This window comes from Coregonus lavaretus (assembly GCF_964263955.1).
Source record: "Coregonus lavaretus genome assembly, chromosome: 9".
Lineage (NCBI taxonomy): Eukaryota > Metazoa > Chordata > Actinopteri > Salmoniformes > Salmonidae > Coregonus > Coregonus lavaretus.
In genome coordinates this window covers 15407613-15551791 of record NC_139996.1, presented here as the reverse complement: position 1 = coordinate 15551791, position 144179 = coordinate 15407613, and the positions used below count along the sequence as shown (strand labels likewise).

Genomic DNA, 144179 nt, shown 5'->3' with positions numbered 1-144179 from the left:
TTGGTCAGGGAGGTGACCAAGAACCCGATGGTCACTCTGACAGAGCTCCAGAGTTCCTCTGTGGAGATGGGAGAACCTTCAAGAAGGACAACCATCTCTGCAGCACTCCACCAATCAGGCCTTTATGGTAGAGTGGCCAGACGGAAGCAACTCCTCAGTAAAAAGCACATGACATCCTGCTTGGAGTTTGCCAAAAGGAACCTAAAGGACTCTCAGACCATGAGAAACAATATTCTCTGGTCTGATGAAACCAAGATTGAACTCTTTGGCCTGAATGCCAAGCGTCACTTCTGGAGGAAACCTGGCACCATCCCTACGGTGAAGCATGGTGGTGGCAGTATCGAGGGAAAGATAAGTATAGAGGGATCCTTGATGAAAACCTGCTCCAGAGCGCTCAGGACCTCAGACTGGGGCGAAGGTTCACCTTCCAACAGGACAACGACCCTAAGCACACAGCCAAGACAACGCAGGAGTGGCTTCGGGACAAGTCTCTAAATGTCCTAGAGTGGCCCAGCCAGAGCCGGGACTTGAACCCGATCTAACATCTCTGGAGAGACCTGAAAATAGCTGTGCAGTAATGCTCTCCATCCAAATCTGACAGAGCTTGAGAGGATCTGCAGAGAAGAATGGGAGAAACTCCCCAAATACAGGAGTGCCAAGCTTGTAGCGTCATACCCAAGAAGACTCAAGGCTGTAATCGCTGCCAAAGGTGCTTCAACAAAGTACTGAGTAAAGGTACTTGTAAATTTGTTATTTCAGTTTTTTTATTTTTTATACACTGCAAAATCGGCAGTGTATCAAATACTTGTTCTCCCCACTGTATATATATATATATATATATATACAGTGGGGAGAACAAGTATTTGATACACTGCCGATTTTGCAGGTTTTCCTACTTACAAAGCATGTAGATGTCTGTAATTTTTATCATAGGTACACTTCAACTGTGAGAGACGGAATCTAAAACAAAAATCCAGAAAATCACATTGTATGATTTTTAAGTAATTAATTTGCATTTTATTGCATGACATAAGTATTTAATACATCAGAAAAGCAGAACTTAATATTTGGTACAGAAACCTTTGTTTGCAATTACAGAGATCATACGTTTCCTGTAGGTCTTGACCAGGTTTGCACACACTGCAGCAGGGATTTTGGCCCACTCCTCCATACAGACCTTCTCCAGATCCTTCAGGTTTCGGGGCTGTCGCTGGGCAATACGTACTTTCAGCTCCCTCCAAAGATTTTCTATTGGGTTCAGGTCTGGAGACTGGCTAGGCCACTCCAGGACCTTGAGATGCTTCTTACGGAGCCACTCCTTAGTTGCCCTGGCTGTGTGTTTCGGGTCGTTGTCATGCTGGAAGACCCAGCCACGACCCATCTTCAATGCTCTTACTGAGGGAAGGAGGTTGTTGGCCAAGATCTCGCGATACATGGCCCCATCCATCCTCCCCTCAATACGGTGCAGTCGTCCTGTCCCCTTTGCAGAAAAGCATCCCCAAAGAATGATGTTTCCACCTCCATGCTTCACGGTTGGGATGGTGTTCTTGGGGTTGTACTCATCCTTCTTCTTCCTCCAAACACGGCGAGTGGAGTTTAGACCAAAAAGCTCAATTTTTGTCTCATCAGACCACATGACCTTCTCCCATTCCTCCTCTGGATCATCCAGATGGTCATTGGCAAACTTCAGACGGGGCCTGGACATGCGCTGGCTTGAGCAGGGGGACTTTGCGTGCGCTGCAGGATTTTAATCCATGACGGCGTAGTGTGTTACTAATGGTTCTTTGAGACTGTGGTCCCAGCTCTCGTCAGGTCATTGACCAGGTCCTGCGGTGTAGTTCTGGGCTGATCCCTCACATTCCACATGATCATTGATGCCCCACGAGGTGAGATCTTGCATGGAGCCCCAGACCGAGGGTGATTGACCGTCATCTTGAACTTCTTCAATTTTCTAATAATTGCGCCAACAGTTATTGCCTTCTCACCAAGCTGCTTGCCTATTGTCCTGTAGCCCATCCCAGCCTTGTGCAGGTCTACAATTTTATCCCTGATGTCCTTACACAGCTCTCTGGTCTTGGCCATTGTGGAGAGGTTGGAGTCTGTTTGATTGAGTGTGTGGACAGGTGTCTTTTATACAGGTAACGAGTTCAAACAGGTGCAGTTAATACAGGTAATGAGTGGAGAACAGGAGGGCTTCTTAAAGAAAAACTAACAGGTCTGTGAGAGCTGGAATTCTTACTGGTTGGTAGGTGATCAAATACTTATGTCATGCAATAAAATGCAAATTAATTACTTAAAAATCATACAATGTGATTTTCTGGATTTTTGTTTTAGATTCCGTCTCTCACAGTTGAAGTGTACCTATGATAAAAATTACAGACCTCTACATGCTTTGTAAGTAGGAAAACCTGCAAAATCGGCAGTGTATCAAATACTTGTTCTCCCCACTGTATATATATATGTGTGTGTGTGTGTGCAAATCGCTGCAGCTCCATCCAGGCTGTACATGTGCTGTAGGTGGCTGGGGAGCAGAGGCTCCTTGGTCTGAATGTGTTTCTTGTGCTCGGCAGTGTGGAGGTGACTGGGTATCAGGACACACTCCTCCTGCTTCTCGCTGCATAGCGCAGACATTTTCCATTCTGTCAGAGCGAGCACACTGGCTTCTTCCAAACTCAGCGCCACTTCATTAAATGACTTCAGACTCTTGGCAGAGGCAGTGGGAAAAGTCTATGTTAACTGTGTGTGAGATCCACTGGGCAGCCAACAAAGGCCATAGTTGTTCCCCTGCACTGGGTGCTGCTGAGGGGGGGATTTCTGGGACTAGAGGGGGGTAACCCTGGGTCTTGCATCACAGGCGACTCTGCATCCCCACACCCCACACCTCTCACTCAGATCCAGGGGGGGGTGGGGGGGGCTGACCCATCCTACCTCGCCAGAAGCATGGTCAGACCTGTGACTTAGTAAAGTGATTCTGTGAAATACCTGGTCCAGCTATGTATGGGGGGGGGATGGGCTGACGTCACCCTGCAGGGTCCAGCAGGTTTGTTCATGTGTACACAGAAGGTTGGTATGTTGTGCAGCAGGCAATGGCCGTGTGGAGAATCCGGCAGATGAATTGCACCATTAACTCAGCTCATTTAAGGATTAGGTCATTAAAGAGTACAGGTCTGCAGAAAACATGCTGTAGGTACAGAATAGGCTGCATGGGTAAGTCAGCATCAGCTGCTCTATGCGTGTTTCTATGGCCAATTCATACACATCTGCAACCGCATTATTGTTTCCCCTTAGAGCATAACTCAGATTATCGATGTATTAATTCCAGTCCGGATCACGAATGACAATGCCCATTATTAACCAGCTCAGCCCATACTTGCAAGTGTATTAGCATGCTGATGTAAGCAGTGTACACTTGGTGGTGATAGATCTATTAGCCTTACACACCTAAAACTGAGTCCCACTGCAACATTTCAAGAAAGTTAGTAATAGAATTCTTCTTCTTCGAGGGCATACTTTTGACCCTCTCTCGGCCATATATCATGGATTAGGGGGGGAATAAACTAGACTAAGCTACCTCAAAAAACCCTAGCTATACAATGGTCACCTTTTATTGCAAAGTCGACATCAAGGGCATTTAATATTATTTTTCAATGCAGAAAAGCAACAGTGGTGTCAGGATTTACTGCTTGTTTGGGAGAGGAACAGTAGAAGTGAAATGAGGAGTGTTGAGGCGCAAGGTGGCCAGGCAGCCAGGCTGCAGGCAGGCCGGGCAGCAGTGAGAGATAGAGATCTCCTGGGTCAGGAATCCATCACTGTCCACAGGTTCCCAGTCTGCCCTGTGGTTCCCACACCCCTCCTCCTCCCCCCGCTACCTGGCATCTCACACTGAGCAGGCACTCTCTGAACATAAACACGCACACACACGCACGCGCACGCGCACACACACACACACACACACACACACACACATACACACACACACACACACACACAAACTGCAGAATGGAAACATTGGCGTTAAGAAGAGTTGCAGCCTCTCCTAATGCACTACACAGTGTTGAGAGAAGGGGTGAAGAGAAAACGAGAGAGAGGAGCTTATTTCCCCTCTAGCAGCAGTCATATGTTGTGTGAGTTTTTGAAGGCTCCATGTGACAGCTGTCCTGTGCCGTGACCTTTCCCCAATCGAGTCGATTTATTTGTTCTAATTAACCTAGGTTGGGCCCAAATTCCTTCCCTAATTAAGCTATTCATCTTCCTGTGTCAAGATAAAAAGGCAAGGCCAATTACCCACAGGAAGGGTACTGGTCCCCTTAATGCAGGAAGGTGAGGGGTCTGTCAGAGAGGGTTAACATGGAGACCACGCACGCACACACACAGAGAGAGAGACACACGCACACAGAGGGCCAGTGTGTGGGATTATGGGGGAGAAACAATCTGAGTTCCTTGCTCTCTTTTTCCAGGCTGGCGGAGGAGCCCTTTCAATGAGCTGGTTCAGCTCAGACGAGCTCCCGCCGGCTCCAGCGTCTGTTTATGTAGACATTGTGGACTAATTTCAAGCCCTGAGCCATGCAGTATTTTGTTGGGCTTTTTTTCACAGGGAATGTGTACATCGCCGCGCTACAGACCTGAGCTCCACACTCTGGGGTTGTTTCGGCCAGGAAGCCAAGCGGGCAGAGAACTAACCCCTGACTCCCTCCCTCGCATCCCTCGAGTCGCACAGGGGGATTAAGGGCAAATAATGAAGAATAACTCAACAACAATATAGCACAGTTCTTCTCACAGTATGGTTTTCGGCACTGAAGCTGAAAGTCAAAAGCAGTAGCCATACTTTACATCATATCCTTCGCATGAAACGTCAAGAGGTGAATGGAGCTATGTGCTGAGTGCTGACAATCTCTCCCCTTTATCAGTGTTACCCACCCACCCAGCCACCACAGGATCAGTCCTCCCACATTCCCAGGTAATCCACATCCACCCTCTCCAAAGAACAAACACTATATTGGTTTTCCTTCCGGTGTAAACTTCCAGAAGGGGTTCAGCCGTCAGGTCAAGGGGACTTTAGTAGGCCACGTATAGGTTCAACTTCAAAGGAGGTCACAGGCGTAGAACAACTGAGTCCTTAAATTGTGGCTTATTATCTTCTCGCTTGTCGACTATACTGACACATCCCACCACATCACAACACACGCCACATGGTCCTTGAGGCACATTGTCCAAATGATTTCAATATGTCGCATGGGAGAAAATAATGAAGCAGTGGCAAACGACTGACTCACAATCATAACTCATTAAGGGTTAAATGGTGCTCACCACACTTTTTTGGAATTTGAAAACACAATGTAGAAAGAGGGTAGAATTTATCTTAAAGTCACATACATTGCTGTATCAGTGCCTATCAAAGTCCCCAATAATCACTGATAAAGTTGCAAAGGGGTGAAATTACAAAGTGTGGTTAGCAATAGATAAAGAGATTATACTTTACTCAGTGTTAAGTAAACATGCTTGATGTTCATATCTTTTCACAGCCATCAACTTATTTAGACCGCATTATGTTGTGTATTTGTAGAACTTTGCTGCCACCGAGTGGTTATGAGTATGCATGTTTGTAAGAGACAACTGAATACAGTTTAAATTATGTTCTATCCTTTCAAGGTAAGAAGGCTAACAAACAGCTGAGGCAAAATAAGTGCAAACATCCAATGACCCTGTCTGCTGTGTTACATGCATTACCAACATTACCAATATAATAATAATAATAATAATAATATACTGTTATAATTTCACATGAACATTAAAAACACCATTAATTACCTTACATAAAGATATACAGGTAACTGCCAAAATAAGTTGAGTAAATGAGGTACAAAGTGTATTGAAAGCAGGTGCTTCCACACAGGTGTGGTTCATAAGTTAATTAAGCAATTAACATCCCATCATGCTTAGGTTCATGTATAAAAATGCTGGGCAGGGCATTATTTTGGCTACAATGGCTATGCCCTCATAGGATGACAATGACCCTATCCACAGGGCACGAGTGGTCACTGAATGGTTTGATGAGCATGAAAACGATGTAAACCAAATGCCATGGCCATCTCAGTCACCAGATCTCAACCCAATTGAACACTTCTGGGAGATTCTGGAGCAGTGCTTGAGACAGCGTTTTCCACCTCCATCAACAAAACAAACAATTATTTAGTTCCAGACATTTGTAGAATCTATGCCAAGGTGCATTGAAGCTGTTCTGGCTCGTGGTGGCCCAACACCCTATTCAGTAGTTGTATGGTCAGTAGTTGTGGTCAGTAGTTGTGGTCAGTAATGGTCAGTAGGTTTGGTAAGTAGGTGTGTGGTTCAGTAGTTGTGATCAGTAGTTGTGTGGTTGTGGTTAGTAGTGGTCAGTAGCTGTGGCAAGTAGTTTTGTGGTTGTGATCATTAGTTGTGGTCAGTAGTTGTGTGGTTGTGGTCAGTAGTTGTGGTCAGTAGTTGTGGTCAGTAATGGTCAGAAGGTTTGGTAAGTAGGTGTGTGGTTCAGTAGTTGTGATCAGTGGTTGTGGTTAGTAGGTGTGGTCAGTAGTTTTGTGGTTGGGGTCATTAGTTGGGGTCAGTAGTTGTGTGGTTGTGGTCATTAGTTGTGTGGTTCAGTAGTTGTGGTCTGTAGTTGTGGTGAGTAGTTGTGGTCAGTAGTGGTCAGAAGTTTCAGTAAGTAGATATGTGGTTCAGTAGTTGTGGTCAGTAGTTGTGATCATCAGTTGTGGTCAGTAGTAGTGTTCAGTAGTTGTGGTCAGTAGTGGTCAGTAGTTGTGGTCAGTAGTTTTGTGGTTGTGGTCAGTAGTTTTGGTCAGTAGTTTTGTGGTTGTGGTCAGTAATTGTTGTCACTCTTTTAACCCTCATCATACTTTTTGCCTACACTGCCACATGTGCTCCTCTGCATCTGTGAGTATCCATAGCAACGGCTCCATTTGGGCAGCTCAATGATGAGACAGAGAGCTGTTAGCTAATATTAGCTAACTTTTTGTCACTCTAAACTCTAAACTCTGAGAAACAGCTGTAAACATTTATTGGTAGAACATATCTATCCAATTTTTATTTGAAAAGCAGAGAAGTAGAGGAAGGTTTCATACACTAACGTTTTGTCTAACTTGCTGGGGAAGTGGTAAAAATGTCCATTGTTTATAAAAAGTTACAGAAAATGTTGTTGATGCAGTTACTAAAACAGCTGTAACTTCTTATCAGAATACAATATTTTTGTTCAAAGCAAGATTTGAATAGCAGAGAAGTAGACAGAGATTTCATACGCTTTAACTTTTTGTCTACGCTGTTGACAAAGTGGTCAAAGCAGCTGATTTGTGTCAAAAGTTGCATTGTTGCCTTTACAGTGAATGGAATGTTGGAAGTGATGATATCACAATGGGGCCTTTTAGAATCTTGAGGAAATGCCATGAAAGTGAATGAAGATGGACAAAAAATAGCACAATTGGTTAGGAGCCCGTAAAACGGCAGCCATCTCCTCCAGCGCCATTCTTTCCATTCTCTGCGAGTATCTCTGAGTAAAGCACAACCAACTGAAAAATGACATGACAATAGAGGTTAGGGGAATTGGCTGGGCTTACACCACATACAGTGAGGGAAAAAAGTATTTGATCCCCTGCTGATTTTGTATGTTTGCCCACTGACAAAGTCATGATCAGTCTATAATTTTAATGGTAGGTTTATTTGAACAGTGAGAGACAGAATAACAACAAAAAAATCCAGAATGGGTATTCCAGCATGACAATGACCCAAAACACACGGCCAAGGCAACAAAGGAGTGGCTCAAGAAGAAGCACATTAAAGGTCCTGGAGTAGCCTAGCCAGTCTCCAGACCTTAATCCCATAGAACATCTATGGAGGGAGCTGAAGGTTCGAGTTGCCAAACGTCAGCCTCGAAACCTTAATGACTTGAAGAAGATCTGCAAAGAGGAGTGGGACAAAATCCCTCCTGAGATGTGTGCAAACCTGGTGGCCAACTACAAGAAACGTCTGACCTCTGTGATTGCCAACAAGGGTTTTGCCACCAAGTACTAAGTCATGTTTTGCAGAGGGTCAAATACTTATTTCCCTCATTAAAATGCAAATCAATTTATAACATTTTTTACATGCATTTTTCTGGATTTTTGTTGTTGTTATTCTGTCTCTCACTGTTCAAATAAACCTACCATTAAAATTATTGACTGATCATTTCTTTGTCAGTGGGCAAACGTACAAAATCAGCAGGGGATCAAATACTTTTTTCCCTCACTGTATATAGCAGAATTCTCAGGACTACCACATACGCATCAGTAGCATTTACCAGAAGACAGAGAAAAAAAACAATGAGCCACTCCCTAAAACAGCTGTGATGACTGCCACACACACACAAAAACATTTACTGATCACTTCACAACCTACTGTACCCTGTCAAAAAGCTTTCTGGCTTATGGCTGTCAACAAATGAAAAGATTAGTATTTTACCATATAATTTATAACATAAAGCTAACTTCAAGTTGTCAAAAAATAAAGAACCTGTAATGTTTGTTTACTTATTTCCGTGTCACTGCGGTGATATCTCTTTGTTTGCATTTGAGATGCGACAGGAAATGGTGACGTCAATCTGTTTCTACTAAAGCTGTTTGATATCTGAAGAACAGGGCAATTCCACGGAAATAGAATGATGCTAAGATTTTTCACTTCAAAATGTATACACATTTACTTGAAGAACAGTGCAGGTGCAAAGTTTAATAACAGAATGACAGCACAAACCGTCATTCTGTTACCAAACTTTGCATCTGCACTGTTCTTCCAGTAAATGTGTTTTTGAAAAGTTTTCAACTGTTAAAAGCAGTCATTGGTTTTGCAATCATTGGTTTTTGTTTGACATACATTTTAAATGGAAAATCTGATTCATTCTGGTACAATGGAATTGCCCAACATTGACTTTTGAAAGCGAGAAAATGTGTCATTTCCTTCTTGAAGATTCACTAAATATTCCAGATAATGCCATTTCTGTTTTCAAGTCACTGCATCACACTGCAAGGTGTGATTTCTCACAAAGAAAAACAATTCCAAAGAAAAACAATTCCTGTGCATGAGAAAAAAAGTTATTTTATTAGAGAGTGTGCTCTTGAACAAGTATAGTCCCGTGTAGCTCAGTTGGTAGAGCATGGCGTTTGCAACGCCAGGGTTGTGGGTTCGTTTCCCACGGGTTACCAGTATGAAAGAATATGTATGCACTCACTAACTAAGTCGCTCTGGATAAGAGCGTCTGCTAAATGACGTAAATGTAAAACAAAGGCATTCTAAGGGAAATTATGTTGGTGATTGATTGTAATATAGAAAAATATATTCTCCATGACCTCAGTTACCCCGTTCACCACACTACCATCTAGAAGGCGGAGACAGTACAGGTCAGGGTTTTTTCTGCATAGAAAAGTATTGGGCGGGCCGCCTATGTCCTAACAGTAAATAATATATATGACGCTTGGCATTCAGGCCAAAGAGTTCAATCTTGGTTTCATCAGACCAGAGAATCTTGTTTCTCATGGTCTGAGAGTCCTTTAGGTGCCTTTTGGGAAACTCCAAGTGGGCTGTCATGTGCCTTTTACTGAGGAGAGGCTTCCGTCTGGCCACTCTACCATAAAGGCCTGATTGGTGGAGTGCTGCAGAGATGGTTGTCCTTCCGAAAGGTTCTCCCATCTCCACAGAGGAACTCTGGAGCTCTGTCAGAGTGACCATCAGGTTCTTGGTCACCTCCCTGACCAAGGCCCTTCTCCCCCGATTGCTCAGTTTGGCCAGGCGGCCAGCTCTAGGAAGAGTCTTGGTGATTCCAAATTTCTTCCATTTAAGAATGATGGAGGCCACTGTGTTCTTGGGGACCTTCAATGCTGCAGAAATGTTTTGGTACCCTTCCCCAGATCTGTGCCTCGACACAATCCTGTCTCGGGGGCTCTACGGACAATTCCTTCGACCTCATGACTTTGTTTTTGCTCTGACATGCACTGTCAATTGTGGGACCTTATATAGACAGGAGTGTGCCTTTCCAAATCATGTCTAATCAATTGAATTTACCACAGGTGGACTCCAATCAAGTTGTAGAAACATCTCAAGGATGATCAAATGAAACAGGATGGACCAAAGCTCAATTTCGAGTCTCATAGCTAAGGGTCTGAATACTTATGTAAACAAGGTTTCTGTTCTTTATTTTTAATACATTTGCAAAAAATTCTGAAAGCCTGTTTTCGCATTGTCATTATGGGGTATTGTGTGTAGATTGATGAGGAAAACTGTAATTTCATCCATTTTAGAATAAGGCTGTAACGTAACAAAATGTGGAAAAAGGGAAGGGGTCTGAATACACTGTATATACTGTATATATTAGGGATGTCCCCGACTAACAGAAAATCTTGGTCAACGAGAATCGTCTGTTCTTCGCCCAATCGATTGGTTTAAATGTTTTAACGTGTATTTTTCCATATATAGACACACCCTATGTTTGAATAAAATAAACTATATGTAGACTACTGAGCTTGTCTGATGCTTTAAGCACTGCGATTAAAAATGAAGACACACAAATTACTAAAGAGGGAGCCAGAGATCAATATAGCCTAACCAGAAGAAAGAAACCTGTTCCTGACCCTCTTCCTCCCTCGCTGCCTGCTGCTGCTGGCCTTCGCAGATTCTGCCATTACACTCCTGAAGTTGCCTGTATAGGCTACACCAGCGGTCGGCAGCCTTTTCTATTTGGAGTGCCAAGTTACCGTACCATTTCTACTGATCTGCATGCCAGTTATGATTTTCATATGCACATTTTCGTGGAACAGTTTAATTTAATTTATAATAAAGTCTTCATATCTCAAAATCAATGTCATGTGGTTAACCAAAATTCTATCTAAATGAAAATGATACAAATCTAAAAGTAACTTCTATTGCCATTGCCAATATGTAAAAGTAGTCTACATAAAGCCAACAAATAAAAACATTGCAGCCCGCAGGTAGAAAATATCCTTATAAAAATAAATATCCTATCAATCACATTGGCTACGCATGGCCTGTCTGCAAGGAATGTGAAACATTGTCTCAACTATTAACTTACTTGCAACATTGTATAAAATATTCTGGTCCCCCTGCGCAAGGGATAAAAAGTAATCAGGTAGACATACACTACCGGTCAAAAGTTTTAGAACACCTATTCATTCAAGGGTTTTTCTTTATTTTTATTATTTTCTACATTGTAGAATAATAGTAAAGACATCAAAACTATGAAATAACACATATGGAATCATGTAGTAACAAAAAAGTTTTAAACAAATCAAAATATATGTTATATTTGAGATTCTTCAAATAGCCACCCTTTGCCTTGATGACAGCTTTGCACACTCTTGGCATTCTCTCAACCAGCTTCATGAGGTAGTCACCTGGAATGCATTTCAATTAACAGGTATTCCTTCTTAAGAGTTAATTTGTGGAATTTCTTTCCTTCTTAATGCGTTTGAGCCAATCAGTTGTGTTGTGACAAGGTAGGGGGGTATACAGAAGATAGCCCTATTAGGTAAAAGACCAAGTCCATATTTTGGCAAGAACAGCTCAAATAAGCAAAGAGAAAGGACAGTCCATCATTACAGGAATGGAAGACCCAGAGTTACCTCTGCTGCAGAGGATAAGTTCATTAGAGTTACCAGCCTCAGAAATTGCAGCCCAAATAAATAATTCAAGTTCAAGTAAACTTTCTTCTCACAAGTGTAGCCTAGGTTGTGCACTCTGCAAACTACGTGTCCACTGCTATAATGACAATGATAAGACTGTAATAATAATATATTGAATGCATTAACAGAAATGACCATAACCAAACAAACATTGTAGATTATGGGACTTAATGGTAGGCTATATGTACTACTGGTGATACTGGTGTGCCATCCTCGCGGCCTCCGCAATGGATTAGTCCACTCAGAAAGGTGTGAACCAGACAGGTGTCTCATGTGCCATACATTTTATATACAGTGGGGGAAAAAAGTATTTAGTCAGCCACCAATTGTGCAAGTTCTCCCACTTAAAAAGATGAGAGAGGCCTGTAATTTTCATCATAGGTACACGTCAACTATGACAGACAAAATGAGAAAAAGAAATCCAGAAAAGCACATTGTAGGATTTTTAATGAATTTATTTGCAAATTATGGTGGAAAATAAGTATTTGGTCACCTACAAACAAGCAAGATTTCTGGCTCTCACAGACCTGTAACTTCTTCTTTAAGAGGCTCCTCTGTCCTCCACTCGTTACCTGTATTAATGGCACCTGTTTGAACTTGTTATCAGTATAAAAGACACCTGTCCACAACCTCAAACAGTCACACTCCAAACTCCACTATGGCCAAGACCAAAGAGCTGTCAAAGGACACCAGAAACAAAATTGTAGACCTGCACCAGGCTGGGAAGACTGAATCTGCAATAGGTAAGCAGCTTGGTTTGAAGAAATCAACTGTGGGAGCAATTATTAGGAAATGGAAGTCATTCAAGACCACTGATAATCTCCCTCGATCTGGGGCTCCACGCAAGATCTCACCCTGTGGGGTCCAAATGATCACAAGAACGGTGAGCAAAAATCGCAGAACCACACAGGGGGACCTAGTGAATGACCTGCAGAGAGCTGGGACCAAAGTAACAAAGCCTACCATCAGTAACACACTACGCCGCCAGGGACTTAAATTCTGCAGTGCCAGACGTGTCCCCCTGCTTAAGCCAGTACATGTCCAGGCCCGTCTGAAGTTTGCTAGAGTGCATTTGGATGATCCAGAAGAGGATTGGGAGAATGTCATATGGTCAGATGAAACCAAAATAGAACTTTTTGGTAAAAACTCAACTCGTCGTGTTTGGAGGACAAAGAATGCTGAGTTGCATCCAAAGAACACCATACCTACTATGAAGCATGGGGGTGGAAACATCATGCTTTGGGGCTGTTTTTCTGCAAAGGGACCAGGACGACTGATCCGTGTAAAGGAAAGAATGAATGGGGTCATGTATCGTGAGATTTTGAGTGAAAACCTCCTTCCATCAGCAAGGGCATTGAAGATGAAACGTGGCTGGGTCTTTCAGCATGACAATGATCCCAAACACACCGCCCGGGCAACGAAGAAGTGGCTTCGTAAGAAGCATTTCAAGGTCCTGGAGTGGCCTAGCCAGTCTCCAGATCTCAACCCCATAGAAAATCTTTGGAGGGAGTTGAAGGTCCGTGTTGCCCAGCGACAGCCCCAAAACATCACTGCTCTAGAGGAGATCTGCATGGAGGAATGGGCCAAAATACCAGCAACAGTGTGTGAAAACCTTGTGAAGACTTACAGAAAACGTTTGACCTGTGTCATTGCCAACAAAGGGTATATAACAAAATATTGAGAAACTTTTGTTATCGACCAAATACTTATTTTCCACCATAATTTGCAAATAAATTCATAAAAAATCGTACAATGTGATTTTCTGGATTTTTTTTCTCATTTTGTCTGTCATAGTTGACGTGTACCTATGATGAAAATTACAGGCCTCTCTCATCTTTTTAAGTGGGAGAACTAGCACAATTGGTGGCTGACTAAATACTTTTTTTCCCCCACTGTATATACAGTGGGGAGAACAAGTAGTTGATACACTGCCAATTTTGCAAGTTTTCCTACACACAAAGCATGTAGAGGTCTGTAATTTGTATCATAGGTACACTTCAACTGTGAGAGATGGAATCTAAAACAAAAATCCAGAAAATCACATTGTATGATTTTTAAGTAATTATTTTGCATTTTATTGCATGACATAAGTATTTGATCACCTACCAACCAGTAAGAATTCCGGCTCTCACAGACCTGTTAGTTTTTCTTTAAGAAGCCCTCCTGTTCTCCACTCATTACCTGTATTAACTGCACCTGTTTGAACTTGTTACCTGTATTAAAGACACCTGTCCACACACTCAATCAAACAGACTCCAACCTCTCCACAATGGCCAAGACCAGAGAGCTGTGTAAGGACATCAGGGATAAAATTGTAGACCTGCACAAGGCTGGGATGGGCTACAGGACAATAGGCAAGCAGCTTGGTGAGAAGGCAACAACTGTTGGTGCAATTATTAGAAAATGGAAGAAGTTCAAGATGACGGTCAATCACCCTCGGTCTGGGGCTCCATGCAAGATCTCACCTCGTGGGGCATCAATGATCATGAGGAAGGTGAGGGATCAGCCCAGAACTACATGGCAGGACCTGGTCAATGACCTGAAAAGAGCTGGGACTACAGTCTCAAAGAAAACCATTAGTAACACACTACACCGTCATGGATTAAAATCCTGCAGCGCATGCAAGGTCCCCCTGCTCAAGCCAGCGCATGTCCAGGCCCGTCTGAAGTTTGCCAATGACCATCTGGATGATCCAGAGGAGGAATGGGAGAAGGTCATGTGGTCTGATGAGACAAAAATAGAGCTTTTTGGTCTAAACTCCACTCGCCGTGTTTGGAGGAAGAAGAAGGATGAGTACAACCCCAAGAACACCATCCCAACCGTGAAGCATGGAGGTGGAAACATCATTCTTTGGGGATGCTTTTCTGCAAAGGGGACAGGACAACTGCACCGTATTGAGGGGAGGATGGATGGGGCCATGTATCGCGAGATCTTGGCCAACAACCTCCTTCCCTCAGTAAGAGCATTGAAGATGGGTCGTTGCTGGGTCTTCCAGCATGACAACGACCCGAAACACACAGCCAGGGCAACTAAGGAGTGGCTCCGTAAGAAGCATCTCAAGGTCCTGGAGTGGCCTAGCCAGTCTCCAGACCTGAACCCAATAGAAAATCTTTGGAGGGAGCTGAAAGTCCGTATTGCCCAGCGACAGCCCCGAAACCTGAAGGATCTGGAGAAGGTCTGTATGGAGGAGTGGGCCAAAATCCCTGCTGCAGTGTGTGCAAACCTGGTCAAGACCTACAGGAAACGTATGATCTCTGTAATTGCAAACAAAGGTTTCTGTACCAAATATTAAGTTCTGCTTTTCTGATGTATCAAATACTTATGTCATGCAATAAAATGCAAATTAATTACTTAAAAATCATACAATGTGATTTTCTGGATTTTTGTTTTAGATTCCGTCTCTCACAGTTGAAGTGTACCTATGATAAAAATTACAGACATCTACATGCTTTGTAAGTAGGAAAACCTGCAAAATCGGCAGTGTATCAAATACTTGTTCTCCCCACTGTGTATATATATATATATATATATGTCACTGCTCGACTAAAGAAATCTCGGTCGACCAACAGTCTAGCGACCAAACAATCAACTTTCAGAAGAAAGTTATTTGTTTCTGGCCATTTTGAGCCTGTAATCGAACCCACAATTGCTGATGCTCCAGATACTCAACTAGTCTCAAGAAGGCCAGTTTTATTGCTTCTTTAATCAGCACAACAGTTTTCAGCTGTGCTAACATAATTGCAAAAGGGTTTTCTAATGATCAATTTGCCTTTTAAAATGATAAACTTGGATTAGCAAACACAACGTGCCATTGGAACACAGGACTGATGGTTGCGGATAATGGGCCTCTGTATGCCTATGTAGATATTCCATTAAAGAATCAGCCGTTTCCAGCTACAATAGCCATTTACAACATTAACAATGTCTACACTGTATTTCTGATCAATTTGATGTTATTTTAATGGACAAAATGTTTTGCTTTTCTTTCGAAAATATATTCCAGACTCTGACATTGCTTGTTCTGATATTTATTTATTATTTTGGGGATTTGTTTGTATTGTTTTGTATTGTTAGTGTTACAAATCCTCTGCCGGTGACTATTTTCAGCACCTCACAACCCTGAGCTGTACACTCTCCATCCCCAACGACCGGAGCCTGAGAGTCTAGGGGGTACCATAAACCTGCCTTTTAAATTCTCCCTGACCTGTGTGACCTGTGCCCTGATAGGTTTGCCCTGATAGGTTGCTAGGGGGCCGGACATCTGCCCATCCTCTTGACTATACAGGTCCCACAATACTATCAGTCTCCCTCAAGCAGTGGCAAAGAGCAACATCTCTGTCTCTGCCTATCAACATTTGGACTCACTCATATCTCTGGACTGATGGGATGGTGTGCGTGCCCAAAGTGAGTTGTGTGACATGTATATATTGCTCTTAACAGTTAGTTGTTGTTGTTGTTGTTGCAATATGTATACTGCCTCTGTATAGCTTGTAACCTGTAAATATGTTCAGGGATTATATGCCATTTATACAGTCCTTTATTACTGTTATTACTGCGCTTGTGATATTGCCTTTAATTTCCTTCTACAGAACCACTACCATTCCACAACCATCCCCATGTACATCCCCATGTTCATCTTCCTCAGTGTGTTTAAATAAAGTTCCTGTGTTTTAACTCTTGGGTTGCCTTATTCCCCTCTAACAGGGGGCGGTGTCAGTGGGTCACAAACCAGTCAAATATGTAGAGCCGGGTCGCTCTCTTTCATGGTCCTTCGAGACGGATTTCTGACTTTGCTGACACCACTACAGTATGGTGGCGCACAGACCACATAGGGTACTTTCCACACTGCCCACCTGCGGTCCAGTGGAGTATGGCTCCGGGGTATCAAGCGGACTACTACCATGTGGATTATACCCCGTCTCTGGAGCCTATGGGAGCCCTACGCCTGCCAACGGTGCAGCATGGACCCTATGGCCCCTCTCCTCCACCTCTGGGATACTACTCAGCACCAGGTGGGGCTACAGTAACACCCCAATGTGTGGACTACCAGGGAGTCACATCGTTGCATCCGTTGTATGGGTTTCACTTTTCCGGTGGAGTACAGGAAGCACGTTTGGAGCAGAATATACAGAGTCTTCTTCGCATCTTGCAACAGCAGACCAGATCCCGGGCTTCATCCGGTCAGTGGAGCCCTCTCCGTCAGGTTGCAGTGGACGACATGGGTCAGTCGTATGGAGTTCAGCAGCAGGATGCTGCCTCTCCAGCCCCGGCAACGTTACCGGCTACAACTGTGACTTTAGGGTGTCAGTATTCTGCCTCTTCGGCCCCATCATCGTTGTCAGGAACGGCTGCGACTGGGACCAGGCAGGGACACGTCATGTCCCCAGCCCCCGCTGGTCCTCAGTATACTGCACTGCTAGAAACATAAGCATTTCGCTGCACCCGCGAATACATCTGCAAAATTTTATTTTATTTGACTTGACACCATCTACTGTATATACTCAGCCTCCATTTGCCACTTCCTGAGCGAAATAATAATGGGTTCCGAAAAGCACACTGCCATTCTCGCAAGCTCAAGGTCAACCACTAGAATCTCAGACACTCCTCTCACGGTATGCTACTGGAGACACTGTTTGGTTAAATCCTGTCTCTTCTTCAGACTGATTTCTAATCTACATACTGGAACACTACAAAGCTTTCCTATGGCTGGGAACGGGATAACCATCACCCTGAAGATTGCACAACTCTGTCTCTTCTTAAGTCTCCTGCAAGGTAGACACTACTATATAACTATAAATAACTAGGCCTACACACAGGCCACTCCCTCCCTGTCAGGAGCCAGAAGAAAAGTGTTACTATCCTGAGCCCTTCTGACAGGAAGCTTTAGCCCCCCCCCCCCCCCCCCCAACGCCCCTCCTTCACTTGGCGTGCAGAATATGTACAGTGTGTACAATGAAGGCTGTGCCCACATCCGTTGTTCTAGCCCCACACCTAAGATGGCTTCTACATCTTCCCACCTCCCCACTGGGGTCTGCAGCAGAGAAACGACAGAGAGAAAAATTACCTGCTGGAGCTTTTCTGTTCTGAACTAATAACTTGAAGCTGCTTTACATCTTTGAACTGTGGAATTGTTGTACAAACCTCTCCTCTGGGACCCCCTGCTGATATGTTTTGACTATTCCACAGCTAGCACGCCTGATTCAACTTGTCAACTAACCATCAAGCCCTTGAAGAGGTAAATGAATAAGGTGAGCTAGTTCAGGGTGTCCCCGAAGAGAGGTTTGAAAACCACAGGCCTATGTAGGTTAATAGCTAGTGCTGCGCAAAATGACGGTTTGTGTCCGAACTGTGCGATGTAGTAGGGAGTTGTAGTTTCCAACCGGCCAATGTTCTACATAGTTTAGTGCAGAAAACTTGGTAATTAACTACAATGACCATAATCCATTGTGCGGCTACTTGTCCGGTCGGTTTTTCTTTTATGCCTGCTGGTCCTCTGTAGCTCAGCTGGTAGAGCACGGCGCTTGTAACGCCAAGGTAGGGGGTTCGATCCCCGGGACCACCCATACACAAAAAAATGTATGCACGCATGACTGTAAGTCGCTTTGGATAAAAGCGTCTGCTAAATGGCATATTATTATGTAAGTGACAGAAGAATACTTGATCAAGAGGGGATACATAGAGAGCAGTTTCTTCGAAAGGTATCTCTACCTGAAAATACATTATCTAAGTGATTGATAGTTGGTATTCAGCAGTCATAAAAGTATGCCTTATTTACTTTGAAGAACTACTAAAATAGTGATTTTGTCAGCATAGGCATCAGCTCTATAGAGATTAGATTTTTTTATTTTTTTATTTAACTAGGCAAGTCAGTTAAGAACAAATTCTAATTCTAATTCTAACGGCCTACCAAAAGGCAAAAGGCCTCCTGCGGGGATGGGAGCTGGGATTTAAAAAATAAATATATATAAATATAGGACCAAACACACATCACAACAAGAGAGACAACACAACACTAAATAAAGAGAGACCTAAGACAACAACATAGCACGGCAGCAACACACGACAACACAGCAAGGTAGCAACCCAACATGAATACAACATGGTAGCAACACAACATGGCAGCAGTACAACATGGTAGCAGCACAAGACATGGTACAAACATTATTGGGCACAGACAACAGCACAAAGGGCAAGAAGGTAGAGACAACAATACATCACGTGAAGCAGCCACAACTGTCAGTAAGAGTGACGATGATTGAGTCTTTGAATGAAGAGATGGAGATAAAACTGTCCAGTTATAGTGTTTTTTGCAGCTCGTTCCAATCACTAGTTGCAGCGAACTGGAAAGAGGAGCGACCCAGGGATGTGTGTGCTTTGGGGACCTTTAACAGAATGTGACTGGCAGAATGGGTGTTGTATGTGGAGGATGAGGACTGCAGTAGGTATCTCAGATAGGGGGGAGTGAGGCCAAAGAGGGTTTTGTAAATAAGCATCAACCAGTGGGTCTTGTGATGGGTATACAGAGATGACCAGTTTTCAGAGGAGTATAGAGTGCATGATGACATGGAATGAAATAATAAAGTAATCAAATAAAACAAATGTAATATACACAACAACTGAAATATTTATTTCATTCCATGTAATATACACAACAACTGAAATATTTATTTTATTAACGTAAAGTAATGTGAATAACTGATGGTTAATAAGTGATAAGCAGTCATAGGCAGTCACTACCATCATGGGTCTTTTATTAAATTGTTTTATTCTGTGTCATTACAGCATTCAACCCACATAATGCATAGTGCATTTAATCGAACTGACCTCAAAAAGCATGAATCGCTCAGCACTACTATAATATAATAATCCCATTTAGCAGACGCTTTTATCCAAAGCGACTTACAGTCATGTGTGCATACATTTTTACGTATGGGTGGTCCCGGGGATCGAACCCACTACCCTGGCGTTACAAGCGCCATGCTCTACCAATTGAGCTACAGAGGACCACTAATAGCCTATAGCTCACTATTTTTCCTTCCCTTATCATTTGTTAACTATTAATTCCATCAAGAAATATATTAGGCCAAGAGATGTCTTAGTAGGCTAAATCCAAGTAGCCTACGTCATTAGTCCAGTCGGTCTCCATTCAAGCATGAGTGAGGCTCAGATGTTCAAATCCATATCTGACCAACAGCTATGTGTGTTATGCCAAGCTATTACAAGAATATCCTTATTCTTCTAATAGAAGCATTACACCGGCTCTATTGTCACGCGCATCATTTAGCCTACGCAGGCTCGTTCACACAATCGAAACACATCTGAAACAAACCCCCAACCTCTCTCAATTTCGAAAAGCATTTAAGGCTGATAGGATTAATGGTAAAGTTACTATTATGTTGTTACAAAAAGCGCCGTGGCTGATGTGCAGCAATGGACTTGTGTGAGCCACAGCTGTAGTTGACGCCAACAGCCACCCATTTGACAGTCGTTACAAAGTAGCGAGATGCAGATACTTGCGTAGCCTCTTCGCTCCAGGAGTGTGAGAACTGTACAGATTTGCGCGATTATCACAGCTGAAAACGTAGCTTTGGCACACAACATCGGGAATCTGTGTGCTCCCGATGTTGTGTCCCAAAGCTACTGCAAACATGTTTTTTGTGTTACAATAGTGGAAAAGGGGAAATTATTTGTGACATTTAGGCTGTTCACGGAATTTGTTTATCTCTCACCGGATGTCTGCCAAAAATTGTACTTGCGCTCGAACTCCATCCATTAACAGCCTACTACTATCAGCCTACAATGTATGTAGAAAGATGTGCACGAAAAAAAATTTTTTGTTACAAAATATACCCTAGTTTTCCCTTAGGCTTACCTTAGTGAAGTCTTCAAGTCCTGCGGTTTTACCAACGATACATCTCTTTGTAATGATAAAATAAAAGGTTTTTCACACAGCGTGCAAGACTTGTTTACAAAGTTTCTGCCAGATCTCCGATTGGTCCCAGTAATATAAAGGCGACGCCCCAAATACGTCACTGTCGGAGAACTACTATAGCCTAAACTGTTTTATTAAAATTACACTAGGTGGTGGTCTTTACCCAAAATTTAAGAACAGTACAGAGTGGGCTTCCGTTAATTGTTTATAAATATAGCCTAAATGCACTTACAAATGGTTGTGCATCCCAATATTGCAAGTTTACATACACCTTAGCCAAATACATTTAAACTCAGTTTTTCACAATTCCTGACATTTAATCCTAGTAAAAATTCCCTGTTTTAGGTCAGTTAGGAATTAAAATTGTTTAACTTGGGTCAAATGTTTCGGGTAGCCTTCCACAAGCTTCCCACAATAAGTTGGGTGAATTTTGGCCCATTCCTCCTGACAGAGCTGGTGTAACTGAGTCAGGTTTGTAGGCCTCCTTGCTCGCACACGCTTTTTCAGTTCTGCCCACAAATGTTCTATAGGGTTGAGGTCAGGGCTTTGTGATGGCCACTCCAATACCTTGACTTTGTTGTGCTTAAGCCATTTTGCCACAACTTTGGAAGTATGCTTGGGGTCATTGTCCATTTGGAAGACCCATTTGCGACCAAGCTTTAACTTCCTGACTGATGTCTTGAGATGTTGCTTCAATATATCCACCACATTTTCCTTCCTCATGATGCCATCTATTTTGTGAAGTGCACCTGTCCCTCCTGCAGCAAAGCACCCCCACAGCATGATGCTGCCACCCCCGTGCTTCACGGTTGGGATGGTGTTCTTCGGCTTACAAGCACCCCCTTTTTCCTCCAAACATAACGATGGTCATTATGGTCAAACAGTTCTATTTTTGTTTAATCAGACAGAGGACATTTCTCCAAAAAGTACGATCTTTGTCCCCATGTGCAGTTGCAAACCGTATTCTGGCTTTTTTTATGGCAGTTTTGGAGCAGTGGCTTCTTCCTTGCTGAGTGGCCTTTCAGGTTATGTCAATATAGGACTTGTTTTACTGTGGATATAGATACTTTTGTACCTGTTTCCTCCAGCATCTTCACAAGGTCCTTTGCTGTTGTTCTGGGATTGATTTGATTGCAAAAATCTCTGAAGCTGGAGACTCTTATCTCCCTCAATAACTTTAAGCATCAGTTGTCAGAGCACCTTACCGATCACTGCACCTGTACACAGCCCATCCGAAATTAGCCCACCCAACTACCTCATCCCTATATTGTTATTTATTTTGCTCTTTTGCACCCCAGTATCTCTATTTGCACATAATCTCTTGCACATCTAGCATTCCAGTGTTAATACTATTGTAATTATTCTGCACTATAGCCTATTTATTGCCTTACCTCCATAACTTGCTACATTTGCACACACTGTATATATATTTTCTGTTGTATTTCTGACTTTATGTTTGTTTTACCCCATATGTAACTCTGTTGTTTTTATTGCACTACTTTGCTTTATCTTGGCCAGGTCGCAGTTGTAAATGAGAACCTGTTCTCAACTGGCTTACCTGGTTAAATAAAGGTGAAATAAAAATTAAAAATAAAAAAATTGCACTTTTCGCACCAAAGTACGTTCATCTCTAGGAGACAGAACGCGTCTCCTTCCTGAGCGGTATGGCGGCTGCATGGTCCCATGGTGTTTATAGTTGCGTACTATTGTGGTACCTTCAGGCATTTGGAAATTGCTCCCAAGGATGAACCAGACTTGTGGAGGTCTACATCATTTTCTGGAATTTTCCAAGCTGTTTAAAGGCACAGTCAACTTAGTGTATGTAAACTTCTGACCCACTGGAATTGTGAAACAGTGAATTATAAGTGAAATAATCTGTCTGTAAACAATTGTTGGAAAAATGACTTGTGTCATGCACAAAGTAGATGTCCTAACTGACTTGCCAAAACTATAGTTTGTTAACAAGAAATTTGTGGAGTGGTTGAAAAATTAGTTTTAATGACTCCAACCTAAGTGTATGTAAACTTCCGACTTCAACTGTATATTCGCTGTTGCTCAATGGTTATTTCAATGAAAAATATTAAGAATATAAATGCCCCATGAGCTGTCCTATTTTACCGTCATCATAACCCAGAATAAAATTGTTTTACATTGTTTGTAAATGTGTTTGTAAAAACAATGTATATTGTAACTGCAAAGTGAAAAGCCATGGATGGTCAATCATTGCACCCAAAGCTCCATTACATTTATCTAGCCCCATCCTCAGCAAACCAAGTGGTGGGGCTGCCATTTGGCAGAACATTTTATTAAAGAGATTCTCCTGTACTTTTGTAAACTTTTTAGCCAGTAGTTCAGAAAGTAGTGCTCCCGAGCCAAAAGGTTCCAGAAAATTGATATTACATCACATACACCAAAATTATGTGGAAACCTGCTTGTCGAACATCTCATTCCAAAATAATGGGCATTAATATGGAGTTGGTTCCCCTTTGACGTTGCCTCCAGAGGCAGTTTGGAACTCGGTAGTGAGTGTTGCAACTGAGGACAGATGATTTTTACGTGCTACGCGCTTCAGCACTCGGCGGTCCCGTTCTGTGAGCTTGTGTGGCCTATAATTTCGTGGCTGAACTGTTGTTGCTCCTAGACTTTTCCACGTCACAATAACAGCACTTACAGTTGACTGGGACAGCTCTAGCAGGGCAGAAATTTTACGAACTGACTTGTTGGAAAGGTGGGATCCTATGACGGTGCCACGTTGAAAGTCACTGAGCTCTTCAGTAAGGCCATTCTACTGCCAATGTTTGTCTATGGCGATTGAATGGCTGTGTGCTCGATTTTATACACCTGTCAGCAACGGGTGTGGCTGAAATAGCCGAATCCACTAATTTGAAGGGGTGTCCACATACTTTTGTATATATAGTGTATCCCGTGGCAAACGTGATCCCCTGACTGAATAGATCTGAATCGCGGTCTACCATGCCATTAAAGGCATACTCAGCAAAATGACGTTGCCACAAGCAGCGCCACAGATATTGGTTGTGTTCCCCTGCTCAGATGTTGCATGCATCAACCAATGGTTGCGTGCCACATCATCAACTGTGTAATCGACTGACAGATTGCTATAGCATATGATGTAGTTAGCTGATAGGTAAAATACCTATCCAGGCTTTGTAAGATCTGGAAGGCGTCAGCAACGCCTGGGCAGAGGAACATGCCCATTGAGATGAGCGAGTTACAATCTCTCCTGAGTGGCGCAGTGGTCAAGGCACTGCATTGCAGTGCTAACTGTGCCACTAGAGATCCTGGTTCGAATCCAGGCTCTGTCGCAGCCGGCTGCGACCGGGAGACTCATGGGCAGCGCACAATTCGTCCAGGGTAGGGGAGGGAATGGCCGGCAGGGATGTAGCTCAGTTGATAGAGCATGGCGTTTGCAACGGCAGGGATGTGGGTTTGATTTCCACGGGGGGCCAGTATAAAAAAATATATATATATGTATTCACTAACTGTAAGTCGCTCTGGATAAGAGCGTCTGCCAAATGACTAAAATGTTACAAGACTTCACCCTCACACAGTATTTGCACATGTGCATGGGTTCGCTTCATGCTGTTAAAGCGTGGTAGCCAGGGGACAAAAACAGCGGAATAGTTCAACGCTCTTAGTTGTTGCCGAAATTGACCCACTATGCTGTTTACTTCCTGCATCTACGTCATAACGCTGAGTCTACCTTTAATTAACAATTTGGAGCACCTGGGGCCAACAGCTCTGGCATGTTACGCTATGAAACAAAGTAATTTCTTAAAGTTTAGGACAACATAGAAAGTGCATGAAAGTTTATACAGCCTAAATTAAGGTGTTGCATTCGTAATTTGGGTTTAATAATGGGAGATGATTGGTTGTCATAAAAAAATGCCATTCTAGACTGAGCGGTGGTGTGTTTTTGTATTTTTGGTCTACTGAAACGTTTCCGTAATTTATCGTTTCGCATTCGGCTTTTTCCGTGTGTGTTTACCAGAGTCCCCGCCCAACTTTCTGCCTGCGTTGTTTGGGGGCACTATGAAGATGGCGGCAGCACCTCTGTACTGTGTCTGCCGGCAGTCTTATGACGTTAGCCGTTTTATGATTGAATGCGACATTTGTAAGGACTGGTTTCATGGCAGGTAAGGAGCCGACATATTCCTTAATGACATGTACGAAAATGACAGTAGTGCGTCAAGTCGTATTGCGATGTCAGTCTGTGATTCGAGGTTCAATTAGACAGCGCAGCGCGAGCACCCAGCGTGAGCGAACGGATCTCGGTGGAGGTCCCACTTCGCTACTCATTTCTTTAACGTTTACCTAGCCAGTTTCTTGTAGGCCTACGAATTACGATTCGGTAGTTGACAACGGAGTAATGAGATTGCTAGCTATTTCATAGTCTTTGGTTAAGAGTTGGGACAGTTGGTTTGTCAGCCAACTGTACTTTATTAGCAGTAGATGAAGCTTTGTCAGAAACTTTCAATCAAGCATAACTTAGTTGTCTCGGCTCTTTTGTGTCAGTAACTAGTGCCTGTCGAGTTTGCCTGCCAGCCAGCCAGCCATCCCGAACCTTCATCAGCTGTAGTTAAATGTTTTGTCATTCATGGCGCGAGCATGTCAGATTATCTTGATTAACCTTTTTCAGAGAAGGGTGTCTTTCGGGTTTTGGGGACTTTCGTGGGTTTGGGGGGGCAATAGGCGAGAGAATGAGTTTTGCTGTCTACTCTTTGCCAGTACAGGAAGTAGCCTGAATTCTAGTGACAACATTTTGCTGTTGGACAATGTTTGTCTCATCAGTGAGAAATTGACCAAAAAGGAGTGTATTGTTAGGTGGTCAAGTCGAGGACCGGAATTGAAATGCCCCTTCTGAACAAAGATGTGCACATGGCGAGAGCCATCTAGCGTTAGAAATAAGAAACACATTTTAAAGGGAAATGCACGTGTTTGACGTCCCTCAAACATAATATTTTTCCTAAAGAGGAAAGTTGACATTATCAAATTCAAAGTTCCCAATGGGGAAAGGATAAGACATTGCAATAAATTATTTCAGCCCAACTGCTTGGTTCACGCCAATATGAGGCCACTCATCATAGATATTTACATTTGAGTAATTTAGCAGACACTCTTATCCAGAGAGATTTACAGTTAGTGAGTGCATACATATTTTTTTTCATACTGGTCCCCCGTGGGAAACGAACCCACAACCCTGGCGTTGCAAACGCCATGCTCTACCAACTGAGCTACACATATCAGAGGTGGTCCACAGTACACCCATATCACTGCACATTCTGTGATGTTTAGCTTTACAGAAAACATAACATTTTGGGCTTATGCAACTATGAAGTGTGGTGCCAGAAACTGAGCAAGGAATTCAAGGTGTCTGTCTGCTCACTAAAAGGGATCAAGGCATGAAGGCTGCGCTACAACTAGAGTGTGTCCAATTTGTAAGTCGCTCTGGATAAGAGCGTCTGCTAAATGACGTAAATGTAATGTAAATGTGTGTACGAACATGTGTTTACTGAAGGCTCTCTCAACAAAGGGATTGTAGTCAGGGGCTTGTGTCTGTTATGCCCTCTCTCCCCTCTATTCCTCTGTGCCCCCAGGTCCGGATGGCTCCCCAGCATGGTAGATTATGTGGGCCCAGCCGCATCCCTTTTTGGTGGGGTTACCTTGCCTGAGCCTGTGTGTTGTCTCTCTATTGTTGGGAGCCCTCTCTTCCTCTGTAGTGCTGCCTGCCACCAATGGGATTATTCTGTCTAGCCGGTAGGCTGTGTTATTATCAGGCACTGAGCACACGCCAGTTTGGGAGCTGCAGGGGGGCGAGTGCTCAGGGCTGCGTTTTTGCTATTCATGCCAGACATTAATGTTAAGCTCTTACTGATTTGTACCATACTGTACCCATGCCTGGATCTTTGTCATGCCTGAATCTTTCTTCAGAGTTTCTCTCCTGGAGAGTGTTGCTTTCCTACTTCCTCAGTCAGTGCCATCAAAGATACAAGTATTTAGATGGCTTCCTAGAATTCTGAATCTCAAAAGTGTGTGTGCGTGTGTGACTGACTGAGGAAGACTGATAGCACCGCCACTGGCCTTAGGCAAGTTCAGTGTTCCATTTATCAATGTCCCTGCAGGATGAAAACACCGGGGAGAGATGGATGGCCCACGTGATTAAACCCTTAAGTATTTCGTATGATTGGTCTGGTGGTTTACTCTATGTAGGCCGCTACTATGTCATTATGATTGCTATGGCATGAGTGATATCATTTTAATGGTGTGTGTGTGTGTCCACATGTGCGAGAGGCTGACGTATCATGTAGATGTATTGCTTTACCTCTAATCAGCCAGAGTTGTGCCGCCTTTCAATTCCAGTAATTGGGTTTTGTGAGTCCATGTTTTACAGTAGCTATTGTAATGGTCTGTATGTGTTAATCAGATCATATGAATCAAGACCATATCAAATTATTTAAATAGGGAACATAAGCCTAATTCACATTGATTTATTGTCCATTACATTTTATGAATGAAGCACTGGGAATAGATTGTCACTGGCTGTAGTCAATTTCAGTATGGGCTTGGATACTACCAATTTAAAAAAAATACTTGATAGCCTTCATTCAGTGACTTGGGTTGTTTATGAAAATAGCAAATTGAAGAAGCCTTGTTGAAGCATGAAACTTGTAAATGATAGGACACACCATCTATGGAATATTTTCTACACAGGGTCCAGGAGTTTATCCTGCTCAGGTCACGTGGTGAGGAATAACGCCTGCCATCAATCACATTTAGGCTATAGGTGGGTCCAGGATTTCTGACCAATGGGCCCTGACCTAGAAAAACTCAGGGCCCTATAGGCTAATCATACAAGGGGTTTGTTGTGTGTAGCCTATGTTCTCGACTTGCATCCTGTCACAGGAAGTTGTCCCTGAGAGGCAGGCAGGACAGTGGCCTTGTCAGCACAGGCGTCCAGAGGCCAGGGGGGGCTGCTTCCTCTGGCGTGGGGGCGACACTTCCTACAATCATTATTCTCCATGGCCCTTAAGTAGTCTCTCTGCTGAGAAAGGCTGCAGCCTGGCGGGGTCGAACAAAGAGCGACACAAACCGGGGATGAGGGGGAAGACTTGGTTTATCTTTCCTGTCCTCCTCTTCGCTGCGTTTCCTGCCTCCCGGCTGTGTGTTGAGTGAAGTCTTTTGTGAGAGGTTGTTCTCCCAGACTCCTGCCCCGCGGCAAGTCTTTGTTTATGAATGACGTTAATGAATCAATATGTAACCTATAGGAGGATGCTAATCGTCTGGTGAAGTTGGTGACTGATTAACTCTGAGTTCATAGCCAGGTGCCCATCTTGACTCCCAGCTCAAATTAAAATCAAATCCCTCAAATTGTATTTGTCACATGGGCCAAATACAAGGTGTAGATTTTAGCGTGAAATGCCGAGTTAAAAAGTAAGAACAATTAGCAAAAAAGGAAATGGTAACACGTATCATGGTCAATGCAGCACATGAAACAATGTTGATGACAACAATGCTGTTTTCACTTTCCTTCTTAATATAAATCCACTAGCGTTCTATAATTACACTATTAGTTTGTGTTTCTTAAATCTCCAAACAGATAGTTTGTATTTTCTTAGAAAGTTGAGCCTAAATCTTGTTAGCCGCTAATCGCTAGCTAATAAATGTACTGAGTCAGAGCAAACATAACTAGCTATACAGCCTGATAATACCAGTGATGGTGTAGACCTACAGCTGCATGTTTTTTTGTGCAACAGTATCTTATAAATCAAGAGGAAAACGCGAAGCAAGAATATGTTAACTACAGGAAGTAGCTAAGAGAAAATGTTCAATGCAGTCAAAGATTATAGGGTCCCCTAGGAAACACTTGTCAACACTTTGGTTCCTACCCTGTCACAATAACTCTTCCCTGGCATTTTCATTTGTTGTCATGTCAAACTGTATTCAAAGTGCCCACTATTATATTCTAACTATAGAATTGGAATAATCAGTCTATTTCCATGATTCCAACAGTTAATCCAAGTGTTTTGCTCTAAATCACAAGTCAAATTGCAACATTTGGTTAAAAATAAGGCCTAGATTGTTTGCCCATGTCGTGCAGCCCAACATGGCAGTGTGGAAATGATCTCAAATGAGTGCAGGAAATGCAGAAATGTATGAAAATGCAGCTTTTTTTGGGGGGGGGGGTTGAATTGAACAGTATATAAAAAAATTAAAAAAATATTTAACTAGGCAAATCAGTTAAGAACAAATTCTTATTTACAATGACGGCCTACCCCGGCCTAACATGTATAAAACAATCAAAATAGAGACGGATCCATTGAAATCACTTAGAATGTACAGTTGAAGTCGGAAGTTTACATACACCTTAGCCAAATACATTTAAACTAAGTTTTTCCCAATTCCTGACATTTAATCCTAGTAAAAATTCCCTGTCTTAGGTCAGTTAGGATCACCACTTTATTTTAAGAATGTGAAATGTCAGAATAATAGTAGAGCTTTTATTTCTTTCATCACATTCCCAGTGGGTCAGAAGTTTACATACACTCAATTATTATTTGGTAGCATTGCCTTTACATTGTTTAACTTGGGTCAAACGTTTCGGGTAGCCTTCCACAAGCTTCCCACAATAAGTTGGGTGAATTTTGGCCCATTCCTCCTGACAAAGCTGGTGTAACTGAGTCAGGTTTGTAGGCCTCCTTGCTCGCACACGCTTTTTCAGTTCTGCCCACAAATTTTCTATAGGATTGAGGTCAGGGCTTTGTGATGGCCACTCCAATACCTTGAATTTGTTGCCCTTAAGCCATTTTGCCACAACTTTGGAAGTATGCTTGGGGTCATTGTCCATTTCGAAGACCCATTTGCGACCAAGCTTTAACTTCCTGACTGATGTCTTGAGATGTTGCTTCAATATATCCACCACATTTTCCTTCCTCATGATGCCATCTATTTTGTGAAGTGCACCTGTCCCTCCTGCAGCAAAGCACCCCCACAGCATGATGCTTCCACCCCGTGCTTCACGGTTGGGATGGTGTTCTTCGGCTTGCAAGCAACCCCCTTTTCCTCCAAACATAACGATGGTCATTATGGCCAAACAGTTCTATTTTTGTTTCATCATACCAGAGGACATTTATCCAAAAAGGATGATCTTTGTCCCCATGTGCAGTTGCAAACCGTAGTCTGGCTTTTTTATGGCGGTTTTGGAGCAGTGGCTTCTTCCTTGCTGAGCGGCCTTTCAGGTTATGTCGATATAGGACTCGTTTTACTGTGGATATAAATACTTTTGTACCTGTTTCCTCCAGCATCTTCACAAGGTCCTTTGCTGTTGTTCTGGGATTGATTTGCACTTTTCGCACCAAAGTACGTTAATCTCTAGGAGACAGAACGCGTCTCCTTCCTGAGCGGTATGGCGGCTGTGTGGTCCCATGGTGTTTATAGTTGCATACTATTGTTTGTACAGATGAACGTGGTACCTTCAGGCATTTGGAAATTGCTCCCAAGGATGAACCAGACTTGTGGAGGTCTACCATTCTTTTTCTGAGGTCTTGGCTGATTTCTTTTGATTTTCCCATGATGTCAAGCAAAGAGGCACTGAGTTTGAAGGTAGGCCTTGAAATACATCCACAGGTACACCTCCAAATGATTCAAATGATGTCAATTAGCCTATCAGAAGCTTCTAAAGCCATGACATAATTTCCTGGAATTTTCCAAGCTGTTTAAAGGCACAGTCAACTTAGTGAATGTAAACTTCTGACCCACTGGAATTGTGATACAGTGAATTATAAGTGGAATAATCTGTCTGTAAACAATTGTTGGAAAAATTACTTGTTTCATGCACAAAGTAATGTCCTAACCGACTTGCCAAAACTATAGTTTGTTAACAAGAAATGTGTAAGTGTATGTAAACTTCCGACTTCAACTGTATGTGTTGCCACCCTAGGGTCACGCACTACTTATAAAGCACATTTTGAACTTGTATTATTAAAAGACATAAAACTTTTTTTTTTTATACCGTGATATGATATTTTGGCCATATCGTCCAGCCCTAAAAGGTATGAGGTAATATGTACATGTAGCACATGAGGTTGGTGGCACCTTAATTGGGGAGGATGGGCCTCGTGGTAATGGCTGGAGCGGAATGGTTTCCATGTGTTTGACGCCATTACATTAGCTCCGTTCCAGCCATTATGAGCCGTCCGCCCCTCAGCAGCCTCAACTAACATGTAGGTAGGGGTAAAAGTGACTAGGCAATCAGGATACATAATAAACAGAGTAGCAGCAGCGTATGTGTAGAGTGTGTGTGGCGTCAATATGGGTGTGTGTTGGAGAGTCAGTGTAGTATGTGTGGGAAGAGTCCAGTGAGTGTGCATAGAGCCAGTGCAAGAGAGTCAGTGCAACAATTTAAAAAAGGGGGTCAGTGCAAATAGTCCAGGTAGTCATTTGTTTAGCAGTCTTATGGCTTGGGGGTAGAAGCTGTTCAGGAGCCTTTTGGTGCCAGACTTGGCGCTCTGGTACCGCTTGCCGTGCGGTAGCAGAGAAAACAGTCTATGACTTGGGTGGCTGGAGGAGTTTTTGACAATTTTTAGTGCCTTCCTCTGACACCACCTGGTATAGAGGTCCTGGATGGCAGGGAGCTCGGTAGGGAACTGGGCCGTACACACTACCCTCTGTAGCGCCTTTTGGTCGAATGCTAAGCATTTGCCATTCCAAGTGGTGATGCAGCCAGTCAAGATGCTCTCAATGGTACAGCTGTAGAACTTTTTGAGGATCTGAGGGCCCATGAAAAATCTTTTTTATGCTCCTGAGGGGGAAGAGGCATTGTTGTACCCTCTTGACGACTGTGTTGGTGTGTTTGGACTAGGGCTGGGCGACATATCGAATTAATGTTTTAGCGTGTTGTTCCAAATGCCTCTATCGCAAGAATCAAGGTTTAATTTTAGTTTGAGTGTCTTTTTGGACTCGTCTCCAATTCGCTGTTTGCATTTTAGGTTTGGTCCGATATAATGGGTCATATGGAGACCAAAACACATTGAGACATTATTTTACTGTAATAGAGGAGAACTTAAGCTTTGTAACAATACCCTTTTTATGTCTCAACTCCCAACGTTTAAAACAGAGCAGACCCTACTAAGATGGAAATATCAATGAACATGATTGTGGGAAATGTATGCTCAGTTTGTCGCACGGCATTGCAGTACCACGTACCGCTAGCAGCATTTTAGCCACAGACTGTTATGTGCTAGCTGTCTAGTCTGTGTTTTATAAATGTGCAAATAGCATATAAATATGCATTTGTATAAGGAATTGGCAACTCGTTCTCATTCTTAGAAATAAGCATCATCTTAAAAAAGGTATTGTTTCTGTATGATATGTTGGATTAAGGAATAAAGACAGACACCAATGTTCAGTTCAATAGCCTTGTTAAGCCTTGTACAAATGCCTACGCCTGGAGTCTGGGGAACAGTCCAACTAGTCGATTACCTATCAACTAGACTCCGTAACATCATCCTTTTCAATAGAAAGTGCAAACATAACGGCATAACATTGCGTTCTTAACAGTCAAGTCATAACAATTGAAAAGCATGACATTTTCTTTTTACTTCAGCTGTCATCTTCCTTTTTAAAAAAATTTTTTTTAAATTAACAGACAACAAGTTAAGTCTCTTGCTTACAGAGTAAGCCTGTCCGGTGGCTTGCACAGCCGACCCACCCGTGAGTAAGTATTGGCTCTGACAGGGGTAGGATTAGGGCCACGAGCTGGAGAGTTTGGTGGGGTAGAAGCTTCACCTTCAGTTGGCTCATGTCTCAATTCTGCACCCCTTACCCTTAGGCCTGGACTGTGATCCAGCTCATCTAAGTGAGTGTATGGCATGTTCTGGTTTGTCTGCTCTGCTACGCGCAGATCCACCCGATTGCGACGATAGAGGGAGCCACCAACATCCACCAGGTAAGAACGTGGTGCAACTCTCTGTAGGCATGTGCCCAGCCTCCAAAGTCCTGTGTGGTCTCCCGGCAGCGGTTTCATCCTTATAGTTTCACCCACCTCCAGCTCTGGTAGGTCTCGAGCAGTCCGGTCGTAGAAGCACTTAGCGAGCTGCTTTCTGTGACGCAGTTTGTCCGTGACGCCAACCATGACGCAGGGCTCAAGTAGCTTGTTAGCTACGGGGATAGTAGTCTTCAGACGTCTGGACAGAAGGCGTTGTGCTGGGCTGCTGTCCATGTTTTCGGTGGGTGTGTTCCTCCACTGTAAGATCGCTTTCCATGGGTCGTTGCTGTCGCGCAAGGCCCTGCTTAACAGGTTTTTTGCAATCTTGACAGCTGATTCTGCCTTGCCATTTGCTTTTGGGTGTCTTGGAGAGGAGGTCACGTGGTCAAACTCCCATTCTGAGGCGAAACGCTTGAACTGTGCAGTGAATTGTGGGCCATTGTCCGTGATTACCTTGTCAGGCTGACCTTGCCTTGCAAACTGCGCCTTGCAGCGCTTTATGACCGTCTCTGCGGACAAGTCAGGGAGCAGTTCAATTTCCCAAAAGTCAGAGTAATGATCAACGAGGAGAAGATAGTCCTTTTGTCTGTGGCTGAATAAGTCCATGCTGATGATTTGCCAGGCCCTTGTGGGCAGTTCGTGTGACATCATGGTTTCCTTTTGCTGTTCATGAGCGTACTCGTTGCATGTGGTACAGTTGCTGACAAAGTCTTTAATTTCTGCTTGCATGTTTGGCCAGTATAATGTTTCACGAGCCTGACGGTAGCATGCGTCACCTCCAACGTGACTGGAGTGTATGCGGGTAAGCATCTCTGGACGTAGTGATTTGGGAATAATGACCTTCTGACCTCTGAACAAGACGCCATTTTGCACACTGATCTCATCTCGAAAGGTCCAGTATTCTCTCACTGTGAAAGGTGTCTCCTCTTTCAGATATGGCCAACCTGCGAGAGCCATGGACTTCAGTGACTGTAGGTGTTCGTCCTTGTCAGTATGTTGCCTGATCTGGGCTAGGCGGTGATCTGTCACGTTTAAGTAGTCTGCCTGATTGATCTGTTGAACATCTTGTTGTTCCTGCTGTAGCGAACAGATGGCCTGCCGCTGATAGGCAGTGCCTCTACCTGTACATTGTGCTGTTGCCCTGCTCAGTGTGTCGCTGATGTACATCTCAGGTCCTGGCTTGTAAATGACCTTCAGGCTGTAGTTTTGCAGAGTCAGGAGCATACTTTGAAGCCTCTTGGGCGCGTTGAGGAGAGGTTTACTGAATATGGCAATGAGTGGTTTGTGGTCAGTTTCAGCGGTGACCAGCTCTCGACCATATAAGTAGTGATGGAATCGCTGGCAGGAGAAGACGATGCTGAGGCACTCTTTCTCAATTTGTGCATAGTTTTGTTCGGTGGGGGTGAGCGCTCTCGAGGCAAACGCAACGGGCTGGCCTTCCTGCATAAGGCAGCATCCAAGTCCCCTTTGGCTAGAGTCGCTCTGGATTGTGACAGGCTTCGTGACGTCGTAGTAGCGCAACACTGGCATGGATGAAGCCAGAGATTTCATCTCCTGCACTGCGGCCTCGTGCTTGGGTAGCCAGTGCCATGGTGTGTCTTTGTCCAGCAACCGGCGCAGAGGCTCACAGACTGCTGATAGGTGTGGCATGAACTTTGCAAGATAGTTTGCAAAGCCGATGAGACGCTGTACTCCTTTTGCATCAGACGGGTTTGGCATGTCGAGGATCGCTTGGACCTTGTCTGGGTCCGGCTTCAGGCCTTTTGCCGAGAGAATGTGGCCATGGAAGTGGACGTCTTTCACCTTGAACTGCAGCTTCTTCAGGCCAAGACGAAGCTTAACTGATCGGCAGCGCTCCATCAGTGCCAGGAGCTTCACATCGTGGTCGCGTTCTGCTTCTTCGTCTGTTTCACCACAGCCTACGATCAGGATATCATCGGCGATGGGTTCAATGCCCTTGAGCCCAGCCAGTAACTCGTGCTGCTTGCGTTGGTATACCTCAGGCGCCACTGAGACACCAAACGGGAGCTTGAGCCAGCGTTTCCGACCCCAGGGGGTCCAGAAGGTAGTCATGAAGCTGCTTTCTTCGTCCAGCTTGCATTGAAGGAATGCATCTCGGGCATCCACCAAGGTGAAAATCCTGGCCTTGGGAAGCTTATAGAGGACATCCTCTAGTGTCGGCATGATGTAGTGGGATCGTTTCAGTGCTTGGTTCAGATGCTTTGGGTCGATGCAGACCCTCAGCTTCTCTGGTTTTTTCACTATGACCATATTGCTGATCCAGTCCGTTGGTTCAGTCACAGATGTCATGTGGCCATCGGCCTCATACTTGTCCAGCTGGGCCTTCACAGCCACTTTCATTGCAATGGGCACATTGCGAGGAGCACACTGGACTGGAGTAATGCTCTCATCCACTTCAAAGTGTACCTCCCCAGGCACTGATTCAACGGGCATGTTGAATACATCGTCATATCTGCTGAGTAGTTGTTCTTTGGACAGGGGTCCATGCTGGACATGATCCACAATGTGCAGGTCATTTGGTACAGTGAACTGCATCAGTCCCAGGCGTTCGCATGTAGAGCCTGAGAGGAGAGGATTTTGACTGGTTTTCACAATCTCGAACTCCAGCTTGTGTTTGCGTCCCCGAATAACACATTCGGTCTCAAAGGTGCCCATAGAGCTCATTAGTTCTCCTGAGTACAGCTTTAGTCTAGTATCGCTGGGAAATAGATGTGTGTCAGGTGCCAGATTGATTTTGTCTTTGTAGCTCATTACGTTGCATGTAGCACCCGAATCCAGTTGACATTGTTGTTGCTTGTTGTGTAATCGTAGTGTCACAAACCATTTCTTCCCTCTTGAGTGTACAGCCCCAATGGATTCATGCATGTAAATGTCACTTTCACTGTTCAGCTCTGAACATTGAGTAACATCATCAACACAGTGAATCTTGCCCTCACTCACCCTTCTTTTGCTTTTGAGACACACTTTTGCAAAGTGATTATTAGTTCCACAAGCTCTGCATGGTTTTCCATAGGCCGGGCAGTGCTCTTTGCCACGTGTGTGTGTATTCCCACAGTATTTACATGCTACGGGGCTCTCTGTGTTCACCGTTCGTGGTGAATTACTCTGCCTCGATTGGTTTTGTCTGAATGTCTGCCTAGCAACAGCGTGAACAGTATCAACGTCGGAGCGTGGGGTTTCCGTTTCCATTGCTCTCATTCTCATGTCAGTGACTTCAGCAGTGCGGCACATTTCGATGGCAGTTACTAATGTTAAGCCTCTCTCTCTCAGTAGACGCCGGCGCGTATTCTCATTTGCAATTCCCAGTACTATTTTGTCACGAATCAGTTCATCTTTCAATCCCCCGTATTCACAAGTGGCGGATTTCTCTCTCAAACGGGTTACAAAGTTGTGTACTGACTCACCCTCTTCCTGTTTGCAGCTTCCGAAAACGAACCGCTCGTAAATTACGTTTCTGGCGGGTTTGAAGTAATTCTCCAATGCATCCAATATAGCCTTTGCATCACACTGTTGTCGTGCCGTGAGGGTGAGATTGTGCCGGTAGATATGCCTGCATTCGCTGCCCATTAAACTCCTCAGAGTTGCCGCTTGTACCTCGTTGGGTTTCTCATGTAGACCGGTCGCCAGCGCATAGTCCTCGAATTCATCCCTGAAGTTGTCCCAATTAGTATTCCAGTCCCCTGTGAGAACCATGTGATTTGGTGGCGGAATGTTCGCTGCCATAGCAATGGAATAGGAGATTTCTTTGTCTTCAGTCATGGAGGTAGGTAGTGATGCTAGCTAGCCAGCTAACACGAGTTGATCAGTGTTGTGAGTAGGAAACGGCTTGTGTTCGCATATGGAACGTAACTGCGCCTATACTGTACTTAGCTACAAAAATAACAAACGTGTGTTTTCCGAGCCACTTCTGATACCATGTTTCTGTATGATATGTTGGATTAAGGAATAAAGACAGACACCAATGTTCAGTTCAATAGCCTTGTTAAGCCTTGTACAAATGCCTACGCCTGGAGTCTGGGGAACAGTCCAACTAGTCGATTACCTATCAACTAGACTCCGTAACAGGTATGAGGTAAAATGTACATGTAGCACACGAGGTTGGTGGCACCTAAACAAAGTGAACAGGCTATGTTGTTCAAACAGTTGGAGACTGTATTCATAACCGTTCAACTGTTCTACCTTGTTAGCACCAAATAGATCCAAGTTGGGTATACATTAAATATAAAGATTAGCTGGCTACTCACTAGCAATGGGCTTGTGCTTGAGAAACCTGTGTTTAATTTTCTATAATGCCTGCTACCAGAAGTTGGTCATTATTAGTGGATGTGCATATTTCTGGTTACATTTGTAAGAAAGGGCATTTTCATAGACAGACTTGAAAGCCAGATCAGTGATTATTACCAAAAATAAGGGTAAACTATTTTGATAATTTAATTATTTTATTAGTGGGTCTTATGGTTGAAGGCTTATATTTAGCAAATGTATAATTTTACAAGCCCTGAATTCATGTTTGAAATGCAGTGTATTGACCTTTAATTGTGCAACAAAGCTTATTTAGAGAAACTAATATATGTGTATTCTGACCCCTTGACTTTTTCCACATTTTGATAGGTCAGACTTATTCTAGAATTGAGTAAATTGTTTTTTTCCTCATCAATCTACACACAATATCCCATAATGACAAAGCAAAAACAGTTGTTTTTTTGTTGTTGCTAATTTATAAATTTTAAAAAACATCACATTTACATAAGTAGTCAGACCCTTTACTCAGTACTTTGTTGAAGCACCTGTGGCAGCAATTACAGCTTAGAGTCTTCTTGTGTATGACGCTACAAGCTTGGCACACCTGTATTTGGGGAGTTTCTCCCATTCTTCTCTGCAGATCCTCTCAAGCTCTGTCAGGTTGGATGGGGAGCATTGCTGCACAACTATTTTCAGGTCTCTCCAGAGATATTAGATCGGGTTCAAGTCTGGGCTCTGGCTGGGCCACTCAAGGACATTCAGAGACTTGTCCCGAAGCCACTCCTGCGTTGTCTTGGCTGTGTGCTTAGGGTCGTTGTCCGGTTGGAAGGTGAACCTTCGCCCCAGTCTGAGGTCCTGAGCGCTTTGGAGCAGGTTTTCATCAAGGATCTCTGTGTACTGCTCCGTTCATCTTTCCCTCGATCCTGACTAGTCTCCCAGTCCCTGCCGCTGACAAACACCCCCACAGCATGATGCTGCCACCACCATGCTTTACCGTAGGGATGGTGCCAGGTTTCCTCCAGACGTGACGCTTGGCATTCAGGCCAAAGAGTTGAGTCTTGGTTTCATCAGACCAGAGAATCTTGTTTCTCATGGTCTGAGAGTCTTTAGGTGCCTTTTGGCAAACTCCAAGCGGGCTGTCAAATGCCTTTTACTGAGGAGTGGCTTCCGTCTGGCCACTCTACCATAAAGGCCTGGTATGTGGAGTGCTGCAGAGATGATTGTCCGTCTGGAAGGTTCTCCCATCTCCACAGAGGAATTCTGGAGCTCTGTCAGAGTGACTATCGGGTTCTTGGTCACCTCCCTGGCCAAGGCCCTTCTCCCCCGATTGCTCAGTTTGGCCGGGCGGCCAGCTCTAGGAAGAGTCTTGGTAGTTCCAAACTTCTTCCATTTAAGAATGATGGAGGCCAATGTGTTCTTGGGGACCTTCAATGCTGCAGATATTTTTTGGTACCCTTCCCCAGATCTGTGCCTCGACACAATCCTATCTCGGAGCTCTACGGACAATTCCTTCGACCTCATGGCTTTGGGACGTTATATAGACAGGTGTGTGCCTTTCCAAATCATGTCCAATCAATTGAATTTACCACAGGTGGACAATAATCAAGTTGTAGAAACATCTCAAGGATGATCAATGAAAACAGGATGCACCTGAGCTGAATTTCGAGTCTCATAGCAAAGGGTCTAAATTCTTATTTAAAGAAGGTATTTCTGTTTTTTATTTTTAATACATTTGCAAACATTTGTAAAAACCTGTTTTCGCTTTGTCATTATAGGATATTGTGTGTAGATTGAGGATTTTTATGTATTTAATCCTTTTTAGAATAAGGCTGTAACGTAACAAAATGTGGAAAAAGTCAAGGTCCATCCGATAAAAAATAAAATAAAATGTTTTAGACCATATCACCCAGCCCTAGTTTGGACCATGATCGATTCTTAGTGATGTGGACACAGAGGAACTTGAAGCTCTCTACCTGCTCCACTACAGCCCTGTTGATGTGAATGGGGGTTTGCTCGGCCCTCCATTTCCTGTAGTCCACGGTCAGCTCCTTTGTCTTGCGGACGTTGAGGGATAGGTTGTTTTCCTGACACCACACTGCCAGGTCTCTGACCTCCCTATAAGCTGTCTCATCATCGTCGGTGATCAGGCCTACCACCGTAGTGTCGTCGGCAAACTTAATGATGGTGTTGGAGTCATGCACGGCCACGCAGTCGTGGGTTAGCAGGGAGTACAGGAGGGACCTAAGCACGCACCCCTGAGGGGCCCCCGTGTTGAGGGTCAGCGTGGGGGATGTGTTGTTGCCTACCCTCACCACCTGGGGTGGCCCCGTCAGGAATTCCAGGATCCATATGCAGAGGGAGGTGTTCAGTCCCAGGATCCTTAGCTTAGTGATGAGATTGGAGGGCACTATGGTGTTGAACGCTGAGCTGTAGTCAATTAACAGAATTCTCACATAGGTGTTCCTTTTGTCCAAGTGGGAAAGGGCAATGTGGAGTGCAATAGAGATTGCGGCATCTGTGGATCTGTTGTGATGATGCGATGATGGTGTTGATGTGACCCATGACAAGCATTTCAAAGCATTTCATGGCTACAGATGTGAGTGCTACGGGGTGATAGTCATTTAGACAGGTTACCTTGGCGTTCTTGGGCACAGGGACTATGGTGGTCTGCTTGAAACATGTAGGTATTACAGACTGGGTCAGGGAGAGGTTGAAAATGTCAGTGAAGACAAATTCCATGGTTTCATCATTTGATATGGTGGAAATGTGATCCAAAGAATACGAAGGAGTAAATGTGTGACCGAGGGATAGGTTTGAGGTCCCTTGTCAGAAACTAACCCTGGTCACTGCTGATTCAGATAATTCAGTTCAAATCAAATGTATTTGTCACATACACGTGTTTAGCAGATGTTATTGCGGGTGTAGCGAAATGCTTGTGCTTCTAGCTCCGACAGTGCAGTAATATCTAACAAGTAATATCTAACAATTTCACAACATATACCCAATTCACACAAATCTAGTAAGGAATGGAATTTAAGAATATATACACATATGGACAAGCAATGACAGAGCGGCATGGACTAAGATACAGTAGAATATTATAGAATAGAATACAGTATATACATATGAGAGGAGTAGTGCAAGATATGTAAACATTATTAAAGTGACTAGTGTTCCAATCTACACACAATATCCCATAATGACAAAGCGAAAACAGGTTTTTAGAAATGTTAGCAAATTTGTAAAAAAAAAAAAAAAAATACCTTATTTGCATAAGTATTCAGACCCTTTGCTATGAGACTTGAAATTGAGCTCAGGTGCATCCTGTTTCCATTGATTATCCTTGATGTTTCTACAACTTCATATGAGTCCACCTGTTGTAAATGCAATTGATTGGACATTATTTGGAAAGGCACACACCTGTCTATATAAGGTCCCACAGTTAACCATGCATGTCAGAGCAAAAACCAAGCCATGAGGTCGAAGGCACTGTATGTACATATCTACCTCAATGACCTCGTACCCCTGCACATCGACTTGGTACTGGTACCCATAGCCGTATATAGCCAAGTTATCGTTACTCATTGTGTATTTATTATTACGTCTTCTACTTTTCTATTATTTCTCTATTTTCTTTCTCTCTGCGTTGTTGGGAAGGGCCCGTAAGCATTTCACCTGTTTTTTTACAAAGCATTTGACGAATAAAATTGGATTTAATTGTATTTGAGATCATTTCATTGGAACATCACTTCTTGAGCTGTCCACCAACATTCAGCTTTGTCTAGAATAGAATACCGGTATGGTGCAGAGGAATGGGGCTGCAGCTTCAGTCTGCCTGTACAGGTGTGTGAGCATACATGTTGTACAGTGAGACTCTGAATGCTACCAGTGTGTCTGCTGTCACCATGGAGACATCTTTGTTGTGCCACCAGCAGGCTAGGTGAAGCACAGGGCAGCCTTCTGCCTCTGACAGATTGCTTTATTTGTTTGGAATCACTTCTCAATGCGGAAGCCAGGGGGGAATAACTGCAGTGAAAATGTTTTGACATCAGGCCAGCGGGGTTGAAGTAGAGCAACCATTGGTGCTTCATAAGTGAACCCACCCAGGTGTGTGCACATTCACAATGTCAACCTGATGAGCTCCTGAGTGGCGCAGTGGTCTAAGGCACTGCATCGCAGTGCTAGCTGTGCCACTAGAGATCCTGGTTCGAATCCAGGCTCTGTCGCAGCCGGCCGCGACCGGGAGACTCATGGGCGGCGCACAATTGGCCTAGCGTTGTCCAGGGTAGGGGAGGGAATGGCCGGCAGGGATGTAGCTCAGTTGGTAGAGCATGGCGTTTGCAACGCCAGGGTTGTGGGTTCGATTCCCATGGGGGGCCAGTATAAAAATAAAAAATCAATAAAAAATGTATTCACTAACTGTAAGTCGCTCTGGATAAGAGCGTCTGCTAAATGACTAAAATGTAAAATGTAAATGTAATGACCCCCACTCACCCTGCTCTCCAGGATTCTCTTGTGCGCCATCAGATACGAACCTGTTTCTTCTAGCCGAATGTTGGAACCATTTCCTCACGGTTAACAGATGTCTTATTTTCTTCCATTGTCTGCTCAGATTTCTTGCTTCCCTGGATCAACACAATGAACCTCTGGCTGCACATCTGACTAATGAACAACACCACTCAGACAAGATGGCAGGTCTCTTTACAGTGGAGGCAATGAGGCGACGGATCGTCAATCTGTCAGTGGGTTCCCGGGCAGAGGAAGAGGATTTCACCCTCATTGGCTCCCTATCTATCTCTGGAGTGCTGCTTAGTTATGTACCTTGCTAGTGGTATTTTATTGGTATCCTTGATATTTTAATGGGATCATCCACCAGAACACCCCTGCTTCACATTCAAGTCAAAATAATACTAATGCGCAGCCAGGACTTTTTTGTATAATCTCTAGTCTTTTTGTTTTTGCCAAAGATGATCTCCCCCTCCCACAACAACAGTGGTGCAATACAACTGCAACAGCCTGATGTGTGTAGTCTATGTAGGGAAAAGCAACAGCAGCCATGCAAGATGCAAATCCAACAGTCTATAAGTGGGAGTAAGAAGTATCTGTTGTAAAGGATATTGAAATCCTTTTTTGTACCTGGTGCATCTCTCTCACATGATGATGATGATATTAAATAGACTACACATGCACAGGGGAGCGGGCTAGACTCCCAGGAATGATAATCCATTGAGGGTTAAATGAATGGGAGAGACTGGGGGTAACCATGGCACCAGAAAAGAGCAGATCTCACCTCTGGATCCCTATCACATGCTCATTGCTCCCATCATGCTCCATGCTTTGTCTGCCTCTGTAAGCTCTCTGATTAGTCCCTCTCACTGAGGTAGTGCTCTAGCTGTATGTTTGGCTACCTGCCGCTAGAGACTCCCAGCCACAGCAGTGATCAGCATGTCATCACTGAGAAAGTTGCATCATTCCACTCCATATCCGAAGAGGAGGTGAGAACAAAGGCAGAATGGTATAGCCTAGTAACAGAAGCACGTCACTAGCTCAGGTTGGTGGTGAGCCTGACAGGGTGTTGAATACAGTATTGTCTGTGGTTGCTGTTTATCTATTCTGCCCCTTACGGTTGGAAACCATATCCTATTTTGATTTGTTCTGTTGCTGTTCTTGTAGGATAGATGCCTAGTCTTTCTATGTTGCTCAGCCTAACTGCCTTGTCTTCTCCCCTTTCATAGTACAGTGAAATTGTTAATACATTTTCCTCTTATGCCCAGCCTAATGCTTACCCAATGGAAGTAAGATGCCTACTCCCTCCTTTGAACCAGCCTGAATGTCTTACACTAGGTTGGGAATTCCTTTCAGCGTGACATACATGCCTACTGGTTGCCTGGTGACTCATGCGTTTCCTAAGAGAGTGGTGGTTTCATCATCATAAGCCTGCTCCGGAAACAATATGAGCTGCGAGTCGTTATTAGCGATGTGCACTTCACTCTCCGCAATAGAGTGAGTGGAAGTAGCGGAGTGGAAAAATAGAGGGCCCGCTATTCCGATGCTCGACTGCAGTCATGACGTAAGGATGAGTGGGTGTGGGTTGTAGTCGGTTCTGGACAGTCTCTCCGAGCCAGACATTCTCAACAACACACACTGCCACTGTATGATTAGTTACCAGTGTTCAGGGGGGCTATGTCCTCAAGATGTGGACTAGCTGAAATAAGATGACAAATCAGTGGCGGTGTCGTCAAGACTCCTTTCAGCCTGTCGGCCGGTCCTCTCCTCCTCCCTAACCTGCGGCACCCTCCCCCCACACCAGTGACCCGCCTAGCCTGGCGGGAAGGGAGAGCTGGAGTCTTTGATGTGGGCACCTTCACTGCTGCTTCAGCGGGGCCGGTTCCCACTCTCGGTGGCATCATGGATGCCCCCTACCACCACTGCCCCAGGCTATGCCAAACACAGACCTCAAACATCTGATGCCACAACTCAGCCCCTGTAAACTCAAGGATTTACGATGGAGTTGAGCGGCGACTAGTGTGGACGTCACATAAAATGAAGTAAAATGACTGATTTCATCCTCTCGAGTGGCGCAGCGGTCTAAGGCACTGCATCGCAGTGTTGCGGTGTCACTACAGCCTGGGGTTCGATCAGTTGAACAGTGTTTCCTCCGACACATTGGTGCAGCTGGCTTCCGGGTTAAGCGAGTGGGTGTTGAGAAGCGCGGCTTAGCGGGTCATGTTTCGGAGGACGCATGTCTCGACCTTCGTCTCTCCTGAGCCCGTTGGGGAGTTGCAGTGATGAGACAAGATGGTAATAGGATCGCAATTGGATATCACGAATTTGGGGAGAAAAAGGGGGTAAAAATACATTTAAAAAAGTCTGATTTCAGCACCCAAAGAATAGCCCGCAATTACACACGACATTGTCGCTATGAAGTCGGAGCTCCAGTCCGCCCACATTAGTCGCTGCTCAACAAATTGGCAACGTTGGACATAAACAGAATAAAGCTATGTCATATGATATTCCTGCTATTTTAGGTTGACAGGGCACAGGGAGTGTGCCTATGTTGCCCTCAGTGTTGTGATTTAAAGTATTCAGTTTCATGCATGCTGCTTTGCATAGCGCTGCTCTGGAAGTGATGGGAATACTCTAGCTGAGTGAGTGGCATAGATCTAGGTCTCACTCTGCACTGAGGGGGTTGAAGTTGTCTTAACTTCCCCTTGGCAACCGTTTCCATAGCTGAAGCCAGTGGAGCCCTCTGGAGATCATTACTCTGCAGGCTTATGAGGCTCTAAGGCAAGCTGGTCACTATGTTTCACGCGTAAAACAGCTATTTTCCTGTTGAATAGTGCCCAAGGTAGCCTAGTCGAAATGACTTGTGGAGTATGATGTCCTTATGTGACATTGGATCGGGATGGCAGGATGTTCTGTATATGAAAGGAAGTGAGCTGAAACCTTTTTATAGCTTCCTTATGTGATTTGGAGAAAGCCCTGTAAGATTTGGATTCCCTGCATTCCTAAAGTTAAACACAGCTCACAAGTTTTAAAGAAGACAACTTTGACACTTCCGATTCGTCCCTGCCTACTATAGATGGCTGTTGATGTGTACCATAGTTGGTTGACCACTCGGCTGGATCCCTTCTTGAATGAGAGGGGGAAGTATTTATATTTTGCAACAGTTATTTATGAATAGTAATTTTGCATTTACAATATCAAAGTGACAGCTAATGACCGAAATAGAATAATAGGAGTGTTGAGGGTGATGTTGGATCACTTCCTAACTTTAAACTATACTGAACAAAAATATAAACGCAACATGGAAAGTATTGGTCCCATGTTTCATGAGCTGAAATAAAAGATCCCAGAAATGTTCCATACGCACAACAAGCTTATTTCTCTAAAATGTTGCACACACATTTGTTTACATCCCTGTTATTGAGCATTTCTCATTTGCCAAGATAATCCATCCCATCTGACAGGTGTGGCATATCAAGAAGCTGATTAAACAGTATTATCATTACACAGGTGCACCTTGTGATGGGGACAATAAAAGGCCACTCTAAAATGTGCAGTTTTGTCACATAACACAATGCCACAGATGTCTCAAGTTTTGAGGGAGCGTGCAATTGGCATGCTGACTGCAGGAATGTCCAACAGAGCTGTTGGCAGAGAATTGAATGTTCATTTCTCTACCATAAGCCGCCTCCAATGTCGTTTTAGAGAATTTGGTAGTACGTCCAACCGGGCCTCACAACCGCAGACCACATGTAACCACGCCAGCCCAGGACCTCCACATCCAGCCACCCGGACAGCCGATGAAACTGAGGAGTATTTCTGTCTGTGAGGAGAAACTCATTCTGATTGGCTGGGCCTGGCTCCCAAGTGGGTGGACCTAGGCCCGCCCATGGCTGCGCCCCTGCCCAGTCATGTGAAATCCATAGATTAGGGCCTAATGAATTTATTTCAATTGACTGATTTCCTTATATGAACTGTAACTCAGTAAAATCGTTGAACTTGTTGCGTTTTTATATCTCTATTCAGTATATATTTTCTAGAGATACAGTGCCTTGCAAAAGTATTCATCCCCCTTGGCGTTTTTCCTATTTTGTTGCATTACAACCTGTAATTTAAATGGATTTTTATTTGGATTTAATGTAATGGACATACACAAAATAGTGAAAATTGGTGAAGTGAAATGAAAAAAATAACTTGTTTCAAGTATTCACCCCCTTTGCTATGAAGCCCCTAAATAAGATATGGTGCAACCAATTACCTTCAGAAGTCACATAATTAGTTAGATTGCACACAGGTGGACTTTATTTAAGTGCCACATGATCTCAGTGTATATATACACCTGTTCTGAAAGGCCCCAGAGTCTGCAACACCACTAAGCAAAGGGCACCACCAAGCAAGCGGCACCATGAAGACCAAGGAGCTCTCCAAACGGGTCAGGGACAAAGTTGTGGAGAAGTACAGATCAGGGTTGGGTTATAAAAAAATATCAGAAACTTTGAACATCCCACGGAGCACCATTTAAATCCATTATTAAAAAATGGAAAGAATATGGCACCACAACAAACCTGCCAAGAGAGGGCCGCCCACCAAAACTCACGGACCAGGCAAGGAGGGCATTAATCAGAGAGGCAACAAAGAGACCAAAGATAACTCTGAAGGAGCTGCAAAGCTCCACAGCAGAGATTGAAGGATCTGTCCATAGGACCACTTGCTTAAAGAAAAAAATAAGCAAACATGTTTGGTGTTGGCCAAAAGCCATGTGGGAGACTCCCCAAACATATGGAAGAAGGTACTCTGGTCAGATGAGACTAAAATTGAGCTATTTGGCCATCAAGGAAAACGCTATGTCTGGCGCAAACCCAACATCTCTCATCTCGCTGTGGGGATGTTTTTCATCGGCAGGGACTGGGAAACTGGTCAGAATTGAAGGAATGATGGATGACTCTAAATACAGGGAAATTCTTGAGGGAAACCTGTTTCAGTCTTCCAGAGATTTGAGACTGGGACGGAGGTTCACCTTCCAGCAGGACAATGACCCTAAGCATACTGCTAAAGCAACACTTGAGTGGTTTAAGGGGAAACATTTAAATGTCTTGGAATTGCCTAGTCAAAGCCCAGACCTCAATCCAATTGAGAATCTGTGGTATGACTTAAAGATTGCTGTACACCAGCGCAACCCATCCAACTTGAAGGAGCTGTAGCAGTTTTGCCTTGAAGAATGGGCAAAAATCCCAGTGGCTAGGTGTGCCAAGCTTATAGAGACATACCCCAAGGGACTTGCAGCTCTAAATGCTGCAAAAGGTGGCTCTACAAAGTATTGACTTTGGGGCGGTGAATAGTTATGCACGCTCAAGTTTTCTGTTTTTTTGTCTTATTTCTTGTCTGTTTCACACACGCACAAAAAATTGCATCTTCAAAGTGGTTGGCATGTTGTAAAAATCAAATGATACAAACCCCCCAAAATCGATTTTAATTCCAGGTTGTAACTCAACAAAATAGGAAAAATGCCAAGGTTGGTGAATACTTTCGCAAGCCACTGTATGATGTGGAATATTGTGTTGAGCACCTGCTTCTTTTCTATAACTGAATCTGAATGTCTCCTTTTTCTCTTCCCGCTCCAGCTGTGTCCAAGTGGAAGAGCACCATGCCGTGGACATCGATGTTTACCACTGTCCCAACTGTGATGTCCAACACGGACCCTGCTTGAGTAAGTACCATCCACCACACACTGTCTCTCTGCATTACTCCAGCACAATTGATTTTAATTGCTAGTTGGGGAATAGTTGGCTCTAAGGTAGACGTCTACCCTTTCTCTATTTATGATCTAAAGTGGGTCTGACCTCCCAGAGCATACGGAGGGGGGCATTGTTAGGATAATTCAATGGTGGGGTAATCATCAAATTGAGATTGAACATGGCCCTTGTTCGGCTGCGGAGGACGTGGGCTTTATGGGCTTGTGAAATGGTTTATGGAGACAATCATAACTCAAGGCTTCCATGTTCCTCAGACGCTTAAGTAGCTAGTCTAGCCCTGCTAGCTCTGTGTAGTATCTGCTGTGATCACGGAGTCTCTGAATGTTCAAGAGTTTAACAATTAATTGTTGTCTTATCTTTGCAGTGAAAAAGCGTAACAACTGGCACCGGCACGACTACACGGAGCCTGACGATGGCAGCAGGCCGGTTCAGGCGGGGACCTCTGTGTTTGTACGAGAGCTGCAGAACAGGCCCTTTCCCAGGTACTGAAGGAGCCAAGATACTACCCACCAGCAGGCCTGACACCCCTGTGACCAAGCCACAGATGCACACACAAATCACAGAATAGCAGTGAGCCCAAGGTTTACACCCTGAGTTGAAAACCAGTGTTTTCCTGGTGTGGTCTGGGCATTGCACTGAACCAGCATGAACTGGGCTCTTGCCTCAGTGACACATTTCAGATACAAACTCAACTCTTACAAAAAAGGCAAGAGGCTACGGATCCGTAGGTAAACGCCCCTGTCCTGCGTGAAGAATTACCCCGTCCCAACACCCTGGATCCCTTTTCCCCAGAGCCGAAGATCCAAATCACGTTCTGCCCATGTGTTTCTTTACCTCTACTTTACGCACACATTTTTGTAGTCACTGTCCCTTCACGTTTCTCACTGTCAATCGTGATGGATAATTCTTCACGTTTTCTACCGGTGAAACGTCCATGCATGATCTGCATGCCAATCATTTGATCTCAATCAGATTCATGGGGATATGCATTTAGATCATGAGTTATACAGTGTTGTTTTGAATTATGCACAGTGAGATAATTTAAGAGCAGATCGTGTTAACGAACTGTAGCATAGCCTACCTGTGTTTAGTTTCAAAGCACATATTTTGCCTAGTGGCGCACTTGAGTTTTGGCCACATGAAATAAATGCGACCATTATCACAATAAGCAATGAGGTAATGTTTTTTTGTCTTACAGTAACGTTATACTATGCTATTATATTCGGTTCTGTTATGTAGAATACTATCATTGTGATCTTGCAGACATTGATTCAGCTTTGATCAAACTTTATTAAACAAGCACCATTCGCCGGAGTAGCCTGTTCTCTACGAGTAGAGTAAAGACTGTGCCTAAATTAGAGAATCCTGCACATGCCAGAAGCTTTGGGACCTTTAGCTGTAGGGAAGAGGGATCCAGAAAATCAGCCGCACGTAATGTTGCATTCGTAACCAAGTGGGAGGTGGGAATTTACCAGTTGGATGCATTCACATGCTTTTAAACTCGTTGAGAAGCGCCAATTAGCTAATGGCCTCAAGCTGCGTAAACCATCAACTAAACGTACAACTATCATGCTTGTAAACAAATTAGTGTTAAAAAAAAACATATTAATAGATTGCTTTTTATAAAGTTTTGTTGCATTTAACTGCCGAAGATGCTATTATCAAGGTACTTTCCTTAATAGGTGAGGTCAGAGGTCAGAATGTGAAAGCTCAGGATGATGGATGAGTTTCCCACTAGTAATTACCTGTTGGAGGGCTGTACAAGTGAATTTTTCCCAGTCGTATATGGTAAATTCTCACTTCTCACTTGGTTACGAGCGCAGCATAAACACTGCAATGGTGCCTACTTTGACAGCTGTAATAGGTCATAGAAAACTATGACAACTGACCAACCATCAACAGACCACCTTCATGTATTCAGCCTGTGGCCCTTGAATGTGAATACATGAAGGATGGTTGGTCAACACACTCCATGAATGCATCTACTTAAAATGAGTCAAATCAAGCGGTACCAGAGCACGAAGTCTGTGGTCATAAGGCTCCTGAACAGTTAATCAAATGGCTACTCTGACTATTTGCATTGACCCCATTTTATTTGCACTGACTCTCTTGCACCGGCTTTATGCACACTCACTGGACTCTACCCACACACTCACACATACTACACTGACACTCCAACACGTGTATATATATACACACACACATATATGCTCACACACACAAAATACATGCATATTGACAACACACACACACACTTACAGACACACTCTCACATTCTTCACATGCTGCTACTCTGTTTATTATCTATCCTGATTGCCTAGTTACTTTTACCCGTACCTACATGCACACATTACCTCAACTACCTCGTACCTTTGCACATTGACTCGGTACTGGTACTCCTTGTATATAGTCTTGTTATTGTCATAGCTGTGGGAAGTAGGGGTGCTGAGGGTACTGCAGAACACCCTGAACAAATCTGAATTTAAAAATTATATTAATTTTAAAAAATCAGCATGCTGCTTTGGGAAAAAAAGGTAGTTGTATAATTAAGAACAGTATCTTGCAGTATTCAGTAATTGTAATTGTAAGAGTTGTTGCCCTGTCCCTTTCCCAGCAATTGTTATTCTAATGGAATCCAGAAATAACCTGTCCACATTTACATCAAAAGGTGCAAAATTATGGGCAAAGACACAAAACATCTACATCAAATAAAACACGTTTTTGATCAAATAACATGGAAAACAACTACTTTTTGTGCGCCATTAATTTACTATCCTTAAAAACCACTTAATGTAAATGTACATTACTACACTGCTCAAAAAAATAAAGGGAACACTTAAACAACACAATGTAACTCCAACTTCTGTGAAATCAAACTGTCCACTTAGGACAGCAACACTGATTGACAATACATTTCACATGCTGTTGTGCAAATGGAATAGACAACAGGTGGAAATTATAGGCAATTAGCAAGACACCCCCAATAAAGAAGTGGTTCTGCAGGTGGTGACCATAGACCACTTCTCAGTTCCTATGCTTCCTGGCTGATGTTTTAGTCACTTTTGAATGCTGGCGGTGCTTTCACTCTAGTGGTAGCATGAGACGGAGTCTACAACCCACACAAGTGGCTCAGGTAGTGCAGCTCGTCCAGGATGGCACATCAATGCGAGCTGTGGCAAGAAGGTTTGCTGTGTCTGTCAGCGTAGTGTCCAGAGCATGGAGGCGCTACCAGGAGACAGGCCAGTACATCAGGAGACGTGGAGGAGGCCGTAGGAGGGCAACAACCCAGCAGCAGGACCGCTACCTCCGCCTTTGTGCAAGGAGGAGCAGGAGGAGCACTGCCAGAGCCCTGCAAAATGACCTCCAGCAGGCCACAAATGTGCATGTGTCTGCTCAAACTCAGAAACAGACTCCATGAGGGTGGTATGAGGGCCCGACGTCCACAGGTGGGGGTTGTGCTTACAGCCCAACACCGTGCAGGACCTTTGGCATTTGCCAGAGAACATCAAGATTGGCAAATTCGCCACTGGCGCCCTGTGCTCTTCACAGATGAAAGCAGGTTCACACTGAGCACGTGACAGACGTGACAGAGTCTGGAGACGCCGTGGAGAACGTTCTGCTGCCTGCAACATCCTCCAGCATGACCGGTTTGGCGGTGGGTCAGTCATGGTGTGGGGTGGCATTTCTTTGGGGGGCCGCACAGCCCTCCATGTGCTCGCCAGAGGTAGCCTGACTGCCATTAGTTACCGAGATGAGATCCTCAGACCCCTTGTGAGACCATATGCTGGTGCAATTGGCCCTGGGTTCCTCCTAATGCAAGACAATGCTAGACCTCATGTGGCTGGAGTGTGTCAGCAGTTCCTGCAAGAGGAAGGCATTGATGCTATGGACTGGCCCGCCTGTTCCCCAGACCTGAATCCAATTGAGCACATCTGGGACATCATGTCTCGCTCCATCCACCAACGCCACGTTGCACCACAGACTGTCCAGGAGTTGGCGGATGCTTTAGTCCAGGTCTGGGAGGAGATCCCTCAGGAGACCATCCGCCACCTCATCAGGAGCATGTCCAGGCGTGGTAGGGAGATCATACAGGCACGTGGAGGCCACACACACTACTGAGACTCATTTTGACTTGTTTTAAGGACATTACATCAAAGTTGGATCAGCCTGTAGTGTGGTTTTCCACTTTAATTTTGAGGGTGACTCCAAATCCAGACCTCCATGGGTTGATAAATTTGATTTCCATTGATAATTTTTGTGTGATTTTGTTGTCAGCACATTCAACTATGTAAAGAAAAAGTATTTCATAAGATTATTTCATTCATTCAGATCTAGGATGTGTTGTTTAAGTGTTCCCTTAATTTTTTTGAGCAGTGTATATTGCACATAGGCTGGTCGTCTAGGTTTGTAGCTGTAGACTTTCCATCACCATGAATAAAAACAATGCACAATACAGTAATTGAGTACATTAGGACATCAAGTGGTTTGTGATGATGTGATATGATGATGTGGCTCAGTTGGTAGAGCATGGCACTTGCAATGCTAGGGTTGTGGGTTCGATTCCCACGGGGGACCAGTACGAAAAAGTATGAAAATGTATGCACTCACTACTTTAAGTTGCTCTGGATAAAAGCGTCTACTAAAATGGAAAAGGAAAGAAGAGACCATTTCAGTTTTAACATAGAAATAAGTTGCATTTGCAAGAAACTGAAAAACATATCAAGCAAGTATTTTTATATTCCACAAGTATTATCAGATTAATGATCAGGCTCAAGTTACAAATGCTGGTAAGCACTCCAATACATTTAGCTTACGTTTTTTCACAAAACTAGTGCACTGGGCCTTTTACTAGTCCTGTATTAGCAGACCGATTTATAGACGTCTTCATCGGGGGCAAAAACATTTTTCTGCAAAAATCGCAGCACCCCCACCCCCAAACTACTTCCTGCAGCTATGGTTATAGTTATTTTATTGTGTTACTATTTCCTTTTTTATTTTTTGCTAATCTTTCTTACTTGTTAACTCTGTAGTAATGTAAATTACCCCTCTTTCCTTTGATGCAGTGCGGCTGAGATCCTGGTGCAGATGCAGGGGCATCAGGTAACACACAAGTACCTGGAGAAGCAGGGCTTCAGCTACCCCATCGCCGTTCCCGAACTGGTCGGACTGGGTCTCAAGCTGCCCCCCTCCAGCTTCTCTGTCAGGGATGTGGAGGAGTATGTCGGTAAGAAGAGAACATTTTAAGAAAAGATCACTCTGTCACAGTATGTGCTGTTTAGATCACTCTCTCACAGTATGTGCTGTTTAGATCACTCGCTCACAGTATGTGCTGTTTAGATCACTCTCTCACAGTATGTGCTGTTTAGATCACTCTCTCACAGTATGTGCTGTTTAGATCACTCTGTCACAGTATGTGCTGTTTAGATCACTATCTCACAGTATGTGCTGTTTAGATCACTCTCTCACAGTATGTGTTGTTTAGATCACTCTCTCACAGTATGTGCTGTTTAGATCACTCTGTCACAGTATGTGCTGTTTAGATCAGTCTCTCACAGTATGTGCTGTTTAGATCACTCTGTCACAGTATGTGCTGTTTAGATCACTATCTCACAGTATGTGCTGTTTAGATCACTCTCTCACAGTATGTGCTGTTTAGATCACTCTCTCACAGTATGTGCTGTTTAGATCACTCTCTCACAGTATGTGCTGTTTAGATCACTCTGTCACAGTATGTGCTGTTTAGATCACTCTCTCACAGTATGTGCTCTTTAGAGCACTCTCTCACAGTATGTGCTGTTTAGGTCACTCTGTCATAGTACGCTGTTTTGGTGCCTGTTTGCTTTGTGTACATTAACTGTGCCATATTTATTTTTAAAACCGCCCCATTTTCAAAGGAATTGGGTCAGTGTACTAATATCTGTTAGACATTTTTGGATAATTTACCACTGAGGAAGATGTTAAATCAAACGTGTTTGCTAATGAGATGCTAGCTGAGCATCTTGTTGAGGATTTAAATATTAATCCTAAGTGCTTGCCTTGTAACGTGTCTGTACATTACTGTAAATGAATGTGCCTCTGGGCCATCTCCGGTAATAGAGCTGGGAGGTTTACTGGGTCCACCTTTTTACATATTACATTAAAGGTATAGTCAGCGAAATGACGTTGCCATGAGCAGCATCGCATATATTGAGATGAGTGAGATGCAAGACTTGGCTCTCACACAGTATCTGCGCATGTGCACGGTAGATGTTTAACACGGGAACAGGACTCTTGCGGGATTCCGGCAGGAATGGGAGTCAAGTTCTAGAGTCTAGTTCGGGACCGGATCGACAGTCTACAGGAACGGGTTGTACAGGAATAGGTATATAAACAATAAAAATAAATCTATACAAAATAAATGCTCATTTCCCCCCTCCCCCTTCCGTTGGCTCACTCTCATGCCCCGCTCCAGTTGTAGCCAGTCACTAGTTTACCTCAGATGCCAACATAGACTGTCAGTGAATGATGAAGCCTTCAAGAGAGGAGTTGCAGCCAAGGACCCATCATTAACATTAGAGCCAAGGAAAGAGCAATGTTTTAGCTAAATTTGATAGTTGTCTTTGACAATGTAGGAACCGAGTACACGGCTTGAAAAATAAAAATGCTGTGCTTTTATCAAATGGGCTACCAACCGGAGAGGGGTACAAGCGGTGTGGCATAGCTCCTCTAGGCCTACTCCCAACAACGTTACCGGTCAAGCCCAATTGTTTGCCTATTTAACTAAACCTGTGCCATCTGAGGTGAAGAGTGAAATACAAATAGATTGACTGATGCAGTACTACCACTCTTTTTTTTTTTTTTTTACTTCATGTTGTAAATGTTGTGGCCTAAATGTTCATATGTGTGCAGTGCTCAGCTGTAGGCTACGGTTTTATGCCGGTGCTGAGCAGACCATCCTGCTGGGATCTCTATCCTCCAGCCTTACATCATCAACATTTAGTTCATTTAGAACAGTGGTTCCCAAACTGTGGGGCGAGCAAGGTGAAATTGGGTAGTGCATCATCAGTTTCCATCTTGTCATGTCAGTCATTGCATAGCTTAGAGAGAGAGAGCTATTTATAACCTGTCAGAAATGTCAGCTAACGTTTTTTAGATAGGTTTTTTTGCCTATAGATTTTGTAGTAATGTTCGAGTCACTCATCACATGAATACACATTAGACATGACAAAATGTGTAGCATTGCAGGAAATGAACTTTAAACCTGCAACATTTTCTCTCTGCCAACAAGAGGGGTGAGAAGTTTGTGTCATGAGCAGTGCTTGTGCCCATAGAAATGGACGTGGCGTGTGCTCGTACAGGGGGGGCGTGGGATGTGCACCAATGCTGGAAGGGGGGCCTGAGTGAAAAGGTTTAGGAACCCCTGATTTAGAAGACACTCTTATCCAGAGCGACTTACAGTCGGTTCATTTAACTAAGATCGTTAAGACAACCACATCACAGTCGCATATTGCATTACTGAAATTATTTTCAAAACATCCTAAACACACACAACAGCCTACATATTTCTGCGCATAAAAATGAGCACAGGACAGGAGGGATTTTTATCGGAAGGGACAGGAAAGTTCCGGGGTTATAGAACTGTTGCTGGATCAGAACAGTACAGGAAAAAAATTGACAGGAATGAATTTTCACTCCTGTGTCAATCTCTACATTTACATTTTAGTCATTTAGCAGACGCTCTTATCCAGAGCGACTTACAGTTAGAGTGCATACATTTTTTAAATTTTTTAAATTTTTTTACTGGAATCGAACCCACAACCCTGGCGTTGCAAATGCCATGCTCTACCAACTGAGCCACATCCCTGCCGGCCATTCCCTCCCCTACCCTGACTGCGATGCAGTGCCTTAGACCACTGCGCCACTCGGGAGGACACCTCTAGTGCAGGGGTTCGCCTCACACTGTTCACAGTGTGGTAGCCAGGACACCAAAACAGTGAAGTTGAGCCTCGCACTTCAGCGCTCTTAGTTGTTGCGGAAATTGACCCACAATGCTGTTTACTTTTAAGTCTACCTTTAATCCACCAATAATTAAAACGTATGTAGATAATGGTGGATTAGTTTACCGAGGACAGTGGTTCATCACCTCTCTCAACTATGGAGTCTGGTACTTATGGGATCCCCTTTCCCAGTACATTATCAGACATCTCAGATTCATGTCCGGCTAAGTTTCTTTTAGGTTCAAATTTCGTTCACTCTGCTCCTTCAGTCTACTGTGTACACACACACACACACACACACACACACACACACACACACACACACACACACACACACACACACACACACACACACACACACAAAGAGTGGAGCCAAAACCATCTGTGTGGCATAGCTCCTCTAGGCCTACTCCCAACAACGTTACCGGTCAAGCCCAATTGTTTGCCTATTTAACTAAACCTGTGCCATCTGAGGTGAAGAGTGAAATACAAATAGATTGACTGATGCAGTACTACCACTCTTTTTTTTTTTTTTTTACTTCATGTTGTAAATGTTGTGGCCTAAATGTTCATATGTGTGCAGTGCTCAGCTGTAGGCTACGGTTTTATGCCGGTGCTGAGCAGACCATCCTGCTGGGATCTCTATCCTCCAGCCTTACATCATCAACATTTAGTTCATTTAGAACAGTGGTTCCCAAACTGTGGGGCGAGCAAGGTGAAATTGGGTAGTGCATCATCAGTTTCCATCTTGTCATGTCAGTCATTGCATAGCTTAGAGAGAGAGAGCTATTTATAACCTGTCAGAAATGTCAGCTAACGTTTTTTAGATAGGTTTTTTTGCCTATAGATTTTGTAGTAATGTTCGAGTCACTCATCACATGAATACACATTAGACATGACAAAATGTGTAGCATTGCAGGAAATGAACTTTAAACCTGCAACATTTTCTCTCTGCCAACAAGAGGGGTGAGAAGTTTGTGTCATGAGCAGTGCTTGTGCCCATAGAAATGGACGTGGCGTGTGCTCGTACAGGGGGGGCGTGGGATGTGCACCAATGCTGGAAGGGGGGCCTGAGTGAAAAGGTTTAGGAACCCCTGATTTAGAAGACACTCTTATCCAGAGCGACTTACAGTCGGTTCATTTAACTAAGATCGTTAAGACAACCACATCACAGTCGCATATTGCATTACTGAAATTATTTTCAAAACATCCTAAACACACACAACAGCCTACATATTTCTGCGCATAAAAATGAGCACAGGACAGGAGGGATTTTTATCGGAAGGGACAGGAAAGTTCCGGGGTTATAGAACTGTTGCTGGATCAGAACAGTACAGGAAAAAAATTGACAGGAATGAATTTTCACTCCTGTGTCAATCTCTACATTTACATTTTAGTCATTTAGCAGACGCTCTTATCCAGAGCGACTTACAGTTAGAGTGCATACATTTTTTTAATTTTTTTAATTTTTTTACTGGAATCGAACCCACAACCCTGGCGTTGCAAATGCCATGCTCTACCAACTGAGCCACATCCCTGCCGGCCATTCCCTCCCCTACCCTGACTGCGATGCAGTGCCTTAGACCACTGCGCCACTCGGGAGGACACCTCTAGTGCAGGGGTTCGCCTCACACTGTTCACAGTGTGGTAGCCAGGACACCAAAACAGTGAAGTTGAGCCTCGCACTTCAGCGCTCTTAGTTGTTGCGGAAATTGACCCACAATGCTGTTTACTTTTAAGTCTACCTTTAATCCACCAATAATTAAAACGTATGTAGATAATGGTGGATTAGTTTACCGAGGACAGTGGTTCATCACCTCTCTCAACTATGGAGTCTGGTACTTATGGGATCCCCTTTCCCAGTACATTATCAGACATCTCAGATTCATGTCCGGCTAAGTTTCTTTTAGGTTCAAATTTCGTTCACTCTGCTCCTTCAGTCTACTGTGTACACACACACACACACACACACACACACACACACACACACACACACACACACACACACACACACACACACACACACACACACACAAAGAGTGGAGCCAAAACCATCTGTGTGGCATAGCTCCTCTAGGCCTACTCCCAACAACGTTACCGGTCAAGCCCAATTGTTTGCCTATTTAACTAAACCTGTGCCATCTGAGGTGAAGAGTGAAATACAAATAGATTGACTGATGCAGTACTACCACTCTTTTTTTTTTTTTTTTACTTCATGTTGTAAATGTTGTGGCCTAAATGTTCATATGTGTGCAGTGCTCAGCTGTAGGCTACGGTTTTATGCCGGTGCTGAGCAGACCATCCTGCTGGGATCTCTATCCTCCAGCCTTACATCATCAACATTTAGTTCATTTAGAACAGTGGTTCCCAAACTGTGGGGCGAGCAAGGTGAAATTGGGTAGTGCATCATCAGTTTCCATCTTGTCATGTCAGTCATTGCATACTTATGGGATCCCCTTTCCCAGTACATTATCAGACATCTCAGATTCATGTCCGGCTAAGTTTCTTTTAGGTTCAAATTTCGTTCACTCTGCTCCTTCAGTCTACTGTGTACACACACACACACACACACACACACACACACACACACACACACACACACACACACACACACACACACACACACAAAGAGTGGAGCCAAAACCATCTCACTTTTGCAACTAACCTGAGAAAGTGCTGCACTGGCCGTTGTGCCTCTTAGCATGGGAATCATTGTGTCTCAAGGTTTTTTATTTCACGGGACCACCCACACACAAAAAAAATGTATGCACGCATGACTGTAAGTCGCTTTGGATAAAAGCGTCTGCTAAATGGCATATTAAATCATTCTACGTACTGTTCTGTAGGTCTGAACACAGTTATTTGCCACTGGCAGAAGCACACAGACTTCTCCCAGTGATTCGTCACACTTCATTCTCACATAGTCTTCATGGCTCTGGGACTCCTGAAAGCTACTTGGCTTTCAGCTCCTAAGCTGCAATATGTAACTTTATGGGCGACCTGACCAAATTCACATAGAAGTGTGTGTTTATAGATCTGTCATTCTCATTGAAAGCAAGTCTAAGAAGCTTTAGATCTGTTCTATGTGCGCTCTTCAATGCTTTCCGTTCTAAAGTTTCGTTTTTGCGTCTTTTAATTTAGGTTTTATACAGTAGCTGAAAATACAATATTTTTGGTTATGGAAAATATATTTCACAGCGGTTTAAATGATACAATGATTCTCTACACTTTACTTGCTTGTTTCGTCACATAATCTGAAATTAGTTGAACTATTAGAATTTTAGCAACCAGGAAATGGCGGCGCGATTTCTGCATAGTGCATCTTTAAGCTAAGCCCGTGCCGTAATCAGTCTAGGTTAAGGTGTCAACCTCTGACAATGAAATTAAAATGGTCCAGTCAATGAATAACCTTATTCATGTATGGGTCTCTTTGGGGGTAGATTAGTTTTGGGGGGGAAAAAAAATATATATATATATATACACAGTGGGGAGAACAAGTATTTGATACACTGCCGATTTTGCAGGTTTTCCTACTTACAAAGCATGTAGAGGTCTGTACTTTTTATCATAGGTACAGTTCAACTGTGAGAGACGGAATCTACAACAAAAATCCAGAAAATCACATTGTATGATTTTTAAGTAATTAATTTGCATTTTATTGCATGGCATAAGTATTTGATACATCAGAAAAGCAGAACTTAATATTTGGTACAGAAACCTTTGTTTGCAATTACAGAGATCATACGTTTCCTGTAGGTCTTGACCAGGTTTGCACACACTGCAGCAGGGATTTTGGCCCACTCCTCCATACAGACCTTCTCCAGATCCTTCAGGTTTCGGGGCTGTTGCTGGGCAATACGGACTTTCAGCTCCCTCCAAAGATTTTCTATTGGGTTCAGGTCTGGAGACTGGCTAGGCCACTCCAGGACCTTGAGATGCTTCTTACGGAGCCACTCCTTAGTTGCCCTGGCTGTGTGTTTCGGGTTGTTGTCATGCTGGAAGGCCCAGCCACGACCCATCTTCAATGCTCTTACTGAGGGAAGGAGGTTGTTGGCCAAGATCTCACGATACATGGCCCCATCCATCCTCCCCTCAATACGGTGCAGTCGTCCTGTCCCCTTTGCAGAAAAGCATCCCCAAAGAATGATGTTTCCACCTCCATGCTTGACGGTTGGGATGGTGTTCTTGGGGTTGTACTCATCCTTCTTCTTCCTCCAAACACGGCGAGTGGAGTTTAGACCAGAAAGCTCTATTTTTGTCTCATCAGACCACATGACCTTCTCCCATTCCTTCTCTGGATCATCCAGATGGTCATTGGCAAACTTCAGACGGGCCTGGACATGCGCTGGCTTGAGCAGGGGGACCTTGTGTGCGCTGCAGGATTTTAATCCATGACGGCGTAGTGTGTTACTAATGGTTTTCTTTGAGACTGTGGTCCCAGCTCTCTTCAGGTCATTGACCAGGTCCTGCCGTGTAGTTCTGGGCTGATCCCTCACCTTCCTCATGATCATTGATGCCCCACGAGGTGAGATCTTGCATGGAGCCCCAGACCGAGGGTGATTGACCGTCATCTTGAACTTCTTCAATTTTCTAATAATTGCGCCAACAGTTGTTGCCTTCTCACCAAGCTGCTTGCCTATTGTCCTGTAGCCCATCCCAGCCTTGTGCAGGTCTACAATTCTATCCCTGATGTCCTTACACAGCTCTCTGGTCTTGGCCATTGTGGAGAGGTTGGAGTCTGTTTGATTGAGTGTGTGGACAGGTGTCTTTTATACAGGTAACGAGTTCAAACAGGTGCAGTTAATACAGGTAATGAGTGGAGAACAGGAGGGCTTCTTAAAGAAAAACTAACAGGTCTGTGAGAGCCGGAATTCTTACTGGTTGGTAGGTGATCAAATACTTATGTCATGCAATAAAATGCAAATGAATTACTTAAAAATCATACAATGTGATCTTCTGGATTTTTGTTTTAGATTCCGTCTCTCACAGTTGAAGTGTACCTATGATAAAAATTACAGACCTCTACATGCTTTGTAAGTAGGAAAACCTGCAAAATCGGCAGTGTATCAAATACTTGTTCTCCCCACTGTATGTATGTGTGTGTGTGTATATATATATATATATATATATTTATTATTATTTTTTTTATTTTTTTTTGAGATTCTGTTTGTAATGAAAAGCACTATATAAATCTATTATTAATATTATTATATTCACATTGTTTAAATTCTTCATAACTCAAGCATTCACCACAGGCCAGCTGCCCAGCTAATCAATTTACCTCAGTGGGCACTCTGCCTGCTAGGCCCAGCAGGAACCTACCTGTAAGTTATTGTATTAAAAAATGTGTTTTCCATGCCGTCTCCATTTGGCCTAATGGCAAACCTGTTGTAAATCAGCTATTGTCCTTTTTGGAGCATGGTTTTAACATCACACTATCCAAGCACTTGTACTAGACCTGGTACTAAGAAAGCCCCATCTGTTCTCCAGGAAACATGTGCTCCTGGTCCCTGACTGTCACTGGATGAAAATATTGATGAAGGGACATAATTGCTAATATGAGGACCATAAATATTTTCCCAGGACATTTGTGGCTGGAGAGATTTATTGCCCCCACTTGTCGTTGGTCGTACTACGCCCAGGTAGCGCCCTTCCCCGTTTGTGCACCAGTGCTCCCCTGGCCGTTCTGTATGTGAGGCTGCTCTGCCTCCAGCAGTTCCCTGACATCAGGCGGTGGCCAGCGGGGCCAAACAGGGCTGTGCTTGTACAACCACCAGCTGTCCTGGTACTGCCCCATGTTATCGGCAGGTCTGTTCAGCGTTCCCCCTCCGCCATTTTTTATTTGCAGTTTGCCAGTTGTACACAGGTGATGTTATTTACACACATGAAAGACATTAGCCAACTCTTACTAGCCCCACTTCTAGCCTTCCCTCCTCCTCCTCCTCCTCCTCCTGCTGCCTCCATAACTGGGAGTACAGTAATTTTATCTGGAGAGATTGCTTTGGATGTTACAATGCACCTCCTCCAGTGGGGAGACTGCAGCAGCACTGAGGCATCCATCAGAAGTATAAGGGGGATTATGAACGCGTCAGCAAGCTTCACACCTTGCGACCTCCATCACTGGACATCTGCGCTTGAGAACTCTAGAGTGCCTCTGACTGGCCCCGTGGCTGGGCTGGGGGAGAGGGCAGGGATTGGACTGGTTTGTCTATCCCTGGTAGAATTCAAAATGTTACAGTATTTTTTTGAAAGCAGAGCTTAGCATTTATTAGTCTGCTGTTGTGTGATATTCTGTCACGAGTCACGCCTATAATATGGCTGTAATATCATTTCAAATCCATCTGGCACCTGTCCTTACCTAACATGCTACATTCAAGTGTTGTTAATGCCTGTCCTATCCTCAACTTTAGTCCTAACTGCCTCCTGCATGGCATAAATCATCTGAGCTGAAGCATTCTCTTGCAGGTGGTGACAAAATCGTGGATGTCATTGATGTTGCCAGACAGGCAGACAGCAAAATGAAACTAAGAGAGTTTGTCAAGTATTACTACAAACCTCATCGGCCAAAGGTGCTGAATGTGATCAGTCTGGAGTTTTCAGACACCAAGTAAGTATTGGTTACTTTTCACTACTAATAAATGTCCTGCTGCTGCTTTGATCATTGTATAATTTGGATTGACTTGAGTCTTTTCTGGATTCACTAAATATTCACCATTATAATAATTGTAGCTAAAAGCACTTAATAGCAATTGTTTTAGATTACATGCTATGATTCAGTGAATACTCCTGTGGTTCAGTGAAATTGTAGGACTATAATTGGGGAAAAATGTATATTTCCGAAACTTGCAAGCGTAGTAGTGAGAGGAGATGAGCGTTGCACTCCAGACAACAGGGATGCACATTCTTGCTGTGTTCAGAGGTACAGCGCTGACGGCACTATTGAAGATCTGCTGTCAACTACAGACAAGCGGAAGGAATCCACTGCCCACAGGCACTTTGCATGCAGCCTATTTACAGAGATGGAAGGGTTTGGAAAAAAATATGAGACTGAGCTTTGATCCTTCATGACTGAAGCATCAATGTTCTACCAGGCTTCACAGTGGAACTGATCATTTTAAAGATTGCATTTTTTATAAAAGAATGTGTATGGCGAAGGGTCTTGTCATCTGAAAAGGTGTCCTCTGGAGGAACCCCATCCAGTCCAACTGATTTAGAACCATCAGCTCTGCCTGATTAGCAGGCAGGGGGCGATGAAGCCCATCCCCACTACGGTAAGACGAGGCTTCAGACCTGTTTGTGCCAGGGTGGGTGATCTGTAAAACAGAAAGCAAAAACGGCAAAGAGGTGGGGAGAAATGCATTATTTTAAATGAATCTCATTGGTCAAATGCCTGGCTGATTTGGCGAACAGTGATCTGAAGGTGTCACATGACAAACGGTTCAGCCTTATTAGTGAGCAATGAGGGATGTATTGAAAGATGAGTAGCGTGACGAACAACTCTGCCTTACTGGTAGAGCATCCCTAAACTCTCCTTTGTATCCTGTCAGGATGGCAGCGCTGGTGGTGGTGCCTGATATCGCTCAGAAGATGTCCTGGGTGGAGAACTACTGGCCAGATGACTCCTTCTTCCCCAAGCCCTTTGTTCAGAAGTACTGCCTGATGGGGGTGAAGAACAGCTACACAGACTTCCACATAGACTTCGGAGGCACATCTGTGTGGTACCATGTACTCTGGGTAAACTGGGGAATTCCTTTGCGCAGCATATTTTATATCTTCAGACAGCAGCGTATCCCTTTTGAAATATGTGCTACGGTTACGCACAAGAGTTGTTCAAGCCTGTTTGCTTTGGCTATGTAGTCTGACAGCCCAGCATGATTAACCACATGCTTCTCCTGAGGTCTGTCACCCCTCAAGTTCTTACTCAAGCACCACTGACGACATGCTGGGTCTTGTTCATTTGCCTTCCCTTTTTTATGTTAGTAATTCAAATGTTCTCATTTTTCATCTTTGTCCTGAAGGGAGAGAAGATTTTCTACTTGATCAAGCCGACCCAGGCGAATCTTGCGCTATACGAGGCGTGGAGTTCGTCCCCCAACCAGAGCGAGGTGTTCTTCGGGGACAAGGTGGACCAGTGCTACAAGTGTGTGGTGCCGCAAGGAACCACTGTCCTCATCCCCACAGGTGAGGACAAAGTTTTATTTTTATTTTTAATTTTTATAAGGAACTTGTCTGAGTTCAAAGGGTTCAAATTGCTCTACTGTTAAAACATGCCTCATATACAGCACTATATTTCCAAAGCTCTGCTTCAGGGCATTCAAAAACACAAGAGCCATAAGGAGCCATAGAGCTGCTTTTCCACTTGGCATTGAGCGTAGCAGCTAGCCTTTAATGGCGTCTCACAGGAAGGCCTGTGTGATTTGTCTTCCACTGTGGACCTCCTTTGTCACCGTGGACACCAGCACCACATGCCACCTTCCTTCCGTCCACTTTGGTTCACAGAACTTCCCCACATCATATGGTCCTCCGATTTACATGGCAAGTCAAATAGGTGATGACGCGCTCAAAATGAATTGATACTCGTTAAAGGGAATATACACTAGATCTGAATGAATGAAATAATCTTATGAAATACTTTTTTCTTTACATAGTTGAATGTGCTGACAACAAAATCACACAAAAATTATCAATGGAAATCAAATCTATCAACCCATGGAGGTCTGGATTTGGAGTCACCCTCAAAATTAAAGTGGAAAACCACACTACAGGCTGATCCAACTTTGATGTAATGTCCTTAAAACAAGTCAAAATGAGGCTCAGAAGTGTGTGTGGCCTCCACGTGCCTGTATGACCTCCCTACAACGCCTGGGCATGCTCCTGATGAGGTGGCAGATGGTCTCCTGAGGGATCTCCTCCCAGACCTGGACTAAAGCATCCGCCAACTCCTGGACAGTCTGTGGTGCAACGTGGCGTTGGTGGATGGAGCGAGACATGATGTCCCAGATGTGCTCAATTGGATTCAGGTCTGGGGAACGGGCGGGCCAGTCCATAGCATCAATGCCTTCCTCTTGCAGGAACTGCTGACACACTCCAGCCACATGAGGTCTAGCATTGTCTTACATTAGGAGGAACCCAGGGCCAATCGCACCAGCATATGGTCTCACAAGGGGTCTGAGGATCTCATCTCGGTACCTAATGGCAGTCAGGCTACCTCTGGCGAGCACATGGAGGGCTGTGCGGCCCCCCAAAGAAATGCCACCCCACACCATGACTGACCCACCGCCAAACCGGTCATGCTGGAGGATGTTGCAGGCAGCAGAACGTTCTCCACGGCGTCTCCAGACTCTGTCACGTCTGTCACATGTGCTCAGTGTGAACCTGCTTTCATCTGTGAAGAGCACAGGGCGCCAGTGGCGAATTTGCCAATCTTGGTGTTCTCTGGCAAATGCCAAACGTCCTGCACGGTGTTGGGCTGTAAGCACAACCCCCACCTGTGGACGTCGGGCCCTCATACCACCCTCATGGAGTCTGTTTCTGACCGTTTGAGCAGGCACATGCACATTTGTGGCCTGCTGGAGGTCATTTTGCAGGGCTCTGGCAGTGCTCCTCCTGCTCCTCCTTGCACAAAGGCGGAGGTAGCGGTCCTGCTTCTGGGTTGTTGCCCTCCTACGGCCTCCTCCACGTCTCCTGATGTACTGGCCTGTCTCCTGGTAGCGCCTCCATGCTCTGGACACTACGCTGACAGACACAGCAAACCTTCTTGCCACAGCTCGCATTGATGTGCCATCCTGGATGAGCTGCACTACCTGAGCCACTTGTGTGGGTTGTAGACTCCGTCTCATGCTACCACTAGAGTGAAAGCACCGCCAGCATTCAAAAGTGACCAAAACATCAGCCAGGAAGCATAGGAACTGAGAAGTGGTCTGTGGTCACCACCTGCGAAACCAGTCCTTTATTGGGGGTGTCTTGCTAATTGCCTATAATTTCCACCTGTTGTCTATTCCATTTGCACAACAGCATGTGAAATGTATTGTCAATCAGTGTTGCTTCCTAAGTGGACAGTTTGATTTCACAGAAGTGTGATTGACTTGGAGTTACATTGTGTTGTTTAAGTGTTCCCTTTATTTTTTTGAGCAGTGTATTTATTTTATTATCCAGTTTCTGTAGCCACACGGCGGAGAAGCAGATTTCCAAGTTATTTATAGTGACATTTTTTTCACTAGAGGGAAACCACACAGCTTCACACAGAGCTGCTTTTCCCAGTTGGTGGGCTGGGGTGTGTAAAGCTCTCTGGGCTGATGATGCTAGCAGACGCTGTGAGAGAGTGACATTACGAGTGGCTCCCTACTGGGAGAGAGGCCCGGCCCAGATCCATATTGGGTCACGCTCATGGTCCCTCTCCACCAGCCTGTCAAACCGTTCCCACAGGCCCCCAGTACATACACACCTCAGTACATAAACGGACACAACCAGCATTCTTTAATATGCAAACAATGTTAATCCCCATGAAAGACATTGTTAATCAGTGTCCCGCTTAAGCATGACACTCATAAACATGGTAGCCATGGGCTACCTAGCTTAAGAGCGTTGGGCCAGTAACCGAAGGTCTCTGGTTCGGGTCCCCGAGCCGGCAATGTGGAAAATCTGCCTTTCTGCCCTTTAGCAAGGCAGTTAACCCCCAACAACTGCTCCCCGGGCGCCGACGATGTGGACGTCGATTAAGGCAGCCCCCCGCACCTCTCCGATTCAGAGGTGTTGGGTTAAATGCGGCAGACACATTTCAGTTGAATTCATTCAGTTGTACAACTGACTAGGCATCCCCCTTTCCCTTTCCCAATCTCAATGTGCGTTTGGGTGGACTTTCCAGGGTGTTTGCCAAAACAAGCAAGCTAAGGATGTTTTCTCCAGGGAAAGTGCCAAGACTAATACAACATATGTTTCTATCTCCTGATGTCGTAGATTAATGTAAATGAAATAACATTTCAGCTAAAGAGAATTGTAGAGAATTTTAACTATGGCTCATCAGCATGAGCACACACCTTTATGGATTAAGGTGCAAATTATTGTTACAATTATGTTTTAACATAATTACAGTGTCTGAAATGGTTTATCACGGGAAGCCAAAGGCCCCCTGGTAGGGAAGGTCAGAGTTGGGCTCTTAATGGCTGGTATGTAGGCGACCTGCAGACAGGCAGGGGATGAGAGAGAACCCCACCTGGTATCAGCCATCCATATAATCTCTTGAGCGGCTACCGTCCTCTCTCTGCTGGGGCCACAGCAACGCCGTGTTCACCCTCCATGACAGGGCATTTATTATGTTTAGGGTCCACCGGCACAGCATCATCACACCTGTTTGGCTGCACTGCTGCCACATGGAAGGATATATCCTCTGGTGTAACAGAACCATTTCCTAAACCCTTTGATGTGTCTAAAACACACAGCTGGAAAGCAAGAATTCCAAAATGTTCCAAATTAAATGTTTAAATGTATTTCATGCAAAGCAGATTTCAGAGAAACTTGAAACTGGAGAGGGTGATGGATTGATTTTCAGTTGGCGGACTGTGTGTGCGTGTGTTTTTTCTGCCTGCTACTGGCCTTTTGCTCCACATCGGTGGGTTAGCTGTTGATTTGGTCCATCCTCCTCTGTGTTCCCAGGATGGATCCATGCTGTTCTCACCTCTCAGGATTGCATGGCATTCGGAGGGAACTTCCTCCACAACCTCAACATAGGCATGCAGCTCAGGTGAGCACCTGAAATACTGCCCCTCTGGCCTATGCTCATTCTATTAACTTTCTTTATTGGTATTAACCTAAGTAATAACATTATGAAATTAATGGCCAAATACACAGCTGTTATCTTCTGCTCCTTTTAATGACCAGTAATGAAGTAGTGGTAGAATGTCTATGGTTTGACTGTGATCCCACTGGGCACAAACTGGTTGAATCAACGTTGTTTCCACTTCATTTCTAAAAACAACAAGAAAATGTGATGATGAATCAACGTGAAAAACTGATTGGATTTCGGGAATGTGTGTATGTGTGTATATATATATATATATGTGTATATGTATATATGTATATTATACTGAACAAAAATATAAAGGCAACCATTTCTATGATTTTACTGAGTTACAGTTCATATAAGGAGATCAGCCGATTTAAATACATTCATTAGGCCCTAATCTATGGATTTCACATGACTGGGCAGGGGCATAGCCATGGGTGGGCCTGGGAGGGCATAGGCCCACCCACTTGGGAGCCAGGCCCAGCCAATCAATTCGTTTTTCCCCACAAGGGCTTTATTACAGACATAAATACTCCTCAGTTTCATCAGCTGTCCAGGTGGCTTGTCTCAGATGATCCCGCAGGTGAAGAAGCCGGATGTGGAGGTCCTGGGCTGGCGTGGTTACACGTGGTCTGCTGTTGTGAGGCCCGGTTGGACGTACTACCAAATTCTCTAAAACGACATTGGAGGCGGCTTATGGTAGAGAAATGAACATTCAATTTTCTGGCAACAGCTCTGGTGGACATTCCTGCAGTCAGCATGCCAATTGCGCGCTCCCTCAAAATTGAGACATCTGTGGATTGTGTTGTGACAAAACTGCACATTTAAGAGTGGCCTTTTATTGTCCCCAGCACAAGGTGCACCTGTGTAATGATAATGCTGTTTAATCCGATTATTGATATGCCACACCTGTCAGGTGGATGGATTATCTTGGCAAAGGAGAAATGCTCACTAACAGGGATGTAAACAAATTTGTGCGCAAAATTTGAGATAAATAAGCTTTTTGTGCATATGGAAGATTTCTGGGATCTTTTATTTCAGCTCATGAAACATGGGTTCAACACTTTACATGTTGCGTTTTATAGTTTTGTTGTGTGTGTGTGTGTGTGTCAATAAATTAAAACGCCACTAATATACAAAAAAAAGTTAGATTTGTCCTGTATTTCAGTCAGACTTCCTATTCATTTGATGAGAATTGACATTCCAACCCGTCTCTTTTGCAGTCACGTTGTGCTTATGACAAGACATATAACAGTAAGGATGTGTTACTGGTGATGTTAAACACTTCGCCAATCGTTGTTGAGATCTGATATTCTGCGCAGCGCAAGAAGAGACGTAGGTCAATGTCATATCGTCAACCAATCACATATTTAAAAATATTATTGTAGGCTACCGTCCTGCAAAATCATCCCGTTGTCCCGCATTTGAGTATTTTAAATGTGGTCACCCTAGGTCTCAGCACTGTGGAGCTGTGTTTGACCTCTATTGCTGCATCCTCAACTACAGGTGTTATGAGATGGAGTGGCGGTTAAAGACTCCGGACCTTTTCAAATTCCCTTACTTTGAGGCCATCTGCTGGTACGTGGCCAAAAATCTACTGGAGACTCTAAAAGGTGAGAGAAATACCACTTTGCGGAAGTGTTTGTTGCTGTTTCGGTGATGTCCCCTTCTTTGGTGACACTTGCCCTTTTTTTTTCAACATCCTTCTCATAAGATTCCTGTCTTCTCAGAGTTACGAGAGGATAACTGCCAGCCCCCAGCCTACCTGACAGATGGAGTGAAAGCCTTGATTACTGCACTGAAGAACTGGCTGAAACGAGAGGTAGGATACTACAGGAAACCAGATTATTTTGTCCGTGCAACATCCGACTTTACAGAATAGGACGTTTGGGCACATTATCTACACTCTACTGTAATCTACACTGGGCTCCTTCAAGGTCAATGGTGGGCAGGTTGTATCCGGTGTGATGGTATGACCTGGCTGGGAACCTGTAACCACCATCTGCAGACAGACCGTACAAGCCCCTCATTATCCCCCTGCTCTCTGCCTCTCCTCAGGTCACAGAGCCGGCCAGCGAGGTCCCGGACCATATCAGACCCAACCATCTGATTAAAGAACTCACAAAGGAAATCCGCTACCTGGAGGTAAGGCCCAGCGTGGAGCCTGGGAGGGGAAAGAGGTCCTCAGGCTGTAATGTGAAAACATAAAGGAGAAGTAAAGCTCACAGTACTTGGAGCTGGTTCTAAACATTTGTGCTCAGAGTAAAAGTTGGCTGTTCCTCATCATCTTTTCCTCTTTGTCTTTTATAAATACCAGGTCAAAAGCACTGTGTTTCTTTGAAGCTGGATATTGTAGCGTTGTGGTTCTGTACTAACTAGCATCTCTTAACCACAGGAGGAGGAGCAGAGTGGAGGTAGCAAGCCAATTAAATCTCAGGGATGTGGAGCGTGCCTGCTGACGCGGTCAACTCTGGACAAGGCTAGCCATCATGCTCGCAGGACAGCTAGGCGGCTACGGCACCACCACCATCATCACCATGCGCCCAAGACCCCCTCCAACCTGGAGATCCTGGAGCTGCACACACGACAGGTGCTCAAGAGGCTGGAGGTGGGACCCTTTGAGGAGGTGAGGGCACACACTACCCTCTCCCCCATGCTGCTTGGTGTAACCCATTGTGCAACTCCATTTCTCCTGGATTATCCATGTCTTGGAGGACGTTACTCATACACTGAGGCTAGGTTCATTATAAACTTTTGTTAAAGTAAATCTCTATGCCACTTTCTCAGGATGTCGCATTCAGCTCCACGGTGATGGCCAAGTTCAACAAGCCGTCCATGGCATCGGCTGCAGCGGTGGAGCGGAGCCTGGACAACAACCTCCTACTAGTGATGTGCAATGGCAGGATTATTAGGTGAGTTGGAAGAACCCCCACCCCCCTCTCTGGCACCCTTGGCCCCTAGGCTGCCTGTGACCTTTCCAGGGAAGGAGCCTAGGATCTGGGGCCTGGGTTAATGGTTCCTCTGCCCCCCGACAACTCAAGTCCTGAGTCATGCATCACCTCCCCACAGGTAGAGCAATGACTCACTACCTACTCAACACCCAACACCTCTGACTGGCTTTGACGATGCTCCGCACTGCTCGACTTATTGGCTGGAGCGGTTTCATGTTACAACTCAGAGCTGCCATTGTGCAGCCTTAACATGTTAGGACGTACCACCTGCACTATGCAATCTTTACATGTTTCAACTCATCACTTAAATAAACTTTAACCAAAATAACAGGAGGTAAGATGGGTTTCAGTGCCAAATGCTGTGGTTTGTCTATTTGTTTGCCTCCAGGGTATTTCTCCCCTTCTTACTATTGTGTGTATGTGTGCACAGAGATGAGCGTCGTCACACCAGGTTGAAGAGTAGTCTGGTGCAGGACGGTAAGAGGACTGGCGACCACCAGAGGGAAGGGGTCCTGGTGAAGACAGAGATCAATGACAGCAAGCAGGAACAGCACCGAGACCAAGAGAGAGAGGAGAAACCCAGCCCCCTCAGCAGTGAGTCTAACTGGTCAAGTCACCAGCTGTCAATCAACGGTTTAGGTAGGCTCAACTTTGAATGCACCAGAATTTCACGTAAAAATTAGGTGCAGAGATATTTCATTCATCCTTCTCTTTTTCCTCCTCAGAGTTTTTCGAAAGAGTGAATACCGAACTCAGGGAAGGAGCCGCGGTGTACTCCGACATTTCAGACTCTGAGTCCAAAGAACGTTGCTCTACGCAGGTAGCTAATCCCACTTCCTTTCAAGGGCCCTGTCTCTCCTTCAAACAGAAGAAGTGTTTAAGTTGTAAAGTTGTCTATGTGATTTGTGCAGAAAAAGGACTCCTCAGGGGAAGATTCGGGGAGCTCAGAGGAGGAGGATAAGGAGCAATGCAGGACAGAGCGAGGCACAGGCAGTGTGACGGACCTGCACCAGGCCAGCCAGGCCTTCCGCCACTTCCACAAACCACTCAAAAGGTACAGGAAGCATGGATGAATGGACCAAGTGGCATTCTTGTTCTAAGGATTCTGCATGATTCATTCATTATCCAGTTGAGTTAAGAGATTCATTAAGTTGTTCCTATACTCGTTTTCAGACAACGCCCTACCTCTCCAACCACAGAAGAAGAGGCTATTGAGGGCATGCTGTCCATGGCAGGGCTGCTTTATCCTCAGCGACCAGAGGAGAGCAGCACTGCCCAGGAGCCCTGGTGGTCCAGGCCGGCCCATCAATCCCCCGACAGTGGTACACTCCAGTCCTGAAATGCTTATAAACACCATTTGACTAAGCCCCTAATTCAAGGGCGGCAGGTAGCTTAGTGGGTAAGAGCGTTGTGCCAGTAACCGAAAGGTCGCTGGTTCTAATCCCTGAGCCGACTAGGTGAAAAATCTGTCGATGTGCCCTTAACCCTAATTGCTCCTGTAAGTCGCTCTGGATAAGAGCGTCTGCTAAATGACTAAAATGTAAATGTAATCCATTTCAGATAGTAAACTTTCTCTGTGGTTGTTCTGTAGGTGGAAGAGAGCCTGTGTCAGGGGAGGAGAGCCAGGATTCAGACAGCAACTCCACACTGAGCCTTCAGGTAATAATCAAGGATGAATGGGTCATGCCTGCACATGCTGAGACTGACGTCTATTAAGACTGATGTCTCTAATTTGAGACTACATCAGAATCACTCACTCTGTATTTGAATGACTGATATTCCTCTCTAGGTAACAAGTTGGGATTTTGTTCAAAGAACAGCAGATCCAATTTAAAGTAATAGTCTCGCCTTCCTTTAGGATGAGCGGAGGGCCCAGCAGCATGTGCGTAAGGAGTGTCGAGCCGAGCTTAGCCAGCGGATCCAGGAGAACAAGAACTTCATGGACAGTCAGAGCAGTGGGAGTAACAGTAACAGCAGCGAGGCCTGGGGGGACCAAAGCCCCTCTCAGGCTGCCTCTAGCCCCCTCCACCTGGACCCCAGCTCAGGGACTGACTACCAGTACAGTGAGACCTCCCTGTCACCCCCCCGGCACCCCTCCAAGAGGCCCGCTCCAAACACCCCACCCATCAGTAATCAAGCGACTAAAGGTTTGACTCCATATTTCTTTATTTTATTTAGCTGAAATTAGCGTAGCATTATTCCTCTCTCTATCTCGCTCATCCTTTTGTTATTGATCTCTGTGCAATGTTTTTCTCCTCAGGAAAACGTCCTAAGAAAGGTATGACCACCGCTAAGCAGAGACTGGGGAAGATTCTCAAGCTGAGCAGGAACAACCACTTCTTGCTATAGCACTTAAGACCCTGATGTCTCCAGAAAGAACTTTGAGAAGGCACAACTCACCCCCCTGCCCATATACTGTTTCGGTTTTGACTCACATTTTACAAAAATCATCACTTGGATGGATTGACCTGAAACATTAATGGCCACATGCTTGATGTGCAAGTATTGGATGTAGGGCTGTCAGAATTAATCAGTTAACTTGAGTTAACTTTTTGTAATTTTAGTGCACTCTTTTTATTTGTATTTTTTTGGGGGGATTAATCGCATTGTCTGAAAGCGTTCAAAATAAACTGAAACATTCAAAATACAGAATCTATACAGTTAAAACAACGATGCGATGTCCAAAAAAGTTGACATTTAGGTTGAAGAAAGTGTGCTTTATCAATTTACCTGATTTGGCTAACTGTTACTTTGGACAAAATCAAGACTTCAATATTCTTGTAATGCTTTTTGTATAAACAAATTACAATTACAGCTCAATTTGAGCAAACTCTGAATTTGCAATTTAATCGTGATTCATCGTGATAACTCCGTTTATTTTATCGTTTGACAGCCCTAATTGGATGACAAGATAATGGATTTACACAAGCAAGCACACAGTTTCCCATGGTGAAGTGATGGTGCGCAAAAAATAAAAATGCATGGATCCTCAGCAGTGACATTGGATTGTATAGGATCCTCAGCAGTGACATTGGATTGTATATGATCTGGCCATCAAAAGAGCTATATAGTAAACATGGCTTTGTTTCAGAGTTGAAGCACCGCAACAACACTGGATTGTCCAAAGATGCATGGCAGTGGGAATTTAAATGACGTTTGATACAACAACATCTGCATCTGAGCCACGCACTGTGGTATCTATTTTGACTGGTGTATTTTACTTAAGGCTTGCACTAGCCCTTCCAACCAACACTACTTGTTATGCCACAACAAGCAAATAATGTTGTTTAAGCCAAGAATGGCAAGCTTTCTGCTACCAGAGTTTATCACCTCTCTTTGGGACATTGTCTTGAGTTGGTTTGGTCTGACTTAAGAGCAAGAATGATGCTATGGTGTTGGAACTCATTTTAAATGGTGCTGAAGTGCATATTCATGATATCCTTTCGTCTACCCTCTTGTTACAATCACACCAGTGATTGAATTTCAGAGGGGGGGATATTTTGATGCAGTTTACTGAAGGGGTTACGACTCCTTATTGCTCTTTAGTTGGATCACTGACCATATCAAATGTGTTCCTTTGGTGCCACCTATTGGTCAAAGGAGGGCAGGAGCATTGAGAGTGCTGTTATTATGAAATGTTTCTGAAATTGCAAAAAGCTATCAAGTAGCAAATGTACTGAATTTATTTACAGAAAATATAAGTTATCCTTAATTTATTTCACTTTCTCTTTTGGTGTTTGTGTTTTATTGTTATTTTTCTTTTAATGGTTTTGAATGATGTGAAAAAAGTTAATAATGGCTATGATGTGACAATGACAATACTGTTACAATGGTTAATGTAACGGGTGTGTGATTTATGTTTTATATTCGCAAACCGGTTGTATATGTTGCCTCTATCACATTTGTATGGGTGGATTTAAGCAAAAATCTACTAACATGTGGAACTAAATTTGATTTAAAATGTTTGGGAGATGATACACATTTCTTATCTTCTAGGTCGGCTAAGATTGAAGAAAAAAAAAGATCAAAGAATATTTGTCTTACTCATTTGTATGAATTTGAAATAATATTTATTTTTTTATAAATGTGTCTTTAGTGACCCTGATAACTTTGCAATTGTACAAAGTGTATGTGAGAAATGTAATTATGGCTACTGATCCAGTTATTGTTAGTGTATGTTTATTTTCCCTGTCACTATACCCTTATATTGGCTTGAAAGACCTCGGGTTGGATTTTGAATTGGTGGTCTTTTGTTGTTGTTGATAATGCCAAAAATGTGATTACCATGAATAGGCGAAGTGAGAGATTGCTCCTGTTGGTGTCTTTCTAAGGGACCCATTCTCTTGACTTAAGAAACTTTTTTTTATTGTTTTCATAAGCGACATGAAATCACCCATCATCTCGGACACATTTTCTGATCATTCATTTTATTAACATTTTTATGTCATTGGTATTACAAGTGCCACTAGGAAACCCATTTAGTTGTGACCTTGACTCCTTTTTATGGAAATTGAATTATGCTGCCTGTCTTCCTGACTTTCATTCCAAAATCTTGTTTGTTCATACATGTCAATCGTCGTCACTTCAATGAGTGAATGGTGGACTGCTCTGCTATGTTACGACTGCTCTGCTATGTTACGACTGCTCTGCTATGTTACGACTGCTCTGCTATGTTACGACTGCTCTGCTATGTTACGACTGCTCTGCTATGTTACGACTGCTCTGCTATGTTACGACTGCTCTGCTATGTTACGACTGCTCTGCTATGTTACGACTGCTCTACTATGTTACGACTGCTCAGGGCTCTTTTGGTGGTGACTGTTTCTAAACTAAGAAATGTTAAATATTTATTTTGTGGACATTGCTACAGAGAATGGTTGCACCAAAAGAAGCAAACTCTTGAATGCAAATCCCCTTCCTGCATTTAGCACATAGCACGCCAACAGAGGGGACCCCAAGTGAAGTTGAGCCATCTACAAAATCCTCACCATTCTTGTATGCTATCTGCCAAGGCATATTGCACTAACTTCCAGGTTTAAGCATATCAAATAGCTTTAGATGCCCCCATTCAAGTATTTGTGACAGAACTGAGTTTCCATCATGAATTGACGTTTACTCCATACCCTCATGGTGCCATCTTCCTGGCTACCTACTGTATTTAGCCATTGTGCTTGGCTATACAGTGAGCTTCAAAAGTATTGGGATAGTGACTTTTTTGGCTCTGTACTCCAGCACTTTTTGGATTTGAAGATATACAGTAGCTATGAGGTTAAGTCAGCTTTAATTTGATGGTATTTTCATCCAAATCTGGTGAACCGCTTAGAAATTACAGCACTTTTTGGACATGGTCGCCCCATTTTAGGGGATCAAAAGTATTGGAACTAATTCACTTGTGTATTAAAGTAGTCAAAAGTTTAGTATTTGGTCCCATATTGCTAGCATGCAATGATTACATCAAGCTTGTGACTACAAACTTGTTGGATGCATTTGCTGTTTGTTTTGGTTGTGTTTCAGATTATTTTGTGCCCAATAACTTATTTCTCTCAAATTTGGACCACAAACCTGTTTACATCCCTGTTAGTGAGCATTTCTCCATTGCCAAGATAATCCATCCACCTAAGAGGTGTGGCATATCAAGAAACTGATTAAACAGCATGATCATTACACAGGTGCACCTTGTGCTGGGGACAGAAGGTCACTCTAAAATGTGCCGTTTTGTCACAACAGAATGCCACAGATGTCTCAAGTTTTGAGAGAGCGCGCAATTGGCATGCTGACTGGAGGAATGTCCACCAGAGCTGTTGCCAAATACTTAAATGTTCATTTCTCTACCATTAGCCGCTTCCAACTTTGTTTTAGAGAATTTGGCAGTACATCCGACCGGCGTCACAACCACAGACCACGTTTAACCACACCAGCCTAGGACCTCCACATCCGGCTTCTTCACCTGCGAGATCGTCTGAGGTGGTGCTGAGGAGTATATCTGTCTGTAATAAAGCCCTTTTGTGGGGAAAAACTCATTCTGATTGGATGGGCCTGGTTCCCCAGTGGGTGGGCCTGGCTCCCAAGTGGGTGGGCATATGCCCAGTCATGTGAAATCCATAGATTAGGGCCTAATGAATTCATTTCAATTTACTGATTTCCTTATATGAACTGTAACTCAGTAAAATGTTGCATTATTTTTGTTCAGTATAAAAGTGTTTAGAAACATTATCTTCTTTACAATAAAATGTACTCTAAAATGACTACATGATTTGCCATTAATTTCTATTGGGTACAAAATAGTCTGAAACATAACCAAAACAAACAGCAAATGTGTAGATTCACAAGCTTGATTTAATCATTGTGTGCTAGGAATATGGGATCAAATACTAAAATGTTGACTACTTTAATACATGTGAATTTGTCCCAATACTTTTGGTCCCCTAAAATGGGTGGACTATGTACAAGAAAAGTGCTGTAATTTCTAAACCGTTCACCCGATATTGATGAAAATATCCTCAAATTAAAGCTGACAGTCTGCACTTTAACCTCAGTCATTGTGTCATTTCTGAAGTAATGAGCCAAAACAAAATGCTGTGGAGAGATTCAGAGAAGCTGGACTTCTAGTTCTACTCCCAGGCCCTGTAAAACCACAACAAAAAGACTAAACTTCTGAAAGGGCAAAGATCATGAGTTGCTTTTCAGTTACTCTCAACAACACTTTCACTTTTAATCTTCCAACATGTTTGATCATACATGGCATTACTGGTCTGCTGACAGGGTCTTGTTCTCCAGTAGACTACTATTAATTATACAGTATTTATTTGACTGCATTCTAGATCAGTTTTACATTTGTGGGAAGTGTTGTTGGTCATGGTGTCTATTTCCAGTCTGCGGTTTGGTTGAATGTCTATAATAGGTTATTTCATCATTGAAAACAATAAGCTTGTCTTGACACTAACCCATTGCAATGAATCTTTGAATGTTTGTTTATTTCTCTATCCCAATGTGGCCTGTAAATAATTACATATTTTAAAGTGATGTTTTCATTATTTATTCTCAGCCACTCTATCCTGCATCAGTAATACTGGGTAAGATATTTCCTTGACAAATGCCTTTGGTGTGGTAGCTAGCCTTAGATCACTTGATTGAATATCTGTCACCAATGACTACTGTGAGAGCTAATGTAAAAAAATTAAAATATATATTTAACCTTTATTTAACTAGGCAAGTCAGTTAAGAACAAATTCTTATTTACAATGACGGCCTACCCTGGCCAAACCCGGACGATGCTGGGCCAATTGTGCGCCGCCCTATGGGACTCCCAATCACGGCCGGATTGTGATACAGCCTGGAATCGAACCAGGGTCTGTAGTGACGCCTCTAGCACTGAGATGCAGTGCCGTAGAAAAAAATATTCAAACTTTCTGTTCTACATCCTATTGGTATTAATTTCCATCTACAATGTGCATGCTTGGAGATCTAAATGTGCTAGAGGTTTTCATAGTACCAAACTTGCATATAGCAGGTCAGTCATTATGTAACAGTGCACAAATGGAACATATGCCTAGTGTTTGTTGTCCCCATAGAGTTCCATATTTCAGCAGTAGGGGGACACAGAGTCCCAGACACTCGAGTTGTTGCCCCTGTGCCCTTTTCTCAATCTATTCAGTGCTTACTGATTTGAAAGGACTGAAGTCTGAACAGCCTTAAACCAGTCCATGACAGGTGTAAGCAATATGGCAGAAGCTCTTCTCAGCCCAACCAAGTGGGGCCATCTCCAACCAAACAGTAATTTCAGAGCTGTGAACAATAGACTGTTATTATAGTTCTTCTCCTTTAGAGAAGATCATCATCATGAAACGAAATATACAGAGATTACAATCAAGCTGCCATATGATCAGAATCAGCCCTATGGATATATGTACATTCAGACTTTTGTTACATTCAAACAATTTTTGGTGGATGTGATTAGGTGCATGGCCCAAGTACATTTAGGGTAAATGTATTATCAATTAATCTTGTTTTCTATTTAGCTCATGTGGAAGCATGGCATACACAATAATAGTGACGCGAGCCCGGGCTCGAGCACTAAAGTGAAACCTGCACTGTGTGCGCGCGGGGATGACAGTCGCCATTTTATTTTGAAAAATCAAACCGAACTGGAAGGAGAGCGACCCAAAAGGAATGAATATCACAAATACATTTAGGGAAGCATGGTGAGTATTTTTTTTTTAACAATATATTGTAAAGAATCTGCGGTATTTTTTTCCTACAAATTAGGACACATTAGTAAGATAGAAAGTGTGCGACTAGCCGTTAAGCGTCGTAGCTAACGTTAGCAAAGATAAGGTAGCTAGTTAGCTACAATAGCCTTGGCTAAAGTTGATTTACGTTAGCAGCTAGGGACAGTTGGATGGTCTCATCTCAAAAGGCGGAGTTGGTTAGTGAAAATGTCCATATATTAACGTCTAACATGACTTACTCATTTCAAGTCCGCGGATGGTGCACTCTGACAACGACATTGGCATGCTAACGATATTTAACGAGCGTTACCCGTATAGTAGTTAGCTAACGTTAGTTGGCTAGCTACCTGGTCATACATAGCTAGGTCATCTAACTAACGACGTTACTACTATAACTAACGTTAGCTAGATATTTTGTTGACAATTTATTTCCGTGGACAATAACGTTACCAATACTCACTCGCTATTACATTGACCAGCTAACTATCGTTTTATAGAATAGTTGGATTTGCAACGTAAACAAATACTGTATTAGTTAGCCAACGACAGAAAAACAGCCTAACGTACGGCCTTCTGAGCGTTAACGTTAGCTAACATTGGCTGGCTGACGTTTGCCACATCTGCTAACTTAGCTAGCTGGTGTTGGCTGCGCAATGTGCTTGCTTATCCGGCTTGCTAACGTTAGCTGGCTAGCTCTTTGTCTCAATGGATAAGTTGACTTGTAGATGTCAGATGGTTAATGTTAGCTACATAATGTTACTGTCGTTTGCTAACGTTAACGGACCAAGTTGGTCAGTTATATTCTGCAGCTAGCAAACATGGCTATCGTTGATATTATTAGCTAACGTGAGCGAAGTTTGCTAGCTAACTATGTTGCGAAAGAACGAGTGAACAGATGCTAACGGTAGTTAGCGAAGTACGTTATCAATGTGGGCGATAACACATTTAATTGTATTTTTTTTAGATGAGACACAAACGACAATATGTGAATGTTACGTAACGTTAACTAATCTAGCTAGGTAACGTTAACTTAGTTGCCGTTCGTATTATCTCACTAGCTAGTCAACTACAGTAGCTAACGATTTGCATTATTGCTGGGACACTGAAAACATAATTAGCTTATATAACTGTCTTTATGTAGCTAAAACGACTTTGGCTTGACTTCATTGATTAACTATGCGTTGCCAGTTTAGAAGAGGAATATAGGAAATCATCCGCATTATTAGCTCACACGATGCTGATTGAACTGGGAGTCGTGGGTGTGCATCAAGTCAAGGCCCAACTTTCTTGATACTTTTACTAGACCGACGTTGGGGACATAGTTTTAGATAACATTTATCATGGTTTATCATCATTATAACTCAGTAATGGTGACTTTCTACCTGTAAATTACAAAGTAGCTGACTAGCTAGTTGTGTTGCTGTTTTCTTTAGTATTGCGCTGGCGTGTGAATCAGGATTACTCCAGGCGAGTAGTAGGCCTCGAAGCCTACCCCATTATTTTTGGTGGTCAATGAGGCTCATTTCTCATGGCAGTTGTACACCGTGCACTTTTGGTATTTACAACCCCAGTTTATCATATGACTATGTATTATTTGCTCAATTATTTTGTACTAGTTGTATCACCGTTTTAATATGGGCATATGTATTAACTAGTTTTCTCTTTTGTTATTTTCAGATTCTGAATTTGATGTTGCACTGAGGGACTTTACCTTGCATCAAGATCCACTGATAGAAGAAGCTTGTTTTAAAACATACATTTTTCACACCTTGGGGGGGGGGGGCAGAAGTAACCTATCACTGAAGTGACTAAAGGGGAATAATGGTGATTTTGCGCCGGGCACGGCCGCCTGCTTTCGCCCCAACCAGCAATGAATCTTGACTCGCTCTCGCTGGCTTTGTCTCAAATCAGCTACCTGGTGGACAATTTAACTAAGAAAAACTACAGAGCCAGCCAGCAGGAAATACAACATGTGAGTAGCATGTAGTATTTTGCTCACAAATTGTCCTTTCTGTCATTTCCATTTTTATAGTTGTGCCACTACAATGCAGTACACACATTTCTCACATATTTAGATGTTTGAAGGGCTATAGCTAAGTAGATTTTGAAACGTACATACATTAAAAATTATCTTATCACAAAATGATTGTAAAACCAATATGATTCTAGGGTTCATATGATTTTTCTATATAGAAAATGGGCATAGTTGGTGGGTGGGGTGTGTAGCAATGTTGGCACGGCTGAATTTGGTCAAGGTCTTGGGTAAAACCATTTTTGAAGCCCCCAGCTTGGCGACTGAGAATTTGTTTTAAAGCCAGTTTCCCTCAATTCTAGACATTTTAGTATGTAGCCGAGATAACAATTATTCACATTTTGCTGTGTTATGCTTAATCATTATAACAAAATCAATACTCCCGAATTCATTGTTTTTGTCTAGCTTTCATTTTAGTGATAGTTCTCAAATATTGAACAATATATAGATTATCTTTTCCACATACTTTATATCTAGTTTTAGTTGTTTAAGTTTATACTGAAAGCATTTTTCTAACCCGAAAAAAATTATTTCACCAAAAACAATGTTTGGATTTAGGCGGCCCGAAAACTTTCAGGAAAAAAAACCTGGGTTAAAAATTGCATTAGGTCTGAGATATCTTGACAATAATATTTTGGCTTTGACGGCCGACCTGTTATTTGTTATTTTGGTGAATGCGTCTTCTGTTCCAACAGATTGTGAATCGTCACGGCCCTGAGGCAGACAGGCATTTATTACGCTGTCTTTTCTCCCATGTGGATTTCAGTGGCGATGGTAAAAGCAGTGGCAAAGATTTCCATCAGGTAATTTCTGATTAGTAATACTTATTACACCAGTGGCTAAACTTCAACTGATTTTGGCTAAACTTCAACTGATTTTAGCAATGAGGATTACTGGTCTCTTTCAAACCGGAAAATGTTTAGATATCACAGCACTAGAAATATGTGAACACTAGAGGCACCACTGTGTACGTTTCCTAATCATCATTGGTATTGTCTGTTTGTCTTGCCTTTATTATTTTAGAAAGTGACTTTGCTTTCCTGTTTTGTCCTTAACTTATTTTGTTATGCCCCCTCTTCTCCCATTTACCTTGACCAAGACACAGTTTCTGATCCAGGAGTGTGTTTCACTGATTTCAAAGCCAAATTTTATTTCAACACTCTGCTACACCATCGACAATCCTTTGCACTACCAGAAGGTAGGAGACGTGCTTATTTTCTCACCTATCATTATAAAATAATTCTGCAATTTGTAAAATATTATTGTACTTTTCTGCATTGATGAAGTGGGTCCAAGTTAGGCCTCTCTTCATGTGCTAAAATTACTGTCTGCATCAGAATAACAGTTTAATGTTTTCTAAACGTTTTATAATTTTTAGAGTTTGAAACCTTCGGCCCACTTGTTTACTCAGTTGAGTAAAGTTCTCAAGCTAAGCAAGGTTCAAGAAGTAAGTAAAGTAATATGGAAATGTATGTTATCAGATGGTGGTTTTTATTGTAGTTGAAAAATAATATGGCAAACAATTTGAGATTATACTTAATCTCTTCTTTTTTCCCCGAAGGTTATATTTGGCCTTGCTTTGCTGAATTCGTGCAACGCAGACCTTCGTGGTTTTGGTAAACTCAGTTTTATATTTAATCATTTGACTATCTATACCTGCTGACTTGAATACATGCTATGTTTTATCTGTATATGCTGGGGGGGAGGGGGAGTGGGGTCTCATGAGTTATTCTGTTATCAAGGTGTCCAAGTGTAGCACATGGAAATGTGACACTCACTCCTGAGCCTGACGTGTCCCTACATGCGCAGCCGAATCGCTAGCTTTTCGCTTGGCGCGACTGTTAAAGACTCTTCGGAAGGGCGGTCACGTGTGCTAAAAAGGCAGATGTCCTGGGTTCGAGCCTCTGTGTGAGCCAAATCAGAAGGAAGCCATACTAAGCAAGCAGCGTGACATCCGTTATAAACTCAGCAAAAAAATAAACGTCCTCTCACTGTCAACTGCGTTTATTTTCAGCAAACTTAACGTGTAAATATTTGTATGAACATAACAAGATTCAACAACTGAGACATGTGACTAACAGAAATTGAATAATGTGTCCCTGAACAAAGGGGTGGTCAAAATCAAAAGTAACAATCAGTATCTGTTGTGGCCACCAGCTGCATTAAGTACTGCAGTGCATCTCCTCCTCATGGATTGCACCAGATTTGCCAGTTCTTGCTGTGAGATGTTACCCCATTCTTCCACCAAGGCACCTGCAAGTTCCTGGACATTTCTGGGGGGAATGGCCCTAGCCCTCACCCTCCGATCCAACAGGTCCCAGACGTGCTCAATGGTATTGAGATCCGGGCTCTTCGCTGGCCATGGCAGAACACTGACATTCCTGTCTTGCAGGAAATCAAGCACAGAACGAGCAGTATGGCTGGTGGCAATGTTCATGCTGGAGGGTCATGTCAGGATGAGCCTGCAGGAAGGGTACCACATGAGGGAGGAGGATGTGTTCACTGTAACGCACAGCGTTGAGATTGCCTGCAATGACAACAAGCTCAGTCCGATGATGCTGTGACACACCGCCCCAGGCCAGGACGGACGCTCCATTTCCAAATCGATCCCGCTCCAGAGTACAGGCCTCGGTGTAACGCTCATTCCTTCGACAATAAACACGAATCCGACCATCACCCCTGGTGAGACAAAACCGCGACTCGTCATTGAAGAGCACTTTTTGCCAGTCCTGTCTGGTCCAGCGACGGTGGGTTTGTGCCCATAGGCGACGTTGTTGCCGGTGATGTCTGGTGAGGACCTGCCTTACAACAGGCCTACAAGCCCTCAGTCCAGCCTCTCTCAGCCTATTGCGGACAGTCTGAGCACTGATGGAGGGATTGTGCCTTCCTGGTGTAATTCGGGCAGTTGTTGTTGCCATCCTGTACCTGTCCCGCAGGTGTGATGTTCGGATGTACCGATCCTGTGCAGATGTTGTTACACGTGGTCTGCCACTGCGAGGACGATCAGCTGTCCGTCCTGTCTCCCTTTAGCGCTGTCTTAGGCGTCTCACAGTATGGACATTGCAATTTATTGCCCTGGCCACATCTGCAGTCCTCATGCCTCCTTGCAGCATGCCTAAGGCACGTTCACGCAGATGAGCAGGGACCCTGGGCATCTTTCCTTTGGTGTTTTCAGTCAGTAGAAAGGCCTCTTTAGTGTCCTAAGTTTTCATAACTGTGACCTTAATTGCCTACCATCTGTAAGCTGTTAGTGTCTTAACGACCGTTCCACAGGTGCATGTTCATTGAACATGCATGGAAAACAGTGTTTAACCCCTTTTACAATTAGATTTTTACTAATTATTTTTAAAAGACAGGGCCCTGAAAAGGGGACGTTTTCTTTTTTTGCTGAGTGTACAAGTATTTCTTTGAAATATTTCCCCATCTGTCTTAAGCCGCGCAGTTCGTCAAACAAAGGCTCCCGGACCTCCTCCGCTCGTACGTGGACGCGGACCTTGGAGGAAACCAGGAAGGTGGCTTCCAAGACATTGCCATAGAGGTCCTGCACCTGCTCCTCTCCCATCTTTTGTTTGGCCAGAAGGGCGCCAGCGGGGTCGGACAAGAGCAGATTGACGCGTTCCTCAAGACGCTGTGCAGAGGTGAGGGGCATAGACGTACTACTTGAAAGGAAATGTTAATTATTTCCAGAAGTAACAAAGATTCCTTCATTCACAGCAATCTGGTAGTTTTGTACATTGTTGCCCCATCAATTAAATATTGTCTCTTTGTTTCAGATTTCCCGCAGGAGCGCTGCCCTGTGGTGCTCGCACCACTGCTGTACCCTGAAAAACGGGACATTCTGATGGACAGGATTCTGCCAGACTCGGGAGAGTTAGCCAAGACCATGATGGAGAGTTCTCTCGCAGAGTTCATGCAGGAAGTTGGCTATGGCTTTTGTGCAAGGTGATTGTTATTTAGTAACTGGAATGCCCATTACAAATCAAATTAATTCAGTTGTTTTTGATGTCATGCTTGACAACCACAAATGTCAGTTACCCCTGTTAATGTATTGTCTGTTTTTCATTCTAAGTCTCGATGAATGCCGCAACATAATCCTGCAGTATGGGGTGCGAGAGGTTACTGCCAGCCAGGTGGCTAGGGTCCTGGGGATGATGGCTCGCACCCACTCTGGCTTGTCTGATGGAATCCCCCTACAGGTGAGGATTGACCTGATGGTAACTTACTAAACCTCCTCAAAGCTCTGAAAAAAACATTGTATACTAATGTTTTCTCTGGTTCTTTACATCTTCCTCAGTCCATCTCGGCTCCGGGCAGTGGCATTTGGAGCGATGGAAAGGACAAAAGTGATGGCTCTCAGGCGCACACCTGGAATGTAGAAGTTCTAATTGATGTGGTCAAAGAAGTTGTAAGTTATAGTGGAATTACATATTATTCCGCTTCAGTTGGCCATTCGTCTCTTGCGCTTTGTACAGAACATTTCCTTTTTATATTTTAGAACCCCAATCTGAACTTTAAAGAGGTGACCTACGAGCTCGATCACCCTGGCTTCATGATCCGGGACAGCAAGGGACTGCAGATGGTGGTATATGGGATCCAGAGGGGCCTGGGCATGGAGGTGTTCCCTGTCGACCTTATCTACCGGCCCTGGAAGCATGCTGAAGGACAGGTAAGGAGGAGATTGGGTCAGATTTGTGTAAAAATGACCAGACACAACACTTTGGGCTCTTATTTCCAGAGGTAACATAAACTCTGATTCCTTCATTCACATCAATGAACTCCTCGGCACTCTTGACCATTCTCACTCCCCTCTCTTCCAGCTGTCATTCATCCAGCACTCCCTCATGAGCCCTGATGTGTTCTGCTTCGCTGACTACCCCTGTCACACCGTAGCCATCGACATACTCAAGGCCCCACCTGAGGATGATAATCGGGAGATAGCCACCTGGTACGTAAAACACAGGCCTCCTGACCTCCACAGTACCAAATACTCATTTACATGAATTATTAGAACAATGTCATGCCATTTGTGATAGTCTTTAATTGTGATTTCACCTCACAGGAAGAGCCTGGACCTGGTGGAGAGCCTCCTGCGCCTCTCTGAGGTGGGCCAGTACGAGCAGGTAAAGCAGCTCTTCAGCTTCCCCATCAAGCACTGTCCCGACATGCTGGTGCTGGCGCTGCTGCAGATAAGCACCTCCTGGCACACCCTGCGCCACGAGCTCATCTCCACCCTCATGCCAATCTTCCTGGGCAACCACCCCAACGCCGCCATCATCTTGCACTACGCCTGGCACGGACAAGGCCAGTCCCCCTCTATCCGTCAGCTGATCATGCACTCGATGGCAGAGTGGTACATGAGAGGGGAGCTGTACGACCAGGCCAAGCTGTCCCGCATCCTGGATGTGGCCCAGGACTTGAAGGTAGGAAGGGATCAGTGGCTTTTTTCAGGAAATATAATGAAAGCTGTGGTATAGTTTTGTGAAGGTAGGGTGTTCACCGACTCTGCCCAGTGGCTGAAAACGCATTTTGTTGATGACATTTCACTTCCTTATGTTATAAAATACATTTTACTAATACCAATATGATTCTTCATGTTCTGAATCGTTCAGTCTGGTCTTTCCCTAACATATCATTAACATTATATCAAAAAAGTCAGATTTCGTAACCTAATACATCCGATAAAAAGCACCGAGCTCTGTTAACAGAGCGGTGCAGCTTCATTGCCTAAACTTTTGAGGATTTTACATTTTGTGGTCCTCGTCTTCCAAGTTGTTTCCGCGGGTCGCAAATAGCAAAATTAGCATGACCCGAGCTGAATTAAATGTAAAGGTTTTGAAAATAAAAAGCTTGGTACGCTCAGTGCGCCGTTGACATTTTAGGGATACGCATGTCATGTCTCAAAATGGATATCTCTTACCTCAATTGTTTTTACCCTTGTAGGATGGGTGAAATTAGGGTGACTAAATCAATGGAGGCCTGAGGAGGGGGGGGAAAGGTAGTCATAAATCAGGAAAATAGCATCCTCGTCGGCTAGCATGCTAGCAGATACAATGTCATTGTGCTAATGCTAGTTAGCATTTGCTTGCGAAACTACCTCCAACTTTCTTCATACTGGACACAGACAAATAAAAATAGTTCATCTGACTCTGGGGAAGTACACTGAACAAAAATATAAATCCAACAATTTCAAAGTTTGTACTGAGTTGCAGTTCATTTAAGGAAATCGATCAATTGAAATAAATTAATTAGGCCCTAATCTATGGATTTTCCATGACTGCGCAGCCATGGGTGGGCCTGGGAGGGCATAGGCCATTAGTTTTCATCAGCTGTCCGGGTGGTTGGTCTCAGACTATCCCACAGGTGAAGAAGCCGGATGTGGAGGTCCTGGGCTGGTGCGGTATCACGTGGTCTGCGGTTGTAAGGCCGGTTGGGCATACTGCCATATTCGCAAAAATTACGGAGGTGGCTTATGGTAGAGAAATTAACATTAAATTCTCTGGCAACAGCTCTGGTGGACATTCCTGCAGTCAGCATGCCAATTGCACGCTCCCTGAACTTGCGACATCTGTGGCATTGTGCTGTGACAACTGCACATTTTAGTGGCCTTTTATTGTGTCCAGCACAACGTACACCTGTGTAATGATCATGCTGTTTAATCAGCTTCTTGATATGCCACACCTGTCAGGTGGATGGATTATCTTGGCAAAGGAGAAATGCTCACTAACAGGGATGTAAACAAAATTGTGCACAATTTCTGGGATCTTTTATTTCAGCTCATGAAACATGGGACCAGCACTTTACATGTTTCGTTTATATTTTTGTTCAGTATAGATAAATGGCATCATTGCCAAAATCCTGAAGTATCCTTTTAATTCTCGCACAGCATCCAGCCTTACTGATGCAATGCTATTTTCCTGATTAATTACTTTTTTCTTCTCTGGCCTCCAATGATTTAGTCGCCCTAATTTTGACCATCCTACAAGGGTAGAAACTGTTGTTTTGAATGGATTATGATAGCGACATTAGGTTTGGACCATTCGGTTTTCTTAGAGGATTATCTACATAATTAACACATTTTACCCATTTGTCAAAAGATGCATTTTTGATAAGGCCACTTCGTGCATTTTTGTTGTTGCAATATCCAAACTGTTCTTGTTTTTCAGTCTCTATCAATGCTGCTAAATGGTACTCCATTTGCCTTCGTTATTGACCTTGCTGCACTTGCCTCTCGCCGTGAATACCTCAAACTTGACAAATGGCTGACTGACAAAATCCGAGAGCACGGGGTGAGTGGTGTGAGTTGAGCCTTTTAATTTACAGCAATTACAACAAAATTATACATACACATTGCTACAAAAAGTTATTGGGATATAGTACATGACAGTCATTGACCTGTTTGCTGTTCTAGGAGCCCTTCATCCAGGCGTGTGTTACGTTCCTGAAGAGACGCTGTCCCTCTATCATGGGTGGTCTGGCCCCAGAGAAGGACCAGCCCAAAAGCGCCCTCCTTCCACCGGAAACGATGGCTACCATGCTGGGCTGTCTGCAGTCCTGTGCAGGGTGGGTTTACCTACCAGAGCTCGATTCATGGGGCCTATGATCAAATTGGCTCTTTCATTACTTCAATCATGTTGTATGGTGCCAAAAGGTCTAGTTTCCATAAGTCATCTTGTATTGTTATCAAGAAAGGTCATATTCCTCTAAATTATGTATTTTTCAGGAGCGTCTCTCAAGAGCTCTCCGAGACTATCTTGACCATGGCTGCCAACTGTAGCAACGTCATGAACAAAGCCCGCCAGCCGCCACCAGGGGTCATGCCAAAGGGACGTGCTCCCAGCACCAGCAGCATAGATGCAATTTCCCCTGTGCAGGTATCAGTGTCTCCTCTCCAGGTGAAGAGCTTACATAACATAATAAATGCAATCTAACACTATTTATTGGGGAATGTGTATCAGCTAGAAACATTGTACTTTCATCATCCCCTGAATCTGATTTTAATTGTTTTGTCTTATAACATTATAATTGTGAACATCAGCCTGAAATGCAGGTTGCTCATCCTTGTGCTCCGTTCTGTGTGTTACAGATGGATCCCCTGACAGCCATGGGCTCCCTCAACCTGGGCAGCTCTGCCACCTCTCACACACAGAGCATGCAGGGCTTTCCCACCCCGCTGGGCTCTGCTTTCAGCAACCCCCAGTCCCCAGCTAAGGCCTTCCCTCCTCTGTCCAACCCCAGCACACCATTTGGGGGGATTGGAAGCCTCTCTTCACAGCTAGGTAACCCAGGTATGAGGCGAGAACCTGCCATAGATATTTGTATAGTGTTTTGATTACACTATATGGAGTACTGAAGTGGGATGTTTTTCTTTTGTCTAGGTCCGCTGGGATCAGGCATTGGCTCTGGTATTGGTTCTGGTCTTGGAATGTCAGCGGTGAGCAGTGATCCGTTTGGGACGAGGAAGATGAGCACACCAGGCCTGAATCCGCCCACCTTTCAGCAGAGTAAGATGGCCTGTAAGTGGTGGTGGTGTGACTGAGTGTATTTCCTCTGAAAACATTCTCTTAATATCTCCTAATAGTCTCTTGAAGTAATGAGGTTTTACTTGAATCAATTACAAATGCTTTAACATTTTTCATATCTAAAAACATTGAGTACAATCTGGGAAGAAACTGTCTTTCACACATTGAATCAGAGGAAATACAGGTCAGTCTTCCATTAAACGCAAATTCTTATGCTCCTTATTGAAAGGAATTGAACTTGGATTTTCAGTACATATCTCTTTAATGTTTTTTTGTGTGGTGTTTATTGCTTTGATAGTGAGAAGTCCTAAAGTTGTTTTTAATTGCATTTCAAATGTTTTTTTATTTGCTGCATGTAATCACAATATTGAAATGATTCCGAAGGGTTTTCTATGGCAGTATTGTTTGATTTGGTCTATCGCCTTTTTCCCAGCTGACCTATCTCAGGTGTGGCCCGAGGCTAATCAGCACTTTAGTAAGGAGATTGACGATGAGGCTAACAGCTACTTCCAGCGCATCTACAACCATCCCCCACACCCCACCATGTCTGTGGATGAGGTGAGTCTCTAAATAAAATGGTTTGCAGTAGTGTTGCACGGTACACCGACAACTTGGTTGTTTTTTGATACTAAATTATAACATGAAAAACAGTTTGGTTTTAGATTTTTGTTACTTTCGGTTCTGCTGTCAAATGTCTCGCATCGTACACTGACTGATAGAATCATGTCTAGTAATTTGTTGACCTGGCCAGTAACTTCTCAGCGCATTGATTACATTTATATGCTCTGTCGCAGTCTGCTGTAGAAAACTGCTGGCGTCGCAGTGAGTTTACCCGCACAAAACTCATGCTATATTTGAGCAAAATGATTAAATCATTTTCCACACAGTCTGTGGCAGTATTTCGTTTTCATGCTAATGTGGGCTGAGAATCCACTCACATAGGTACGTGGTTGCAAAGGGCATCAGTGTCTTAACAGCGCGATTTGTCTAGGCAGGATACTCTGAGCGCAGCCCTATCCAGAAATCTGGCAGTGGCTTCTGATTTAAATACATTTTTCACAGAACAGCTTGTTGCAATTTCGATGAGGCTTGTTCAGATATCGGTAAGTGGACTGGAGGCAGGGCATGAAAGGGATAACGAATCCAGTTGTTTGTGTCGTCCGTTTCGGGAAAGTACCTGCGTAATTGCGCACCCAGCTCGCTCAGGTGCTTCGCTATATCAAATTTGACATTGTCCGTAAGCTTGACTATATTTGCACACAAAAAATCATACAATGATGGAAAGACCTGTGTGTTGTCCTTGTTAATGCAGACAGAGAAGAGCTCCAACTTCTTAATCATAGCCTCAATTTTGTCCCGCACATTGAATATAGTTGCGGAGAGTCCCTCTAATCCTAGATTCAGATCATTCAGGCAAGAAAAAACATCACCCAGATAGGCTAGTCATGTGAGAAACTTGTGGTCAGACAAGTGAAAGTTATGGTCAGCAAAGAACTTTAAGCTAGTCTCTCAATAAAAAAAAGTGTCAATACTTTGCCCCTTGATAACCAGCGCACTTCTGTATGTTGTGAAAGCGTTACATGGTCGCTGCCCATATCATTGCATAATGCAGAAAATACACGAGAGTTCAGGGGCCTTGCTTTAACAAAGTGAACCATTTTCACTGTTGTGTCCAAAACGTCTTTCAAGCTGTCAGGCATTCACTTGGCAGCAAGAGCGCCTCGGTGGATGCTACAGTGTACCCAAGTGGCGTCGGGAGCAACTGCTTGCACGCGCGTTACCACTCCACTATGTCTCCCTGTCATGGCTTTTGCGCCATCAGTACAGATACCACCAAAGTCCATTTGATGTCACACAGCTGTCCAGTACTTTTAAAAAGATCCTCTCCTGTTGTCTTGGTTTCCAGTGGTTTGCAGAAGAGGATGTCTTCCTTAATTGACCCCCCCATAAACTTAATGGACATATCCCAGGAGCTGTGCCAGGCCCACCATGTCTGTTGACTCATCCAGCTGTAACGCATAGAATTCACTGGCTTGTATGCAAAGCAGTAATTGTTTCAAAACATCTCCTGCCATGTCACTGATGCGTCGTGAAACAGTGTTTTTTGATGAAGGCATCGTCTGTATAGTTTTTTGCCTTTTCCCCCAGCATTGTCCCAGCCATATCTGCGGCAGCAGGAATAATTAAGTCCTCCACAATAGTATGGGGCTTTCCTGTCGTAGCTCACCATATAAGACGCTTCTAGCCCCTTCTTATTAATGGTATCTGTTGCTTTCATACATGTCTTACTACTCAAAAGTCGTCTTAATTCTCGCTCAAACTCCCGTGGCTAATTTTTCAAATTGGCATGTTTCGTTTCTAAATGTCTGCGCAATAGTGAAGGTTTCATCGAGTTTTGAGATAGTACTTTTGCACATATAACACACTGTGGCTGAGGAAAGGCACTACTCCCAATATAAGTGAACCCCAAATCAATGTAGTTCTCATCATATTTGCACCTCTTCGATGGTCCAACGTCCCTGTCTCTTTGGCGCTTTCCCGGTTAAGGGGGCAGTAGCTCTTCGGCTGCATCAGATTCACAACTGTCAGTGTCCATGCTAGCTGGGCTAGCAACAAATGTAGAATTACTGATGCTAGCATTGGATGTGCTCGTGGAAGCAGAACAACTTGTCGTCAACAGGTGCAGGTGTAGTACTGCTGTGCCGCTTCCTGTGTAAGGTAGGGTCGTACTCTGCGAATGTTGTAGAGCATGAACCTACAGGAGAATGACAGGGTGTTGTCCAGGGTCACGCCAAGGTTATTTGCACTCTGGGAGGAGGACACAACGGAGTTGTCAACCGTGATGGCGAGATCATGGAGCGGGCAGTCCTTCCCCGGGAGGAAGAGCAGCTCTGTCTTGCCGAGGTTCAGCTTGAGGTGGTGATCCGTCATCCACACTGATGTCTGCCAGACATGCAGAGATGCGATTCGCCACCTGGTTATCAGAAGGGGGAAAGGAGAAGATTAATTGTGTGTCGTCTGCGTAGCAATGATAGGAGAGACCATGTGAGGATATGACCGAGCCAAGTGACTTGGTGTATAGGGAGAATAGGAGAGGGCCTAGAACTAAGCCCTGGGTGACACCAGTGGTGAGAGCACGTGGTGCGGAGACAGATTCTCGCCACGCCACCTGGTAGGAGCGACCGGTCAGGTAGGACGCAATCCAAGAGTGAGCCGCGCCGGAGATGCCCAACTCGGAGAGGGTGGAGAGGAGGATCTGATGGTTCACAGTATCAAAGGCAGCAGATAGGTCTACAAGGATGAGAGGAGAGAGAGTTAGCTTTAGCAGTGCGGAGAGCCTCCGTGACACAGAGAAGAGCAGTGTCAGTTGAATGACCAGTCTTGAAACCTGACTGGTTTGGATCAAGAAGGTCATTCTGAGAGAGATAGCAGGAGAGTTGGCTATAGACGGCACCCTCAAGAGTTTTGGAGAGAAAAGAAGGGATACTGGTCTGTAGTTGTTGACATCGGAGGGATCGAGTGTAGGTTTTTTGAGGAGGGGTGCAACTCTCGCTCTCTTGAAGACGGAAGGGACATAGCCAGTGGTCAAGGATGAGTTGATGAGCGAGGTGAGGTAAGGGAGAAGGTCTCCGGAAATGGTCTGGAGAAGAGAGGAGGGGATAGGGTCAAGCGGGCAGGTTGTTGGGCGGCCGGCTGTCGCAAGATTTCATCTGGAGAGAGAGGGGAGAAAGAAGTCAAAGCATAGGGTAGGGCAGTGTGAGCAGGACCAGCGGTGTCATTTGACTTAATGTGATTGGATGTTCATTATTTGACTAGGTTACCTGTATTTGACATTGTTATTTAGCTGAATACTAGATGGTTTTGGCAGTGAAACGAGGCTACTGGGGTGAGAAAAAAACATTACACAAATATAGCCCTGTTGGAAAATCTAAATGGACTAATTGAAAATGTGAATCACATTTTTATTTGGCTTACCCCCGACGGCATTGCATACCCCTGTTTGGGAATAGCCGGTCTACGAAAAGACACCTAGCATTGCTGCTGTAGCCAGAGCTAGCCTCTCTTTTGAGAGAGTTTTCTTAAAGGGACAACGTCCTATTTTTAACATTGATATAATTTGGCCATAGATAAGCACATTCTATGTATCCAATTTTATTATATAATTATTTTGTATGCTCTGTCTTACATGGTTTTGTAGAAGGGTTTTAGGCTGTCCACATTTTCACTATTGGTTTCTCTTATTTTAACTACAGAAGTCAAGTGGCTAAAACACTTTCTTTTTTTGCGTCTATCATTTTGGCATTGAGTATTGTAATTAGAGTTGTCGCGATACCAGTATCGCGATACTACAATACCTGATTTTCTCTTTGGTCCTTTAATAAATCTACTGTATGTAAAATAGTGTGCTATAGCTTGGAAAAGAAATGTGATTCTGGGTGACATCAAGCTGCTTGTTATCAACGTTAGAACTGTTTTCCTCATTTTTGTTTCCTTACAACAATACCTCTGAGTATCTCAATACTGGTATCGTGACAACCCTAATTGTGATACTAAACCTGGTATCGAAGTAAAAATTATGGTATTGTGGGCTTCACGAGTGGCGCAGCGGTCTAAGGCACTGCATCGCAGTGCTAGCGGCATCACTACAGATCCGGGTTCGATCCCAGGCTGTGTCACAGCCGGCCGTGACCGGGAGACCCATGAGGCGGTGCACAATTGGCCCAGCGTCGTCCGGGTTGGGATGATTTTGGCCGGCCGGGATGACCTTGTCCCATCGCGCTCTAGCGATTCCTGTGGCGGGCCGGGCGCATTCACGCTGACACGGTCGCCAGTTGTATGGTGTTTCCTCCGACACATTGGTGCAGCTGGCTTCCGGGTTAAGCGAACAGTGTGTCAAGAAGCAGTGCCGCTTGGCGGGGTCGTGTTTTGGAGGACACGTGGCTCTCAACCTTCGCCTCTCCTGAGTCCGTATGGGAGTTGCAGCGATTGGAAAAGACTGGAACTACCAATTGGATATTGGGGAGAAAAAGGGGGGTAAAAAGTAGGTAGCGGCAGGTAGCTTAGTGGTTAAGAGCGTTGTGCCAGTAACCGAAAGGTCGCTGGTTCTAATCCCCGAGCCGACTAGGTGAAACATCTGTCGATGTGCCCTTGAGCAAGGCACTTAACCCTAATTGCTCATGTAAGTCGCTCTGGATAAGAGCATCTGCTAAATGACTAAAATGTAAATGTAAGTACAAAAGAATATAGAAAAAATGAATTCTGTTATTGTGAAATCCCTAGTCTGCAGGCTGTTGCAGGCACTTATCCGGTGATGGTGTTTATCCTCAGTCTGGTAGCTGCTAAATCCTTGGCGCCCGTCTCTCTCTGCAGGTACTGGAGATGCTGCAGAGGTTCAAGGACTCCACCATCAAGCGAGAGCGTGAGGTCTTTAACTGTATGCTGAGGAACTTGTTTGAGGAGTACCGCTTCTTCCCCCAGTACCCTGACAAGGAGCTGCACATCACCGCCTGCCTGTTCGGGGGGATCATTGAGAAAGGTCTTGTCACCTACATGGCCCTCGGACTGGCCCTCCGATATGTCCTCGAAGCCTTGAGGAAACCATTTGGGTCCAAAATGTATTACTTTGGAATCGCTGCTCTAGATAGATTCAAAAATAGGTATGGACTATTAACTTTCTTCAGATGTTTGATGGAGTTCCACACTGAATATTTGCATGTTGCTAAAGAATGTTGCGTATGTATGATTCTAATTATGTGACTGCTGTAGGGCTAATTTGATCTTTCCGTCTCTAGACTGAAGGACTATCCCCAATATTGTCAGCACTTGGCCTCAATCGGCCACTTTCTGCAATTCCCCCATCATTTACAAGAGGTAATTGGATTTCTTGTATATTTGTGACACAATCGGTCATTCTTCATCTGTACATGAATCTTCCTTGTTTTTATTACTGGTCTCCGCAACACCTTAGCCAGAGGTGCGGATCCTACTTCACGATAAATAAGTCTCTCGCTCTGGCACTTTCGAATACCCTGTGCGTGCAGTATATCGAGTATGGCCAACAGTCACGGGACCCTCCGGTGAAGATGCAGGGATCCATCACCACCCCAGGAAGCCTGGCGTTGGCTCAAGCTCAGGCCCAGTCTCAGCCTCCCAAAGCCGCCCAGCCTAGCACCCTGGTCACCACAGCTACCACCACCACCGTCGCCAAAACCACTACCATCACCCGGCCTACCCCTGGCAGCTTCAAGAAGGATGTGCCGGTGAGTACCTGGGAAAGTCGGTTGCACTATATATATATATATATATATATATATACCAATGTTTTTCTCTGGCCATGTAAAATGACTCTAGCAAACCAGTGCTTCAGAGTTTTACTGCGTTGCCATAGCTTGTGTCAATGGCAACATTCTAAACCGTTCCATGAGGAACACTGTCACATTTGATATGCTCATTTTGGTGTGCAAATACTCGAACTCAAACACCAGGAAATGTATCTTTTAAAAAATATATATATATTTTTTTTTTTTACAAATGTGTGACGAGCCTAAAATAGTCTGTGAAGCTATGTCACTGAAGAAATACTCCAATACTGTGATTGTTTGGCAAGGATGCTCTCACTGTAAGTAAGAATTGAAGTAGTGTAAAATTGTGATTTCCCAAGTAGCGGTTATAATATTGTAAAGCAGCATTTTGTTTTGAGTGTATATTGTCATTTCAGCCCTCCATCAACACCACAAACATCGACACGCTTCTAGTAGCAACAGACCAAACCGAGAGGATTGTGGAACCCCCAGAAAATGTTCAAGAGAAAATTGCTTTCATCTTCAATAACCTGTCACAATCCAATATGACACAGAAGGTGGGTCATAGATATATGTTTGCTACTTGGTGTTGCCACTTGACTTGTACTTGCAAAAGCCTGCTATATTGAGCATCTTGGTTTTGGCCAATATAAATACATTTCTGTACTTCAATTAATGCTTGTGTACTTTCATGTAACTCAAGGTTGAGGAGTTAAAGGAGACTGTCAAAGAGGAGTTCATGCCCTGGGTCTCCCAGTATCTGGTCATGAAGAGGGTCAGCATCGAGCCCAACTTCCACAGCCTGTACTCCAACTTCTTGGACACCCTGAAGAACCCAGATTTTGTCAAAATGGCCTTGAATGAAACTTACAGAAACATCAAGGTGAATAGTTATTCACTTAATCAACTTTTATGGACAATAGTTTGTAAACTCATATCAGATTTTTTTTTTAATAAGAGCTATTTAATTACTAACCATTTCTCTTTCCATGTGACAGGTTCTCCTTACCTCTGATAAGGCAGCTGCAAACTTCTCTGATCGATCCCTACTGAAGAATTTGGGCCACTGGCTTGGCATGATCACTCTGGCTAAAAACAAGCCCATCCTGTACACAGTGAGTAGATTACCGCATTTTTAAATGTTGGCCTGTATTAAACTTTCCATTTTTGTTTTCCTCCCAACAAATAACCGGCTGCTTGTAATGTGACCCAAGATGGTATTTTGTGTTTAACCTACCTTTGTTATTTTATTTCGTTAGGATTTGGAGGTGAAATCCCTCTTGTTGGAAGCATATGTCAAGGGGCAGCAGGAGCTACTCTATGTGGTCCCGTTTGTGGCCAAAGTCCTGGAATCCAGTTTACGTAGCGTGGTAAGGCCACATTCTCACCAACATTTTTAAGTATATCAATCTGGATTCACATTTTAATTTCTAGGGGGAAACTTTTACATTGTTGTCAAAGTGAGAATTGTTCAGTGACCGTGAGCTTGGGCCCAGCATAGACTGAGCCAGCACCGGCAGGCAGGAATAGCGAGACGGCCAATCCAACAGACAAAATGTTTGGGCCTGGAGTTTTTCCATGACTAAGGCCTGCCTATAACTAGACTAGTTTTTCATGGTCAGGTCGCATGGTCAAGAGACTATGGGCCCTAAGACTGATCCATCCCCAACAGAAAAAGAAAGTGAGCCAGTCCCATCAGGCAGAGTACCTACAACAGCAGACAGGGAGCCAGTCAGAACTAGATGATGTAGACCAGTATAGACAGCGTTATAGCCCACCTCCAGAAGAAGCAAAGAGGCTTGTGTTAAACTTTTTTTGTTTAGGAGCCAATGGCTCTCTGGGTAATTTATTTGTTAAACTTGTGAGATCTGGTGGGGTTTGTATGGGCACATTTCTTAGCTATTATGCCTTCAAAGTTTTAAGAGCAGGTCGACTTAAATGCCATTTAATATTCTCTCAGATTTTCCGACCCCAGAATCCCTGGACTATGGCCATCATGAATGTTCTGGCAGAGCTGCATACGGAGCATGATCTGAAGGTCAGGGAATCCTTTCTCTTTTATCTACCAGTCACATCATGTTTCTAAAAGAGATTTCAGATACTGATTGTGCTTCTTTTCCCGTTACAGCTGAACTTAAAGTTTGAGATTGAGGTGCTGTGTAAGAATTTATCACTGGACATCAATGACCTGAAGCCTGGCACCCTGCTGAAGGACAAAGACAAGTTGAAAAGCCTGGAGGAACAGCTCTCTGCACCAAAGAAAGAGGCCAAGCCCCCTGAAGAAATGCTCCCTGTTGTTAGCACAGGTATCCAGCACTTTCAAATTGGGATGCCCCTTGTCGGTGTGTGGATATCTTTCTAGCAAATGTATTTCAATGTTTGTTTCATCTGATTGTAATGTTGGTCCCCATGTATATTGAAATGGAAATATTTCATCACAATTTGTTGAATATGATTTTAGCCTATCTTAATATCATCATTTCAATGTAGAATAATAACCTACATTTGTTTGTTTTTTGCAAAGAACATTTAACCCATTGCATATTTATTTGTTTTGTTCAACGAGATGCTGCGCTCGGGCTGTGTTTTAATCACAATAGCGTTTTGTAACCAACAGGAGACTTTCTTCCATTTGCAGCTGCACCATCCACTCCCGCCGCAACCACCACTTGCACAGCTACTGGGCCCCCTACCCCACAGTTTAGCTATCATGACATCAATGTGTACGCCCTTGCAGGGCTAGCCCCTCACATCAATATCAACATCAATGTAAGTAGCACTCTCACTCAAACACGAGTTGTGATGTGCACATGGTATGTCTTTGGGGTTGTGGTGGTACTAAGACACTTCTCTCCCTGCAGATCCCCTTGCTCCAAGCCCACCCTCAGCTGAAGCAGTGTGTGAGACAGTCCATTGAGCGGGCCGTGCAGGAGCTCGTCCACCCCGTGGTGGACCGTTCAATCAAGATCGCCATGACTACCTGCGAGCAGATCGTCAGGAAGGACTTTGCCCTGGATTCCGAGGAGTCGCGGATGCGTGTGGCCGCCCATCACATGATGCGTAACCTGACTGCCGGCATGGCCATGATCACCTGCCGGGAGCCCCTGCTCATGAGCATCGCCACCAACCTGAAGAACAGCTTTGCCGCAGCCCTCAGGGTACAGTCGCTTCATTCTCTCCCATTCACATCCACAAAGCGCTATATAAAATATATCTTATTATTATTGTTCCTCTTGCTAATAGCTTTGCTCCTGTCCCCCTCCAGGCCCCCACCCCCCAGCAGAGAGAGATGATGGAGGAGGCTGCTGCCAGAGTCGCCCAGGACAACTGTGAGCTGGCCTGCTGCTTCATCCAGAAGACTGCCGTGGAGAAGGCAGGCCCAGAGATGGACAAGAGACTGGCCACGGTGAGTGGTTATGGGCTCCATCACCATATTGGGGCGCTGGGATGCTGCTCTTGTCTGTATACTGTCCACAACTTGATGGCTGACTGTACCTTTACCCTTTCTCTCCTGTAGGAGTTTGAGTTGAGGAAGCACGCCCGTCAGGAGGGCCGTCGCTACTGCGACCCTGTGGTGCTGACCTACCAGGCAGAGCGCATGCCAGAGCAGATCAGACTCAAGGTGAGCACACCTAGCTTATAGCACTCCACTTATAGAACTTGGCTTCTCTCCTATTATCGGTATAGTCAAAGAAACATTCGAAAAATATTTCAATGCAAGTAATATCGAAGACCGTGTTTGCAACTGGACTATTTACTGAGTGATATTTCTGCCACAGGTTGGAGGCGTAGACCCCAAACAGCTGGCGGTGTATGAGGAGTTTGCCAGGAATGTTCCAGGCTTCCTACCCAGCAACGACCTGTCTCAGCCCACTGGATTCCTTGCCCAGCCCATGAAGGTAAGGCTCTCATACCACTAAAAGAGAACTACCCAATATTGCATTTGCTGCTATCTTTGACATAACCAACCTGATTTTAAGGTGAACTTTACTCAAGTATCATATAAATGTCTCTGTCCTGTGTTTATTACAGCAACAGGCATGGGCCACGGACGACGTGGCTCAGATCTATGACAAGTGCATGGCGGACCTGGAGCAGCACCTCCATGCCATCCCCCCAGCGCTGGCCATGAACCCCCAGACTCAGGCCCTGCGCAGTCTGCTGGAGGCCGTGGCCCTGGCCAGGAACTCCCGGGACGGCATTGCCGCTCTGGGCCTGCTGCAGAAGGTCGGGGACTACTCCTCACACAGCCATAATAGGAATACATGCATAGATAGAAAAGTAGTTTAGTTATCTTTACGAATACACAGGTCTCAGTAGAAAAGCTCTCTGTGTCCCTCATCTCTCCTTCCTTGTTCCAGGCTGTGGAGGGTCTGCTGGATGCCACCAGTGGTGCCGATGCTGACCTGCTCCTGCGGTACAGAGAGTGCCACCTGCTGGTGCTCAAAGCCCTCCAGGACGGCCGGGCATATGGGCCACAATGGTGCAACAAGCAGATTACCAGGTTGGTATCCCCCTTAACCCACTCATAGGAAGGTTTTTGGCTCTAATGGAGAGGGGAAACTAAATCCACTCATTCATTTGTTAATGTTTGGGATATCTTTACTTGTTCCAGGTGTCTGATTGAGTGCCGTGATGAGTACAAGTACAACGTGGAGGCTGTGGAGCTGCTGATCAGAAACCACCTGGTCAACATGCAGCAGTACGACCTGCACCTGGCACAGGTAAATGACATTACACACCTTTTATTAAACGTTGAGATGTGTTGATTCTAGGGCGCACAACGCCATCTGTCAATAGTCAATCTTGATTCTATGCAACTGAATAATGGGCATGCAGTGTATTCCGTCCCTTTGTCAGTGTATCTTAAAACCCTGTGTGTATGTTTCTCTTGTCTAGTCAATGGAGAACGGGCTGCACTACATGGCGGTTGCATTTGCTATGCAGCTGGTGAAGCTGCTGCTGGTGGATGAGCGCAGTGTGAGCCACATCACAGAGGCCGACCTGTTCCACACCATCGAGACTCTGATGAGAACCAGCGCCCACTCCAGGGCCAACGCACCCGAGGGGTGAGTCCTTTTCTGTCCTAATTTAATTTGGAGTTTAGGTTGTGTTCGTTAGGGCACACGTGAAATGGGTGTTTCTTAATATACTGAACAAAAATATAAATGCAACATGCAACAATTTCAGAGATTTTACTGAGTTAGTTCATATGAGGAAATTAGGCAATTGAAATACATTTATTAGGCCCTAATCTGGATTTCACATGACTGGGAATAAAGATATGCATCTGTTGGTCACAGATACCTTAAATAAAATGGCCTCAGGATCTCGTCTCTGTATTTTGGTGCATTCAAATTGCCATCGTTAAAATGCAATTGTGTTCGTTGTCTGTAGCTTATGCCTTCCCATACCATAACCCCACCGCCACCACGGGGCACTATGTTCACAACGTTGACATCAGCAAACCGCTCGCCCACACGACACCATACACATGGTCTGCAGTTGTGATGCTGGTTGGATGTACTGCCAAATTTGCTAAAATGACTGAGGTGGCTTATGGTAGAGAAATGAACATTCAATTCTCTGGCAACAGCTCTGGTGGACGTTCCTGCAGTCAGCATGCCAATTGCACGCTCCATCAAAACTTGAGACATCTGTGGTGTTGACACAACTGCACATTTTAGTGGCCTTCTATTGTCCACAGCACAAGGTAATGATCATGCTATTTAATCAGGTTCTTGATATGCCACACCTGTCAGGTGGATGGATTATTTTGGCAAAGGAGAAATGCTCACTAACAGGGATTTAAACAAATTTGGGCACAATTTGAGAAGCTTTTTGTGAGTATGGAACATTTCTGGGATGTTTTTATTTAATCTCATAAAACATGGGCCCAACACTTTACATGTGGCGTTTTTATATTTTTGTTCAGGCAGTCCTATTTTCAGTCCGTTGTCTTCCATTTGGTAGGTAATGAATACGACCCTGGAGATGTGGAGTTTATTGTGATGTTGGCGTACTACATACAGTTGAAGTCAGAAGTTTACATACTTAGGTTGGAGGCATTAACTCGTTTTTCAAATTTCTTGTTAACAAACTAGTTTTGGCAAGTCTGTTAGGACATCTACTTTGTGCATGACACAAGTAATTTTTCCAACAATTGTTTACAGACAGATTATTTCACTTATAATTCACTGTATCACAATTCCATTGGGTCAGAAGTTTACATAAACTAAGTTGACTGTGCCTTTCAACAGCTTGGAAAAATCCAGAAAACGATGTCATGGCTTTAGAAGCTTCTGATAAGGCTAATTGACACCATTTGAGTAAATTGGAGGTGTACCTGTGGATGTATTTCAAGGCCTACCTTCAAACCCAGTGCCTCTGCTTGACATCATGGGAAAATCAAAAGAAATCAGCCAAGACCTCAGGAAAAATTTTTGTAGACCTCCACAAGTCTGGTTCATCCTTGGGAGAAATTTCCAAACGCCTGAAGGTACCACGTTCATCTGTACAAACAATAGTATGTAAGTATAAACACCATGGGACCACGCAGCCGTCATTCCACTCAGGAAGGAGACGCGTTCTGTCTCCTAGAGATGAACGTACTTTGGTGCGAAAAGTGCAAAAATAATCCCAGAACAACAGCAAAGGACCTTGTGAAGATGCTGGAGGAAACAGGTACAAAATTATCTATATCCACAGTAAAATGAGTCCTATATCGACATAACCTGAAAGGCCGCTCAGCAAGGAAGAAGCCACTGCTCCAAAACCGCCATAAAAAAGCCATGTTTGCAACTGCACATGAGGACAAAGATCATACTTTTTGGAGAAATGTCCTCTGGTCTGATGAAACAAAACTGTTTGGCCAGAATGACCATCGTTATGTTTCAAGGAAAAAGGGGGAAGGCTTGCAAGCCTTAGAACACCATCCCAACCGTGAAGCACGGGGGTGGCAGCATCATGCTGTGGGGGTGCTTTGCTGCAGGAGGGACTTGTGCACTTCACAAAATAGATGGCATCATGAGGAAGGAAAATTGTGTATATATTAAAGCAACATCTCAAGACATCAGTCAGGAAGTTAAAGCTTGGTCGCAAATGGGTCTTCCAAATGGACAATGACCCCAAGCATACTTCCAAAGTTGTGGCAAAATGGCTTAAGGACAACAAAGTCAAGTTATTGGAGTGGCCATCACAAAGCCCTGACCTCAATCCTATAGAAGATTTGTGGGCAGAACTGAAAAAGCGTGTGCGAGCAAGTAGGCCTATAAACCTGACTCAGTTACACCAGCTCTGTCAGGAGGGATGGGCCAAAATTCACCAACTTATTGTGGGAAGCTTGTGGAAGGCTACCCAAAACGTTTGACCCAAGTTAAACAATGTAAAGGCAATGCTACCAAATACTAATTGAGTGTATGTAAACTTCTGACCCACTGGGAATGTGATGAAATAAATAATTCTCTCTACTATTATTCTGACATTTCACATTCTTAAAATAAAGTGGTGATCCTAACTGACCTAAAACAGGGAATTTGTACTAGGATTAAATGTCAGGAATTGTGAAAAACTGAGTTTAAATGTATTTGGCTAAGGTGTATGTAAATATCCGACTTCAACTGTATGTTTGTAGTTTCTAACTGATGTATGTGTCCTGTGGTCCCCAGGCTTCCTCAGCTGATGGATGTGGTCCGCTCCAACTACGAGGCCATGATCGACCGGGCCCACGGAGGACCCAACTTTATGATGCACTCTGGCATCTCCCAAGCGTCTGAGTATGACGATCCACCGGGCCTGAGGGAGAAGGCGGAGTACCTGCTGAGGGAATGGGTCAACCTGTACCACTCTGCAGCCGCTGGCCGGGACAGCACCAAGGCCTTTTCTGCTTTTGTGGGCCAGGTACAGCACACACACTTGTCTTTATGATAGTTTAACAGTCTTTGCCTTATGAAGACAGTCTCCTCCAAGGCAGTTAGAACGCTGTTTGCCTTCAATACACACAACACGAGCACAGCTCCAATCGCGGCCTTGACAGTGGGCCTTAGTGCTGGAGCAGTGCACATGGCAGCAACCCCATACTCTTGCAACCCACTGCTGTGCTCACCAAGCAGCAGTGTTACTTATTAGACTGGACATCAACATTTATACTAAGAAATCTTAGTAGATATTTGGGTTCCTGGATCCTTTCACAGCATTAGGCTCCCGAGTGGCGCAGCGGTCTAAGGCACTGCATCTCAGTGCTTGAGGCGTCACTACAGACCCCCTGGTTCGATTCCAGGCTGTATCACAACCGGCCGTGATTGGGAGTCCCATAGGGCGGCGCACAATTGGCCCAGCGTCGTCCGGGTTTGGCCGGTGTAGGCCGTCATTGGAAATAAGAATTTGTTCTTAACTGACTTGCCTAGTTAAATAAAGGTAAAAAAAATAAATTAGAAGGCTGTTTTGAGACAATGACCCAAGCCCAGCTCAGTTAATCCCTACCATTGTGTCGCTGAGTTGTCATAATGCTTCTGCAAATGTACATTATACCAGGGGCGTTGGTAGACACAATGTAAGTAACCAAATGTATGTCCTACTTGCCCTGAATGCCTCTGCTGATTCTACAGCTATTGTATGCGGTAATCATGTGGCTATGAACCAGAGTTATACTGTTAGCACTGAGGCTGTGTGCCCTAGTAGGAAGTCTACTGTGTGCAGCTCACCCTGCACTAACATGAATAACATGAGCATGTCTACTTTTGCTAAGCTTCCCAGTAAAGCAATGAAAACAATCAAGCATTCCAGAAAAGTGCTAAAAATAGCCCATGTTAACATATTTAGCTTAAGAAACAAGGTTCGTGAAATCAATAACTTGCTAGTAACAGATTACATTCATATTCTGACAATCTCTGAAACTCACTTAGATAATACCAATGGTAGCAATACATGGTTATAACATCTACAGAAAATACAGAAATGCCAATGGTGGAGGTGTTGCTGTTTTATATTCAGAACCACATTCCTGTAACGCTTAGAGGATCATGTTAAATAATGTTGAAGTAATATGGCTACAGGTTCATCTGCCTCACCTAAAGCCTATTATTGTGGGAAGCTGCTATAGACCAAGCGCTAACTGTCAGTATCTGGATAACGTGTGAAATGCGTTATCATGAACATGTATTGATCACATCTTTACTAATGCTGCAGAGATTTGCTTTAAAGTAGTATCCAAATCCATAGGATGTAGTGATCACAATATAGTAGCCATATCTAGTAAAACAAAGTTTTAGTCATTTAGCAGATGCTCTTATCCAGAGCGACTTAGTTAGTGCATACATTTTCATACTGGCCCCCCGTGGGAAACAAACCCACAACCCTGGCGTTGCAAGCGCCATGCTCTACCAACTGAGCTACAGGGGACTATATGTATGTGTGTGTGTATATATATGTGTGTGTGTGTGTGTGTGTCTATATCCATGTGTGTGTGTGTATATAAATGTATGAGGTCATACAATACGTTTTGTAGTGATTCTTATGTTGATGATGTAACAAATATTTGTTGGTGTGTAATGAGGAGCAAACACACTGCACTTGACACATTTATGAAATTGCTTATTCCAGTTACTAATAAGCATGCACCCACTAAGAAAATGACAGTTAAAACTGTTAAATCTCCGTGGATTGATGAGGAAATGAAAAATTGTATGGTTGAGAGGGATGAGGCAAAGGGAATGGCAAATAAGTCTGGCTGTACAACCGATTGGCAAACCTACTGCAAATTGAGAAATCATGTAACTAAATAAAAAGAAGAAACTATACTATGAAAAAAATAGATATAAAGAATTATAGTAAAAAGCTTTGGAGTACCTTAAATGATATTTTTGGCATAAAGGCAAACTCTGATCCATCATTCATTTGAGTCAGATGGCTCATTCATCACAAGGCCCACTGATATTGCCAATTACTTTTAAATATTTTTTTAATTGGCAGGATTAGCAAATTTATGCATGACATGCCAGCAACAAACGCTGACACTATACATCCAAGTATAACTGATCAAATTATGAGAGCCATTGTCATTTTGAATTCTGTAAAGTGAGTGTGGAAGAGGTGAAAAATATTGTTTATCAACAATGACAAGCCACCGGGGTCTGACAACTTAGATGGAAAATTACTGGGGAAAATAGCGGATGATATTGCCACTCATATTTACCATATCTTCAATTTAAGCCTACTAGAAAGTGTGTGTGTGTGTGTGTGTGTGTGCCCTCAGGCCTGGAGGGAAGCAAAAGTCATTCCGCTACCTTTACTGGCTCAAATAGCTGACCAATCAGCCTTTTCCCAACCCGTAGTAAACCTTTGGAAAAAATGGTTTGACCAGATAAAATGATATTTTACAGTAAACAAATTGACAAGACTTTCAGCACGCTTATAGGGAAGGACATTTAACAAGCACAGCACTTACACAAATGACTGATTGGCCGAGAGGAATTGGTAAGATTATTGTGGGGGCTGTTTTGTTATACTTCAGTGCAGCTTTTGACATTATCGATCATAGTCTGCTGCTGGAAAAATGTATGTTATGGCTTTACACCCCCTGCCAAATTGTGTATAAAGAGTTACCTGTCTAACAGAACAGTGTGTTCTTTTAATGGAAGCCTCTCCAACATAATCCAGGTAGAATCAGGAATTCCCCCAGGGCAGCTGTCTAGTAGGCCCCTTACTTTTTTCAGTCTTAACTAACGACATTACACTGGCTTTGCGTAAAGCCAGTGTGTGTGTGTATGCGGGTGACTCCACACTATACACGTCAGCTACTACAGCGACTGAAATTACTGCAACACTTAACAAAGAGCTGCAGTTAGTTTCAGAATGGGTGGCAAGGAATAAATTAGTCCTAAATATTTCAAAAACTAAAAGCATTGTATTTGGGACAAATCATTCACTAAACCTTTAACCTCAACTAAATCTTGTAATGAATGTGGAAATTGAGGTGACCTAAACTGCTTGGAGTAACCCTGGATTGTAAACTGTCATGGTCAAAACATGTTGATACAACAGTAGCTAAGATGGGGAGAAGTCTGTCCATAATAAAGCGCTGCTCTGCCGCCTTAACAACACTATCAACAAGGCAGGTCCTACAGGCCCTAGTTTTGTCGCACCTGGACTACTGTTCAGTCGTTTGGTTAGGTGCCACAGAGAGGGACTTAGGACAATTACAATTGGCTGAGAACAGGGCAGCACGGCTGGCCCTAAAATGTACACTAACAGCTAACATTAATACATGTCCATCTCTCCTGGCTCAAAGTGGAGGAGAGATTGACTTCATCACTACTTGTTTTTGTAAGAAGTGTTGACAAGCTGAATGAACCGAGCTGTCTGTTTATAAACTACTAGCACACAGCTCGGACACAGATGCATACCCCACAAGGCATGCCAACAGAGGTTTCTTCACAGTCCAGAACAGACTATGGGAGACGCACAGTACTACATAGAGCCATGACTACATGGAACTCTATTCCACATCAGGTAACTGATGCGAGCAGTAGAATCGGATAAAAAATCTAATAAATAAAGTAATTCAAATGCACCTTACAGGACAGCGGGGACTGTGAAGACACACACAGGTACAGACATGCATACGGGCGCTAGCATACACACTTTACGCACACTTACATTGGAATATTGTTATATGGTGGTTCCATATATTTTGTGTTGTGGTGGTATGACAGTGTTATATGATGTACTGTTTTATATTTGTTGTATTATATTAAGTGTCTTCATGTGTTTGGACCCCAGGAAGAGTAGCTGCTGCCTTGGCAGCAGCTAATGGGGTTCCCTAATAAAATACTAATCCACACTAACTGTGTATTTCATGAAAAAATATACAACACTTCTAACTAGATTATGGAAGACAATTCTCACTACTGTACTTACTGTCCTCCCCAGATGCACCAGCAGGGCATTCTGAAGACTGATGACCTGATCACGCGTTTCTTCCGGCTGTGCACAGAGATGTGTGTGGAGATCAGCTACCGCGCCCAGGCCGAGCAGCAGCACAACCCTGCGGCCAGCGCTGCCATTATCAGGGCCAAGTGCTACCACAACCTGGACGCCTTTGTGCGCCTCATCGCTCTGCTGGTCAAGCACTCCGGAGAGGCCACCAACACAGTCACCAAGATCAACCTGCTCAATAAGGTAAGAATCAGGAGGATACTCACCATGGAGGCTGAAGAATAAGCTTTCTACTTTGTAAAGATCTCACGGAAAGACAACCGTACAGTTGAAAACCTCAAACTGCAATATCAATGTAATTCATTGTTTTGAGGACTTTCTTTTTACACAACCACAGATTTCAGATAAGAAATGTTCTTGTGACTTGATGACATGATTACTGGGCTCATCTGAATGTCCCTTGACTGGTCTCAGGTTCTAGGTATTGTGGTTGGAGTGCTGATCCAGGACCATGATGTGAGACAGACAGAGTTTCAGCAGTTGCCTTACCACCGCATATTCATCATGCTGCTGCTTGAGCTCAATGCCCCCGAGCATGTGCTGGAGACCATCAACTTCCAGACCCTCACCGCCTTCTGGTAAATGCTGCCATCACGCCTGTTCAGAAAATATTGATCAGTGATGGTCAGGACATCTTAAAGTTCACTTTCCTCAACTCTGTAAATGTGTGGTGCTCATCTGTAGTGATTTTGTTTCTGATGTTTAGTTTTTTCCTTATGTCCACAGCAACACTTTCCACATCCTGAGGCCTACCAAAGCCCCTGGCTTTGTCTACGCTTGGCTGGAGTTGATCTCTCACCGGATCTTCATCGCCAGGATGCTGGCACACACCCCACAGCAGAAGGCAAGGACAAGTCACTGTTGTGTTAGTGCAATGTCTGGGTGGGTGTTTTTGCTGCTGAAGAGCAACCATTGATAACCTTTATTTTCTCTTCTCTTAGGGTTGGCCCATGTATGCCCAGCTGCTCATTGATCTGTTCAAGTACCTAGCGCCATTCCTAAGGAATGTTGAGCTCAACAAACCTATGCAAATCCTCTACAAGGTATGGAAGCTGCTCTTAATGTTTTTCTTTCCCTTGAATCGACTAATAACCTTACTGACTGGATTTGACTGAATATTTCTCCTGTCCTCAGGGCACCCTGCGTGTCCTCCTTGTCCTGCTGCATGACTTCCCGGAGTTCCTGTGCGACTACCACTACGGCTTCTGCGACGTCATCCCGCCCAACTGCATCCAGCTCCGCAACCTGATCCTGAGTGCCTTCCCACGCAATATGAGGCTTCCAGACCCCTTCACTCCCAATCTGAAGGTACAGCTGAATGACAGACCCTAAAATACATTATTACACTGAAAATGGTGTTCTGTAACTGTTTTTAGATTTAGTAAATTATTTTTGTTTACTAGGTTGACATGCTCAGCGAGATCAACATTGCTCCACGCATCCTCACTAACTTCACTGGAGTGATGCCCTCTCAGTTCAAGAAGGATCTGGACTCGTACCTGAAGACGCGCTCCCCCGTCACCTTCCTCTCTGAGCTCCGCAGCAATCTGCAGGTAGGGGGCGCCACTCTGGGTCCCTGGAAGTATTTGCAGCACAACGACACATCTTTAGACCAGGTTAAGTTTTGACTCTTTGAGCAAATGTTCAAATGTCGATTTTGTCATGAATTGTATCTGAAGTGTCATCGTACGTGGGTGTTTCATTGCGTGTGTCTGTAGATAGATCTAACCAATGCAATCTGGAAACAAAACTAGTCTCCTTCCATTGCATAGTGTTTTACATTTTGTTCTCCTTTTTACCCAACAAACCTTTCTAGGTGTCAAATGAGCCAGGCAATCGTTACAACATCCAGCTGATCAATGCACTGGTGCTGTACGTGGGGACCCAGGCCATCGCACACATCCACAACAAGGGCAGCACTCCCTCCATGAGCACCATCACTCACTCAGCCCACATGGACATCTTCCAGAACCTGGCTGTGGACCTGGACACTGAGGGTAAGACACACACACACGAAAGCATACTATTTTTTATTTTATTTTTTGTATACAGGGTGGTGTTCTCATCATTCTCTCGTTCCTCTGTTCCCAGGGCGCTATCTTTTCCTGAATGCGATTGCTAATCAGCTGCGCTACCCAAACAGCCACACCCATTACTTCAGCTGCACCATGCTCTACCTGTTTGCTGAGGCCAACACAGAGGCAATCCAGGAGCAGATCACCAGGTAAATATTGTTCTCTAGTTATCTACAAAGAAGTCTTGCATATGAAGACCAGGCATTGCAGAACTACCTGCATTTTATGGATCCGTTTCCTTTCCAAGTGTTTATAATCGTTAACAAGCCTTTGCTCCTGTCTGTAGGGTTCTTCTGGAGAGGCTGATTGTGAACAGGCCTCACCCCTGGGGACTGCTCATCACCTTCATCGAGCTCATCAAGAACCCTGCATTCAAGTTCTGGAGCCACGACTTTGTGCACTGTGCCCCGGAGATTGAAAAGTATGTGCTCATTCACTCTCTACCAGAGTTGGCTTCTCACTCAGCTGAGATGACTTCACCTGCAGAGTAGTAGCTGGAGGATAACCAGTTAGTAGCACGTTGTGTTCATTTTCTGCTTTATTCAACAACAAAAAAGAAATAGCATTCTAAGATAAGCTGCAGTGGAAGGACTTGGATTAAACGCCCTCCGCTATCTTCTCTCTCTCAGGTTGTTCCAGTCAGTGGCTCAGTGCTGCATGGGGCAAAAGCAGGCTCAGCAGGTGATGGAGGGCACTGGTGCCAGTTAGTCAGCCAGCCTGCAGGAGAGATGCTAGGGCCAAACCCTCCATCCCTGGACCCACCCCACAGATGCCCCCCCCCCCCCCTACATTACTGTTAGCACTGGATGAACTGGCAATGCTGATTTGAAGTTTAAGGACTGCTGCTCCTGGATCTAAGAGTTTTGTTTTGGTCTGGATATGGAGAAGTTAAATGCTGTTTAATATAATTTTGATGTAAATATTAAAAGGGAGATAGAGCTACATGTCTGAAAGGAGTGTCCAACAAATGATCTAACATGTAAAGAAGACGTGTACAGACACACATTCACTCACTACCAAAGCCCTGTTTGTCTCCCTCCTACAGATTTCATGACTGATTTATTTGCGTTGAGGCTTAATGGCTAGTGGATTTAAAAAAGCAGCCTGGTTTTTGATTTTTTTCTTTTTTTTGAGTGGGAGAAAGGCAGTGCACTAGATTCTCTCATGGGTTCACTCCTTTATCTGCTTGGGGTGTGGTGGGGGCAATGGTCTTTCCATTTTAAAGTGGGTTAGGTTCTCCCCGGAACTTGTAAAATTGTTAAATTTCAGATGGGGAATTGAACCTTAACATTTGTACAAAGATCCAAATTGTAGAACAAAAGGACCAATACAGCCCATTTTGTAAGGATTTTGAATGTTTTGTAAATGTATTGGTCCGTGTGTTGTATTTTGTAGTCCTTTATAGTTGCCTTTAGTTCTTGCTACTTATTTCCTGTATGTATGCATACTGTAGTTACTCATTAAACAATTGAACTGCATTTGTTTTTTTCCCTCCGATGACAAAGAGACTGCTGTTTTAATTTTATTATGCAAAACATGACAATGTACATTACAACAGGTAAAACGATATGTAATGTTTAACATGAGCAGTTCACGCGACAGCTGCAGTCCATTGCCGGTTTGGGTAACTTAGTGACCCGTGAAGGACCTTGTATGGAGCAGTACTTCCAACAGTCTCGAAGCCATAGCTCATCAGTCTCATACAAATTCACAAGGATACAGTTAAATCAGTTGTGTTTTCCAAATATGTTCAGTTACAATAGCCAGTGGCTAGGCCTAGCCCCTTTAGGCTTGTTTTGAGTGGAGGTCATAAATCAGGGAGTGCTTTGGCATGGATTCAGTGGTTATTCATGGTTTGGTGAGCTCCAGAAGCTGGTGCAGGATAGTCTTCTGGCCGTAGCGGACCTGCAGTGCTCTCCTCTGCCGGCTGCTCAGTTTAGCATAGCCATCTTTATCCTCCAGCAGCACCTTGTCCTTCTGCATGTCCTCCCCATAGGAGTCCAGTGTGAAGCGGGCTGCAGCGTGCACCAGACGCCTCCAGAGAGGGGGCAGACTAGGCAGACCCTCGTTGGAGAGTGCCTGCAACATTTTCTCCTCGTCGTCATCATCTGCCTCCTCCCAGCCTTCGTTCTCTCTGAAGTCCTCAAACTCCTCTACTGACATGCACAGGATCTAGGGAGAGGCAAACAGCAATGTATACTGGATAGTCTTGAATATACAACTATGCGCTCTAGTGTTTCTGTCATGGTTACCTTGAGTGTTGTGTACATCTCTGTGTCGGTGAGGGACCCTGACTTTCCGAAGATAAAGACTCCCTTGTCTCCCACCATCTCCATCTCACACAACAGACTCCACTTCTCCACCAGGAGGCGCTGTTCAGCTTCAGACCGAGTCACTGAGATGTGGCAGAAACAGATGAACGTGTTAAAGTAAAACCATAAGGATAATTTAGAAGTGTGGGCTCTAATTTGGGTTGATTCAGTATGTGTAGTGCATTAACAAAATGTGTGTCAGTTGTCTATCCACCCCTAGTCAGCATGTCTGATCAGTAGTCACCTTGCACAGCTGCTTTGTATACATTGGACATGGGTATGTCTGCAGTGTCGTTGCTATTGCTTTGATATGGCTCGGCAAAGCCATACATGTGTAGGAGCTGCCAGTTGGCCATCTGGCCATATGTGTTGAACACTTCCTCTCCTTTCCGGATACTTCGCACTGACACCATCTTCAAACACTCCTGTGAATGCAGAGAGAAAAAGGACATATCATATTCTTGCTATACACCCACTATATAGGATTCGTGAACCGAATGTAGGAGTGTTTTACTCACAGGTGTGTACTCCAGATTGGCGTTGTGATTTGACACATGGTTCAACATGTCCGCAATGGGCACCATCATGGGGGGATTGGGGTCCTTCTCATCCTCCTCATCCTCATCCAGGGGCTCCTGGAAACTGCAGGGGAAGAAAGGGAGGAAATGAGAAACAGATTGGATTATATTCAGGCCCAAACAGCAAGCTGATCAGCACTTCGAAGAGAATCAGTAGCACTGCAAAAGCGTCAAAACACTGAAATAGGACAAATCCTTGAAAAGTAAATCAACTCCAAAGCGTAATGGACCATGAAGCAGGACAAGTAATGAGGGAGAAGGTGAATGTTGTTTAAACAGCCATTAAGTTTTTCCTCATAGTACTGTATAGTAAAACACTGGTCTCACCTGGGGTGTAGCCTCTGCCGAGTCCCCAACAACCGGACGTTACGGTTTTCAGGGGAAATGGAAAAGAGCCTGTGATGATAGTCACAGGACTTTCACATTTGGACATTAACAAGGCGTTACTCCTCCACCTTTACTGGATTGGTTGAACAGTGCAGAAGAGTACCTCCTGACAGACCAGTATGTAGACTAGAGGAACTAGTTTCGGGTGTTTATTTTACACCTGCTATGTTAGGTTCCGTGGTGTGTGGAAATCACCCAATCACACAAGAGGGTTGTGGTGTGTGGAAATCATCTCCCAATCACAGGAGTGGCTTTTGAGGGTAGTGCGTATGGCCCAGTACATCACTGGGGCCAAGCTTCCTGCCATCCAGGACCTCTATACCAGGCGGTGTCAGAGGAAGGCCCTCAAAAATGTCAAAGACACCAGCCACCCTAGTCATAGACTGTTCTCTCTGCTACCGCACGGCAAGCGGTACCGGAGTGCCAAGTCTAGGTCCAAAAGACTTCTCAACAGCTTCTACCCCCAAGCCATAAGACTCCTGAACAGCTAATCACGGCTACCTGGACTATTTGCACTGCCCCCCCACCCCATCTTTTTACACTGCTGCTCCTCTTAATTATTTATGCATAGTCACTTTAACTCTACCCACATGTACCGTACATATTACCTCAACTAGCCGGTGCCCCCGCACATTGACTCTGCACCGGTACCCCCCTGTATATAGCCTCCATATTGTTATTTTATTTTACTTCTGCTCTTTTTTTCTCAACACTGTTGTTTTCTTTTACTTTTTTATTTAAAAATAAATGCATTGTTGGTTAAGGGCTGTAAGTAAGCATTTCATGGTAATGTCTACACCTGTTGTATTCGGTGCATGTGGCAAATAAAATGTTATTTGAAGGAATATTATGGAGAATCTGGGTTGCATGTATGCTGCCAGAAACAAGCCTGCTTCCCCCAAAACACATCTGCAAAGTTTTAATAAGTTGCTGTTCCTTAGCTTGGTTATCCAGTTACACTTCAGCTTTATCAGTGATTTGTGTAAAATGAATAATACAAATATGGGTTTAAATTGTAAATACAAAGATATTGATCTATACATAGAAGTACTGTCAACTTTTACATTTTGCACCTCTGAAGTGTAAGGTCTTCACGGGTCCAACATTTTTCTAACTTTTATTTATTTTCGTATCTATTATCATTTGTTTTATCATTATTATTATTGTAGGCATATTTAAGAATCTAAACCAGTTCTTTATATATATAAAAAAAAGTGTTTCATTTTGTTGATACATTTTTGTTGACAAAATTATGTTCGACCTGTCTTTTTAATTTTGTTCTACGTATTTAGTTGAAGGTTAAAAGTAGGCCTGTTGTAAAACAAAAAGCATTAGCCTATTGCTGTAATTTATTGGGTAGACCTACGGTAGGCACTCGCTTTGTTGGTAATTTCAGCAAGATAGGCCTAGCCTGTTCAAAACCTTTGTGAAGGTTTAAACCAGTTCTTTAAATAGGCTTTGCAACCTGTGTTTTGTTTAAGTCTGTTGAGCCATTTTCTTTGGCCAAATTAAGTTAATGTGTTAGGCGCAATATAATAGAATTACCATTAGGCCTAATCACACTCACACCATGAAAAGGAAAAACCAAAAGAGGGCAAGATGCAATATAATAACCTGTTTGTATTTTCCCAATGACATGACTTAGGTTTAGTGTGTTATGGCTTTTATTAGGCTTAGCTATGCAGGCCTATGAAGGCAGTGCGCACCAGCGTTCCAACTGACTAACAGTTGAACTTGAGGCGAGGAAGAATGTTTTAGGCCTACCAGAGTTACTCCTTTAATCTAACCATATAATGCTTTATATTTATTTAAAAAATATTTGGATAGAAAATTAACGAATTAGCCTCCTTCTGTACGCCTATATCTCTATAGCAGTAGTATAAAGAAATGCATGTCGGTGTCGGGAATATGCCGCTGGCATATCTCTATCTTTCTCTTGGTCTCTCTAGGGCTTCTCTTGCTTTATATTTTAAGTATTAATATCATACAGTGGATGCCTATATGCATGCAATGCCTTGATGATGTATTTAGCACTCAAATCTCTGACAGCTGAACCTTGAGGTGGACAATTATTGTTTTAGGAAAGTAACAATAGGTTATAACATTTTGAATATGCTACACATCGGGGGGGGGGGGGGGGGGGGGGGGGTCTGTTTTTCCACAGGCCCTTTTGGAACTGGTCTGACTGTCCTCAGGTCCATTCTGAACAGATCTCGGTTTTACAATGTTTTAATTTATGCATATCTGGTCGTGTGGGAAAGCCACGGATCAAGTTCAGAACGGGTCCAACTTTTTAAACCCGTGAAGACCTCTGCAATATATGTTGCGAGAAATGACAAAATCATAAATGTACAAGCAGCTTAGTAGAAAGGCAGTCATCCCACTCCTCCTCATACTTTCCTTGGTGCCTGAGCCATGCAGCCATACCTGTAAGCCATGACAAAAGCCACCAGGCTTCTGTAGAGGTCCAGTGTATGTCTCGCTGGGTCCCACAGGTCAGGGTGTAACGTGATGAAAGGTAGGACGATGTCTTTGTACTCTTTCTGGATGTTGGTGAGGTCAGTGTCCACCGCCTCTGGGATCCCTGTCCCCTTCAGGAGTCTGTCCCGCTCATCCTTTGACCTACAAATCACATCCACAAAATACAACTCAGAATACTCAAATGCAAAAGTTTACTCAACTCAAGAATATTAGAACATACTGTATGTGTTTGCCCTTACCAGAACATGGGGTGATCCAGAGCTGTGAAGTCAGGCCAGAGGGATAGGTAAGGCCTCCAGTGGGACTGGGGAGATGTGTACTCATACATCAGAGCCAGGAGGAGGGGTACCCAGCCGGACGTGTTCTCCAGAGATGCTTTACCTAGGGAGGACCAGATGTTTTCTTTGGAGGCCTCCGACAAGAGGTGTGTGTATGTGTGTGTGTGTGTTGCAGTCTCACCCTCCTCCAGCACAGCCAGGACCTTGGTGGTGCCTTGCTGAAGAAGAGCCGTTCTGGGTATAGTAAAGAGCAACTCTCCCTCATCTATGTCCTCCTTAGCCAGCATGCCATACTCTGCCACTGTGCCCTCCTTGCTGATGTACACCTTAGAGAATAAACACAACTGAATGACCATTAACACAGAACCCACAGCAATAGTTCCACCCCCAATACTCATTTTAGTCATTTAGCAGACGCTCTTATCCAGAGCGACTTACAGTTAGTGAGTGCATACATTTTTTTTTTCATACTGGCCCCCTGTGGGAAACGAACCCACAACCCTGGCGTTGCAAGCGCCATGCTCTACCAACTGAGCTACAGGGGACTACTCCCGTAGGTCTTTGAAGTATAGGGCTTTTTACAAATTGCAGACAATGTCTTTATACACTTTCTGATTACCTTGTTGTTGAGTTTCAGCCCCACTCCTTCACACCACTGCAGGAAGCTCTGGAGAGGGTCGCTGCCCTCTGTCTACACAGGAAACAAGGATCATCACACCATCAGACTCCCATGACCAAACAATAATAATAATAATATGCCATTTAGCAGACGCTTTTATCCAAAGCGACTTACAGTCATGCGTGCATACATTTTTGTGTATGGGTGGTCCCGGGGATCGAACCCACTACCTTGGCGTTACAAGCGCCGTGCTCTACCAGCTGAGCTACAGCGAACCACAATAACCAATGATGCAGGCTGGTAGGATTAAACATATTGACACGTGAAAAAACTGCACTATCAAATATTCTTATTCACCTAGCTAGCTAGTTACTTAATCCTAAGGGTTGGTAACTTGCAAGCTAGCTAGCATTCATAACTTGAAATCGTGTACCCAAGAGCTAGCTAGCTAGTCGCATCACTAGCAACAACGCGTTTTCCAACATCGCTGGCAAGTATGTAGCTTAGCAAAATAAACCATATCTCTACCTTGAGTCTTTTAGCATCTGTTGCCATGCTGTCCAAGAAACTGTGCTGTTGGACAACTCAAATATTAGTGTATTTCACGAATAATTTCACACAAAGTAGATTCCAGAAAGCTTACGCTATTGGCATGTGTTCATTTCCGTAACCACGTGTGTCGCATCTTTGACGTCATGTCGCAGTACTATATTGTCATGTCAAAGCACAAATAAATATATATTTTTATTTTATAAAGTTTCTTTCGGCATGGTTGGTCATTGTGATGAAACTTTTATTACCCCCCTTAATTTTCTTACTTTTTCTGACTGTATTTATCATTGAAATATATAGTATATAGCCTAATGTGAAAATAGCCTACATCTACTTATTATTTGTATCTCTAACAACTGTGGCAAATTCTTCTCTTATAGTCTATATGCTCTTGTAGACCTTTGGATTTTTTAAATCAATGCACTCAGTAACCACAATAACTCAGTAAATGGCATGGAGGGTGGGAGGGAAGTCAGACTCTGAACTTTATTAAAATGTCAACAAACAAAAACCCTTGAGTGTTAAACATTCACCACAATACAAAACCTTTCATCCAGATACAAGGCTGTCTGTGTGTGCATACTGCATAGCCTACTAAATGGGCCATACTCAATCTGTGTATCCTACTATGGCCCATGTTCACAGATACAACCAACCTGGAACACGAGTGAGCTGTTCATATTTGTGAAATCCAACAATTTAATTGATACAAATGAATAAGCTTGCCTGACTGACTGTTAGATGACCCTTAGAAACGCAAGGAAAGTAATATCAGCAGTCAGCACTTTATACTATTCCAGGTATTCCTTAAAGAGGTGGGGTTTCAAGTGTCTCCGGAAGGTGGTCAGTGACTCCGCTGTCCTGGTGTCGTGGGGGAGCTTGTTCCACCATTGGGGTGCCAGAGCAGCAAATAGCTTTGACTGGGCTGAGCAGGAACTGTGCTTCCGTAGAGGTAGGGGAGCTAGCAGGCCAGAGGTGGATGAACGTAGTGCCCTTGTTTGGGTGTAGGGTCTGATCAGAGCCTGAAGGTAAGGAGGTGCCGTTCCTCTCACAGCTCCATAGGCAAGCACCATGGTCTTGTAGTAGATGCAAGCCTCAACTGGAAGCCAGTGCAGTGTGCGGAGGAGCGGGGTGACATGAGAGAACTTGGGAAGGTCGAACACCAGACAGGCTGCAGCGTTCTGGATGAGTTGTAGGGGTTTAATGGCACAGGCAGGGAGCCCAGCCAACAGCGAGTTGCAGTAATCCAGACGGGAGATGACAAGTGCCTGGATTAGGACCTGTGCCGCTTTCTGTGTAAGGTAGGGTCGTACTCTGCGAATGTTGTAGAGCATGAACCTGCAGGATCGGGTCACCGCTTTGATGTTAGCAGAGAACGACAGGGTGTTGTCCAGGGTCACGCCAAGGTTCTTTGCACTCTGGGAGGAGGACACAATGGAGCGACAAGCAGAGTATGGTGCTCAGCCTTACTGGCTACTTCTTAGCTTCACAACTACTTTGTAAGGTTTGGGTGCCTGTGTCACACCTAACACAGGGGTGTAGTCAGGTTCCCCTGCGTCCTCAATTACGGCCTATTGTATAGATAATAGAACAAACATTTACGAAACTTGTAAGAGATCTGATTTTTAGTTTCACACTTAGTTAACTACCCACCTCGTTCCTTTCTTTTAGCATGTGCACATGCACCATCATGCTTTCGGGATATGTGTCTTTTCAGATTCCACAATGATTCGTTAGTTGTGGACACTACATCACTGCACTCCCTCTCTTGCTCTTGGTCCTCATCTTTGTAAGTCACATTGATTTAGCACCTGTGTGTTTTTATCAGTTTATTTATGAAAATATTTAGCCAACTCCATGACAGTAGCAAAACAAGGGGCTATAGCAGCACACAAGTACACTACAAATGCATGCTGGGCCAGGCATGCCCTGAGCTCGTGAAGTGAGCACTACTGGAGCGAAATTTGAGTGGGCGAGAAGGCCGATGCTCCAGCCTTTGGGAATCTCGCTCTGCGCTCCAGTCAAACTGATTAGGCACGCTCCGCTCCAGCTCTGCTCAGCTTACATACTCTGACCTAGTGTTGTGGTAGCCTACTCGAGACCACATCTTGAGTGTTTCGGTCTTGTCTCGGTGTCATATACATTTGTACTCGGTCTTGACTCGGTCTCCGACAGTGAGGACTTGTAATTTCTTCAGCAAACTTAAAGATGGTGTTGGAGTCGTGCCTGGCCATGCAGTCATGGGTGAACAGGGAGTACAGGAGGGGACTGAGCACGCACCCCTGAGGGGCCCCTGTATTGCGGATCAGCGTGGCAGATGTGTTGACTCCAACACCATCATTAAGTTTGCCGACGACACAACAGTGGTAGGCCTGATCACTGACAACGACGAGACAGCCTATAGGGAGGAGGTCAGAGACCTGGCCGTGTGGTGCCAGGACAACAACCTCTCCCTCAACGTGATCAAGACAAAGGAGATGATTGTGGACTCCAGGAAAAAGAAGAGAACCAAGCATGCCCCCATTCTCATCGACGGGGCTGTAGTGGAGCAGGTTGAGAGCTTCAAAATCCTTGGTGTCCACATCACCAACAAACTAACATGGTCCAAGCACACCAAGACAGTAGTGAAGAGAGCACGACAAAACCTATTCCCCCTAAGGAGACTGAAAATATTTCGCATGGTTCCTCAGATCCTCAAAAGGTTCTACAGCTGCACCATCGAGAGCATCCTGACTGGTTGCATCACTGCCTGGTATGGCAACTGCTCGGCCTCCGACCGCAAGGCACTACAGAGGGTAGTGCGTACGGCCCAGTACATCACTGGGGCCAAGCTTCCTGACATCCAGGACCTCTATACCAGGCGGTGTCAGAGGAAGGCCCTAAAAATTGTCAAAGACTCCAGCCACCCTAGTCATAGACTGTTTTCTCTGCTACCACATGGCAAGCGGTACCGGAGCGCCAAGTCTAGGTCCAAGAGGCTTCTAAACAGCTTCTACCCCAAGCCATAAGACTCCTGAACATCTAATCAAATGGCTATCGAGACTATTTGCATTGCCCCCCCCCCACCCCTCTTTTACGCTGCCGCTACTCTCTGTTTATTATCTATGCATAGTCACTTTAAAAACTCTACCTACATGTACAGTTGAAGTCGGAAGTTTACATACACTTAGGTTGGAGTCTTTAAAACTAGTTTTTCAACCACTCCACACATTTCTTGTTAACAAACTACAGTTTTGGTAAATCGGTTAGGACATCTACTTTGTGCATGACACAAGTAATCTTTCCAACAATTGTTTACAGACAGATTATTTCACTTATAATTCACTGTATCACAATTCCAGTGGGTCAGAAGTTTACATACACTAAGTTGACTGTGCCTTTAAACAGCTTGGAAAATTCCAGAAAATTATGTCATGGCTTTAGAAGCTTCTGATAGGCTAATTGACATCATTTGAGTCAATTGGAGGTGTACCTGTGGATGTATTTCACGGCCTACCTTCAAACTCAGTGCCTCTTTGCTTGACATCATGGGAAAATCAAAAGAAATCAACCAAGACCTCAGAAAATAAATGGTAGACTTCCACAAGTCTGGTTCATCCTTGGGAGCAATGTCCAAACGCCTGAAGGTACCACGTTAATCTTTACAAACAATAGTACGCAAGTATAAACACCATGGGACCACGCAGCCGTCATACCGCTTAGGAAGGAGACGCGTTCTGTCTCATAGAGACTAACGTACTTTGGTGCGAAAAGTGCAAATCAATCCCAGAACAGCAAAGGACCTTGTGAAGATGCTGGAAGAACAGGTACAAAAGTATCTATATCCACAGTAAAACGTGTCCTATATCGACATAGCCTGAAAGGCCGCACAGCAAGGAAGAAGCCACTGCTCCAAAACCGCCATAAAAAAGCCTGACTACGGTTTGCAACTGCACATGGGGACAAAGACAGTACTTTTTGGAGAAATGTAATCTGGTCTGATGAAACAAAAATATAACTGTTTGACGATCGTTATGTTTGGAGGAAAAAAGAGGTTACTTGCAAGCCGAAGAACACCATCCCAACCGTTAAGCACGGAGGTGGCAGCATCATGCTGTGGGGGTGCTTTGCTGCAGGAGGGACTGGTGCACTTCACAAAATAGATGGCATCATGAGGTAGGAAAATTATGTGGATATATTGAAGCAACATCTCAAGACATCAGTCAGGAAGTTAAAGCTTGGTCACAAATGTAAAAACTGTAATATCCTATGTTTCACCGAGTCGTGGCTGAACGACGACAATGATAACATACAGCTAGCGGGCTATACGCTACATCGGCAGGATAGAACGGCTGACTCCGGTAAGACAAGGGGTGGCGGTCTGTGTATATTTGTAAACAACAGCTGGTGCACAAAATCAAATACTAAGGAAGTCTCGAGGTTTTGCTCGCCTGAGGTAGAGTATCTTATGATAAGCTGTAGACCACACTATTTACCAAGAGAGTTTTCATCTATATTTTTCATAGCTGTCTATTTACCACCACAAACCAATGCTGGCATTAAGATTGCACTGAATGAGTTGTACAAGGCCATAAATCAACAGGAAAACGCTCATCCAGATGCAGGGCTCCTAGTGGCCGGGGACTTTAATGCAGGGAAACTTTAAATCCGTTCTACCTAATTTCTACCAGCATGTTAAATGTGCAACCAGAGGAAAAAAAACTCTAGACCACCTTTACTCCACACACAGAGACGCATACAAAGCTCTCCCTCGCCCTACATTTGGCAAATCTGACCATAACTCTATCCTCCTGATTCCTGCTTATAAGCAAAAACTAAAGCAGGAAGCACCAGTGACTCGGTTAATAAAAAAGTGGTCAGATGACGCAGATGCTAAGCTACAGGACTGTTTTGCTAGCACAGACTGGAACATGTTCCGGGATTCTTCAGACAGCATTGAGGAGTACACCACATCAGTCACTGGCTTCATCAATAAGTGCATCGATGATGTCGTCCCCACAGTGACCGTACGTACATACCCCAACCAGAAGCCATGGATTACAGGAAACATCCGCACTGAGCTAAAGGGTAGAGCTGCCGCTTTCAAGGAACGGGACTCTAAACCGGACGCTTATAAGAAATCCCGCTATGCCCTCCGACGAACCATCAAACAGGCAAAGAGTCAATACAGGGCTAAGATTGAATCGTACTACACTGGCTATTACAGACTACAAAGGGAAGCACAGCCGCGAGCTGCCCAGTGACACAAGCCTACCAGACGAGCTAAACCACTTCTATGCTCGCTTCGAGGCAAGCAACACTGAAGCATGCATGAGAGCACCAGCTGTTCCGGATGACTATGTGATCACGCTCTCCGTAGCCGATGTGAGTAAGACTTTTAAGCAGGTCAACATTCACAAGGCCGCAGGGCCAGACGGATTACCAGGACGTGTACTCCGAGCATGTGCTGACCAACTGGCAAGTGTCTTCACTGACATTTTCAACATGTCCCTGACTGAGTCTGTAATACTAACATGTTTCAAGCAGACCACCATAGTCCCCGTGCCCAAGGACTCTAAGATAACCTGCCTAAATGACTACCGACCCGTAGCACTGACGTCTGTAGCCATGAAGTGCTTTGAAAGGCTGGTCATGGCTCACATCAACAGCATTATCCCAGAAACCCTAGACCCACTCCAATTTGCATACCGCCCCAACAGATCCACAGATGATGCAATCTCTATTGCACTCCACACTGCCCTTTCCCACCTGGACAAGAGGAACACCTACGTGAGAATGCTATTCATTGACTACAGCTCAGCATTCAACACCATAGTGCCCTCTAAGCTCATCACTAAGCTAAGGATCCTGGGACTAAACACCTCCCTCTGCAACTGGATCCTGGACTTCCTGACGGGCCGCCCCCAGGTGGTAAGGGTAGGTAACAACACATCTGCCACACTGATCCTCAACACGGGGGCCCCTCAGGGGTGTGTGCTCAGTCCCCTCCTGTACTCTCTGTTCACCCATGACTGCATGGCCAGGCACGACTCCAACACCATCATTAAGTTTGCCGACGACACAACAGTGGTAGGCCTGATCACCGACAACGATGAGACAGCCTATAGGGAGGAGGTCAGAGACCTGGCCGTGTGGTGCCAGGACAACAACCTCTCCCTCAACGTGACCAAGACAAAGGAGATGATTGTGGACTTCAGGAAAAAAAAGAGGACTGAGCACGCCCCCATTCTCATCGACGGGGCTGTAGTGGAACAGGTTGAGAGCTTCAAGTTCCTTGGTGTCCACATCACCAACGAACTATCATGGTCCAAACACACCAAGACAGTCGTGAAGAGGGCACGACAAAGCCTATTCCCCCTCAGGAGACTGAAAAGATTTGGCATGGGTCCTCAGATCCTAAAAAAATTCTACAGCTGCACCATCGAGAGCATCCTGACTGGTTGCATCACCGCCTGGTATGGCAACTGCTTGGCCTCCGACCGCAAGGCACTACAGAGGGTAGTGCGTACGGCCCAGTACATCACTGGGGCCAAGCTTCCTGCCATCCAGGACCTCTATACCAGGCGGTGTCAGAGGAAGGCCCTCAAAATTGTCAAAGACTCCAGCCACCCTAGTCATAGACTGTTCTCCCTGCTACCGCACGGCAAGCGGTACCGGAGTGCCAAGTCTAGGTCCAAAAGACTTCTCAACAGCTTCTACCCCCAAGCCATAAGACTCCTGAACAGCTAATCATGGCTACCCGGACTATTTGCACTGCCCCCCCACCCCATCCTTTTTACGCTGCTGCTACTCTGTTAATTATTTATGCATAGTCACTTTAACTCTACCCACATGTACATATTACTTCAACTATCTCAACTAGCCGGTGCCCCCGCACATTGACTCTGCACCGGTACCCCCCTGTATATATAGCCTCCCTACTGTTATTTTATTTTACTTCTGCTCTTTTTTTCTCAACACTTTTTTTGTTGTTGTTTTATTTGTACTTTTTTTTGTTAAAAATAAATGCACTGTTGGTTAAGGGCTGTAAGTAAGCATTTCACTGTAATGTCTGCACCTGTTGTATTCAGCGCATGTGACCAATACAATTTGATTTGATTTGATTTGAAATGGGTCTTCAAAATGGACAATAACCCCAAGCATACTTCCAAAGTTGTGGCAAAATGGCTTAAGGACAACAAAGTCAAGGTATTGGAGTGGCCATCATAAAGCCCTGACCTCAATCCTATAGAAAATTTGTGGGCAGAACTGAAAAAGCGTGTGCGAGCAAGGAGGCCTACAAACCTGACTCAGTTACACCAGCTCTGTCAGGAGGAATGGGCCAAAATTCACCCTACTTATTGTGGGAAGCTTGTGGAAGGCTACCCAAAACATTTGACCCAAGTTAAACAATTTAAAGGCAATGCTACCAAATACTAATTGAGTGTATGTAAACTTCTGACCCACTGGGAATGTGATGAAATAAATAAAAGCTGAAATAAATAATTCTCTCTACTATTATTCTGACATTTCACATTCTTAAAATAAAATGGTGATCCTAACTGATTTTTACTAGGATTAAATGTCAGGAATTGTGAAAAACCGAGTTTAAATGTATTTGGCTAAGGTGTATGTAAACTTCCGACTTCAACTGTACATATTACCCCAATTACCTCGACTAACCGGTGCCCCCGCACATTGACTCAGTACCGGTACCCCCTGTAAATAGACTCGCTATTGTTATTTTTACTGCTGCTCTTTAATTATTTGTTACTTCTATTTCGTATTATTTTATATCGTATTGTTTTGTGATTATTTTTGGTATTCTTTCTTAAAACTGCATTGTTGGTTAAGGTCTTGTAAGTAAGCATTTCACTGTTGTATTCGGTGCATGTGACAAATACAATTTGATTTGATTTGACCAGACTTTCAAAGCACTTCATGGCTACAGACGTGAGTGCTACTGGTCGGTAGTCATTTAGGCAGGTTATCTTAGTGTTCTTGGGATCAGGAACTATGGCGGTCTGCTTGAAACATGTTGGTATTACAGACTCAGTCAGGGACATGTTGAAAATGTCAGTGAAGACACTTGCTAGTTGGTCAGCGCATGCTCGGACTACACGTCCTGGTAATCTGTCTGTGAATGTTGACCTGCTTAAAAGTCTTACTCACATCGGCTACGGAGAGCGTGATCACATAGTTATCCGGAACAGCTGATGCGTTCATGTATGCTTCAGTGATTTAGCTCGTCTGGTAGGCTTGTGTCACTGGGCAGCTCGCGGCTCTGCTTCCCTTTGTAGTCTGTAATAGTTTTCAAGCCCTGCCACATCCGACGAGCATCAGAGCCGGTGTAGTATGATTCAATCTTAGTCCTGTATTGACTCTTTGCCTGGTTGATGGTTCGTCGGAGGGCATAGCGAGATTTCTTATAAGTGTCCGGGTTAGAGTCCCGCTCCTTGAAAGCGGCAGCTCTACCCTTTAGCTCAGTGCGGATGTTGCCTGTAATCCATGGCTTCTGGTTGGGGTATGTACGTACGGTCACTGTGGGGACGACGTCATCGATGCACTTATTGATGAAGCCAGTGACTGATGTGGCGTACGACTCAATGCTATCAGAAGAATCCCGGAACATATTCCAGTCTGTGCTAGCAAAACAGTCCTGTAGCTTAGCATCTGCGTCATCTGACCACTTCCTTATTAACCGAGTCACTGGTGCTTCCTGCTTTAGTCTTTGCTTACAAGCAGGAATCAGGAGGATAGAGTTATGGTCAGATTTGACAAATGGAGGGCGAAGGTGAGCTTTGTACACGTCTCTGTGTGTGGAGTAAAGGTGGCTTAGAGTTTTTTTTCCTCTGGTTGCACATTTAACATTATGTAGAACGGATTTGTTTCCCTGCATTAAAGTCCCCGGCCACTAGGAGCGCTGCCTCTGGATGAGCGTTTTCCTGTTTACTTATGGCCTTATACAGCTCATTGAGTGCAATCTTAGTGCCAGCATCGGTTTGTGGTGGTAAATAGACAGCTACGAAAGATATATATGAAAACTCTCTTGGTAAATAGTGTGGTCTACAGCTTATCATGAGATACTCTACCTCAGGCGAGCAAAACCTCGAGACTTCCTTAGTATTAGATTTTATGCACCAGCTGTTGTTTACAAATATACACAGACCACCACCCCTTGTCTTACCGGAGTCAGCCATTCTATCCTGCTGATGTAGCGTATATCCCGTCAGCTGTATGTTATCCATGTCGTCGTTCAGCCACGACTCGGTGAAACATAAGATATTACAGAGTCACTGGCTTACTGGTGCTTTCCATGCCGTCCCTAGGAGGGGTGCGTCACTTGAGTGGGTTGAGTCACTGACGTGATCTTCCTGTTCAGTTTGTCGCCCCCTCAGGCTTGTGCAGTGGAGGAGATCTTCGTGGGCTATACTCAGCCTTGTCTCAGGGTAGTAGGTTGGTGGTCTGTTGATATCCCTCTGGTGGTGTGGGGGCTGTGCTTTGGCAAAGTGGGTGGGGTTATATCCTGCCTGGTTGGCCCTGTCCGGGGGTATCGTCGGACGGGGCCACAGTGTCTCCCGACCCACCCTGTCTCAGCCTCCAGTATCTGCTGCAATAGTCTATGTGGCAGGGGGCTAGGGTCAGTCTGTTATATCTGGTGTTATTCTCCTGTCTTATCTGGTGTGCTGTGTACATTTAAGTATGCTCCCTCTAATTCTCTCTCTCTCCCTCTCTCCCTCCCCTCCCGGAGGACCTGAGCCCTAGGACCATTCCTCAGGACTACCTGGCCTGATGACTCCTTGCTGTCCCCAGTCCACCTGGTCGTGCTGCTGTTCCAGTTTCAACTCTTCTGCCTGCGGCTATGGAACCCTGACCTGTTCACTGGACGTGCTACCTTGTCCCAGACCTGCTGTTTTAAACTCTCTCTCTCTATCGCACCTGCTATTTCAACCTCTAAATGCCCAGCTATGAAAAGCCAAGTGACATTTACTCCTGATGTACTGACCTGTTGCAACCTCTACAACCACTGTGATTATTATTTGACCCTGCTGGTCATCTATGAACGTTTGAACATCTTGGAGAAAAATCTGGCCTTAATGGCCATGTACTGTTATAATCTCCACCCGGCACAGCCAGAAGGGGACTGGCCACCCCTCAGAGCCTGGTTCCTCTCTAGGTTTCTTCCTAGGTTTCTGCCTTTCTAGGGAGTTTTTCCTAGCCACCATGCTTCTACATCTGCATTGCTTGCTGTTTGGGGTTTTAGGCTGGGTTTCTGTATAGCACTTTGTGACATCTGCTCATGTAAAAAGGGCTTTACAAATACATTTGATTGATTGATTGAATACTTGCTCACTCATATAGGAGTGCACTTCCTGTAAAACACAAAGGGCCAGTGGTGTAGTGGAGGGTATACGTAGGTATAAACCGTAAACCCACTTTTCTTTCACTGGGCATTGCGTATACTCACTTCTTAATCCCTACTGATGCGTATCAAAGTAGTGTAGTGGAGGTATACGACTTATTAATTATGTAGTACAATAGAGAAATCATGCACAAAGTCGCCTACACAATGTTGGGTTTTATTTTTCTCATAATTGGATCTGTATGTGATGGATAGCTTGGAAGGAATGCACTAATGAGGAGCAATATACTGATATGGATTGTTTCACATAACAGGGTGGGGAACATTGGGGGTAGGACAGATAAGACTTGTGTTGCGAACACTCTCTCTTTGTATTCTGTGAAACTGTCCTTGAACATTGAGTACAGTGGGATGATGTATTTCTGGGTGCTGACTTTCGCAGGTTATCATAGCAACCATGTCTAGTAACAAATGGAGTGCCGAGGAGTTGGGCCCACCCCTGCGCCAACGGATTGGCTGAACCACACTCAGTCCTTTGCTCTGGTTGGCCAACAGAAGAAGGGACTGCTTTCTGTCAGAGTATTTGAGAAAGAATCTGAAAACAGATTCTTAGTTCTCTGTCGGCCCTGCGTGGTTTGTCAGTGAGCCCGTATACGAACCTTCATACTTATCATACAATACATTTTGCATATAATAAATTAAGCTTGGATTGAAGATCTCTTGATTCTTATTCCAATACCAGATTTGAATTACGCAATCTTGACAATTGGTGACCTCCGACTGTGATCTGGTAGCGGAACTTCACTTCGCTGGAATTCACCCAGCCTATTGGACATCACTGTCATCGAACTGTGTTTCACAAATTGCCCGGGCTTTTAAAAAGGTAAGCAAAACACCTATTGTAATATAACTGAAGTTTTGCACATTGGCTTTATCCAAATTAATTTTGTGAAACACCTGTTTGATGTAAGTGAACCCTATTCTACTATAAATAACAATTACAGTATACTATTTCGATTTCATAATGTACTATGCAAATGTTTGATAATTGTGATGGTTAAACCCATGGGAGTGCAAACTATGACTAGAAGTTCATAGGTGGCACTTTAAAGCGAATAAACAGTGTGACCTATGGTTAGAGGGTGTGACTCCCATAGGATGTATTTTAAATAAACACTGTGACCTATGGTTAGAGGGTGTGACTCCCATAGGATGTATTTTAATTAAACAGTGTGACCTATGGTTAGAGGGTGTGACTCCCATAGGATGTATTTTAATTAAACACTGTGACCTATGGTTAGAGGGTGTGACTCCCATAGGATGTATTTTAATTAAACACTGTGACCTATGGTTAGAGGGTGTGACTCCCATAGGATGTATTTTAATTAAACAGTGTGACCTATGGTTAGAGGGTGTGACTCCCATAGGATGTATTTTAAAATAGATTAGACAGTGCGACGCTATGACTGAAGGCTCATAGGAGGTACTTTAAAATAGATTAGACAGTGCGACGCTATGACTGAAGGCTCATAGGAGGTACTTTAAAATAGTTTAGACAGTGCGACGCTATGACTAAGGCTCATAGGAGGTACTTTAAAATAGATTAGACAGTGCGACGCTATGACTAAGGCTCATAGGAGGTACTTTAAAATAGATTAGACAGTGCGACGCTATGACTAAGGCTCATAGGAGGTACTTTAAAATAGTTTAGACAGTGCGAGCTATGACTGAGGCTCATAGGAGGTACTTTAAAAGTAAGACAGTGCGAGTGTTGTCGTATGCATGAGAGTGTGAATGACAAACCTGTATACTTTGTTAGAAAACTAATTAGAAGTTAAAACGTCTGTGGCTGTCCAAACTGTGTAATTTGGGGATAACTGTTGGGTTCGTGATTGTTTAAACCATATAACCCATCAATAACAATTGGGAACATAAAGCTAAAGTGATTAATTGTGTGACTGAACTGGTTTTGAATAGTTGTGTTGAAACAATTTGGTTTATTATTTGATTCAGTGTTTGATGTTTGACCGTGCAAAATACTGGTTAAACAAATTAGACCTAAACAATTCGGTTTATAAACGTGCACCAACTTTAACTAATTAGGTGGGAATTATTTGATTTAAATAAATGGACTGGGGTACTTTGAGTAACGGCGGAATATTGGAGGCGCGCTGAGACGAGAAGCAGCTCCTCACAGCTCCTCAAAAAGGTAGAGTTGCGAGGGGAGGGGCTGGAGAGAGCGAAAGTGTGGCTTTTGGAGTCATGAAAAGACTGGGAGATGGCTGGGAACGCATGTGGGTTTCTGACGAGAGATGTTCTGAACTTGCTCACCCGAGCGTCGTGGGTGAGAAAGTAGAGAATATTTACATTTGCATTTTTGGTGATTTGGCAGACGCTCTTGTCCAGAGCGACTTGCAGGAGCGATTGGGGTTGAGTGCCTTGCTCGAGGGCACATCGGCAGATTTTTCGCCTGGTCGGCTCGGGGATTGTAACCGGTGACCTCTCGGTTGTTGGCGCGGCGCTATTGGTTACTAAACTGCCAGCCGCCCCATATGAGTTTAAGATTGTGGCGTTGTTGGATAATATGATGGCGGAATAAACTGACCATAAGTAATGTTGTTTTAGACGTAATGTATAATATAGTACAAAGCAAATAGAGGGTTAAATCGAACTAATTATCATGGTAAGAGCTAACATGGTACAGTGAGGGAACTTCATTTTGTGTCAGAGGGTAAGATGAGATCATTAATGGTACTATTAGTGGAAATCCATTTATCATTTCAAGGCTTGGAGTAATAATCTGCATTTATGAGTGTAAATTCCACGGCTGATGTGTTGATTGAATGGGTACGATGAGTATTTGGTTTGGTAATGTTGAATGGACTATTTGTAGCGAGCGTGTTTAGGGGTTAAATAGAAAAACTAAATTATACAATAGGGAATCAAAGATAGAGATTTGCTGAGGTGAAAGATACTGCGATTTTCATTTGGTGACGTCACTTGCTCTATGAACTGGAAGTAGTTACTTTGAGAGCATCGCAGATGGTGTGAAGTGACTGGCGATGTCCCTGGTTCGAACACAGGTAGGGACAGTAGATAAAGCTTACGCAGTGGGGCTATATACCTGAAAGGTTGAATTAGATAGACTTTTCTAGAATATTTCTATTTAAGCTATGTAAATATGTTATAAGGTTACCATGCGCTCTCTCCGAAGGGGGAGGGTGAGAGACAGTACAGTTCAGATGGTAGGAACATAATTAAATGTATGCTAATCAACGATAGCAAGTATTTGTTTTATTAATTAGGGAGAACAGTTAAATAAATTGAATAGCGAACTGAAATGGTTTAGCTGGGAAATATTTTTTTTTTGGTACATTTTAGAACGATAATGTATTTTGGTTAAGTGGATGCAAGTGACATTGGCTGTTGTGATGGGGGAATAGCGCCAGCCTGTGGTGGGTTATGGATTTGTTACATAAACTTATATTTTAAACTAAAAGTGATGGAATAGGCTACAATTATGACATTATCAGAAAAAAGACACAATTTAATGTGAAATAGTTATTACAATTATTATTGATAGTTATTACAGTTATTATCATTGATCCAGTAATGATATAAGGATAGTAGAGGAAGGCAGGGGATTTAATCTCATTTAGGGAAGTTATATTAGGAAGAAAATACCATTAGAAGAGGGAACATTTGATGTAACTGTGATTGTATTGGCTAAAAACTCAAATATGACATATACAGGGAGGACAGGAGCAATAGAAGGGAAGACAGGTTTTCCTAGGGAGTTGAATAAATAATTGATAAATGGATCATTTGAGATGAGATCACATGTAGCAGAGTTAGGGTAATCAATTAAATAATCATAGTATACTCGAGGAATTTTGAGTGGTTTTATAGATTAGTAATGAGGAATTAGATTGATACAAACAATTATTGATGGGTTAAGACTGGGGATAACCAGGAGAAAGAGATTAGCTCATCTCGTTGGAATGTTGCCAAGGGCTAGGGGAGCAGTAGTGAAGTTAGGCCGTATTTAGGTCATAAAAGTGAACTACCAAATTAAGGCCTGGCTATTTGTGGTTGTTTTTCAAATTGGGTTTTCAAATAAAAAACAACACACCTAGTATGATGTTTATAAAGCCTTGTTGTTTCAATTTTGGGGGGTTTCAGCAGGTCAAGGGTGATAGGTCTTAGAGGAGCACACAGTGAATTTTATGGAGTTTTTTTTTTTAGCTTTTGGCTGAGTTTGGGGTATATATGATTTCTTATGAGAATGAATGTCATGAGGATTTAATGAACACTTGGGATAACTAACATTTATGAAATATTTAGAATAATGGTAATGTTTAGTATACTATGGGATTAAACAGTTCGTTAAATGATTTCAATGGCCTCTGAACTCTGTTTTAACATTCTGGTGTTATTTTAATCATCCACACTAGTAAATTCTAAAGGCATGAGAGGAGGACTTTAAGATAGTTTATTTTACTAAGTTGAGGGTAATTTATAGTACTGTGAAAATTGTGAAGAAGATTATAATTTGGTAATAATATATTTGATTTGAACCATAAAATAACAGAAGAGAGAGTGGAGGAATGGCAATTGGATAATGAATTACCAATATTAACTAAAGTGATTGTTTAGATAGGTGGTAATATTGACACATGGCCAAATCATGTGTCAAAAGGGGGATGGTTGGATTAAATATTAAATATATACAAAGGAGAGGACAAAATACTTTAAAAAAACAACAAACATATATGATAGTTTATTAACCACACCTGTATGTCAGAGGTTTTGTGCCCCACAGGTGAACTAAAGGAGAAGGTGACCCACTCTATCTAACCAGGAGACTGAAGCAGGCCTGGCGGGAAGGGCCCTACCAAGTACTGCCTTTGCCAGCTGAGAGATCCATCTGGGTGCATGTCACACACTGTAAAAAGGCAAAACCAGCTACACCTGACGAACAAACACAGAGTTAGGAGAAAGATCCGATAACCACAAGGGTCCGGGGGTTGGCTCCTTAACGAAGATTCCCTTACCCTGTCTGATCATCCCTGTGTGAGTTCGATAGAAGGTGAAGCAATGGGTTGGCCTCTGGCATCTGACATGTTCTCAGGGCAAGGGTGGGGATTCACAGGTCTCCCGACGGTAGGTAGCTGTCTGATTGTGGGGGCCATATTCCTAACACACACGGACCCTCCTGTTTCAGCCAGAAGTAGTAGTTAACCTAACACAAGTTGAAAAGGCATAGGAGACAGCTAGACGTAGGGAAAGGGGAAATTCTAGAGTAAACCTCTCTGAGGGAGGTAGTGAGACCGGGGCTGTGGTAAAGATAGTGCAAAACTATAGACCTGGAGGAAGTAGTACAGGTGGAAACGGGGTATAGAAATCTTAACCTGTGGTTGGAATGGATTCAGTATACGGCAAAAAACTATGTCTAAAGAGGACTGTTTTGCCTGTGGGACAGCCAAACCAGGGTTGACAACTACTCCGTTCCCCTTGACAGGCTTTGACTCTCTGTCAGGTTTATCCTCCATGCAAGCCCGATAACGGGGTCGTCCCGACCTGGGTTGCCTACGTTTGAAGTCTCAGGGGATTCTAATTGTTTTTCTAGGACTAGTAAGATAGGATACAGAGTAGGGCATCTTAGCTCTGCTCCTACACAGAGAATATCACAACTGAAAGAAAACATGACTAATATTTCCTTTTTGTTGCAGTCAGAGGATTATAGGAGCCAAAACCAGGCCCGTGCTGACATCTGATGGATGTGTGGTGATAACTGATTGTGAACTCACCTACATACGCAAACAATCAAACGTGTCAGAGACTGGTGAGTTGTCACATAGAAAGTAGGACCTCCTCCCGGGAGCCTTTGATGAAAGGATATATATATATTGATGGGATCCACAATCAGATCGCAGCTGGGTTTGAATCAAGTATTTTCTGATGGTCAACAATTAATAAAAATGTAGATTGGATAAATTATATTTAATATAACCAGCAAAGATTTATAAACCACACTCGTGATGCAATAAAGGGATTAGCTGAGCAGACAGCGGCAACTAGCTTAATGACATGGCAGAATAGAATAGCTTTAGATATGCTTTTGGCTGAGCAGGACGGGGTTTGTGTTCTGTTTGGATATATGTGTTGTACTTTCATCTCCAACAATATAGCACCGGACGGGCCCGTGACCAAAGCGCTTGAGTGACCATCACCACGCTGGCGAACGAACTGGTTGAGAACTCTGGTATTGATAGCTCCATAAACGATTGGTTTGATAACATATTTGGTAAATGGAAAACTATTGTTGTGACTATTCTGGGTGAAGTTATAGCTTCTATGGGTATACTTGTTCTTTGTGGATGTTGCCTTATTTCCTGGCTGAGTGACTGGTTTGGTGAGTACTCTTCTATGGTGGTTACTGGATTTCTGACCCTAATAATTGTGTTTTTGCTGTTAATGTGTTGTGCTGCTTGCATCGTCCCCTGTCTCAGGAGGTCAGTGGTAGGAGTGGTGCAGGCGTCAGGTATGATGCTGTTGTTACCGGCCCAGGATGATGCGGGTGACTCTGTTACTGACTCTGAGACCAAGCTGGATGATCCATGGTTTGCCTAGTAAAATACATACACGCATTTATTTTCAGTTCTTGCTCATTTATTACCTTATGTTTTTACTAACCACTGTGATTGTTTATTCTTCCTGATGTGAAGGTAAAGGATTCCTGGGTGGCTGGTAGCCAACTCAGTACATGTTAGGTGTAGGGGAGGAATAGAGGGTTAAAATTATAATTTTTATTTTTTATTACCATTAAATGTTGTGATTTAATTTCCATATCCTGTTATTCTTAAGGGTGATTATACTCTGTTTAGAGTGACACCATAAATGGTGTCAAAAGAGGGAATTCAAAAAAATTTCCCTTTAAAAATCTTTAATCACACCCTAGAGTTTTAATAATCTTGTGTTTTGTGTTCTATTAATCCTGTGTTTTATGCTTTATTAATCAAGTTAGCCATGTGAATGTTTGTCTTTCCTTATGTGATGGTTTGAACTTCTTTGATGACTGGTAACAGTTTGCAAGTTGGGTGTCGATGGAAGGACTGAAGGACTTTTATTATCAAATTGTCTATTAATAAAAGTGTTTATTTTTGTTTGTATTGTATTTTAATGAGTGACACCCTAGAGGGTGTCAAAAGAGGGAATTGTTGGGTTTTATTTTTCTCATAATTGGATCTGTATGTGATGGATAGCTTGGAAGGAATGCACTAATGAGGAGCAATATACTGATATGGATTGTTTCACATAACAGGGTGGGGAACATTGGGGGTAGGACAGATAAGACTTGTGTTGCGAACACTCTCTCTTTGTATTCTGTGAAACTGTCCTTGAACATTGAGTACAGTGGGATGATGTATTTCTGGGTGCTGACTTTCGCAGGTTATCATAGCAACCATGTCTAGTAACAAATGGAGTGCCGAGGAGTTGGGCCCACCCCTGCGCCAACGGATTGGCTGAACCACACTCAGTCCTTTGCTCTGGTTGGCCAACAGAAGAAGGGACTGCTTTCTGTCAGAGTATTTGAGAAAGAATCTGAAAACAGATTCTTAGTTCTCTGTCGGCCCTGCGTGGTTTGTCAGTGAGCCCGTATACGAACCTTCATACTTATCATACAATACATTTTGCATATAATAAATTAAGCTTGGATTGAAGATCTCTTGATTCTTATTCCAATACCAGATTTGAATTACGCAATCTTGACAACAATCGCAAAGTACATTAAATATATTAAAATGCGCGCCGCACACATAGCCTAGTTCTAGCGCAATATCATCTGCAGGCAGCAAGAGTGTGCAGCTCTCAAATGGTTTTGGCCTGGAGCAGCTCACAGAAGAATGACATCGGTAGCCGGTAGACGTTTCAACATATGATATCTACCAGTAAATGCGAACTAAGGCAACAATGGGTATGCAAACCAGGTATTGAAAAAGTTTAGTCCAAAGTGTTGGTTAGTAGGCGATTTGTGATGCGCAATTGTCATCATGTGCTGTTTGCATCAGGGGCGTAGATATGGATGGGCCTGGGTGGACAGAGGCCCACCCAATCAGATTGACGTGGTTTAAGCATTGTTGTGGACAGACCATCCATTTTTTGTATTTTTTTATATTTAAAAAAGGTGTGATTTTGAGAGTGACAATCTGAAAAGTCTACAGGAAAACTCATTAAAAAAACATAGGAAAACAGGATTTTTCACACAGGGTCCCTTTCCTTCACTGGGCGGGCCATTTGGGAACTTTTTGGCATAATTAGAGTATACCCACAGGCACCACTACACCACTGCATAGGGCCGATGGAAAGGCAGCAGTCACACACAGCATGATGTTAAAGGATAAGCAGTCCATAAACTCGGACATAATAAGCCAGTAGGTCCCATATATAAGAATACAAAAACACAACCATTAAGCATTTCCCTATCGAGATGTACCACTATTACTTCCCATTGCAAAAAGCATTTCACGTTTAGCACACAAAGTAACTAGTGACCTAAAGTTTAAAGTGGAACTGACAGCGTTTTATCTACTTTGCAGATTTGAAACAAACAAACAATCATAATATCAGTAAAAAATATAAAATTCCTAGTTTATTCTACAAAACCAACTTTATAAGAGGTTTTAAAAATAGGTTAAATTTGACTCAACATTCCATGGCGTACACTAAGGCATTGTTGGCAGAATAGATGGATGCAGTTCAATGCATGATTCATATAATTCACCAATACATTTCTTGGTAGTCCAAAAAATATTGCTATCAGGTTGTAAATCACAGCTGGCCTGGTACATTGTTTGCTGCCTCCATTCGGGATGCACTGTTTCAGTTTCAATGACTCAATATTCTGGACAAAAACGGACAAATATAACTAACGCTGGGAATGTCAATACAATCAAACTAGCAAGGGCAATGATCACAAGTCAGTCATAACGTGGCTAATAGGCTAGCATATCTATTTATGTAGCAAGCTATAAACACGGAGCCTAACGTTAGCTAGATAGCTAGCTAGATGTCATGCCATGCCATTGGAGGAGTGTGTGAGTGACTGACTTTTCCCCCTCATATCATTTTTCGGTGGCTATACACAGCTAGAGATGCAGGTGTCATTTGGTTAGCTGTGTCGAGGCACAGATCTGGTCTTGAATTGGACACACATTTTTCTGGTCTCGTTCTTGACTTGGTCTCGGATCCCTTGTCCCCCTCCCGGTCTCGGTCTTGACTCGGTCTCGCCCCCCCTCCTGTCTTGGTCTTGACTCAGACTCGCTTTAGGTGGTCTCGAACACAACACTGCTCTGACCCTTACCTATATGTACTTACAATATCTACCTCAATTACCTCGTACCCCTGCACATCGACTCGGTACTGGTACCCTGAGTATATAGCCAAGTTATCATTACTCATTGTGTATTTATTCCTCCTGTTATAATTGTTTCTATATGTTTCTCTCTGCATTGTTAGGAAGGGCCCATAAGTAAGCATTTCACTGTTAGTCTACACCTGTTGTTTACGAAGCATGTGACAAATAACATGTTATTTTATTTTGATTTGACTGATTGTAAGATACATTCATAAATGTTGTCTATGTCGATGTGCTGACAGTTATTTACTGGCACCCAATTAGACCTTTGTCAAAGACAGTACAGTATGAAGATAGGCTAAAACTGCTTCTCCAATAGAAATCCCCAATCACACTTGTAGGTGATGTCATGGCGACGTTGGCTAGCTAAGCTCATGCGTAGAAACACGTAATTGGGTCTAACAGTCGTCTTGCATCGAACTGTGCATGTGCAAGCCGTCAAATCAAAGGCACTCCTTCGATATAAAGTTGTTTTTCACGAAAATGAAAACGTGTCAGTTTGTCACTTTCACGAAGTTGGAGTTATAACATGTTCAACTACTTAAGACATTGGCTCGAATCTAGGTTGTGCCTTTAGATTTCGAGAAAATGAACAACTAAGGAAGAATTTTTCAATTTTCTCATTGACTTCTCAAACCCCAAACCCTGGCCTGGTCTGCTTGGTCTTTCGCAAACGTTCCTGGAAGTCTCGCGATGTTGCGCCTCTGGGTTTAGAAACTCTGTGCTTTAGTAACTAGCCTATTTGGCCCAAATAACTGCATAATTGAGAGTACACACCCTCTTATCCATGTGGTGCAGATAGCTGTCGATGACATCTCATGGCTCATTGGGGACGTGGGTGGCTCTGTGCTGCTCTAAGATCTCAGACATGAGTTGAATTGTGTGGTAGTCCTTTAGAGGTCTCTGGAAGGGCAAAAGCAGACTCCTCAGCAGTGTCATGGTGTCATATGTCTGCAGAGAGTTAGACAAATCATCACTATTATTATTAATAAAATATTGTATCAGTAACTTCAATCACAGGTAGCTTGATAAAAAGAGGAGTCAGAGTAAATTATTTCATAGTTTAAAAATACATAGAATGTATTCTTGTTTCTTTGGATCAAAATCCTTTGTTGAATCCATAATGAAGAACACAGAAGTCGTATTCATACCATACCCCAGGGTCCATTGGCCATGATTGTGATCATGGTCTGGAAGAAAGCATGGTGGTAATCATTCTAGATTATGTTTATTAAGAATATAAGTAATAACATCTCTTGTCCAGCAATGCAGTGGCATATGATATCTCCTCCAGAATCCTCTCCTCCATGGACTGCTTTCCCAGACCAAAGTTTCTCAGGGACATCAGGGCAAAGCGACGGTGATCTCTCCAGCTAGGTCCATAATCCTTCATGCAAATACTGATATTGTGCATTGTTTATACAGTGTCATATCAATATAAAGATATATAGATAGGTAGGTAGGTAGGTAGGTAGGTAGGTAGGTAGGTAGGTACTTTATTAATCCAGAGGAGAAACTTAATATTGTGTATTGCATGTCTATGAAAAAGTAAATAACCTTTTCCATTTGAGTCGCCTAGTTGAGACAATCCTATCATGGGGTGCATCCTAATTGATTGTTTCCTGAGCTTGAACCCTTAACTAAAGCTGCATGGTTTTAGTTACATAAAAATTATCTAGGTGAGATCATTAGTTGGGCTAATACCTTTGCCTCGTGTGAGGTGGCTGAGTAGGAGTCCATTGGGTTGTCCCGCAAAGTCTACAGCCTTCGTCACCAATGCTTCCCTCATAGCCTGTGTTCCATTGATGATCACAACTGGCCTGCCTCCGAAGTAAAGGCTTCCCATAGCGCGCTGACAGCTGTTTCAATGAAAAACGTGAAAAGATGTGAAAGATTATTAGAAGAACTCTGATGTTTCTTTGCTTGTTTCTTTGTTTGTTATAGATGTCTCTGAGGGGTTGCTGGCTTGCTCCAATTATCTTTCCATTGATGTTTATTACACTGTTAAATGGGTTCTGATTCATATTCCCTAAAGCACCAAACCACCCGACAATGTAAAAATTAAAAAAACATCTACACACATGTTGATGTGAATAAGTTGGTTGTTCTTTGCATATTCAAGGCATCAATTGCACAACATCCTGTCCTCAGATTAATAAGATAATTTTATTTACTAGACAAATATCACCAACAGCAGAACCATATAGCTTTTTACTTGACCCTTTCCAAATCATCAATGGGATTTTCCAGGTTCAGCTGCTAAATATTTCCAAATATTGGGATGGGTTGTGGACCAGGGGGGAAGTTTTTGGCCCTGTGATTCCTGAGGAGGTATAAGAGCAGGCAGATGCCGAGCCAAAGCAGAATAAAGGTGCCCAGCATGATGACTGTTGTCCCACTGCACTCTGCTCCCAGCTACATAACCACTACAGCACAGTCATTGTCATGTGACCCCTTCTCATGACACTTAATTGGTTGTAGAAAAAAATGTGTTGCTCTAAGACCCTGTCCTCTCCCTAAACACACATGGAAACACAGCAGGTAATACTAGAGAAGTGCATAGACTAGGCCTGTTTGTGACTTGAAGTTCACTGTTTGTTATTGTAATTGTATGTGGTGAATAGTGTAATAGTGGTCTAAAATGGGGTTATGCATAGACATGCTTTTCATTTTCTCTATCAGCAATCAATAGATAAATACACTTCCAGGGTACTTTCAGAGTAGTAATTACTAGTAAAATACTAGTAATCTTTCAACTCAATACATAATCTCCTTACAACACCTATATGATAGGGAGATCAACTTAATTGGCACCCCTAATAAAGATGAGCAACAAAGACTATAAAATAAAGAAATACAAATACTGAGCTATATTGTAAGCTAAAATATATATATACAATTGCTCAGAGAAAAATATTTTGTTTAACAAGTAATAAAACAAAATCTAAAAAAGATAAGTGTCAAAATTATTGGCACCCATAAAGATTCTTATGAGTAAAATTAAACCAAATAAAATCAGCAATAACGTTCTACTTTTTAAAATTAATCTCAGCTTAAGAAACTGTATTGTGGCCTTCCATGGCTTCCTGTTTCACTGGGGTATAAAAATGAGGTAACGCATGTAAAAATCATTGGTCATCCATCACCATGGGGAAAGGCAAATAACTCACAAATGAACAAAGATGAATGGTTGTTGACCTTCATAAATCCAACAATGGGTACAAAAACATTATACAAAAATGTATATACATTTTACCATTATTAGGGCAATAATTAAGAAGTTTACCACTGGAACAGTGGTAATCCTGCTGGAAAAGGACGCATGTGTATCTTGTCCCCACGCACACTAAACAGTGAGGTAGATGGTTCAGGAGGCAAAGGAAATTCCAAGGGAACTGGGAATTGCAGAACTGGGTATCATCTTGAGGTCACCAAGTCTCCAAATCTACAATTCGACGCCACCTCCATGCCAATAGGCTCTTTGAAAAGGGTTGCCTGAAAATAAGCCTTTATTAAGAGCAACTAATAATGGTCAGATGAGACGAAAATAGAGGTCTTTGGCCACCCAAACCAGCGGTGGTTTGGCTTCGAAAGAAGGATGCACGTGCAGAAAAGTACCTCATACCTACTGTAAAATATGGTGGTGGATCTTTGATGTTATGGGGCTATTTTGCTTCCACTGATCCTGGTGCTCTTGTTAAGGTCAACAGCTTCATGAACTCTATCAAATACCAGGACATTTTACCCCAAAACCTGCCAGGAGGATGACATTTTGCCACAAGTGGATCTTCCAGCAAGACAATGACCCCAAGCACACATCAAAATCCAAAAAGGAATGGTTAATTGACCACAAAATAAACATTTTGCAATGGCCATCTCCATCTACAGACTTGAACCCCATTGAAAACCTTTAGAAAATTGAAGAGGGCAGTCCATAAGCGCATACCAAAGGATATCAAGCATCTGGAAAGATTATGTATGGAGGAATGGTCTAATATGTTCTCCAATCTCATAAAACATTATAGAGAAAGGCTCAGTGCTGTTATCGTAGCAAGGGGAGGGTTGAAAACGGGTGAAAACCATTTTGACACCTATCTTTTAGAGAAACAAAAAGGTACCTTGTTAACTAACATATCTTTCTCGGAGCAATTCTATTAGTATAAAATAATATACTTTTTTGTAGCATACAATATAGCTCAGTATTTGTATTATTTATGTCATACAGTATATTTTTCTCATCTTTATCAATGGTGCCAATAATTACTGTATAAGACAAAAAAATTTAAAACTATTTCCCCATGTGTAAACTCTGTGAACTATGTGAACGGTGCTGTATAGAGAAAGTATATTGCAGTACAACAACTGACATTTAACATTTTATTTTGAATTCAGCTAGCCACACATTTTTTTATCCAATATTACATACAATACGATAAGCAACAGATGCGAAAGTCCTTTAGTGTGTAGTGAATTTTCCCATGAAGCAAGTGCAGGGTGTGAGTAATGAATGATATATTACATACATCAACTATACTCACATACGAACATTTTATCCTACAAATAACACATTTAAACACACCTGTGTCAAACACAAATTCACAAATATAAAATCAAATAATTATAAGGGTTTAACTACAATATTATTACATGGAACTCCAATATGACCTCTGTCTCTAGAATATCCCCTTAACTAGTTTCCTCTGCCTTACACCCAGTCTGTATGATTTTGGGGACATGGTTACACCAAACACAGGGGTGTAGTCAGGTTCCCCTGCCTCCTCAGGCTAGACAAACTTGAAGCGTCGCAGCAGAGTGAGAATGCTATTCACTGACTACAGCTCAGCGTTCAACACCATAGTGCCCTCAAAGCTCATAACTAAGCTAAGGACCCTAGGACTAAACACCTCCCTCTGCAACTGGATCCTGGACTTCCTGACGGGCCACCCCCAGGTGGTAAGGGTAGGTAACAACACATCTGCCACGCTGATCCTCAACACGGGGGCCCCTCAGGGGTGCGTGCTCAGTCCCCTCCTGTACTCCCTGTTCACCCATGACTGCATGGCCAGGCATGACTCCAACACCATCATTAAGTTTGCCGACGACACAACAGTGGTAGGCCTGATTACCGACAACGATGAGACAGCCTATATGGAGGAGGTCAGAGACCTGGCCGTGTGGTGTCAGGATAACAACCTCTCCCTCAACGTGATCAAGACAAAGGAGATGATTTTGGACTACAGGAAAAAAAAGAGGACTGAGCATGCCCCCATTCTCATCGACGGGGTGTATTGGAACAGGTTGAGAGCTTCAAGTTCCTTGGTGTCCACATCACCAACAAACTATCATGGTCCAAACACCCCAAGACAGTCGTGAAGAGGGCACGACAAAGCCTATTCCCCCTCAGGAGATTGAAAAGATTTGGCATGGGTCCTCAAAAAGTTATACAGCTGCACCATCGAGAGCATCCTGACTGGTTGCATCACCGCCTGGTATTACATTTACATATTAGTCATTTAGCAGACGCTCTTATCCAGAGCGACTTACAGTTAGTGAGTGCATAATTTATTGTTTTATTTATTTTTTTCATACTGGCCCCCCGTGGGAATCGAACCCACAACCCAGGCGTTGCAAACGCCATGCTCTACCAACTGAGCTACATCCCTGCCAGCCATTCCCTCCCCTACCCTGGGCCAATTGTGCGCCGCCCCATGGGTCTCCCGGTCGCGGCCGGCTACGACAGAGCCTGGATGGTATGGCAACTGCTCGGCCTCCGACCGCAAGGCACTACAGAGGGTAGTGCGTACGGCCCAGTACATCACTGGGGCCAAGCTTCCTGCCATCCAGGACCTCTATACCAGGCGGTGTCAGAGGAAGGCCCTAAAAATTATCAAAGACTCCAGCCACCCTAGCTTCTTAACAGCTTCTACCCCCAAGCCATTAGACTCCTGAACAGCTAATCATAGCTACCCGGACTATTTGCATTGCCCCCTCACCCCACCCCACCCCATCCCATCCATCTCTTTACATCTCTTTTACGCTGCTGCTACTCTGCAGCGTAAAAGTGGTCCTCTGTAGCTCAGCTGGTAGAGCACGGCGCTTGTAACGCCAAGGTAGTGGGTTCGATCCCCGGACCACCCATACACAAAAATGTATGCACGCATGACTGTAAGTCGCTTTGGATAAAAGCGTCTGCTAAATGGCATATTATATATATATTATTATTTATGCATAGTCACTTTAACTCTACCCACATGTACATATTACCTCAATTACCTCAACTAACCGGTGCCCCCGCACATTGACTCTGTACCGGTACCTCCTGTATATAGCCTCCCTACAGTTATCTTATTTTACTTCTGCTCTTTAATTATTTGCTATTTTAAATTTTTTACTTATCAATTTTTTACTTAACAATGTATTTTATTTATTTATTATTAATATTGTAATTGTATTATATATATATATATATATATATATATATATATATATATATATATATATATATATATACAGTTGGGAGAACAAGTATTTGATACACTGCCGATTTTGCAGGTTTTCCTACTTACAAAGCATGTAGAGGTCTGTCATTTTTATCATAGGTACACTTCAACTGTGAGCGACGGAATCTAAAACAAAAATCCAGAAAATCACATTGTATGATTTTTAAGTAATTAATTTGCATTTTATTGCATGACATAAGTATTTGATCACCTACCAACCAGTAAGAATTCCGGCTCTCACAGACCTGTTAGTTTTTCTTTAAGAAGCCCTCCTGTTCTCCACTCATTACCTGTATTAACTGCACCTGTTTGAACTCGTTACCTGTATAAAAGACACCTGTCCACACACTCAATCAAACAGACTCCAACCTCTCCACAATGGCCAAGACCAGAGAGCTATGTAAGGACATCAGGGATACAATTGTAGACCTGCACAAGGCTGGGATGGGCTACAGGACAATAGGCAAGCAGCTTGGTGAGAAGGCAACAACTGTTGGCGCAATTATTAGAAAATGGAAGAAGTTCAAGATGACGGTCAATCACCCTCGGTCTGGGGCTCCATGCAAGATCTCACCTCGTGGGGCATCAATGATCATGAGGAAGGTGAGGGATCAGCCCAGAACTACACGGCAGGACCTGGTCAATGACCTGAAGAGAGCTGGGACCACAGTCTCAAAGAAAACCATTAGTATCACACTACGCCGTCATGGATTAAAATCCTGCAGCGCACGCAAAGTCCCCCTGCTCAAGCCAGCGCATGTCCAGGCCCGTCTAAAGTTTGCCAATGACCATATGGATGATCCAGAGGAGGAATGGGAGAAGGTAATGTGGTCTGATGAGACAAAAATAGAGCTTTTTGGTCTAAACTCCACTCGCCGTGTTTGGAGGAAGAAGAAGGATGAGTACAACCCCAAGAACACCATCCCAACCGTGAAGCATGGAGGTGGAAACATCATTCTTTGGGGATGCTTTTCTGCAAAGGGGACAGGACGACTGCACCGTATTGAGGGGAGGATGGATGGGGCCATGTATCGCGAGATCTTGGCCAACAACCTCCTTCCCTCAGTAAGAGCATTGAAGATGGGTCGTGGCTGGGTCTTCCAGCATGACAACGACCCGAAACACACAGCCAGGGCAACTAAGGAGTGGCTCCGTAAGAAGCATCTCAAGGTCCTGGAGTGGCCTAGCCAGTCTCCAGACCTGAACCCAATAGAAAATCTTTGGAGGGAGCTGAAAGTCCGTATTGCCCAGCGACAGCCCCGAAACCTGAAGGATCTGGAGAAGGTCTGTAAGGAGGAGTGGGCCAAAATCCCTGCTGCAGTGTGTGCAAACCTGGTCAAGACCTACAGGAAACGTATGATCTCTGTAATTGCAAACAAAGGTTTCTGTACCAAATATTAAGTTCTGCTTTTCTGATGTATCAAATACTTATGTCATGCAATAAAATGCAAATGAATTACTTAAAAATCATACAATGTTATTTTCTGGATTTTTGTTTTAGATTCCGTCTCTCACAGTTGAAGTGTACCTATGATAAAAATTACAGACATCTACATGCTTTGTAAGTAGGAAAACCTGCAAAATCGGCAGTGTATCAAATACTTGTTCTCCCCACTGTATATATTAACTGCATTGTTGGTTAAGGGCTTGTAAGTAAGTACATGAATTGCAATTGATTAAGCATTTC

The 144179-nt window shown here is 43.7% G+C and overlaps 3 protein-coding genes across 31 annotated transcripts; 2 read left to right on the top strand and 1 right to left on the bottom strand.

The window, feature by feature from the left end:
- Positions 1-24678: 24678 nt before the first annotated feature.
- kdm7ab (lysine (K)-specific demethylase 7Ab) lies at positions 24679-76764 on the top strand. Its single transcript, XM_084168852.1, has 20 exons — positions 24679-24797; positions 47035-47120; positions 47531-47648; positions 52230-52390; positions 61608-61749; positions 62690-62876; positions 63161-63323; positions 66795-66882; positions 68431-68537; positions 68655-68746; positions 68983-69069; positions 69320-69550; positions 69712-69836; positions 70306-70514; positions 70601-70695; positions 70787-70929; positions 71049-71197; positions 71467-71534; positions 71734-72022; positions 72136-76764. Exons 1-20 carry the CDS (start codon positions 24694-24696, stop codon positions 72222-72224), a joined length of 2733 nt encoding a protein of 910 aa, XP_084024978.1. The 5' UTR covers positions 24679-24693; the 3' UTR covers positions 72225-76764.
- Positions 76765-77989: 1225 nt separating this feature from the next.
- Positions 77990-110503, top strand: LOC311135012 (CCR4-NOT transcription complex subunit 1-like). 24 transcript variants are annotated; one of them, XM_084168834.1, is made up of 48 exons: positions 77990-78076; positions 79781-80075; positions 80831-80938; positions 81241-81333; positions 81514-81582; positions 81697-81751; positions 83570-83773; positions 83909-84077; positions 84205-84331; positions 84430-84540; positions 84631-84801; positions 84953-85080; positions 85195-85555; positions 87299-87430; positions 87544-87695; positions 87856-88027; positions 88219-88420; positions 88511-88648; positions 89088-89212; positions 94025-94311; positions 94447-94525; positions 94696-94914; positions 95373-95513; positions 95660-95839; positions 95955-96071; positions 96216-96326; positions 96917-96994; positions 97085-97298; positions 97574-97725; positions 97818-98114; positions 98222-98362; positions 98474-98578; positions 98736-98855; positions 98989-99183; positions 99318-99460; positions 99572-99680; positions 99856-100025; positions 102624-102855; positions 106885-107133; positions 107365-107528; positions 107677-107794; positions 107892-107993; positions 108085-108258; positions 108354-108566; positions 108767-108947; positions 109042-109174; positions 109312-109446; positions 109655-110503. In XM_084168834.1, the coding sequence occupies exons 2-48, from the start codon at positions 79974-79976 to the stop codon at positions 109731-109733; spliced, it is 7257 nt and encodes a 2418-aa protein (XP_084024960.1). In that variant the 5' UTR covers positions 77990-78076; positions 79781-79973; the 3' UTR covers positions 109734-110503. The 24 variants fall into 24 exon arrangements, with proteins under 24 accessions (XP_084024960.1, XP_084024965.1, XP_084024961.1 ...); XM_084168839.1 differs by having other exon boundaries at positions 81235-81333; positions 87299-87421; positions 88219-88411; ... (2 more) ...; positions 97595-97725; positions 108354-108503; XM_084168835.1 differs by having other exon boundaries at positions 81235-81333; positions 87299-87421; positions 88219-88411; ... (1 more) ...; positions 97085-97262; positions 108354-108503.
- Positions 110504-138360, bottom strand: setd6 (SET domain containing 6, protein lysine methyltransferase). Of its 6 annotated transcripts, none has more exons than XM_084168858.1 (10): positions 137697-138360; positions 136770-136943; positions 115681-115752; positions 115243-115387; positions 115023-115164; positions 114730-114924; positions 111856-111979; positions 111582-111762; positions 111278-111420; positions 110504-111197 (listed from the first exon to the last, which is right to left on the bottom strand). In XM_084168858.1, exons 2-10 carry the CDS (start codon positions 136779-136781, stop codon positions 110874-110876), a joined length of 1338 nt encoding a protein of 445 aa, XP_084024984.1. In that variant the 5' UTR covers positions 136782-136943; positions 137697-138360; the 3' UTR covers positions 110504-110873. The 6 variants fall into 6 exon arrangements, with proteins under 6 accessions (XP_084024984.1, XP_084024987.1, XP_084024985.1 ...); XM_084168861.1 differs by having other exon boundaries at positions 136770-136895; XM_084168859.1 differs by having other exon boundaries at positions 136770-137851; positions 138167-138360.
- Between the last annotated feature and the right edge of the window lie 5819 nt (positions 138361-144179).

Excerpts from the sequence above, each read along its gene's own strand:
- LOC311135012 (XM_084168823.1), top strand. The coding sequence starts at position 79,974 with ATGAATCTTGACTCGCTCTCGCTGGCTTTGTCTCAAATCAGCTACCTG. Across the intron at positions 96,995-97,084 it reads ATACGGAGCATGATCTGAAG|CTGAACTTAAAGTTTGAGAT; the intron begins GTCAGGGAATCC and ends TTCCCGTTACAG. Across the intron at positions 107,529-107,676 it reads CAGACCCTCACCGCCTTCTG|CAACACTTTCCACATCCTGA; the intron begins GTAAATGCTGCC and ends TTATGTCCACAG.
- kdm7ab (XM_084168852.1), top strand. The coding sequence starts at position 24,694 with ATGAAGATGGCGGCAGCACCTCTGTACTGTGTCTGCCGGCAGTCTTAT. Across the intron at positions 61,750-62,689 it reads CTGGAGTTTTCAGACACCAA|GATGGCAGCGCTGGTGGTGG; the intron begins GTAAGTATTGGT and ends GTATCCTGTCAG. Across the intron at positions 68,747-68,982 it reads AGAACTGGCTGAAACGAGAG|GTCACAGAGCCGGCCAGCGA; the intron begins GTAGGATACTAC and ends GCCTCTCCTCAG.
- setd6 (XM_084168856.1), bottom strand. The coding sequence starts at position 116,235 with ATGGCAACAGATGCTAAAAGACTCAAG. Across the intron at positions 114,925-115,022 it reads CTGGATCACCCCATGTTCTG|GTCAAAGGATGAGCGGGACA; the intron begins GTAAGGGCAAAC and ends TGTGATTTGTAG. Across the intron at positions 111,763-111,855 it reads CCAATCTGGAGTACACACCT|GAGTGTTTGAAGATGGTGTC; the intron begins GTGAGTAAAACA and ends CTGCATTCACAG.